This window comes from Capricornis sumatraensis, chromosome 14 (genome assembly GCF_032405125.1).
Source record: "Capricornis sumatraensis isolate serow.1 chromosome 14, serow.2, whole genome shotgun sequence".
In the NCBI taxonomy this organism is placed as follows: Eukaryota; Metazoa; Chordata; class Mammalia; order Artiodactyla; family Bovidae; genus Capricornis; species Capricornis sumatraensis.
The window spans coordinates 19,738,186-19,871,437 of NC_091082.1; the positions used below are offsets into that span (position 1 = coordinate 19,738,186).

At 38.2% G+C, this 133,252-nt stretch overlaps 2 protein-coding genes and 2 pseudogenes across 2 annotated transcripts; 3 read left to right on the forward strand and 1 right to left on the reverse strand.

Moving 5' to 3' along the window:
* Positions 1-28,412: 28,412 nt before the first annotated feature.
* Positions 28,413-116,193, reverse strand: CDC73 (cell division cycle 73). The gene is made up of 17 exons (XM_068985869.1): positions 116,063-116,193; positions 113,379-113,484; positions 109,721-109,790; positions 107,697-107,759; positions 107,565-107,617; positions 104,365-104,453; positions 100,427-100,643; positions 96,709-96,807; positions 94,790-94,868; positions 93,163-93,227; positions 54,207-54,264; positions 48,853-48,888; positions 48,470-48,557; positions 40,177-40,338; positions 37,564-37,664; positions 32,320-32,461; positions 28,413-31,428 (listed from the first exon to the last, which is right to left on the reverse strand). Exons 1-17 carry the CDS (start codon positions 116,191-116,193, stop codon positions 31,392-31,394), a joined length of 1,596 nt encoding a protein of 531 aa, XP_068841970.1. The 3' UTR covers positions 28,413-31,391.
* Positions 42,398-43,566, forward strand: LOC138090403 (calponin-2-like; annotated as a pseudogene).
* Positions 46,400-47,596, forward strand: LOC138090663 (nucleosome assembly protein 1-like 1; annotated as a pseudogene).
* On the forward strand, positions 70,626-71,894 carry B3GALT2 (beta-1,3-galactosyltransferase 2). Its single transcript, XM_068986577.1, has one exon. It carries the CDS (start codon positions 70,626-70,628, stop codon positions 71,892-71,894), a length of 1,269 nt encoding a protein of 422 aa, XP_068842678.1.
* Positions 116,194-133,252: the final 17,059 nt, after the last annotated feature.

A 133,252-nucleotide genomic window follows, 5' to 3' on the forward strand; every position in this document is an offset into this window, starting at 1 on the left:
TAATTTCAGATCATTTGGAGAGCTACTACAACCGACTGCTGGAGGTCTGTTTGCAGGGGGTGCAAGGGACTTTAGAGAGAAGGAGAAAAGGAGCAGAGTACAGCCCATTTGACCTCATAGCAATGTTGATTTCGTTTTTGCTTGCCAGGTTTTATATTTTACTCTTGAGAGGCTGAATATAGAACTGATGGCCTAAGCAAATATGACAATAGAACTCCGACCCACCTACAAGGCCTGGAGGCCAAACCCCAGTTTCTTTAGCAGTCAGGCCCAGAAGCCAAACCACAAACCATGCAACAAACAGCCTGGAACAGTGAGGACCTGTTCCTCCTTTGGCCCCAACTTTGACCTCAGAACCAACCAGAGAAAGTCAAATATACTCTTCACACCAATCATGAAGATGCCCCTTTTCTGGGTGATCCGCCTCCAGCTTTACCATGGCAACAGCCTCCAATCAGAGATAACTGATGCCTTCCCCTTTTCTGTGTGACAAAGATTTCCCACGTCTGTTCCTGTCTGCTTCTGAGTCTCTGCCAAACCCAAGTGATCAGTGCTGACTCCCTTGTTATACACAGCTCTGAATAGAAGGCCTCTGTTTCTATCTGGGATGTTTTTATTTTTTACTACCTTCTATAGCATATACATTTGTTTTCATGAAACAATCATGTTTCACATTAGTGTATTAAATTACCAGTGAATAAAATGAATGTTTCAGAGTGGTTCTGGGTTTAATCCTGTTCCCCTAGGTGTTCTCACACCCTGGATTGTAAGCACTGACTTCAGGATCACAGAATCCCTTTTTTAAAATCAACTTATTGAATGATAATTTACATACCATATAACTCACCCACTGGATGTATTCTCCTAGTTTTCTTCAGAAGTTTTATAGGTTTAGCTCTTACACTAAATTTTATGATCCATTTTGGATTGATATTCATGTGGGTGATGTGAGGTCAAGGTCTGCGTTTATTTATTTTTTTTTGCATGTGAGTATCCAGCTGTCACTGGAGAAGGCAATGGCACCCCACTCCAGTACTCTTGCCTGGAAAATCCCATGGATGGGAGAGCCTGGTAGGCTGCAGTCCATGGGGTCGCTAAGAGTCGGACACAACTGAGTGGCTTCACTTTCACTTTTCACTTTCATCCATTGGACAAGGACATGGCAACCCACTCCAGTGTTCTTGCCTGGAGAATCCCAGGGATGGGAGAGCCTGGTGGGCTGCTGTCTATGGGGTCGCACAGAGCTGGACACTACTGAGGCGACTTAGCAGCAGCATCCAGCTGTCACAACATAATTTGTTGAAAAGACTCTCTTCTCTTCCACTGAATGCCTTGATACCTCTGTCGGAAATCAATTGACCATCAACATGAGGGTTTATTTCTTTTCTACTCTGTTTCATTGATCTATATCACACTGTCTTGATGACTGTGGCTTTATAGTAAGTATTGAAATCAGGCAGTACAAGTCATCCAATATTCTTCTTTTTCGAAATGTTTTTACTATTGTAGGTCCTTTGACTTTTCACATGCGTTTTAGAGGCAGTTTGGCTGCTTTGTATTTGACCTCCATTCAACTGAGGCACTGAGATTACAGTCTGTGCTCAGTCGCTCAGTCGTGTCGGACTCTTTCCCGACCTCCTCGACTGTGGCCCACCAGGCTTCTCTGTCCATGGAATTCTCCAGGCAAAGGTACTGGAGTGGGTTCCCATTTCCTCCTCCAGGGGATCTTCCTGACCCAGGAATTGAACCTGTGTCCCCTGCATCTCCTGCGTTGGCAGGCGATTTCTTTACCACGGCACCACCTGGGAAACTCCAACTCACTTCAGCAGATACTATATTTAAGTGAAATATTTCTGCAATAAAATTCACCCACAGGATCTTGGAAAGCTATTTATTTTCTCTTCTTAATTCTACATTCTCTACTAGCAACTTTAACTTCTCCAGAGAATCATTTCTCTTCTTTCTCTGAAATGTTCTTTTCTGGTTTTGTCCTTTAAAGTAAAGTCTTTCTTCAAAGTCATATAAGCAGTCACATCTGTTACAGTGTATCTTCAAGTGCTTCACTGAGAGGAGCAGGAAAACACTACTACTATTCCCTTACCTAAGAAGGATTAATCATTTCTGTAATCTGAAAACTACTGTAAATGTTGAGTGCCATAATATACATATATTACTTTTGCAAAAGAAAGTGGTGGTAGAAATTCTCTTCTGTATAAGCATCGATGGTGTTCAGAGTAAAATGGTTCCTCTTATAAAGAAAAAGAAGTATATGCACAATACAATCAATTATGAATGGCAGGAGAAAAGTGATGCTATGGTTGGATAGCAATTCACTAGCCAGCTATTCTCTAAAGCAAGTGGGAAAATAATGCCTTTATGAGTTTTCTTATTAGAAGACTCAGTAATCTACAAGTGGCTAGCTTTCGTTTTTCGTATAGTGCTGGTATTTAAAAAAATCAACACGTTAACTTATTAGTATTTCGGTTTTCAACAAAGTTTAGAACTTTTAAAAATAGAAAAATTTAAGTCACATTTTAGCATTAGTAGAGCACCCGAAAAGTAGTAAGCATTCAGTTAACATTTACAGCTAATGATTAAGCATTTATCTTATTTGTTAAAATGTTACATTGTACATTACTGTTTATGTTATATTGTATTGATATACATTTTGTGCCAGAAAAAGTAAATGAAAAACATTCATACATTCTACCAGAATGCATCTATGAATTGATAGGAGGGCAAAAACATCAGGGTTAAAAAAAAATTCTGGGAATTTAAAAATAATTTCCTTTAGCAGAAATAAAACAACCTACTCTCCAGGAATACTGTGTTTTCCTTCTCAAAGAAGCAGATTCACAATATGTATAAACCAGCCCAGTTGAGTACAAAGTAGGCAGAGTCATTTTGTTGTTGTTAGTTGTTCAGTTGCTAAGTCATGTCCGACTCTGCAAGGCACCTCCGACTGCAGCCCACCAGGCTCCCCCGTCCCTGGGATTCTCCAGGCAAGAACACTGGAGTGGGTTGCCATTTCCTTCTCCAATGCATGAAATTGAGCAGTAAAAGTAAAGTCAATCAGTCGTTTCCAACTCTTAGCGACCCCATGGACTGCAGCCCACCAGGCTCCTCCATCCATGTGATTTTCCAGGCAAGAGTACTGGAGTGGGGTGCCATTGCCTTCTCTGGGTACACTTTATACTTAACTATAATGTTTTGGACACTTTTTTACTTATTGGGTCTCAGTGCTGATTGAAGAGGAATGACAGAAACTATAGGCTTTGAAAATGTTGAGTAATTTTCATCTAATTGCACTATAAATACATAAATAATGCTAATAGCCATGAAGTAATAGGGGTTTCCCGAGTACCTGTAGATATCTATACATCAGTTTATATGTAATACGCTTACTCGCTCAGTCATGGCCAGCTCTCTACAACATCGTGGACTATAGCCCACCAGGCTCCTCTGTCCATGGAATTTTCCGGGTAAGAATACTGAAGTGGGTTGCCATTTCCTTCTCCAGGGGATCTTCCCCACCCAGAGGTCGAACTCATGTCTCTTCCATTGGCATGCAGATTCTTTATCACTCTGCCACCTGGGAAGCCCAATATATATATTAAGTAGTTAAGTGATTCATAACACAGTTTGACTCATTGTAAGGACTCAATATTAGTTCATTATTATTATATGGACATATTGGTGTTTTATTTATATATTAATTGCATATACTTATCAAATAAGTAGAGAAATTCTAGCTCTGTTAGTTACACAGGGAAGTAGTTGGTTGTCAGTCTGAACTTTTAACTCTGTGACACTGCACATTTCAGCAGTGTGTGTGTGAATGACAACCATCCACCAAACATTGAAAAGTCACCCATTCTTTCAGCTCTGAATGCTAATTTTGACATTATCTTGCCAGGGAAAGGAAGAAATGTGACATAAATGATTGAGGTAAAACAATCAAAAAAAAAAAAAAGTTATGTGGCAGCCTGGATGGGAGCAGAGTTTGGGGAGAAATGCATACATGTATATGTATATCAGAGTCTCTGCTGTTCACCTCAAACTATCACAATATTGTTTGTTAATCAGCTATACTCCAGTGCAAAATGAAAAGCTTAAAAAAAAAAACTAAACTTCAATAAAACTTTTTAAAAGAAATTAACAAAAATCATACTGGAAAAAAAAAAGGACAATTCTATGAGAGTGGTATCTATTTCATGTTACCAGATGTTAACTTGTTCAGTGTTCAGTCGTATTCAACTCTTTGCAATCCCATGGACCGTAGCCAATGAGGCTCCTCCATCCATGGGATTTTACTGATAAGAATACTGGAGTGAGTTGCCATTTTATCCTCCAGGGGATTTTCCCGACCCAGGAGCGAATCTGCCTCTCCTGCATCTCCTGCGTTGCAGGCCGATTCTTCACTGCTCAGCCACCAGGGAAACCCAGCCGCTAACTTTCTCCTTTAACATGAGTTTGGACTGTTTGATGGTTACATCCGTTGGACTCACTACAAAACAAATCATTTTCCTTTTAAGTGGGACTGTCTAGCAGGGGCCATGATTTAATATGTGTTAATTACAGGGATAGAAAATATTAGCTGGCCTATTCATTTTTGTAACAAAGTTGTGGGTGAACGTGGTGGACAGCTTCTGAGGTGACCCCAGTGAGCCCTACCTCCCAGGAGTCACACACCTGTACAAGCCCCGCCCCTCGAGTCCAAGTCACTTCTGTTTATGTTGGAGCACTCCCTTCCTAGCACTCTCTCCTGCTGACTGCCGCGCAGTGAGATGTTCTGTGGAGAGGTCCTTGTGTCAAGGAACTGAGGCCCGGGTCCAGCAGCCTGCTGAGATCTGAGTCCTGCCAACAAACACAGAAGTGTAGCTGGAAGTGAATCCTCTCCAGGGGACCATGAGCTGACTGAAGCCTCGGAAGATGCTCAGAGCTAGGTACTCAGGTCAGCAGTGCCCGGGTTCCTGATTCAGAGAAACCGTGAGATAGTAAATGCTATAAATCAACATTTTGGAGTAATCTGTTACACAGAAATAGGTAATTAACACAATGGATAAGTTGAAGAGCCAAATATTTGCTTGATAAATTTGGGTTGAGGGACATACAATTTGTTTAATTTGACTCTAGTTATCTGAGATATTATGTAGGATGTCTCTGAATTGAAAAATTATACAATATTTTGAACAGACGCATCTTTTTTTCTATTAATAATAATTGTCCCTCCCCCAACCCCATGCCCAGCCTGAGCTTCAGGATCTACTTATTTTGCACACAGTGGTAGAACTATGATATTAGAATTTTTTATATTTTCATTTATTTATTTTATTTCTGTTTGTGCAGGGTCTTCGTGGTTGCGCACAGGCTTTCTCTAGTTGCAGAAAGCAAGGGCTACTCTCTATAGTTGCAGTACACTGGCTTCTCGCTGTGGCGGCTTCTCTTGTTTCAGAGCAAAGGCTCTAGGGCACATGGGCTCGGCAGTTGTGGTTTATGGACTCAGCTGCTCCATAGCATGCGGGATCTTCCAGGACCGTGTCCCCTGCATTGGCAGGCAGATTCCCATCCACTGAACCACCAGGGAAGTCCAGAATTTTTCTTTATATGTATTACTCACTAGCCAAAAGACAAAAAATTAAATAATATGACAAAAATGATTTGCATGTCACAGCTCTAGGCTACATCATGTCACGGAACATGAAGTTAGTATTTATTTATAATACTTTCATTACCCGTGGAAGAAAGGTACTTGCCATGGGGCGCTCTCCTTTGAGATGATTTGCCTGGATTACACCAGTCATAGTGCATCACATCACACAAGAGAATGCTGATTGCCACTGTCAAACGCAATGTGCCAGATGGAAACTGCCAAAGAAAATTGTCTTTGAGCTTGCATGATACGAATGTCTCACTGCTTCCCCTCGTTGTAAGTAATTTGTAATTCAAAACGCATATCATGGGCAGGTAGAATTCTGGAGAATGTGATTAAAAAGGTAGTGTTGGTTACACATGTGTGATTAAGATTTCGCCATATTTTCCTTCTACAACTTTGAGCTCGTGTAGCCAAGTGAGAAACTGTGTAAGGAAAGTAAGGCTGAAGTTTATTGAGTTAACTCACTTTGCCAGAGAAAGGAAATGAAATTTAGTGGGATTTCTGGCCTCACTTTATTCCAGGTCTAACAATGGTCTTGTGCAAGCTGGATGGTTCTGGTTTGAAGTTATCCTGTTAAAGTGCTGTGGTTTTCATCTTCTGATGAACATAGCAGATTCTAAATAATTTAGATGTTAGCGTAAGGGCAGATTTTGTATGGTACAGCCTCTCTTCTTCTGTTTCTGCATTTAGGGCACACTAATTAAGCATTTCAACCAGCTGTCGGAGGCAAGAGCAGGTTATTGGGTTTGGCTTATTGGCTGCTCTTTGTCAAAAGAGGGTGATCCATATTGGTTTGGGTCCTATTAATAAAGGAATCAAAAGGCAATTGGTTTTAAATTTCAGTTCCTGCTGGATCAATGCAATGGATCAAGATACAACAGTGAAAAGATACTAATTTATGAGGGCCAGAATTGGCCCTAATAATATCTGGTTTGTATTTCTATAGTTGAATGTTAACCTTATTGCTATGGACAATTAGATAAATACAGCCTACTAAACCACGAGTCAAATTTACTTACTTTCTGGTCTGTTTAGAGAAAAATTGATCATGATTATCTGTTTTTTGCTCAGATTCCTTATAATCAGTCAGGTGTAGCAAGTTTTTCTCCATCCAGACACATGTAATCCTGACAAAGTCTGCTTTCTTCACTAATGCTGCTCCTGGTTGTTGGTTTCAGATGTCTTCTAGAAATCATTCTTTCCCACATCACATAAAAGATGAAATGCATGTTCTAAGTAATTAACAGTGGTGGAAGAAAATGGTCAATTATTTTGTATTGTATTTAAATTAGACTTATTACTCTATTATAAAATAACCTAGATAAAAGCATTTATTTAAGAATAAAAAATACTAAACTCAAAATGGATTAAAGATCTAAACGTAAGACCAGAAACTATAAAACTCCTAGAGGAGAACATGGGCAAAACACTCTCCGACATAAATCACAGCGGAATCCTCTATGACCCACCTCCCAGAATATTGGAAATAAAAGCAAAAATAAACAAATGGGACCTAATTAAAATTAAAAGCTTCTGCACAACACAGGAAACTATAAGCAAGGTGAAAAGACAGCCTTCTGAATGGGAGAAAATAATAGCAAATGAAGCAACTGACGAACAACTAATCTCAAAAATATACAAGCAACTCCTGCAGCTCAATTCCAGAAAAATAAATGACCCAATCAAAAAATGGGCCAAAGAACTAAATACGCATTTCTCCAAAGAAGACATGCAGATGGCTAACAAACACATGAAAAGATGCTCAACATCACTCATTATCAGAGAAATGCAAATCAAAACCACAATGAGGTACCATTTCACACCAGTCAGAATGGCTGCGATCCAAAAGTCTGCAAGTAATAAATGCTGGAGAGGGTGTGGAGAAAAGGGAACCCTCTTACACTGTTGGTGGGAATGCAAACTAGTACAGCCACTATGGAGAACAGTGCGGAGATTTCTTAAAAAACTGGAAATAGAGCTGCCTTATGACCCAGCAATCCCACTGCTGGGCATACACACCAAGGAAACCAGAATTGAAAGAGACACATGTACCCCAATGTTCATCACAGCACTGTTTATATTAGCCAGGACATGGAAACAACCTAGATGTCCATCAGCAGATGAATGGATAAGAAAGCTGTGGTACATATACACAATGGAGTCTTACTCAGCCATTAAAAAGAATACATTTGAATCAGTTCTAATGAGGTGGATGAAACTGGAGCCTATTATACAGAGTGAAGTAAGCCAGAAAGAAAAACATCAATACAGTATACTGACACATATATACTGAATTTAGAAAGATGGTAGTGATAACCCTGTATGCAAGACAGCAAAAGAGACACAGATGTATAGAACAGTCTTTGGGACTCTGTGGGAGAGGGCGAGGGTGGGATGATTTGGGAGAATGGCATTGAAACATGTATAACATCATATAAGAAATGAATCGCCAGTCTAGGTTCGATGCAGGATACTGGATGCTTGGGGCTGGTGCACTGGGATGACCCAGAGGGATGGTATGGGGAGGGAGGTGGGAGAGGGGTTCAGGATGGGGAACACGTGTATACCCGTGGCAGATTCATGTTGATGTATGGCAAAACCAATACAATATTGTAAAGTAATTAGCCTCCAATTAAAATAAATAAATTTAAATTTAAAATATATAAATAAATAAATACTACAAATAAGGCAAAAATAAAAATAAAAAATACAACTCTAACATGCTTTCTTGTTTGGTAAATAAATGTGCACTTGAAAAATAAAACCCTACAAAAAAAGTGTGAACCAAATACTGCTTTGTCTTTCAATTTACCAAAGAGAAAGATAAAACATGTGAGTCAGAAAGACTTTCCTGAGATAACTGCATAGTCTGTTACAGATCGGCTTCCTCGGTGGCTCAATAGTAAAGAATCTGCCTTCCCTGCAGGAGACTCAGGTTTGATCCCTGGATCAGGAGATACCCTGGAGAAGGAAATGGCAACCCACTCCTGTAAACCCATAGACAGAGTCTGGTGGGCTACAGTCCATGGGGACACAAAAGAGTCAAACACAACTTATCAACTAAACAACAATGAACGTTAGAGATAAAACTGGTTGGATAAGGAAAAAAATGTTAATAACTTTCTGTGTGAAATTGGCTGTAATCTCATGGATCAATATCCCTTTATGTGACTTTGTAGAAAAATATATTCATTATTACAAAGCAAGGATTATTTATTCTAGAATAAAGTAGAAAATTAATTCATTTAAGAAATCTATAATTTCACCACCCAAAGCTTAATCTCTAATCCTTTGATTACTTATTATATACTTTCCACACAATTTTTTAGCCTGGATAGTATCAAAAGATATGCGATTTTACCCTGATTATAACTTGCTTTCTAATTCAACAGTATCAACAGTATTTTGCTCACACATTTCTTTTCAGTAATGCGGCATCAATATTATTCTTGATGGCTGCATTAGTATTTCACTCTATGGATATATCATCCTTTGTTTAAACATTAGGCATTGCTGGACATTATAATCTGTTGTTAAGCAGGCCTAAAATAAACTTTCCTATTCGTAACATTTTTTGAGTCCTTGTCAAATTCTTCGTTTAGGATACATTCCTAAAATTAAAATTTCAGGATTAATGGTATACATTTTAAGTGTTTGGATACACTCAATTTATCTTATCAAGTGAGAATGTCTTTCATTTCTTAAAGGATATTTTCAGGATCCTCCTTGTTGTTTGATCATTTTATACTTTGTAATATAAACAACTCAGTTTCTCATGCCAATGTGTGTCTTGGATGACCACTGGAGGTCATCTAGGAAATTAAATATCCCACCTGCGACTCAAATTTTTCAGTCAGAGGTTGACCTTTAGGTAAATCAAAGAGAAAAATCATCTTGAGTTAATGTTTGCTAACTCGAATAACATTAAATATTAAAGTCAAATCTCTTTCCTTCTGCCACATCACCACCTGCTTTTAAAAAATGACTTTGTGTTTGTGGAAGACTCAGCAGCATTGGATTGTGTTCTCTTTGTGGTTGAGAGGTAAGTTATGAGCTTATGCTGAGCACATGTTTCTCTTTCACAATATTTCCTGTTCCTTTCATGTATTTTGCTCTATTGTACTCATTTGAATCAGTTTATGTCAAATGGTGAATCTAAGAAATCTTGGAATCAAAATGCCTGGTGGAGGTTTGCTCCTGCTTTTTAATGGTGGCAGATATGTTTGCTACTGTATTCTTCCTACCCCTCTGCCACGACATAGATTATGTATGGATGTGCCAGGGTTTGGTTAGCACTAAATGTTTTGTTGATATACTTTCATCTTGATGGGTATATCATCATAATTTTCATTCTTGAAGGCTGTGGTAATTATACTTTTTAAACCATGTAATAATAAAATTTTAATTCATTCTAATAATCTTCTATGATTACTTCGAAGGTATACTAGAGATGAACAACTCCACTTAAATATATGTATTACATATAGAGGTATTAGTTTATATTCTGAACATTTAGGTAGGCACTTATGTATCAAGAAAGTTGTCACACTGATCAAGTGAACGCCTTAATTTTTCTTCTTTTTCAGACTTAACTTTTGATTTATTTATATAGTATCTATCTATCTCAGAGTATGTAACATATCCTGATATAATAGAAATTATATAAAGATTTCATTGTGGTGACATTTATATTATACACGTGCATTGTTTTTAAAGTTAGGGGCTGTCACAATTTGTGGTAAGCTAGGTGCTTCATCCTCTTTCGCTGTAGTCTGCTGAAGCTATTTTGACAATCTCTTACAATCTGGACTCATTAAAAGACATGCAATAAAATGTGATAAAAGCATTCAGCTTCTCACATTCTAATTCATACTTCACTCTATTCCAACACAACTAAAAAAAAAAAATCGTACCACATCACCTGACAATAATCCCTTGAAGTTCTTTTCTCACAGAAAAGTAGCCTCAGTGGGAATAGATACAGGGATGAAAATGACACTGAATTTCAGGGTACCCCAAACACTGCCAGGCTAAATATGTGCCCGTTGAAAACCACTTGCAGCAACGTGGATGGACCTGGTGATTATCATGCTGAGTGAAGTGGGTAAGACAGAGAAATAGATGTCATGTGATGTTGCTTACATGTGGAATCTTAAAATATATGGATGATCTTATTTGCAAAACAGAGGCAGCGGCAGGGAGGTAGAGAACAGACTTGCGGCTTCAGGGGATGGGGAGCAGAGGGATGGGTTGAGAGAACGGAACTGACATAGACACGCTACTGTATAAAATAGATAACCAATAAAGACCTACTGTGGGCTTCCTAGGTGGCGCTAGTGGTAAAGAACCCTCCTGACAATGGAGGAGACTTGGGTTCAATCCCTGGCTCAGGAAGATCCCCTGGAGAAGGGCATGGCAACCCACTCCAGTATTCTTAACCGGAAAATCCCATGGACAGAGAAGCCTGGTGGGCTACAGTCCAAGGGAAGCAAAGAGTCAGACACGACTGAAGAAACTTAGCGCACACTCCTGCAAGGACCTACAGCACAGGGCCCTCTACTTGATGCTCTGCCTATATGGGAAAGGACGCTTAAAGAAAGAGTGGATATGCGAGTGTTATAGCTGATTCATTTTGCTGTGCACTTGAGGCTAACACAGCATTGTAAATTAACTATATTCCCATAAAAATGAAAAACAAACACAAACACTGTTTATATGATCTTGTTTTCTCTCTATGCTCTGGTGCTGACAGTGGCATATTCTTCCGAGTTCTCAAAATTTTATTCTTAGGGTATCTCTAGACTCTTAAAAATTATTGTAAATGGAAGTGTAATTAATTTTTAGACATATTCTTGGACTACAAGAAAATTATTGAGGCTCTGAAAAAAGCTTTTCTCTATGACTATATATATCTAGAGATACTTAGTATATTCAAACTTAAAACTGAAAAAAAAATTTTTAATATATGGATGATTTGTTTAAAAATAGCAAACCCCATTACATGTTAACATAAATAATGTTTTAACAAAAAATAATCTTGGGAATTCCCTGGTGGTCCAGTGGTTAAGACTTGTGCTCTTGTTACTGAGGTCCTGCTTTCAGTTCCTGGTCAGCGAGCTAAAGCCAAACAAAAAAGTCTTAGTTTCTAAAACTTAAAAATTAACTTTAGCGAGAACAGTAGCATTGTTTTTATTTTTTTGCAAATGTCTTTAATGTCTGGCTTAATGGAAGACAGGCGTATTCTTATACCTGCTTCTGCGTTCAATCTGTTGTGACATCACAGGTCAGGCAGCCTCTGGTGAACATCACTGTGGGCTTAAAGCGGAGTGAGAGTAAGAAGACGAATAATGTTTTCTCATTATTATGAACATAGTTTTGATCTCATGGTCTCCCTGAAAAGGTCTTGAGCACCCCCAGGGGTTCCCAGACCACGCTCGTGAAACGCTGGGCTAGATTATAAAAATATGGATATCCACACGTGTAAGAATTAAAGATTTTAAAATTTAAAAAAAAAATGGATATCCTTATACGTACATCTTTCTTGAGGAAGAAGGGCATTTATGGGGACCGTTCCTGCATGGCAGTCCTGGGGAGTCCAGGCTAGGGCTTGAAAAGCTGCTCTACCATTCAGCGGCTTTTTTGCCTTGGAGAGTCAGACATCCCAATCTTAGTTCCCTCATGTGAAAAATGAACATAGCAATGTTTACTTCATGGGGTTGCTTTTAAGGATTGGCACTCTAAGTGACCTGTGATCTCTCTTGTGCTGTTCCTGAGAAACTGCTGGGCTCATTGATCAAGACCCGTTTCTGGTTCTGCAATGTGGAGAACTTGGCTCTGTATTGGGGTCCATAGAGAACAACTGAATCACTGGACGTGTGACCCTGGGGCACCTGTGTGCCGTCTCGGGGCCCACAGGAGGACACGCAGGTGTCATGAACCATGGACAGGGCCAGCGGCTGCACAGATGAGACGGGAATCGGAGCCCACCTCCAGAGTCTGCCTTCCTAGCCTGTTCCTACACAGCTTCTCTAGGTAGCATGTTGATGTGATACTTCACATCATGGAACTTGAACCTAGAGTTTGTTTCTTGTCATTTTCTGAACACATTTTACACTATGGAAAAGTTATTAAATTTCCATCAGTCCCACCTTTGTGTACTCATGGATACTGCTGTAAGAACTTTCACTATAATCGCTATTCTTTGCATCTGGTTTGATTTTGTCAGAATTTTATGTTTCTGATGGTGTAGCTGTCTTCTCCAGTTGTTCTTTCTATACAGTGTCTCAGCCTGATTGTGTAAGGGATAATTTTCAGCATGGTTATTATCCAACCAAGATGTGCTTTTCTAATTATTTAAAATATTTTATTTTTTCTTCCATTTTTATTAAGATATAATTGACATAGAGCACTGTATCAGTTTAAGATGCAAAGATTTAATGTGTATATATATATCAGGGAACGATGACCAGTTTTAAAATTTTTAAATAAAGAGAACTGTATGACTCTTACTTTAAAAAGAGAATTTTTTTCATGTTTGATTTAATTGAATTCTTTTATTTAAATGAATTTTTATCTGTACTGGACTACCCTATGGTATCAGTGACATTATTCTCCAAAGCAACTGAAATTAGGGTAATAGGTTTAATTTGGTTCCCTCCAACATATATTCGGTACAAAAATTGTAATTTTTACATATATGTAGCAGTTAGCAGCTACATCAGATCTCAGTGTTAAGAAAGGCTCAGATTAATCTTTTCTGAGAAGTTTTATTTTATCAAGGAAGACACTTCTGTGTAAATCTGAACTGCTAACAGTCATTGTTTTGCTTGGATAAACTACATGGCACCATTCAGGCGATAGGTTCAGTTCAGTTTAGTCACTGAGTCATGTCCGACTCTTTGTGATACCATGGACTGCAGCACGCCAGGCTTCCCTGTCCATCACCAACTCCCAGAACTTACTCAAATTCACGTCCATTGTGTTGGTGATGCCATCCAACCATCTCATCCTCTGTTGTTCCCTTCTCCTCCAGCCTTCAATCTTTCCCAGCATCAGGATCTCTTCCAATGAGTCAGGTGCTCAAAGTATTAGAGCTTCAGCTTCAGCATCAGTCCTTCCAATGAATATTCAGGACTGATCTCCTTCAGAATGGACTGGTTGGATCTCCTTGCAGTCCAAGGGACTCTCAAGAGTCTTCTCCAACACCACAGTTCAAAAGTATCAACTCTTCAGTGCTCAGCTTTCTTTATAGTCCAACTCTCACATCCATACATGACTAATAGAAAAACCATAGCTTTGACTAGACAGACCTTTGTGGGTAAAGTAACGTCTCTGCTTTTTATAATGATGTTTAGGTTGGTCATAGCTTTTCTTCCAAGGAGCAAGTGTCTTTTAACTTCATGGCTGCAATCACCATCTGCAGTGATTTTGGAGCCCCAAAAAATAAAGTCTGTCACTGTTTCCATTGTTTCCCCATCTATTTGCCTTGAAGTGATGGGACCAGATGCCATAATCTTAGATTTCTGAATGTTGTGCTTTAAGACAACTTTTTCTCTCTCTTCTTTCACTTTCATCAAGGGGCTCTTTAGTTCTTCTTCAGTTTCTGCCATAAGGGTGGTGTTATCTGAGTGAGATTATTGATATTTCTCCCAGTAATCTTGATTCCAGCTTGTGCTTCATCCAGTCTGACATTTCACATGATGTACTCTGCATATAAGTTAAATAAGCAGGGTGACAATATACAGCCTTGGCGTACTCCTTTCCCTATTTGGAATCAGTCTGTTGTTCCATGTCCGGTTCTAACTGTTGCTTCCTGACCTGCGTACAGATTTCTCAGGAGGCAGGTCAGGTGGTCTGGTATTCCCATCTCTTTCAGAATTTTCCACAGTTTGTTGTGATCCACACAAAGACTTTGGTGTAGTCAATAAAGCAAAAGTAAATGTTTTTCTGGAACTCTCTTGCTTTTTCGATGATCCAGCAGATGTTGGCAATTTGATATCTGGTTCCTCTGCCTTTTCTAAATCCATCTTGAATATCAGGAAGTTCACGGTTCATGTACTGTTGAAGCCTGGCTTGGAGAATTTTGAGCATTACTTTACCAGCATGTGAGATGAGTACAATGGTGCAGTAGTTTGAGCATTCTTTAGCATTGCCTTTGGGATTAGAATGAAAAGTGACCTTTTCCAGTCCTGTGGCCACTGCTGAGTTTTCCAGATTTGATGGCATATTGAGTGCAGCACTTTCACACCATCATCTTTTAGGATTTGAAATAGCTCAACTGGAATTCCATCACCTCCACTAGCTTTGTTCATAGTGATCCGTCCTAAGCCCTACTTGACTTCACTTTCCAGGATGTCTGGCTCTAGGTGAGTGATCACACCATCATGGTTATCTGGGTCATGAAGATCTTTTTTTGTATAGTTCCTCTGTGTATTCGTGCCACCTCTTCTTAATATCTTCTGCTTCTGTTAGGTCCATACCATTTCTGGCTTTTATTGTGACTATCTTTGCATGAAATGTTCCCTTGGTATCTCTAATTCTCTTGAAGTGATTTCTAGTCTTTCCCATTCTATTGTTTTCCTCTATTTCTTTGCATTCATGGCTGAGGAAGGCTTTCTTATCTCTCCTTGCTATTCTTTGGAACTCTGCATTCAAATGGGTATATCTTTCCTTTTCTCCTTTGCCTTTAGCTTCTCTTCTTTTCTCAGCTATTTGTAAGGCCTCATCAGACAACCATTTAGCCTTTCTTTTTCTTGGGGACAGTCTTGATCACTGCCTCCTGTACAATTTGTGTTAATAAGGATCAGCATTGCCATCTGGACCATAAAAGAAGGCCACCTCTCGAGGAAAGATGATCTCGTTTCTAAGCTTGTTATAAGAGCTTCCTTTAATTTAGAAAGATGGTAATGATAACCCTGTATGCGAGACAGCAAAAGAGACACAGATGTATAGAATGGACTTTTGGACTCTGAGGGAGAGGGAGAGGGTGGGATGATTTGAGAGAATAGCACTGAAACATGTATACTATCATGTAAGAAACGAATCACCAGTCTAGGTTCGATACAGGATACAGGATGCTTGGGGCTGGTGCACGGGGATGATCCAGAGAGATGATACGGGGTGGGAGGTGGGAGGGGGGTTCAGGATTGGGAACTCATGTACACCCGTGGCGGATTCATGTCAATGTATGGCAGAGCCAATATATTGTAAAGTAAAATAAAGTAAAATAAAAATTTAAAAAAAGCTTCCTTTTAACTACATTTATTTAATTATGATATTGAAGGGAAATTGCATCCTTTCAGGGACAGTTTTTAAAATATTTCATAGTTAAAGCTGGCACAGATGCTGTGAAATAATATGGTATCCGTGGTTTGGAGAAAGATCTGAACAAAGTGTGAGAAATTAGAGACTGATCGTGGTCCTGTGCTCGCCAGCTCCCCTTACGTAGAGAATTTCTGGCTCTCTCTGCCACCCATCTCCTCTAAGCATTTTGCTTTTAATCTCTTTTTAACCCTGAACTCTATGTCTCGCCTCTCCAGGGTTTCTCATTGATCAAAGGCATCAACATCTTTCTTGCTCTTCTACTAATTCTCTCTAAAACAGACAGACCCCTACCAGGCTGAGTCTGTAAGTTTTCCAGATCATTCTGTTGCACATTTTCATTTCTCAGGGCTGCACCATTTCCTTCTCTACTCCCAGTCCATCTCCATCTATATTTGCCATAAGGAAGCATCCTCTTTGTGTGTTAAAAATAAAACTCCACTTTATAATGTAGTTTTTTTCTTAAAAGAAATAGAGTTTGAAGCATTATTATTTGTTACTATAAATAGGAATCCTTCTGGTGGCCCCCCAATTAGGTGACATAAAATCTTATACATCAGCCTCTGTAACTTAGTAGAATAATATATCATTTATATACTTCTGGGGATTAATAAATCAAATGAGATTTTAAACAATTTCAAATATAAGTGATTTTTAATAAGGCAGATCTAAACATTTGGCTTAGAGAAACACTGAAAAATCTCCTTCTGGTTTGGTTTACATTATTGATGACTGATTTTCATTTTAATGGATTATTTCAACCCCAGACTAGACAATAAGGAAGAAAACACAGATTTTGGGAGACAGAAGACCGTGCAGATGAACAGTATTTTTGATGTCCTGAAAGGATTGCTCACTTTATATCTTGGAAAATTATTAAGGATTTTACAGATCTGTTTTCCCAGGAATAGCAACAAGAATTGCTCTTTAAAAAGCCATGATGAAGGCAAGGATTCTAAGATTTCTTCATTGAAATCCCATGGGGAAGAAAGGACTCTAAGCATATCTCCTAAAAAGTTTAATCCAGGTTCAAAAATCATGTCTTAGATTAACACAGTCTCCCATGTGTGGGAGTCAATGTCTTTTGTTGTTGCCCAAGTTGCAGCTGACTCTTTGTGACCCCATGGTCTACAGCACGCCAGGGTCCTCTGTCCTCCACTATCTCCCAGAGTTTGCTCAAACTCATGTCCATTGAATCAGTCATGCTATCTAACCATCTCATCCTCTGTCATTTTCTTCCCCTCCTGTCTTCCATCTTTCCCAGCACCAGGGTCTTTCCCAACAAGTCAGCTCTTCACATCAGATGGCCAAAGTATTAGAGCTTTAGCATCAGTTCTTCCAATGAATATTCAGGGTTAGCTTCCTTTAGGATTGACTGGTTTGATCTCCTTGCAGTCCAAGGGACTCTCAAGAATTCTCTCCAGCACCACAGTTCGAAAGCATCAGTTCTTTGGTGCTCAGTCTTCTTTATGGTCCAGCTCTCAAATTGGTATATGATTACTGGAGAAACCATAGCTTTAGCTTCAACTGTATGGACCTTTTGTCAGCAAAGTGATGGCTCTGCTTTTTAATATGCTGTTTGTCCATGTCTTTAGTGATTACAATTTGAAACAACTTTTTCTGTCAAATGAGTACATTTGCCAGGGTGAGGTGGTACACTGCATTTTTCTTTTGGGTGGCTCCTTAACTTGTCCCGATAGGGCTAAAGTAGGAAGCAAATGAGCACTGGCATGCACAGACTCAATAGTTAAGGAAGCAAATGTGATCAGTACATTTCTTCCTAAAATATTTTCAGATTCATAAACTCTTTTGAAGCACAAGACTCTTCATCTCCAATCCAGATTGGATTGAGAACATCCAAGAAGGAAATGTTGATTATTTTTCTGGGGCAAAAAAGACATCTGCTGTTGATTCATCAGTTAATCTGTTATTTCAGTTAACGGCTACATAGTGAATACTTACTATCGACTGTCTACGAGGAGTTCTTCTAGTGCTAGAAGGTATTGTAGTGAATAATAGACAATACTTCTGCCTACTTTGGGCTAGTTGAGATGAGTGGCTGCTTGAGGGGAGAAAGAAAATTGGGTTGTTGCCTGTGTCTGATTTATAAATTTTGTTGCTATAAATATTCTTGTATGTAGCTTTTGGTGAACATTATACATATACATCTCTTTGGGATTGTAATTAGGAGGAAATATTTAGGATTGTGGAGAAGGTATATATTTGGCTCCAGTCAAAGGTAAGATGTTCAGAAAGTTCCTCTTCAGTGATGGCACATTAGTAGCTTGAAATTGGCTCTCAGGGAAGCATTTACATCATAGGCAATATGAGAATCCACACCCCTTTTTCCCAGTCCTGTCCAGTGCTCTCCTGAGAGTCAGCTGTTCAACATTTACAGGCATTCCACTGGCTTTAGTAGTTATTTTCTTATAGTTTTCCAAATTTGTATTTGCCTGCTTACCAGTTTATACTCCTGTCAACAACATAAAAGAATTCATGTTGTTCTATATTCTCACCACCATTTATTATCTTGATTTTTAATTTTAGCCATCCTGGTGGGTATGTAATAGAATGCCACTTTGAGTTTAATGGCACTTGGGAAAGTTTTAGGTTATTTAAATTAGCCTGCAACATGGATTTGTGAACGTAGACAAGCATTGCACGAATAAAATTGCCTAAAATTCATGCTACAGGAGAAATGCTTTTCTTCTACAGAAGACTAGAAATGCCCCCTATGTTAGATAATTTTCATCCTTTTAGAGATTTGAAACTTCATTTTAAACTTTCTCACTACTTCTTTTAGGTAGAAATGTCTGGATTTTGAAATCAAATGAAATTTACCAATGCCCCTTAAAAAAAAAAAAAAGTGTGATGTCAATATAAAAGATGAATTTCCTCTTGACTCCTACCTGTGTGGTCCAGTGGGATGACAGATGGTCTGAACAACAATGAGGTATTGGCTCTAACACCACATCAACTTCCTCATGGGTGTTTTGGGGTTGGGGAGGGGTTGGCTTTCTGTTTCACAACTGCAAGCAGCCTTCTCACTGGTGATTTGTGGTGATTGCTCCAGCCTCTTTAGCTTTATCTAAGTTACATGTTCTTCCACACGAAGCGACTGACTGATGGTGGCAGAGTTTAAAATAACTCAGTGCTATTGGATTTGAAAAGTTAAAAACTCTTTTAAACTAAAGCAGCGTTTGCTACTATATTTGAAAATGATCTATCTATCCAGTTGGACAAGCACAGCATATGCTTTTTGGTACATTTATTATTTCTTTCTTAATTTGGTAATGGGAAGTAAATGAGGGGATATAGGAATATATAAATACACACATTTTCAAAGAAGGGACACATTCTACAAAGCACTGCAGATATTATATCTGAGGAAGAACTTGGATGCCATGCAGATATGAAAAGTGCAAGTGGCATGGATGGAAATGAGTCCCCAGATACTGGTGATATAAAAAAGATACTGAGGAAGAACATATGGAAAACTCTATATGGTGATTCTGGATCTTGCCACTTTGGGGGGCCACCTTTAATTTAGCCTTTGTCCTAAAATGTTTTGCTTATCACATTATGTTGTATAAATAAAACTGTAGGACAACTGTTAACAAAACAAACCACAAAATCCTGTATTGATTTGGCTGTGCCATCTTTGCAAACATTTGTGCATTTAGCAAAGTAAACAATTATTTACACAGAATTCTTAGGGATTTTAAAGCAGATGGGATATGTCGATGGTTTGAATCCAGAAAGAGATTTGAGAGTCAAAGTGTAAATGAGTGTGATGGTGTAGCTCAGAAATTCTGAGGTCAGGAGGAGGTGACGGTTACAGGGAACAGTGTTCTCCAAGCTTCTACCAGTAATTCCACACCTCAACTTGGGTCCAATTTTTTGCTATCTTTGTCTCTCTTCACAGTCTGTCTTTCACTTGTCTCTTGGGCCCCATTCTTGCTTCTCAACCATAACTCTCTCCCTGGACCATTCACAATCCTATCAGAACACAAAGATGCTCTGATGCTTCCTGTCTTTGGGACAGAAATCTCAAACCTTCTAAGTTTCCCCCACCAATATCCCCTTCTTAGCTGAATGTGAGAGAGACAGAGGTGTGTCTGTTTCCCTGTTGGCTTTCTCTCCTACTCATCCTGGCAGGAGTCTTGTGGCTGGCTCTTCCGTACTATTCCCTGAACGTAGCTACAGTGAGCAACACTGGTCACATCGAGGTTGCCAAGTCACCAGACATTTCCGCCCTGGTTTTCCTCTTCCCTAGTTCATCCTTCCTTCTCTCCTCTTTGTTTGCCAGGCTCCAGTCACAGCTGTCTTCTCTTGGATCTTTGAACAAGTCTAGCTCTCTTCCTCCTCAGAGTGTATGCACTACTTCCATCTTGGCAGGAGAGGGCTTCTCTCCACTCTCTGCATGATAATTTCTCACTATTAGGTCTGAGCTTTAATGTCATCTTCTCAGAGTAGCCTCCCCTAATAATTTTATTTAAACTCATCCCGTCAGTGCTTCTCTCTTAGCTACTTGTTTCTAGTTTGCATTTATAATATATTTTACATATTTGTGTATGTATGGTCAGGGGCTTGCTTCTCATTTTCTCCGTCTTCCTCAGAGTATAAACTCCATAAAGACAGTTTATATTCTAGGGACCAGGAACTTACCTAGAACTGTGCTAGGTATTATCTATGAATGAGTAAAAATGGAACCAGATTACAGTTCATATTATTACTATGTTTTCATTCTAAAAAGTGTTGTTTTGAATTCAAGCAACTAAGTGAAAGAGGAGAGTCTCAAGTATTTTGTGTGTATTTTCGGTCACTCAGTCCTGTCTGACTCTTTGCAACCCCATGAACTGTAGCGCGCCAGGTTTTCCTATTCTTCCCTATCTCCCAGAGTTTGCTCAAGTTCATGTCCATTGAGTCGGTGCGTTTTTTAAGAGTTTCATTTTTCATATATGTGATACTGCTATAAATAAACTAACTTTTCAAAGAATTTTCATCCAAAAAATTTAGGTAACATTTTAAAAGCTTTGGATTTCATCGTCTAACACCCCACTTAACCGAATCTGAGTGCATTCAATTTAAGTAACAGTGTGTGCCTTTGTGCACTGTGAAAGCTGCTAATGTTCCTCAAGTCCACTTCTCTCCACTGGGTGACTTCGAGTTCTGCCTTCCTTCCGAGCTCTAATGTCATATGATTTGGGTCATTCCCCTTAGTCTTGTTAGCTTTCACTTCCCAGTGTAATTGCAGCCAGAAGTGCAGGGTAGTTTGAATGCTTTTGACAGGAAGAGCTCTGGATAATCTTTTATTAATGTAATTAGCTTGGCTTAATTAAGGGTCAAACCTGAGGGGCTTCTCCAACCATTGCTATTCTATACCCTGCTTTAAATGCTTTTAGTCTTACCCAGGGAACTTCCATTCCACAACAGATAAATCCCAGCAGGACGTTCTGACCTGGTTCTGTCCCCAGAACACACAAACAGATAAATTCAACTTCAGCTCCACGGTCCTGGTGTTTTTGACTTGTTAATCTTTTCCAAGGCTGCATGGCAGAGACATGACTTCTGTCCTGTTTTTACTTTATTCTCTCTTAACTCTCAATTCTTTTTCAACACTAAAATCAAAGGATTATCTTCAAAAAGCTATTGATAACTACATATATGTCTGAGAAAAGCGGCAGACCCTGATAGCAACACAAGGGTTTTCCATTATTCCTTTTCTTCAGAAGACAAATTCTTACAAAATAGCTTTTTTTAAGGAAAAAAAAATAGGTATTATTGCTTCATACTGCTGTCAGTTTCTGCTGTACAGCAAAATGTATCATCCACACATATACATATATCCCTTTTTGGATTTGCTTTCCAATTAGATCACCACAGAGTTCCCTGAGATATACAGTAGGTCTTCATTAGTTATCTGTGTTAAACATAGTAGTGTATACATGTCAATCTCAACCTCCCAGTTCACCCCCCTTTCCCCCTTGGCATCCCTATGAATATTCTCCACATCTGTGTCTCCGTTTTGCAGATGGGCTCACCTGTACCATTTTTCCAGATTCCACATATACACATTATTTTTTTCTCTTTTGACTTCCCTCTGTATGAGAGTCTCTGGGTCATCCACATCTCTGCAAAGGACACAATTTGTTCTTTTTTATGGCCGAGTAGTAGCCCATCTTATCTACTCATGCTGGTGGACATATAGATTGCTTCCATGTCCTGGCTATTGCAAATAGTGCTGCAATGAACATTAGGGAGCACATATCTTTTAGAATTATAGTTTTCTCTGGGAGTGGGGTTCCTGGGTCATATGGTAACTCTGTTTACAATTTTTTTTAAGGAACACCCATACTGTTCTCCATAGTGGCTTTATCAATTTACATTCCTACCAACAGTGTAAAAGGGTTCTTTTCTCCACATCCTCTCCAGCATTTATTGTTTGTAGATTTTTTGATGATGGTCTTTTAACTGGTATGAGGTGATACCACACTGTAGTTTTGATTTGCATTTCTCAAATTACCAATGACATGTTTCACAGAATTAGAACAAAAAAATTTTAGTTAGTTATGAAAACACAAAACACCCCCCGCCAAGCAACTTTGAAAATGTTCTATTTCATTCTTTCACATGTAGCTGTCCAGTTTCCCCAGTACTACTTGTTGAAGAGTGTTTTCTCCATTGCAGTTTCTTCCCTTCATCATAGATTAATTGACCATAGGCATCTGGGTCTATTTATGGGTCTTCTATCCTATTCCATTGATCTATGTCTTTATTTTTGTGACAGTAGCATACTGTCTTAATTATGGTAGCCCTGTAGTATCGTCTGAAGTCAGGGAGCCCGATTCCTCCTGCTTTATTTTTCCTTCTCAAGATTGCTTTGGCTATTTGGAGTCTTTTGTGCTTCCATACACATTTTAACCTTTCTGTTCTGCTGCTGCTGCTAAGTTGCTTCAGTCGTTTCCGACTTTGTGCGACCCCATAGACAGCCGCCCATTAGGCTCCCCCCTCCCTGGGATTCTCCAGGCAAGAACACTGGAGTGGATTGCCATTTCCTTCTCCAATGCATGAAAGTGAAAAGTGAAAGGGAAGTTGCTCAGTCGTGTCTGACTCTTCCCGACCCCCTGGACTGCAGCCTACCAGACTCCTCTGTCCATGGGATTTTCCAGGCAAGAGTGCTGGAGTTGGGGTGCCATCGCCTTCTTTCTTGTTCTAGATTTTTTTTTTTTAATGCCATTGGTATTTTAATAGGGATTACATTGCATAATACATGCATATGAATAAAATACCCTAAAATTATATTTCAAGAATCTTGTCCTAATTTTTATTACTCCTGATTGCCTTTTCTCATAGGAAATTTTTTTTTTCCTTTTTCCATAGGAAATCAAATTCTATTTTGTTCTTTTAGTTGCTTTTAAAAAACTATCACCCTTTTTATCAAACACCCCTAAGTGCAACTTCAGAGCCTGAGCTTCCGTCATCTCTGCAGGAGCCAGCTCTGGGGCTCTAGGTCACTTCCCTGAGTCGTGTACAAACAGGCTCTCACATCCAGTCCACCTCCTACCTCCTAGGCCCCTTACCTCACATGAAGACTTCCCTATTGGCACTGAGGTATCAGCGGGCACACTTGGTGACGGTTTGCTTAATGTTAAGTGAACCTTTGTCCAGTGAGATATGGAAGCTGGTGATTGTCTTCTTCCCTGTTATTGTTTAGTTGCTAAATTGTATCTAATTCTTCTGCAGCTCCATCGACTGTAGCCCACCAGTCCTTCCTCTGTCCATGGGATTCTCCAGGCAAGAATATTGGAGTAGGTTGCCATTTCCTCCTCCAGAGGATCTCCCCGATCCAGGGATTGAACCCAAATCTCCTGCATTGGCAGGATTCTTTACCACTGAACCTCCAGGAAAATCTTTCCTGGATTCCCACCAGAATGGGCTGTCTCCACTCAAGGTCATTTATATGGGATTTCACTGGATGTTCTTGCGAGAGTGAACCAGTGGTTGTGCTTGATGAGAGGCTGACCTGCTTTACACCTTGGCAACCACCTTTCATTAGTGCCCTTATTTCCCCATTTATCCTCCTCTGTCCCCAATAAAAGAGCAGCTTGTCTGCCTTTGCCTCAGGGTCTGCATTCTGAGGAACCCAGGTCAAAACTCTGTATTTCTAAACAACTTGTTCAAAGTCATCTCTCTTGATTTTTCAATTTAAGACATTATCAATTGAATTTCTTCATGAAAGATAAGGACTTAGTGGTTTTACATTTTTATTCACCACCCAATACTTTTTTTCTCTCCCTATTCCCTCTACTCCTGGAGAACGAAATGGCAACCCACTCCAGTATTTGTGCCTGGGAAATCACATGGACAGAGCAGCCGGGCTACAGTCTGGGGCCACAGAGTTGTACACGACTGAGCAACTAAACCTATCCCCTCTATTGGCTTCCTCGGTGGCTCAGGGGTTAAAAAAAAAAAAAAAATGCCTGCTAATATAGCCAAACACTAAATCTATAAATATCCTGTTTACATACATAATTTTCATAACCACTTTATAATGTTGCTATTACCATCACCATGTAGCAAAAGATGTGTTGAGAGGTTGAGTGGCTTGGCAAAGGTTACACAGTTGGGTGATTTCTAATTGGTTGTCTTTCATATTCATTTGAGATTCTCTCACAGTGAATCCAGGGAAGTTTACATAATCTAAATATCCTTGGGTGAGAGCTGAAACACATTTATAATCACACTCTACCAAATGCCTAAGTCTTTTAGAAAAGTTGCTTTTGGCTGAATGGTGACGGGATCATAAACCTTACAGTCTTATGAAAGCACTCAGGGGCTACACATTTTTTAAAAATTTCATTTCTTGTGGAAAACAGAAAACGTTCTTAGTTGTATTCTGTTGCTGAATTTTAACCCGGGAGTAAGAGATGCCTTTCTCTGTGAAACAGAGCAGGACACTTTCATCTGTTTTCCCCCGAGGGGCTGGCTTTGGGGGCGAATTTTTGTGGTAAGCTGACTCAGGGTCAGGGAATGTCAGGAGTGCAAAAGCCAACAGAACCCTGGACAGGAAGAACAAAGGATGGGATCAGGTGAGGACCATAAGTAGAATACCTGTCCGGGAAGGGTCAGACGCTGGTGACGCGGAGTTAACCAATCAGTTAGAGCTAGATTCAGGTTCTATACACCACCAGGTTGGGTCTAAATCTGGTTAATGAAGCTGAAGTCCTAACTGGAGATAAAAAGTTTAAGCTGGGGAAGCTGCAAAAGTCACGTTTTATAAAAGTGAACACATGCTAGGATCCCCTGGTGGCTCGGTGGTAAATTACCCGCCTGCCAATGCAGAAGACATGGGAGATGCAGGTTCGATTCCTGCGTCAGGAAGATCCCCTGGAGAAGGAAATGGCTCTCCACTCCAGTATTCTTGCCTGGAGAATTCCATGGACAGAGGAGCCTGGGGGGCTACAGTCCATGGGGTTGCAGAGTCAGACACGAATGACTCACCACCACCACCTGCAGCTAAATGCTGGTGGAGCCGGGGGGGGGGGGGGGGGGGGGGAAAGTAGCACACCACAGTTCTGCCTAGTTACTGTATGACCAAAACCCCAAAAAGGATACACTGCTGCCCAAATCCTACTTTATTTCTCCATGGGGTGGAGTTCCCTTATAATTTTTCTCCTCAAATTCCTACATCAACTTGCTTTAAACTACATTAATGCTCCTCAATTTATTTCATCATCAGTAACTCTTTTATACTTCCTTTTTGTGCTCAGTGGTGCATTATGGAATAAAAATGCATAACTAAGAATGCCAACTCTTTAAAATCAAAACCACCATAAACATCAGTAATGCCCAGCTGGGCTCAAATAACTAATGAGCCACGAACAAGTTCCTCTGATCTCCCCCAACCATTACAAATACACTGACTTGATAAATCTTCACATGACTCCATTTTAAAGAGAAACATGTTCATGTTATTTAACAAGATTAAAAAAGAAAAAAATCAATGCTATCACCACACTTACATCTTTAACACTGTAAACTGCATGATGGCAGTTCTGTGAATATACATTACCATATTTTTTCACAGTGAATGTTGTATGACCCAAATGAACCTCCACTTGGATTTTTTTGGCAAATGAAGCCCAATGAAATATCCAAATGTGATAAATAGAATCTCTCAGATGTCTTGTTTCTTATGGTCTCAGCCCTATTCATATCAGTTTCATGATATAAATCAACATTCTCTAGATGAGGGTGAATTGTAAACTATAAATAATTCTATGCCAAAGGATCTACAAATAATTATGAGGCAGATTCAACAGCACAGCCTTCTCCAGGGCTAATTTTACTGTTTTTCTGTGGTTATTTAATAAAACTGACAGGGAAAGTCTTCTAACCAACCATAAACGTTGATCATTATACAATTAAATATAAAAGGAAAGTGTTTTAGAAAATGACAGGAAAAAACCTTATTTGGCAATGTGCTGTTACTTATATACTAGCACCTCTGAGCCCTAAAACAAATTCAACATTTATAACTCATGCTACATCTATTTTAGTTAGTGAAAGCTCACCCAAGAGCAGAGGTTTAAGGAACAGGAAGCAGAATAAAATATATATTTAGTGGGCACTTATGAATTGGATGGAAATTAAGTTTGAATATGGCCCATTAAACTCTTCATTAAAGACATTCTGCTGCAGAAGATTCACACATTATTACTGGCCCCACCGATATGATGCTGCTGCTAATGATTTGATTATGTGGGAGTAGAGTTTTTTTGAAACTTTAAAAGTTGGGATGCTCAAACTGTAAAGATAATGTAATTTATCAAGATACACTCTTAATTCTATTACAATAAGGATATAGGAAATGTGACCATAACCAAGCTGTTAAGTTCAGCCAGGCACATAGTTTATTATCTTTATGAAGAACTATGAGTCACTATATTGTTTAACTTATTAACAGAAAAGGTGACTATATACGTACTTAGTTTTCAAAGTGGAAACTTATATTGCATTTATTTTCCAAGCAGAGGAATACTATGCCTGAAAAAAAAATCTCATGAATCACTTATCATCTATATCCTACCCCACACTACAGTTTTTGTCTTCTTGATTGAATGTAATTTTTCTGTCTTCTTGTTTGGTGGGGGGAGAGAGAGAGAGAGAGAGAGAGAGAGAGACAGAGAGTGTGTGTGTGTGTGTGTGTGTGTGTGCATGCATGCATGCATATTGGGGTGGGGGGAGTAGTATTAAAGCACTACAAAACATTTTATTCACAATTAAACCTGAGACTTAAAATCCAGTGAAATTAAATTAGAACACTTTATCAGGTTTCGACTTAAACTCTATTCAAGAACCACTTTGAGAAATAAAAAAATTGATGGATAAACAATCACTTATACTGCCTATACCATGTACATCAACTGCATTACATATGAAGCACTAAAATCAAACATGGAGGTTAAATAGCTTTTGGTAAATTTGAAGTGGATAGAAATGGAATTCAGTGGCAATATTCTGAGAGGTAGGTCATTTACTAAAATTTGACATAGTATCACCCCACTTTTTGAACTTCGGCAATAAAGCTAGTTTTATTTAACTTTACTCACTTAAATGGCACACATTTGTAACTCCCAAGAAATTCTTATAAACACTACCTAAAATAATACATAAAAAAACAGACCAATAACCTGCAAGTGTTATCCATTTACTAAATGTAATTCTTTATACATCTATTATACATTTAAATTTCTTTTCTTACTTATTATTCCAACATGTTAATGTAGAAACCATGCTGGGGTCTCCAGTCGGCAATGAGCTGGCAATGTGGCAACGAGCTGGCCAGAACACGTAGCACGTGGCATTTCAAAATTTCTAATCCAATTCTTAAGTCAAATTCAGTCATTTCTCCCCTCTTTCATTTCTAAAGTTAATATGCCATAGCTAGAGTAGTCCATTCCACATCAAATCCAACTGAATAATAAAAGCTCAGTCATATAATATTAAAGTTAATGCCATTATTTTTCATGGTTCTTTTAATTTTGACCAGCTTTTGTAAAGAATGCATTTGGAATATTATAAAATATACCACTGGTCTTAAAAAACTTTATAAACTAATTTATAAACTAGTAAGACTCATGGAACCGTTATCTGGAAGAGTGGCAATTTATTCCTGGCCACATATGTATACCCTATCATCACAGCTTCTATTATTAATACCAATAAAATAGAATTGCTATGTAATAAGAAATATGGCAACTAAATACCCCCCTCCCCACCTTCCAAAAAAAAGAACAATGTCATCACTTTAATTTTATTAGGAGTCACAATATTTTTTATTTAGGAAAAATACTTCCTTCAATGTTCATTAGATAATGAATCTTATTTAAATGAATAATTTACTTTTACTTTTCTGTGTAAACCAATTAAAAAGTATGCCTCTTTCCCTTCATAAGCAAACTCTAATTCTGCATGGCAGATAAGAAATTAATACTTTATTTCCTTCTAACTTAAAAATTATGAAATTTTCCTCATTATGAATCAGTTATTTCTTTTGGACTGTTGTCATGCTGCTGTTGAAAGAAAAAGTTAGTAAAGGATGGATACATGGGAAACAAATCATAAAGTATAAGACTAGTTTATAAGGAAATATATTAAACATTATTTAAATATTAAACAAAATAATCCTACATTAAATAAATAAGACTTGAATTTGTCATCTGGAACCATAGGCCAATACCACCAATAATGGGGATGGTCTAGTGCAAAAGATGGCCACAAAAGAAAAAAACAAAAACAAAAAAAAGGAGGAGACGACACAATATTAAATTGTTTTCATATTTAACCAGTGATTTTCAATCCTTTTTCAACATAAAATTATCTGAAGGACTTTTAAAAAATACTGATGAACGGGTCTCATCCCAGACAAATAAAATCAGAAACAGGATTCAGGTAATGGAATTTTTAAAAGGGCCCCAAGTGATTCTAGTAAACAGTCAGAGTTGAGAGCTGCTGATGGAAACCCACAAGCTTCTGATTGTTGCCCGACTCAGAAAGGTATCCTATGAATGAAGAAAAGGAGCTTTATTTTACTGGTGGGACAAGACACGGGTGTCTCCAGTTACTTGTGGATAAATCAAGCTTACTAATGTGTATTTCATTTCCATCAAAATATGTGCATAGGACACTTCATTCACTGTAATTCTATATTTTCAAGCTCCAAGATCAAGTAGAGTCAACGCTTTGTAATAAACCAGTTATACTGAAACTCCATCACTCATTCATGCACAGAACATTTACTGAATGCCTACTATGTGCAAGGCACTGTGACAGGCACTGCTATAGGACCTGGAGTCATGAGAAAGGAAGAGTGATTGGCCAGAAGCTTGGTGGTTTTTTTTTTCCCTTAGAATTCACGGCTATAAAATGAATTCCATGGACCTAGATAAGGGAATGAATTTTTTAAAAAGGAAAAGAAATTAAGTATGTATTAAAGGTCTGATTTTAAGATACATGAAATAGCATATTTGTACTTTTCCTAATGATTTCCAGAGCCTTTGAATACACGTAAGGCAAATTCAAGATAGAAAACTAAACCCTATTGAAAGCAGATGTTCTGAGTTATAACCACACTCTGTAAAAGTAAATTTCATACAGAAGTATAAATACTAAAAATCTTTATAGAAAGGTAGTTCATGTCCACTTGTAGTAGTCTTAACAAGTAATCTTACATTAAAATATTACAGATTCTAGTCCTTGACTATTTCATCATGGAGAAAGTTCATACAATACATAATTTATTTTGAAAACAGACTTATATACTGAGAAATTCTAATGTGAACAAATTTGAGTTTTCTTTTCAAGAAGGAAGGACGCAGAGAAGGTAAGAAGGGGGGGCGGGGCACAATCTGTTCAAATCTTATACATATCCTAAAGCCTAATAATTTAAAATGCTGACTGCTTTTTTCCTGAAGAACCTAGTAAATTCCATATGAATAAATACTTTTCCTATTCATTACTGACATGGACTTTTGTGGTTACTTAAAAAATAAATAATAAGTGCTTCCCATTTTTATGACAGCATTAGATTTCAAAATGAGGCTAGGTAATGTCAGCTTAAGCCAGAAAGGAGCTAAATGTGGGGGGAGGGGAAGGATGGGAATGGCATAAGATGAATGATCAGCAACAATTCTAGTGGTAAAAACTCTTTAGGGGAGTAAAGGGTCCAAGTTGCTTTTTAAGGAATAAAGGATGGATCAAGACTCAAGAAAAATGTTCATTCATTGTACCTTGGAGGCAACACTCTGTCTAAAGTACAGAAGTAGTAAAATATTTTACTAAGTTAAAATATAGGTTTTATATTTTATATGATATTGAATACACACATAAAAATACCAGTGTTTTCATCTTGTTTCTGTTCAGACACTTAATTAAGCAAATATGTTCTTTGGTGTCTGGGAGAGTTATCAATATTAAAGATAATGGAAGATAAGAACATGCCTAGAAATAGAAGACTCAAAATCCTATACCATATAAAGGAAGAACTGAAGGTGGACTTATGAGAAAAGATAAAGTTACACTGCAGAAGGACTTATACATTTCTTTCCCCCGAATCATATTCTGGCTCCCAAAATAAAAAGTATTATAGCCTATTAGGTTTTTAATCTTGTGTTTTGAGATTTTTCAAGTGGAAAGATATCACAGATAGAAATATATCACTCTAACTTTTACAATTACCAAAGTCAGTGAGAAGAATGTACATTCATTCAATGTATTCATTATAAGTAAAGAAGTCTTGAAAAACTGAACAGTTCAACCAAAGCTGAAGAACTGTTCTTGATTTTTCATTATTCCTTTTTAAATAAAGAGAAAGTATAGTACACATACAGGCTGACATTTTGATTCATTCAAAATAGTCACATCCCTTTGCTTGGTTTTTGAAGTTTCAGAGACTAAAATTTAATACCATTCATAACATAGTATTTTCAATAAAAGGAATTAAAGAGCAATGAAAAATCAGAAGCAAGATGGCTTAGAGAGCCTTATAACCTCTACATATACACACATTTGTAACCTGTATTTATTTTCTAGAGAAACAAATTTTAAGTGATGCTAACGTAACCAATGGAGAAAAAACTTCTATCAAAATATACAATTTCCATTACAGACTAGAAGACTAATATTAAAAAAATAGTTGTAAGCCAAAAAGTTTGCTTATATGGATGATAGGCATCATCCCTTTGAAGCATAAATCATCAAATAAGGTTTTATAAAAGATCGATCCGTGACCTTCTTCATTTTTAAGTTCTTGATAAATTCATAAAGCTTCAGTCCCAGTCTTTAGAGCATGGTGTATCCACGGTGTTATCATCTTAACTCAGATTTCCAGAAAAGCAAGAAAACAAGTAACTCAGAATCTCAAGTGAGATTTGTGCTTTACCATGTACCTGAAAAATATTATAATAGGTCATAAGGATTATAGGAATTTTAGAATTTTTAAAATACTACATGTAAAAATAAGTATTGGTATTTTTAAAGCTTAAAATCAGCAGTGGAAAAGGATGTTTTGCTTTCTAAAAAGTAGATACTGTAACCCTTGGGAATATAAAGATTTCTGAAGTAAGCCAGAAAAACCATTCATCTTATTAATTTCTACAATGTAAGAGCTTCTGGCTAAGATAATTAATGATTCTCTTTAATATATTATCAATTACAACCACTGGGTAATCTCAATCATCTCTGTCTCTGAGGAAACACCCAAGAAAGTTACAGGCTTTAGAAAGTACCTCAAACGAGAACAGGTTCAGTGGTACTGTGATCATACGCTGTCCTTACTTTCCAATTATAAAACTGATATTATTGTAAAGGGCTTTAGAAAAAAACAATTTATACTAGTAATTAAGATAAATTCAAAAACCAAATTCCTTTCACGAGCTACCAGGTACCCATACCTCGAGTCAGAAACCTTTCGAAAGGTCCTGTCAAAAAATGACAGGACTGCTTAAAGCCAGTTCCTTGGATAGACAGAAAACAAGGTTCAGACAAGTCACAGGGCTCATTAGAGCCAAATTGCAAAACCAAGACCAAATCTGAGTCTTTGAACTCAGGTTTAGTGTTCTCCCTACTAAGCTTTAAGCCCTTTCCCCCTTTGTTTCCAAAGTCAATACAACAAAGATACTTTGCTAATTACCTATTTTAGATCAACATCAAATTAGGCAATGTTTCAAAGGGGAGCTGCGGGATATGGTTCACAACTTTAAGGAAACTAAAATACAACTGAGAGACAGGAAAACTACTGCAATAAAGCAGAAGTAAGTGCATTTTAGGATCATGATTACCTATCCAATGTTTCCCAGAATCGTAAGAAAACTGGTCTGTCCAGATGACGTTTGTGATAGCTGAGTTCTAATACTGTTACGTCCCATTTCTGAACGTTTGGGTCCAGACGAACTTCATCATATTTGAGATGGAAGGCTTTAACTAGAAGTAGGAGAAATAACGTTCTTTATTCAAACTGCAATCAACATTATAAAAATATTTTATTAAGGAATAAAAAACCAACCACAGACATTAACCGAAAAAACTTAAAAGAAAAAAAAGTTCAATCTTTCTTCTACCGAAAAAGCTTCATTACAACCTAAGTGATCTCTAAAATAGAGGCTAAGCACTGTAGTATCCCCCAAAACATTTAATTCAACAAAAATTTACTGAGGCTTATACACGCCAGCCACTGGGGACTGCAATGAAGAATGAAGTAAAATAAAATGCGTACGATCCAGTGAAGGATAAGAAGAAAATGCCTACTCACATACAGCATGATAAAGGTAGTAGAATATCACAGAAACACCAGAGAGTAGTTTACCCAGATTACGGGATTCAGAAAAGGCTTGGATAGTTAGGGTGGCATAAGAATTAGGCAAACATAGAACAAAAGTGACCCAGTTAACAAAAGAGCATGTTCAAAGAGAAACTAGTTTAGTTTAGAAACTAAAGAAATTTAACAAAGTTGCGTCATGGAAAGTAACACAGGAAATGGATGAAGGATAAGACCACAGAGGTTCAGAGCAATGTTGATCCTAAAGGCCACATTAAGGAGCTTGCATGGTTGCCTAAGAGATATAACGACCCACTCTGCAAAGTGTTTAGCAGAGACCAATGATACGGTATAAAACCTAGAGGAGAGACAGACAGATCTGCTCTACTGGGGAGAACATACACATATGACAGGAAAGATTCAAGAGGTAGTTAGTAAGTGGGACATGGTAAGAAATGATGGGACATGGTAAGAAATGATGAGAAAGGAAGAGGAACTGGAAGGTCTCTAGAGAAGTTGACCTGGACATAGATATTTACTTGATATAAAAAGAGTCTAGCAAAGATCCTGAGAAACAGGATTTCAGGCAGGAGCAAGCTCAGAATGCCCTACCCAAGAACAACTCTCTGTAGGCAATGTCCTACGTGTAGATCCTACTCAGCCATGATAAAAAAAAAAAAAAAAATCTGAATTTTACTTCAAATGTGATAATAAACCACTGGGTAGTTTGAAGCAAGAAGGTGAAATTATTTTCACTTTCAAACGCTATCTCTGGGGAGATTAGAGACTCTAGGACAAAACTTCCCAACAAATGTATGCTGCCAAGGTTGATAGGTTTTGACCACAGAACACTGACTCTGAATCTTCCTCCTTGATCATCTATCTGGTTGGATAGATAGCAGTTTATCCTCAGCAGTTTATCACTAGTGGTATTTGTAATCAGGTTATCATCAGTGGAGTGTTAGTTTTACTTGTGCACATGGAGGACATTTTGCTTTTCTTTCCTTTTTTTACTTTTTCTTCCAACATTCAAGATATAAACATTACTATAACCATTATGATCTAGTATTAGGAGTTTCTAAAGAGAAAATGATTGACTGTTAATTGTTTTTAATAGCTCTTTATAGACTGCTTGTTCCATATCATTTGCAGGCTTACTGGCTTTTGATGTTAATAATTAATCAAGGTCTAATTCTTGATTAAAATACAAAATAAACCATTTGTGACCCTCCAACAGCCCAAAAAACACATAAACATTATTGCTAAAGTATTTGCTTTTATACTCTCCTGAGTATATTATTTGCTAAAGTATTTGCTTTTATACTCTCCTCACTGAGTATATCATTTATTTTGAATTTAATTCAAATTAATCGATTTAAACCAGTTCATTAAAGGGGCTGTATGTTATGGATTCAGAAAAGCCATTTTCAAAATACTTATTATATATGGAGAAAATATTTGTTTCTTTAAATTTTTAAATCAAATGAAGTCACTATTCAGTACTCTCTACTCTGCTCATTACATGTTTCTGTTTTCTGATCTTCTCATTATTTGTTTCGAATCATTCTTAAAAATACATGAGTTATAATTTTTTAAATGACTTATTTAAAGTCACAAGGGCCAATAATCCCCTTTACTAATTTCAATAGATATAGTTTACATAGCATTTATTTTTCAACAGAATGCATAATTTTTAAATTAAAACTGAGTATCAGAGTTCAAAAAGTTTATGTTACAAAATGAGGAAACAATTTCTTTCATCACAGAAAGTATCTTATTAGCATGAAGCAATGGTGGCAAGCAAACTTAAACCAAGACATCACCATAAAATATCTTTCTTACTCAGAGAAAGACATAGTTTTTAGGCCTCACCAAAAATGGAAGAAATAAGACTCTTTTATAACTAGACAGTTATCTGGGAGTACTAAAGCAAAACTTTACAAAATGTGTTGTTCATTTTCTGCAAACTGCATGACTGTTGTCGATACATTTTTTGCAGAAACAAAGAAAAGAAACAGAAGAGGTGCTCTTATATAGCATTTTGGTAGATACATGATGGCATGGAAAATGACAAAGGTTGTCATTTACAAATCTTGGACTTGAAGCCTAAAACAGTATTTTTAAAATCAGTATCAAGCTCAAATTTCTCATAATTTTGAAGATTTTATTTGGCAAAATTTTATAGAGTTTAATAGTTAAGATCTTCTCTAAACCTCTCTATTTTATTATGCAGCACAAAGAAAATATATTTTTTTACCAAGTACCCTCAGTTTACCCCTATGCTATACAGATATTATCATTTTCCATGTAGATTGGGGGAAAGATGAGAAGCTACAACACTCAAGAGTTAATTTACAGCAAGGAGACCAGCTCCTCCGTCCGTGCGGTTTTCAAGGCATGAGTACTGGAGTGGGTTGCCACTTCCTTCTCCAGGGAATCTTCCCAACCCAGGGATCGAACCCAGGTCTCTCACATTGTAGACAGACTCTTTACTATCAGAGCCACCAGGGAAGTCCAGCTAAAAGCTAGGAGATGACATATTTCTAAATTTCTGGCTTATGCAAATTACTAAAAACACTGAGGAAAAGAACAGTCTGGGGAGGATGGAGAACATAAGACAACAGATTCCTCTCAGAAGAGGCAGAGCCCAATGCACCAATGGGACTTCACAGGGAGCCACCTGGTCACTGGTGAGACAGAGAGGCCCAGAACATCAGCCAGAGACATAACTTAGAACTAAGGACAGAGATGGTGACAGGAAGCCACCAGATCTCCTCGAGTGCGTGTCTATAATTAAAGCAGGAGAGAAGTGGGAACACAAAAATGTCACTGATGTCACTGAAAGCCAGAGGAAAAATAGCTAGAGTCTGAGTAAATGTAACAAGCCCTCAGAAAAGGACATTTTAAGAAGAGGAAATGGATCAAGAGTAATATGGTAAGGAGACCAAAAGTAGCCAATATCCGGATCCCTGTGGGAGCAGCTCAGTGGGTGAGCAGGTACCACCACAGCTGCCTGCGATCAAGCAGAAAGCAAGACAACTATTTTAAAGACTTGGCTGTGGAGGGAAAGGAGAGGAAGCTAGAAGAAAAGGTGAGGGAAGAGGAAAGGGTTTTTCTTCCATGTGTTTTAGATGGAAGGGCAAGAGTACTTTCATTTTAAATGCTGGTTAAGTAAAGAAGGAAGGTTTACGAGAAAGAATAATTCATGGAAGAAAATCATAATTGTTCATTAAAAAAAATCTCTAAGTCCTTATCTAAATTTCTGAAGACTAATGATCTGAACAAAACCCAATTAAAAGTTATGTTCTTAATGAAATTTGGAGAGTATTTTCATCTTCAAGACATTCTAACCATTGTTTATTACAGTACTAGTCAACAAGGCAAGCAAGTAGGTAAAACACAACAAAACTAGTGTTCAGTGACATTTTGCTTTCATTAAAATTCCCACGCTCTGTATCTTTGACTTCTATTTATCAAATCTGTGCATTACTCAGGTTTTAGAAATAACAAAAAAAACTATAGTCATATTAGCATTCATTTTAAAAACAGAATGAAGGTAGGAGAATAATGATTAAAAGCTTTCAAGCTTGGGCAGGTTTTGGCCTAAAAGAATGGTGGCACCACTGACAAAAACTAAACTGCTTTATTTAAAACAACAAACAGCTGGATTTCACAGTAGCACAATCTACATTGAAAATAACTAAAGTTGTTATTTCTAACAAACATATACTTGTTTATGAGGATGCGTTTTAAAACACGATTTTATTACTGATACTAACTTCACTGGGTACTCAAATTAAATAATAATTTGAATATCCGTACGTATAAAAGGGCTTCCCTGGTGGCTGAAATGGTAAAGAATCTGCCTATAATGCAGGAGACCCAGGTTCAGTCTCTGTGTCAGGAAGATCCCCTAGGTACTGGCAACCTACTCCAGTACCCTTGCCTGAAGAATTCCAAAGACAAGAGAAGCCTGGCAGGCTACAGTTCATGGAATTGGTATTCAGTCAGACTTCAATTCTTCTTCTTTTGGTGTATCAATAATGCCAAAATGTGACCAATGAAAGATATGATACATGAAATCTACACATTTAACAGGTGTCTACAAAATGGTTCCCAATGCCATGCTCCTTTCTGTGCTGATGACACGAGAGTCAATGAGTCAGACCACGCTGCTCACATCCTAGAAACGGCAATGACAGCCACGGAGGACTTACAATACAGATATAAAAATGAGGTCAGGTCAAGCAACGAACGTTACCATGAGATCACCAGGAGGAAGTAATGGCTACTTCCAGGATGGTCAGAGGAGGGAGCTCCCTAAAGGAGAGAGTAATTGGCTGAGACCTGAACAAACAGAAAAGGGCCAAGTCTGCTGCAACCATTTCAGACAGCAGGAACAGCAGCCAACAGTCAAGTGGCATTGTTAGTTCAGCAAAAGTCAGCCTATTTAAAGACTGGCGATCAATTCTACATGTATGTACATGCAACAAGATTAATGATTTCTAAGCAACCTACAAAGTAATTATTAATGTTGAAACACAGGCAATAATTCACTTTTGGATATAAATACACAGAAAATATTAATATTCCAAAAAAGGCTTTTAAAATATTTCACAGGTGTTTAAAAGTAAAAATATATGGTACTTAATAAGAATCCTTTGATATACACATCACATGTGCAGAGCCCTAGATGGCTCTTTCTCTTAAATAAGAGAGCAAAAACATTTCTACATTAGATAGGCAGTAAAAATAAAGAGAATCTTACTTTTAGCAAATATGTCAACTGGTGATCCATCAGGCAAAAGCCACGGCCAACCTTTGAACTGCCACGCAGGACCCTGCACAAAAACTGCTACAACCCGGTCCCTGTTAGTGGAGAAGAGGAAGGGGAGAGCGGAAACTGAGTGGCTCAGGCATTCTCAGTTACTACAACCCTTAGGGAAAGAGTCTCACCACCACTTCTGCGGTGGAGTCTCCTGTCCACACGTCTGTGAGGGGAAACACAGTGCTTTATGTTACAGCAATAGAGTGTGTTAACGACTGCTATACTCCCCATATATTGTTTTTAACACCTAAGTCATTTAAACATAATTACATGCACAGTCCTTACATGAGATCCTTTCAGCCTTTTATCTCTGCCCGATCTATTAATTAGTGGGCCTGTTTTTCTAATGTAATAGGGAACAATAGTGTATCTGTTAATTGAAAAAGTTAGTTTTAAAATCATTTACAATGCAAACACATCTTAAATGTTTAATTAAAAATATCATAAATTACAGTATTTCACTATTTTGAATTCACTACTCACTAAAGCTCCAACACCTTAGTTTGAGTTCTTCTGATTATCTGGAAAATAATCTGAGTATAGAAACCACCTAAACTTTTTCAATTGTTTTACAACTATTTCACTCACTCTGAATTCTCTACTTTGTGTGGTGTGTGCACGCGCCACTAAAGCAACTTGTTTTTCCCAGACATTTAACTTCCTTTTCCTAAAAAAGCACAAATCTCTTTCTGGGGCCTTACATTTCATTAGTTTACAAAATATTAACTAACTTGAGAAATTACAATAAAAACAACTACCATAAACAGTTTAAGCCTACAACTAAAGAAGTGGAAACAAAATCATAACATTAACAATAATAACCAACATTGTAAGATTTACTACAAGCATTCACTATGTGCCAGTGCTGGTCTACACAGCCTACTCATGTCTATACATTTAAACTTCAAAATAATCCTGTGAGGTAACCTATTACCCCTATTTTACAGAACAGCAGAGTATGTTGGAGACCAGGAGGCAGGAAGTGGGGAGGGAGCAAGAGCGTGGAGCAAAGGAGGGTGTGAACAGAGAGAGGGGAGAACCAATGACCGGTCATGCTACCGTCCTATATGGGGACTGATAAATCATGACAACAGCCAACTCACTGTTATACTGGAAAACAGTTTTGACCTCATGACTCCCTTAAAGGGCCCTGGGAATGCCCAGAGGACCACAGACCATACTGTGATAATCACTGCATTAGATGGAGACTTTACGCATCCAAGAGAATATTAAGCCAAGGTTACCTTCAAGTTAAAGACCTACAACAACATAGTTACTGTGAAAAGCCACAGCTTAAAATTCTTAACAGCTGAAAAGCTCTTATGGTTAAAATTAAATCTTAAATTAAAAATTTCATAGGATATATGCTCCACACTACCTAAACCATCTTTGGGAATGGAGCACACTATTAAATAGCCTCTCAATTTTATGATGAAACTTGCAGCACACACTAGTTGAAGGACAAAGGTGCCTGCCAAACAAAAGGGAATTTGTCAGACAGAGGTCACCCAGATCCTTCTGTGTCTCACAGGGTCAGCAGGGAAGCAGGATAATAAAAATACTACTCCCAGTGAATTCCCAAAAGGACAATTAACAGAGAAGAGAAGAAGAAAGGGAAGGAAAATACTTTCCCTAGGTTGACACTGATGGCCAGGGCCCAAGCTAATATACAAAAGCAGTACAATGCACAGTGACGGCACTTGCACACCCTGCATGACTGCTCCCTGCAAATCTGTGCAAACGTACAAATGACATACCTTTCTACTTATTACAAAGTTTAAACATACCTGAAATTCTCATCTTATACTTCATATGTAACTCATCTCTGTTAGGTACTAGGACAGAATTCTAATAGGACAGCCCTTGAGTCTTCACTAAAATCTTTAACATACTAGTATTCTCACTGGCTTGATTTTCTAATATCTGAAGACTAATGAGTACGTCAAAGGTAAATTTCGGGTAATGAGTCAATGTGTTACACTCTCTGTATCAGAGAAATGCACACTCGGACTATGTATTTTTATTCTGGCTTAGATTAATGAAACAATTTAAGGTAATTCATGTATCTGAATATATAGGCATTTTATATTATAAATAGCTCAATATTTTATTAAAGGATATTTTAATTCAATAAAAGAGCTGAATTGGGATGATGAGGTTATTATTTTCATTAAATTATCCCCTCACAATGAAAGTAACAATGCTTTCACTTACCATTTCTTTACCAAGGAAAATTAGAATTCCCCAAACCAAAAATCTAAAATATAGGCTCTCTAAAACATTAGTCTACTTGAAAGTTTTGTTCCAAAAGCTGATCCAGAATAAGTGGACAAGTGGAAAAACTTTTCACTGTTTTCCACAAGTTTATGCTTCTTGTTATAGACGTCCAAATTATATTTACTTAATACTAGAACGTTAATATTATTGAGGGCTAAATCAGATACTAACACAGGTTTCAAGGATAGAATTCAATATCTTGAATTCATGATAAAATTTGGTATTTGTTAATTACACAACAAATGGAGGACTATGTAAAAGCATCAATTAACTCACCAGTCCTGAGGCATGAGTTTAAGGGGTTGGTCGACTACTCTGTAAGGAACTGTGACACTAATGGCAGTGCCCCCCGGTTGCATCTGGTCTTTTCTTCTCTGAATTAGAGTTTCATTTTCTCGTTGGCAGCCTTGCTTCTTCTTTTCGTCTGATGGAACAAATCTTTTAAAAAACAGGAGACAAAATGATTCCACAACAATCTTAAATGAGAAAAGAAACTGTACTTTGAAATTACTTTTAAAATGATAGTTTTAAACCAAAAACATTATTTTAAAAATAAACTCAATCTGCATATACAGAATATGGGTCTTTCCTTTGCACGCCAAACAGAAGTCAAGCTCACTTACGTGAGAAGTCACTGTGTGCGAATCTCACATTCAGACGCAATTTGTGTGTGTTAGTGTGACACTTAGCATTCCCAATGGTTCCATACACAACCACACTAATCCTTGATTTCTCAAATGCTAAGAAAAGGGAAATTTTACTATAAATCAAAGATCACTTGAAATGGAGCTGATGCGGCTAGATATAGATAGGTGATTCAATCCATCAAGGAGTGTCACCAAATACCCCTTTCCACAAGGTAACCACCACACCCACCAAGATACAGAACACGTGCAACAGACCAGAGAAATTTCCTCCTGCACCCTTCAGTAATCTCTACACTTCTTCCCCAACAGGCAACCACACAACTCTGCTTTCCATCATCACAGGTGACTTCTAGGAATTCTATCTATGGAATCACACAAGAATGTACTCGTCCGTGCCTGGCTCCTTTCATTCAATCTAACGTTTCTGACATTCATCCATGCTGAGGGGCACACTGGCAGTTCATTCTGTTTTACTGTTGAGCAAAATTCTATTGTATGAATCTGACACAATCTGTTTATACATTCGACTATAAACACTGGTATAAGCCTTTTTACAGACATATGTTTTCACTTCATTCTCTTACATAAATACCTATGAGTGGAACTGTTGGATCGCAGGGTATGTTTAACTTTAAAAGAAATTGTCAGAAAGCTTTTCAATGTGGAATAAATTATAAAGAACATTCTAAAGGCATCTCTGAGCTAGCTAGCAAGAAGTAAAGAATCCTTGGGCCAGAGAACTGAGTAAAGAATGAAACTCAAAAAGGTCAGGATAACACTGCAGACTTCAACCCATGGAAGGCAGTGGCAAACTAATTAAACTTAAGTTTTGTCTCTTACTTTATTTCACTAGACTCTTGGAAGAGGAAACAAATCCCATATTCTGCTCAAGGTAGAGAATCTAACAGAAATTCCTTCTTTCATAAAGTTAGGACTCTGGGGTTCAATATAATGTAAACCAGAAATAAACCTACTGCTCACCCATTTTCCTAACCTCATCTCAGCCCTAACCAACACCCTGACAACTGAAAGAAAAATCAAATCTCAGAATTTAAATTGGACCTCATTTGGATTTAAAGCAAAAATTAACAACCCTTACCACAGTGGTTGGTTCAGAAATACACCTGTTACACTGTATAAGCCAGGTAAACAGGATTTAATCCCAGGATTTTTGCTGGAATTACTGGGAAATGAGCACTGTCTCTTTGTGGTGACTGGTAAATTGGAGTTTCTGATAAGTCATCTTTGCCCCTGAAGAAGGAGAACCTGCCTAAGAGATGGAGACACCAACTCCTGCTTATTTCATTTAGCACTGAATTCAACTGTGTCAGAAGCCAGGACTTTTCAGTTACGTTGAGCCAATTATTTTTACAATAAAGCTACTTTGAGTTGATTTTTAATACTTAACACAAAAAATTATCTAACAAAAAGAACCAGAACTCCACAATTGACTGGATGGATATCTGCAATCTGGAGAAATATTCTGACATCCACCGACTCTACCATTATTTATTTATTCCACTTAACATTCTATGACTATGAAGGAGTATGGGTAATATGATTAAAGTCACCACTGTTTAAACAAGTAACAAATCTCTAAAATAATTTCCTTAGTATAATATAAAATGCAAATGAGATATCATTATACAAATTCCAGATTTTAAGTCTATATATCATTTTGAAAAATGAACAATTTCATCAGTATTTTCCAGATTAAAAATACAGTTTTCCTTTCTTCTAAATAAAAGAAGTTGAAATTTGCAGGGGAAAAAAAATTAGCAATAATATCTGGTGTTAAAAAAAACCTCAAACTGAGAATTTAACGTGAAGCTATCAATGTTGGATTGGCTATGCCACCAGGTGCTTATCAAATGCAAAAGCAAATCTTGAACCCCATACACTCCAACAAGGGGCCCTCGCACAGGCTCTCGGCCACGGTCAAGAACCAGCTCCAGTCCAAAACTGACCCTGGAGGAGGTGGAGCTCCGAAGCCGGATTGAGGACTGACCGGCCTCTCCATCAACCTGGACTTCCAGAAGGGCTTGAAGGACGGGATCATCCTGTGCACACGCATGAATAAACTGCAGCTGGGATCAATCCCTAAGACCAACCGCTCCACACAGAAGTGGCACCAGCTAGAAAACCTCTCCAACTTTTTCAAGGCCACGGTCAGCTACGGCATGAACCCTGTCGACCTGTTTGAAGCTAACGACCTGTTTGAAAGCGGGAACTTGATGCAGGTGTAGGTGTCTCTTTCTTGCCCTGGCCAGGAAGGCCAAGACAAAGGGGATGCAGAGCAGCATGCACATTGGCATCAAATACTTGGGAGAACTAGGGGTGAGACTGATGATGCCACCATGAAGGTGGTCCAGTGCGTCATTGGGTTCCTGATGGGCACCAACAAATGTGCCAGTCAGTCGGGCATGACAGCTTCTGGCACCAGATTGCATCTGTATGACCCCCAAAACCATATCCTGCCCCCATGGACCACTTGACCATCAGCCTCCAGATGAGCACAAACAAGTGTGACAGCCAGGTGGGCCCAACGGCTCCAGGGACCCGGTGGCACATTTGCAACACAAAGCTGGGGACAGACAAATGTGACAATCCCTCCATGTCCCTGTAGATGGGCTACACATGGGGAGCCAAACAAAGTGGTCAGGTCTTTGGCCTGGGCCGGCAGATATATGACGCCAAGTACTGCCCTCAAGGCCCAGTGGCCAATGGGGCTCCAGCAACTGCCAGAGAGGGCCAGGCCCAGGGGAGCCCTCAGAGTGCCGCCTCTACTACAGGAAGAGGCAGGCTCCTGAGACACCCATGTGGGTTGTCTTCCCACATCATTGCCCTATATGGGTTTTCCTGTTTTTTTGTCTTGTTTTTCTACATGTCAGAGTGTTACCAGTTAAGAGTCTGGGGGAAAGGGGTAAAGGCCATAGCCAGATGCATGTGGGGTGGGGGTCCCTACCAGGGCAGCTCCAGGCATCAGGTTTCCCAGCAGACTTTGGGCCAAACTTGTTAGGTTAGGAGGGGAAAGAAACCAAGGCAGGGAGGGGAACTGGCCCTGAGTAGTTTCCGGTTACATCTACCCCACTTTTTCCTGCCAATCAGTCTGTGGTTTCTGTACCCACAGAAGTTTCAGGCAGTTTTAGTGAAATGAAAATACTTTGTTCAGGGGAGTGTGTGTGTTGGAGGGGGAAGCGGGGGGGGCGGGGTGGGGTTGGATGCTGAGAGAAGGTAAGGCCATAGTCCCAAAATATTTTATGTCTCATCGATTTCCCAAGGACCTTCAAACCACCAATCCTGGCCCCTCCCAGGGGCCTAGTGGGGACACTGAGGCCCAGGCAGGACAGTGGAGTTCTGAGTGCTTGAGACAAAACCAGCCCCCACTCCCCTCACTCCCCCACCAAGTACTGCACAGGGACCCCCACCCAGAGGCCCCCACAGGGATCAGCCCTGCCCAGGAGCCCTGGGACCAAGAAATAATGTAAAAATACCAACTGTGGACCAAAGGAAATTAAACCTCTTTTTTTTGGCGGGGGGGGGGGGGGGTGGGGGGGTGGTGGCGGAGCACAAATCTTCATTCTGGAACTCAAAGAATTTCTATAAGAAAAAATTCCAAGGAGCATGAACAGAAATTACAAAATGAAAACAAAGAAAACCACTAAATGAACAGTTAAGAGAAAAAAGAAAAACCCCTTAAAACACAAGGAAACAAGGTATCATGAATGAAACAACAGATAAAGCGATTAGTAACGACTTCCAATGATGCAGCTATCAAAGACCAAACTTGTGAAACAAGCCTACAAGTATGTAGAGGGAAAAAGAAATTATTGAAAAAAGGCAAGGGGGTGCGAAGGAGCACCAAAGATTTGAAAAAGAACTAAATAGAACCTCTAAAATAGAAACAATAAGACATCTGAATTTTAAAATGAAATGAATAGACAACATCACACTAGGAGATAGGCAAAGGAACAGGCAACTAGAAGTTAAAGTCTTCAAAAATGATTAGGAATGCAGGTGACAGAAAAACAAAAGGAAAGCAGAACTGTATAACAGACATAGATGATGAAATGAGAAAGTCTACAGTATGTCTCATTTAAGTTCCAGAAAGAAGAGAGAAGAAACGGAAGAAGGGAAAACAAACGGGTCATGTCTAAAGTGCTAAGAGCCAAGACTTTGTGAACTGATGAAAAACACAGATCCACAGATTCAATTCTGATGAATCCCAAGGAGGGATATGTAAGAAATCTACACCTAGGTATAGCAGATAAACAAATTTACAATGACCTTTAACAAGATAAAGCAGATATCCTTCCAAGTACTGATTATCACAGCTGACCTCTGATCATCAAAAAGTAAGCTATTATAAAGATGGTGCAATAACACCTTCAATGTAATAAATCAATTCCTATACAGTTTTCCAAAGTGATTGAAGCATTCTGCACTGCTGTGGCAGCTGGGTACATGGAGCATTCATGGTCCAGTGTGAGTTCAGGACTGCTCTCCTGCCTGCTCTTTCCCAGGCCTTAAGTAGTCCCCCATAAACATGTGCTGAACAGTGTTTGACTGATGCAAGGGGAACTCTCAGTCTATCTCTGGAGCACTCCCTCTGTGTAATCTTTCCCCGCTGGAACTCTGCCCTATGTGAGGACTGTCATAGCCAAAATCACAAGCACCATCCAACCAGTTTATTTTAAATAAGCTCATGGGCCCAGTGAAACTTCTCTCAAGATCATGTTTATAAATGTCAAAGCATTTCTTAATATTTCCATAATAGAACCTTGATTTTGTTACTTAGAATGTTAAAGGTGAGGGCAGGATTTATTTTGCCTCATTTCATTTACTTACTGAAGGGCTAGAAAACTGAAGAATCCTCAGTTTACATGAAACCAAACAGAATCTATGCCAACATGAGCTATGGGATACAGCCAGTACTATAATTGTGTGGAGGAGGTTTCAATTATGCATTAATTACATAGCAAAGCCTCAAGCTGACTCAAGCTGTAGGGGAGATGTCAGTTGCAATGAGGTGTTAAACAATGAAGGGAGTGTTTTAAACTCAGAAGAAAAATTAGGCATGATCTATCCAAAGAAGATAGTCTGTTAAAACTGTTTGCTTTCTTGGTAGGAAGGCTAACGAGAAAGATGTTAAAGTTTAGTTTGCGACTTCTATGTACTACTTACTACTTTTATTTTAATTATAATCAAATCTATTTCAAGAGGTGGCCAAAAACAATTATGTTTCATATATGCCCAGCTGTAGACTTAGCAGCAGCAGCAGATTACTTGAGGAACTGTACATTATTTAGTAAGACACAGTACTGTCTCAATATTAAACTCCATGAAAAAAAAAAAGCCTAACAAAATATGAGGAAATAAAACCTAAAAATTCCTTCTTTCCATATTGTTATTGGAAAAAAGGTCACTAAAAATTCCACTCATAAGTATTAAAGAAAAAATACCAGAGATACATTTGCATGTGCCAGTTACACAGGATTTTATATAGCTACTTAAGTCATCGGCACTTACAATTCAATTCTGCATCGATTAAAGCCTAGAGTCAGTAAGTATTACAACTTATTTTGCTACTCATTTTTAAGTTGTGAGTTATCTAGAAGCAGCATGATTTTCTTTTTGAAGGTTGTTTTTGTTTCTTTAAGAACTGTCATCTTTATTTTACTGCAAAAGTTAAGCATCTGGAAATTTTAACACAGGATATAGGTTTCCTCTTTGCTTCTTCAACCAACTTTTTTAACAAACTATGGTCCCCTTTCTAGCATCCTCATTGTCACCTCTTGCTCTTCCTGCCGCCCTGAGTCACTGCCTGCACAGCTTGGGCCACCTGGCTCCCCATGCTAGCCACTGATATTTGGCATTTGTACAACACAACAGACACTGACAACAAGGAACAGTCTGAACTTGATCAAGATTTGGATGATGTTGAAGAAGTAGAAGAAACTGGTGAAGAAACAAAAATCAAAGCATGTAAGCTGACTGTTCAGATGATGCAAAATCCTCAGATTCTTGCAGCCCTTCAAGAAAGACTTGATGGTCTGGTAGAAACACCAACAGGATACACTGAAAGCTTGCCTAGGGTAGTTAAAAGACGAGTGGATGCTCTCAAAAACCTTCAAGTTAAATGTGCACCGACAGAAGCCAAATTCTATGAGGAAGTTCATGATCTTGAGAGAACGTATGCTGTTCTTTATCAGCCTATGTTTGATAAGCAATTTGAGACCATTAATGACATTTATGAATATACAGAAGAAGAATGTGAATGGAAACCAGATGAGGAAGATGAAATTTCAGAGGAGCTAAAAAAAAAAGGCCAAGATTGAAGATGAGAAAAAGGATGAAGAAAAAGAAGATCCCAAGGGCATTCCTGAGTTTTGCTTGACCGTTTTTGAGAATGTTGACTTGCTCAGTGATATGGTTCAGGAACATGAAGAACCTATTCTGAAGCACCAGAAAGACATTAAAGTGAAGTTCTCAGATGCTGGTCAACCTATGAGTTTTGTCTTAGAATTTTACTTTCAACCCAATGAATATTTCACAAATGAAGTGTTGACAAAGACATATAGGATGAAGTCAGAACCAAATGATTCTGATCCCTTTTCTTTTGATGGACCAGAAATTATGGGTGGTATAGGGTACCAGATAGACTGGAAAAAAGGGAAGAATGTCACTTTGAAAATGATTAAAAGGAAGCAGAAACACAAGGGACATGGGACAGTTCGTAGTGACCGTAACAGTTTCTAATGACTCTTTCTCTTTTTGCCCCTCCTTAAGTTCCTGAGAGTGGAGATCTGGACCATGATTCTGAAACTATCCTCGCTGCAGACTTTGAAATTGGTCACTTTTTACGTGAGCATATAATCCCAAGATCAGTGTTATACTTTACTGGAGAAGCTATTGAAGATGATGACGATGATTATGATGAAGAAGGTGAAGAAGCGGATGAGGAAGGGGAAGAAGTAGGAGATGAGGAAAATGATCCAGACTATAACCCAAAGAAGGATCAAAATCCAGCAGAGAGCAAGCACCAGTGAAGCAGGATGTCTGTGGCCTTGAGGGTAACCTGCACTGATCTACCTTCTGCTTCCCTGGAAAGGATGAAATTTACATCATTTGACAAGCCTATTTCAAGTTTTTTGATGTTTATTTATCTGCTCATTTTTGGTTTTGCAGCCTAAAATAAAAATATCATACAATTAAAAAGAAAAACAAACACCAACTATGGTCCCTCCTCCTCCCTCTGCTGCTGCTGCTGCTGCTCAGTCGCTTCAGTCCTGTCCGACCCTGTGCGATCCCTTAGACGGCAGCCCACCAAGCTCCCCCGTCCCTCGCATTCTCCAGGGAAGAACACTGGAGTGGGTTGCCATTTCCTTCTCCAATGGATGAAAGTGAAAAGTCAAAGTGAAGTTGCTCAGTTGTGTCCAACTCTTAGCCACCCCATGGACTGCAGCCTACCAGGCTCCTCCGTCCATGGGATTTTCTAGGCAAGAGTACTGGGATGGGATGCCATTGCCTTCTCCCTCTAGGGTATATACATCTATTAATCTAAAGTACATTTTACTTTTCTGGTTCTTTACTGGAACTTGGAAATGGGGAGAAGACAACCTGAATTTGTTTTACAACCCCTTCAAGCTCTCTAGCCAAAGCAAAACAATTCATATTAAAAATTAAATGATAACCTTTTTCATTAAGACTTTTGTCAAGAGTTTCTATAGTTTTCCCTAAAGGATTCAGATATAAAAGAATATATTCTGTTTTTGAAAATTATATTTGAGACTATCTGCAAAGCCAATAGCACTGAAATCAAACGTTCGTTTTCTCAAAATAAGAAATACTGAATCAGTAACTAGTAATTCACAACAAAAGCTCTATGTCTTACAAAGAGGACAGTTTAGCAAATTACTTACTTCAGGTCCTGGAGAAGGTCCTTTGCATTAAGCATGGTTATTAAAGAGGTGGTAGCTGCAGGAATTATGATAATGGGTGTTCGAGATCCTATAAAGACAGAATTTTCAAGGTATCGAATAGGTTATTTAAAGGAATTATAGTTACTTTCCTAATTAAAAAGTAAAAGCCTGCAAATTTATATTTTTCACTCTTTTAGCTAAAAGATATTTTAAGCAGCAGTGATATTCAGACTAGTTAATGATCAGGACAGCTTGAGCACTAACCACTCAGAATGGACACCAAACACAAACATCTGCTACAACTGCATGAGAAGGCCATCAGCCCTAGTTGTGTAAGCAAGAGCTTACTTTTTAAAGCAAGTTTAGAGTCACACACACTTTACCTTTCTTCTGATTTGGGGGAGGTCTGGCTTGAGAAACTGTAAGAAAGGAAAAAAATCCAAATATTTGAGTGTTATAAAAATCACATTCTTATTTTCAAACTTAAAAGCAAATAAGGCCAAAAAATTTGTATTTACATGACTCATTAAATTTTTTTTTAATGTACTGTGAGTTTCTTAAATAACATGAAGCTATTTCTCTGCTTCAGAAAATCACTGTACTGCCTCAGCAGTTCAACAATCAGTAGTTATAAATAAAGTGGATATATAGCATTGCTAGGCACTGAGACAGAGAAGGCAATGGGACCCCACTCCAGTACCCTTGCCTGGAAAATCCTATGGATGGAGGAGCCTGGTAGGCTGCAGTCCATGGGGTCGCTAGAGTCGGACATGACTGAGTGACTTCACTTTGACTTTTCACTTTCATGCATTGGAGAAGGACATGGCAACCCACTCCAGTGTTGAACATGCAAAACTGAACATGCAAAGTGTTCTCATCTTTCTTTTTGCTGAGAAACAGATACTAAAACTTTCTTAAATTATTTTTAGAAACAGGACTCATGGATACATCAACATGTAGAGCAAGACATTATCATCTGCAATATAATACAATCTCAATAAACACGTGGAATTTGACAGAGGAATAAAGGAACGGTGGGATGGACAGACAGATATACAAACTGGAGACAGGAGTGGCTAGGAGAATGAATAAGGAGAACAAAGCAATCTTTGACTGAAATATCAGATATACTAAGGAAGCTCATAATGGACTCAGGAATGTAAGGAAAGATTCATTAAAATCAAGGCTGAGAAGACAGAGTTAGAAAAAGACGAAACACAGAAGCTCACATGTTAAAAATAAACTTTAGATGTTTAGTTAAAAAAAAAAAACAAACTACAATTAAGGACCAAGGCAGAGACACAATGATGAACATGCTAAGGATGAGCTTGATCTAATGGCAGGAGGAGGGAAGAGTGGAATAATGCTGAGTCCATGAGGAGCATGAAGGAAAGCAAGAGCCTGGAGTCGGAGCTTGATTCTGCCTCCATTCTGCCACCTTCCAGACAATGACCCCTCAAGCACACTGAGATCTATGCCGCTCAGCTTCAGCCGTCCTCAGCCATAAAACAGAGACAATAATTTCTACATCCTGATTCTGTTGTAAGACTCATAAGAACAACAAAGCAAGGTAAGTTCTTCTCCAGATCCTGGGCATATTTATATTTACTATTTACTGAACCTCATGGCCATGGCTGATGCTAAATGTACTGCAGCGGAACTGCCACAACCACTGCCTTCAGCAAACACCATAATTGACCACTGACAAGCTGAGAATAGGCAATTACTGTTGCTGTACTTGCTTCCAAATAGAATTATATTCTCTCCTTAAGTATTTATTCAGAGCCCATGTACAGGGGACTCTGCTAGGTTTTTATTTTTATAATGATAAATAAAACAAAAAAAATCCCTGCCCTCAAAGACCATTCAAGTAAAGGAGGGCAACCAGACCATAACAAAACAGGCAAATAAACACATAAAAACAAATTTGAATACACAATATTAAGGAACAAAATGAATGTACACTGATATTAAAGTGTCCTTTAGACAGAATGCTTAGAAAAAGCCTCTCAAAGGAAATGGCATTTCAGCTGAGATTTGAAGGATAAAAAGGAGCAAACTTGCAAAGAATAAGTGAAAGAACAGTCTAGATAAGAGGTAGGAATGTGGGCCAATGCCAAAGGCAGAAAGAAACTGTCGTGCTTATGGAACTGCAAATGTGCAGACAGGCAAAAGGAAGGGTGCAGGACAGGAGGTTAAAAATATATGTAGGAGCCAATTCATGAAGGGCTTTCTAGGTGATGTTAAGCTTATATTTAAATTCTGTTAGAAAATCCTGTAACTTTTTAGCCAGAAAGTGACATAATTTGATTTTCACATTACACTTTCTATAAGGGGAAAAATAGTAATTTTAGTTGAGAAGTCAAAGGCGGACAAGCAAAAAAAAAGGGGGGGGTGGAGGGGGACAACTGTGAAAGCAGCAAGCTCAGGATGATCACCAATATTCTACAGTGGTGCCACCCAAATTAAATGTGGTTAATTAAGGCAAGGGTTTTCAGTAAACTTTCCAAGGCCAACTGAATAACATGCAATAAAAATGAACAGCTAGAACCCTGGCCATACACCTGGATGCTGTTAACACTATTGTACTCCCAACTTCTATCTGTATCTTGTTAAGGACCAGAAAAAAACAGGTCAGGGACTAATACTTCTAGATGCACTGGTCTAGAGAAATGATGTTAACTTAGACTTGAGTTGTGGAAGTGGAGATAAAGAGAAAATAGATAAATACGGAATACAGAAAAGGTAAATTTGACAAAACTCACTGGCATATTAGATGAGAAGAATAAGCAAATATGAAGAATAAAGAATAACTCGATTTGGACTTAAGAAACAGAGTTGACAGTGGTGTTATTTACTTGTGAAGAAGCAGAAGAATGTGAAGATCTTGTGGGGAAAATATCAAAGAAAAAAGGCTTTAAGCCAGTTTTAAGATACCTATGGTACATCCAAATGTTAAACAGTTAATATAAGACACCAGAAGTAAGAAGAACTGGAGACACAAATTTGAAAACCTTCAGCACATTGATTTAAAACTATGGAATGAGGCAATCCACCTACATTCTGAAGTGGATGACTGAAGAGCATGAGAAATGTGTTTAAAATATACAAAGGCTTAATCCTCTCTCAATCTCATGTGCAGATCTTAAGAGAGCAGATAGACTAGAGCTACAGGGTTATGGATAGTCACCTCCCCACATCAGCCTATCTGTAAGACAGAAGTAATGACTAAAAGCCGGAGAAGTGACTTATGCATTGTGTACACATTGGAAAGAGCCAGCAAGAGCAGGGATGTGTGCAGGAGATTTAATCTGGCTAAAAAAGGAAATGACATTAAATTCCACTGTGGAGCTTATCAAACGCTTGTGCTTCTTAACTCACTGGAAAACATGTGTCTCTTGTTAGTTACATTCCCTAAATGAATGTTTAGAAATTAGGAATGATTGTAACACTTTAAAACACTACATTTACCCAGGGACTTGCCTGGTAAAACTAGTGCAAAATATTTGGTGAAAAATAAGAAGAAAGAAACAGTGAACAAAAATGGGACACCATCCCTGAGTCCCTTCACTGAAGGCAAAAAGGATAGATGGTTCAGTCCCTATTTCCTAATAATTCAAACTCTACCTAACAAACAACAGTATACAGATCTATGCTGTCTCATGTATGTTACACTACCAGAAATATTACGTTTTTTTTCTATTTTAAAAAGCTAATCCAGATGAGCCTACCCTATATTACAAAATGTCCCTTCAAAACTGGGTAGCACCCAAAAAGCAAATACATTTAACAATCTGCAAAACAAAAATACACAAATCAAGACAAAGATGACAAACTGCTAACACCCACTCAAGTCAGTCTTATTGACTAGTGAGTATTAAAACTTATAATCTCTGCTTCTGGGACTGTGGATCTATGGGGGTCAATTAGTGAGTGAAACGAGACCTCACATTGATGGGCATCAGAATATCTATTATATTATGAGATATTCTCGAAGATTTATTTCAGTCATTTTAATCACCAGTGCACCCTGGCAGAACTGAGAAAGAATGGCAGATTAGGAGGTGAAGGACCCACAGCTCCCTGCTTCACACGTGACCTTCTCCAAGACTACAAACTAGCTGGGAGGGCCCAGCCCCCTTCCCTGTCCCTCTTCCATGGCACATGCACACAAGCTGGTTTACGCAGGTGTTAGTGCCACCCCGATCCCTTTCCTTTGCTTGCCATGTGATTTTGAGCAAATGTGAAACAGAGACAATTATTCATACACAGCACAGAACAGAGCTAGAATCCTCAGGTGGTGACTTGTTCCTTTTTATACTATTTCTGAATTTCTCATGTGATCTTCCTTAGACTAACCATCCTTCCTGTCCAAGGGGAAAAAAAGAATTCTACATCAATCATCCCACCGCCTCTACAATATTCCAGGCTGCATTTCTGGGGTCCATGTCAGCCTGCCCGTTCCTATTTCCCTGACTTTTTCTTCCTTCCTGTAAGGAGCTCCTTTAGCTCCTTCTTGTTTCTGGCATTGAGCACATGGAAGGCATTCAAATAATGTTTAACTGGATTTAATTGTTCTTTCTTGTACTCGCATAACAGCTTTTGGCATGGTCTTGTCTCCTGAAAAACAGTCCCATAGTTCTGTCATCTGATATAAATTATATCCAGTGTGCTCCAAATTTAACAAAGATTTCAAACCAACCCAATGTCATTAAAAGGAAGAAAGAAAATACTGGTCATGTCAAGATCCAGGTGGATCCAAGACACAGTCAAAGAGCCTACAATACCATCCCAATATAACCTCTCTTACCATCATGCTTTTAATGTGCTTCCAAAAATCTGAACACTTATAATTACATCATTTTAGAATCAGCCTATGTGTGAACATACTATGAATAAAAAGATATCCAAATCTGCACTACTGACACTAACAAATTGAAAAGGAAGATCAACCAGTTAAATTCCTGACTGGGCCTTTTCAAGTCACACCATTTTCTTAACAGCCACTTTTACCAGCACTGATCCTAGACTAGGCGAAACACAAATAAAACAAACAAATGGACAGCAGATCAAGCCCAAACACTGAAAATGAACACAGTGTCTGCATCTACATGCATTTATAGAGGTCAATCTTTTTAGGTACCAGGAAAAGGAGAGAAAATATTTTTAAAATGACTTCAGGGAATTCTCTGGTGGTCCAGTGGTTAGGACTCTGTGCTCTTACTGCTGAGGGGCTGGGTTCAATCCCTGGTCAGGGAACTAACAAACATCCCACAGGCTGTGAAGTACAGCCAAAAACATATAAGGATTAAATTAAAAAAAATAATTTCAGTATTAGCCTTGTTTATTAATGTATATATTTTTAAAATTTTAGAACCTAATATGCTCAATGATACAGATATCTGAAATCCTAAACATCAAAGCTGCTAATCAATCTATTAAAATTATGGTTTTATGTTTCCACAGGAAAAGACAAAAATCACATCCACCATACTATCACAGAACTCAAACAAGAAACTGATGAGAGAATGGGTATGTAATAAAAAGCTTTTTAAAACATTTTCCTAAAATTAAAAATATTTTCTTAAAATTTTCTGTAACTCAACTATACCTATTTACTCAAGTAAATATTCTTATATACTAGTTTTAAGTAAAATTTAATTCCTTCAAAGCATTACATAGTATCAAAAATTTCAGTTGTGATAATAGAAAAAAACTAAAATTTTTCTATTTTTACCTGGCCTTGGTACAGGTTGTGCTGCAGGAGTCTGCGTCTTCCGGGCTGATGCACCTTCCTTTAAAATAGAAACTGATTTGTTAAAATTCCTTTGTACAATAAACACTTCTGTTTAATTACTGCAAAAAAAATTCATGTCTATCTCTCCCTCAGTCATGGAACATGCTATGAGTTAAAACAAACAAGCACCTTACCTTTTATGTTACTGGTTGTGAGATGGTTAAGAGAAATCTTTAGTTGAAAATATACTTAAATTGTTACTATTCATTAGTTATTGTAAGTATGTAAGATTTTTCAAATGTTCAATGATTTACTTAATTGCTGACAATTTTAATATTCTCAGAAATGTCATTACCAGTTTTAAAATCAAGTCAATCTTTTTCCCCTTAAGAATCTCAAAATGAGTAAGTGATACATAATCTCACATTAGAAAGATGTAAACAGTGTTACTTTGAGTGAATCTTTAAAAAACACAAATATTTCAAATTAAACATCTTTAAACTATTCAGGGAAAATAATCCATTTACAAACATGATATGTGTTACATTTAAGAGTGGTTGAAAATTTCTTAGAAGCTGAATAACAAATCTCAAGTAATTACAAAGCACGTAATATATATAAGGAAATATGCTAAGGATTGAAGTACATCAATTATATACTCAAGAACAGACACCTCTGAAGTGCTTAACAGACTTCAAAAGTTTTCTATCTTTACTGCAATAGTTTCAATCATATTCACACTAAATTTTCATTAAAATATTTTTCTTTATAGAAAGCTACAAATGTAAATTTCAAAACAGCTAGTAACTCATGAAGATTTTATTCTAGCTGTACTTAAGTGAAGAAAATTTGATAAGTATCAGGAAAATTACACAAATCCGTAATAAGAAAAATCACTACTACAACCACAGAAACATTTCTAAAGAAGTCCTGCTAAACAATGTTCACTTTCATCATATTACATTTTCTTCAGAATCTGATATTTTACTGTGGTAAAATGCACAGAGAATGCATTTCACTTGGAATACAATAGGATTCCTGGCATTCAGTTTAAAGGCTTTTTTAAAGAAAGGTTAAAAAAGAGGACTCCCCTGGCAGTCCTGTGGTTAAGACTCTGCTTCCAATGCAAGGCGCACAGGTTCCATCCCTGGGCGGGGAACTAAGATTCCAAACGCCTCATGCATACCTTCCCCCTCAAAAAAGCTAAAAAGCTAAATTAAAAAAAAAAAAGAAGCAGCAGCAGCAGAGGCAACTAGCAAAAACTCTTTGGGGGAAAAAGCACTTGAGGACAGCAGAACATCCTTTTCAGATATTTTCACTATTATGCATTTAGTTATATACACTGGTGTGGTTGAGACTCAGTCACTTTGGATGCTGGTTCCATGAATGTGTTAACTTTGTAAAAATCTGTCAAGCTTACTAATGATATGGTCATTATATTACAAGCAAATTATATTCAAGTAAAATTTTAAATGTAAAGAAAGTGAGTCACTATTAAGGTGGAGACCATTTTCAACATTTAACTTCATTTAATGCACTGCATTTTTCTCTAAGTTCATGTTAGGGGACACAACTGCTTTTACTCATCTTTGTAAATCTAGTACCTAGGACACAACAGATGCTCAACAAATGTTGGTCATACTGAACTCAATTCTAGACTTCTAAAAACCAGAAGCCAAAATAGAAATTAACCAAAGAGATTTTAGCTTTCTCTCCTATCTTCTTTTATAAGGAGAAAACAACTAGATATTATATAATAACAAGATTAAGTTTTAACCATATTCCTTTTGAATTCTTACATGTAAATACTGGGACTTCTCTGGTGCTCAAACGGTAAAGAATCTGCCTGCAGTGTGTGGGAGATATGGGTTCCATCCCTAGGTTGGGAAGATCCCCTGGAGGAGGGTATGACAACCCACTCTAGTATTCTTGCCTGGAGAACCCCCAGGAACAGAGGAGCCTGGCAGGCTACAGTCCATGGGGTCACAAAGAGTTTGGACACAACTGAGCGACAAAGCACAGCACATACATGTAAACTGGGTCAGTTTAAGTACACAGAGAAGGAAGAAAAATGAAGAAAAAGAGACAGGAAGAACAATGAGCACGCACATATGCAGACCTCCTTCTGTCTACATTTGACTAGAAGGCTGGCTAGTCCTGGGTTCAGTCTATAGAGAGTTCTCTGTGTTTTATAAATGGGAGTCAGCTCGGCATAAGCCTATAAGGAGTTAAGTCTAAAATTACAGATAATCGTGTCTCATGACTCATGGAGAAAAGCCATCTGCAGAACGATGTAAAGAAGTTACCAGCATGCAAGAAGAGACATGGAATACAATATCCCTCCATAACACCTATCTAGTTTTAGTGGCCTGTAAGACCTCTTCTCCTGCTAATCCGTGGAATCTTCTTGATTCCAAGAGACAGTAAAATCCCTCATCTCATTCTGTGCAACCCACACACTTTTTTGTCTTACTTACTAGAGCAGAATCTGTTAACTGCAACCAGGAGAGTTTTATCTAATTTTGTCTTCTCAAATTCACTGAAAATTTTGAGTTGTCAGTCACTATAGTACAACTTTGCTTAATTTTGGATAAGTAAACACAAATAAGTTCAAAGGCACACACATATATAGCCATGCCACTTCAATAGGCTGTGAGCTCCTTGAAATGAAAACAGCAAAGGCCTCTGCTAATCATATGGTTAATTCACAGCCATTTCTAGGACTCCCTAACCAATACAAGAGCAGCTAAAAGCTCATATTACTCTGATCTGCATTTTGTATAAGTCACTACATAAAGGACCTCAGAAACCATATAACCTAATTCCAGCACCCTTTAAAGATGAAGAAAGAGAGGTAAAATAGCTTTTCAAAGGCTACACAGAGGTCTATCTGGCATATGTTAAGAAACTGAAATAGAAGGAAAACAAAGAATAAAAGAAACAAAATGAAGAAATAATAATTGGCAGTAACAGGGAACAGACTGACAACTCTGTATTTTTAAAGATATTTGGACTGGGGGAAAAATGCTACTCAGCTGGGAGAAGAAAAGTATCAGCACAAAACAACTGAAAGAGCTGACGAGTTGTGCTAACTGGAGAGGAAAACCTGCTTTCTTTTAAAAAGTCAGAATCACTATGATTTCACCAAGACTTGAGGCATTCTGGAAAAGAAGTAACTGGCAAAAAGGGATGGGGGAAACAGTGACAGAATCGTTATCTGCAAAACAACACAATGAAACAAGGTAACTGTTTACAATCCCTCCTTGCTTTCTTTTAGCAAGTGAAGAGAATCTAGCATCTTCTGGTATTGGAAGAAAGAACACTGGTATCTGCCACTTAAACAAGTAGAAAATAACACAATATAAAATATTGTAAGAAAAATATCTGTAATAAGTTATCAGTATGAAAAATATACTATATTTAATTCTGGAAAATGCTGTTTATATAAAAATTAATGATACTAAAATTTCTTAAAGAAGAAAACATATGGACTATATATATATACACACACACACAGATTCTAGGAGTTGATAATCTACCTCTTTGACTACTGTATTTATGAGACAAAAAGTAACATTTTTTAAAAGTAAATCAATATTAATTGTACACTTGCATGTTTTGTCTTTTTAAAAAATAACTTATTCCCATGAAATCTGTATTTGATATTCAGAACTCACAAATATTAGGATTTTTTTTAAGCACCTGAATTTTTTAAGTTCCAGAATGAGTCTTTAAGAAAATCATTTTGGAAAAACTAGGCACAAAAAGGAAACTGCAACTCTGAGCAAATCACAAAGAGGCTGAAAAGCACTAAAGGTTTCAGGAGCAAGAAACCTGACACAAATTTTAAGTACAACTTATTTTTTGTTTTTTAGACTAGTCATAACCTGGAGTATACGTATACAATGTTTGCTAACACAGAAAACAGTTGACACATTTCTAAAACCGAGTACAGTGTGTCTCTACAGGCACACCTCAGAGATACTGCCGGTTTGGCTCCATACGACTGCAATAAAGCTAGTATCTCAATCAAGTGCGCCACACAAATTTTTTTTGGTTTCCCAGTGCATACAAACGTTACCTTCACACTATACTGTAGTCTACACAACTAATCAACTATCTCTGCAAAATTACAGGATACAAAATCAATACACAAACATCCACAGCATCTCTATACACTACCAATCAGTAATTTAAAAAAGAAATTAAGAAAACAATTCCATTTGGAATAGCATTTAAAAATCAAATACTCAAGAATTTAATCAAGAAGTTAAAAAAAAACTGTACACTGAAAACTTTAGATTGATGCTGAAAGAAATTAAAGCCATAAACAAATGGAAAGACATCTATGTTCATGGACTGCTAAGATTAATAGCATTAAGATTTCAAAATTACCCAATGCAATTTATAGATCCAATACAATCCCTTTCAAAATCCCAAAGGTGTTTTTGCAGAAAGAAAAACTTATCCTAGAACTGATGTGGAATTTCAAGCAGCCCCAAAGGGCCAAACTAATTCTGAAAAATGAACAAAGCTGGAGGACTAAAACTTCCAGATTTTAAAACTTGTAGATAATCAAAATACTGTAGCAGGGAACGAAGGCAGATCCATGGACCAACGGAATGAGATAGCCCAGAAATAAACTTTCACGTACATGGCAAACTGACTTTTGACACAGAAGCTAAGACCATGCAATGGGAAAGGATAGTTTTCAACAAACAGTGCTAGGAAAACTGGATATGCACCTGCAAAAGAATGAAGCTGGACCACTACCTTACATCATCTACAAAAATTATTAATAACTCAAAATGGATCAGAAACCTAAATTTAAGAGATAGAACTTTAAAAAAAATTTAAAAACCTACAGATAAAAAATCAAAGCGTAAAAGCTTCATGACATTAGATTTGACATCAGTTTCACGGATATGTGAAAGTAGTACTAAAAGGTACAGGAAAGCAAAAGAAAAGCAGATAAACTGGACTTGATCAAGATTAAAAGCTTTCATGCATCAAAGGACACTAACAACAGAGAAGTCAATCCAAAGAACAGGAGGAAAGATTTGATAAGGAACTAATATCCCTGGCATTTGGCTAAAACATTATCTGGACGTGTCTATGAGGATGCGTCTGGCTGAGACGAACTTCTGAATCTGTAGACTGAGTAAGGCAGATTGTCCTCCCACTGCAGACGGGCCTCGTCCAATCCACTGAAGAACTGAAGACAACACAGAGGCAGAACAGAGGAGAATTCCTCTCTGCCAGGCTGCGTCGAGGGGGCACACTGGTGTTCTCCTGCCTTGGATGCAGACTGGAGCGTTTACACCATTAGTCCTCCAGTTCTCAGTCATTTGGGCTCAGACAAGAGCTGCGCTAGCCCATCAGCTTCCCTGGGTCACCAGCCTGCCGACAGCAAATCCTGGAACTTTTCAGTCTTCCTAACCACATGTGCCAATTCCTCACAATCAATCTATCTACCCTATTGATTCTTTCTCTGGAGAACCCAGACAAATACAGCAATAAAAATTTTCAAAAGAGTGAGATATAACGTAAAACTCTTTAAAGAGGCATTCTATCATATTGGGAAAATGTCAGTTTTTTAAAAATTATTTATCTGGAGATTAAAAGAATCACGTCCACATGAATGTAGTTCCTTAATTTACAGATAAATAATTTAGATAAAATGCTAATTAGAGCAATTGCAACTGGAAACAAACCAAAGTGTGTGTACCGATCTCCTTTAACATCGAAGTCCATAATGAACAATTCTTTCTCACTGAGGTTTAACAAAAGCTTTATCTTTCTCACTTAAAAGTCAGTAGAATTGTTTTTATAGTGGAAGAGGGACACAGGTAATGTAGAAGGTCCACAGGATTATTTGTGAATCTCATGGGTCCATGGACTAAAAACAAATACACGTAACTAGAGACAGAGTAAATCAGTGCAAAAAAACACCTGACTTACATACAAGTCTTGAGCTCTAGGTTCTAGCTTAATGTGGCTTTGCTACATTAAGAGCAAACCTTTGAGAAAAATCTCAACCTCTCAGGTTCTTGGTTACCTTGCCTGTAAAATGAGGAAACTAGATTTTTAGATGACCTCAAAGGTCCAATTCTACTCTGAAATTCCATTATTCTAATGTAAGTAATACTTTTTCACTAGGAACAATCCCATTACAGTACAACCTGAAGGGTCCAATTAAATGATTACGTTTGAAGACAATTCAACATGGGTTTCTTCAAACCTATTATACAGCTTATAATTTTGCTCTATAGCTTGTAAATTGGCTCTTCTTTTGTTTCATGTGAATAAACAATACTCTGTTGCCCAGCTCTCTCTATCAAAGGTTACATGTTTGGAATTATATTAATTTGATTATTTTGGGAATCAAAGAATTACAGCTACTGGCCAGTAAGATTTAAAAACAATTTAAAGGTGCGGACCTAGTACGCTTCGCAACTCTATCAAACTTAACACATCCCCGTTAAGAATATTTTACACTGATCCCTCTAACCATTTTAAATGAAATGCATAGGTAACATAACTAACCTATAAATATAGGCAAAACTTTTAATGGAAACCAGTGTCCTAGCAATAGACTTTGTATTCCAATTATGTTTTAGGTTCGTTTAATAATAAAAATGGTAGAACACAGTGGCCCCAAGCTTTTGGCACCAGGGACTGGTTTCACGGAAGACAATTTTTCCATAGACCCAAGGAGGAGGGGTGTGAAGGATGATTCAAGCACATTACCTTTGTTGCGGACTTTCTGTTTGTTATTATTACGTCAGCTCCACCCCTGACCATCAAGCATTAGATCCCAGATACTGGGGACCCCTGGTCTCTCTCTCTCTCACACACACACACACACACACACACTAGGACATTCGGAAGTCCTGCAGAACACAGGACTAGTCTTTGTTGTTTTCAAAAACTGTCTCAACACTACATTCCCTGGCCACATTCACTAAATGCCCTTCATTTATTTTGTCAGCCCAGAACACCTTCCCTCGTAAACTTCTAGAACATGTCCTAGGAAAGCAGTATCAAGCTCAATACCACCCTCACTGATAACCCCAGCTATAACCTCTAAGATTATTCTGTGTGTGCCAAAAAAACAACTGAAAGATTCTGGTTGATTTATGCTGAAAAGAAAGAGCTGCGCTACTGAGAAACCAAAGCATATACAAGCAAAAAGGCATACTTTGTTTAATTGCACTGCATATACTGCACTTTTTTAACAGATTGAAGGTTTATGGCACCCCTACGTTGTCAAATCATGGTTAGCATTTTTTAATTAAAATATGTACATTGTTTTTTAGACACAATGCTATTATTGCACAAAATATACTAGGAACATAACTTTTCTATGCACTGGGAAAAAAAAATTCCTGTGACTCACTTACTACAGTAGCCTGAAACTGAACCCCAAATATCTCTGAGGTATGCCTTTATTATTACAGTACTTTCCAAATTACTGCTGATTTTAGATGCTTACTTTTTCTCTTAGGATCATTAATAGTTTGTGTGAATTAAAATGGACAAATGTCAAAGAGACATTTAAATTTAGTTCCACTTTCAAGTCAAAAGAAATTCTTAAACATTATAAGTAACTGCAGCATAAGCTTATGAAAACTGAAGGCAAAATAGTCAGGCAGGCAAACACTGACACTTGTGGTCATTCTGAGATTGCTAATTTGCAATGAGCTAATTTCTGCTCTGTGAGTTCAAAGAAAAGTAAAACTGGTTTGTAAAACATCAATAAAGGTCAAAGGAAAATACCAAATTCTTAATAAACATAACCACTTTTTTCCAAAAAGGAAAACTACTAATATTAAACAGTCAAAAATATGTCATCTGTCCAAATCTTTTTATGTAGTGAAAAAGATGTCATTTGATTTTAAGTCAAAGCAGTCTCTAAACTCCAAGTAAACACTGCCATGCAAAACTGCTGATTATCTCAATAAAACTGAAGGTGTTACCTAACTAATTGGTTCAAATGGAATTTTTCACTGTATTACATTGGAAATTACATCTGCTCCAAAACATTAAGATTCTTCTCCAGCAGTGGAAAAAGATAGCTAGTTTTTCAGGTGAAATAAATGGCTTGCATTCAGGGGCCTACTAGCCAGACTAAAGCATAAACAGCAATGGAGACCAATGAAGGGAAAATTGATTCATGTCTCCCAAGGCTGTTTGCTCATCACCCACCCAGGTTGAAGTGCTATCTCCCTATTCCTTTCTCCAGCATTCTTTTTACCAAAGATATTTAGTTGAATTTATATAGATACATAGTATAATTCCATGAAATCACTTACCGTTCCTATTACATACTGAACAAATCTATACCTGACTGATCATGTAATAATCACTCAAAAACTATTAACAACATGAATAAAAATATTATTATTTCTGTACCCACTTAAGACTTAAGAGTTAGGAGGCATAGCAAATTCTGTCTTTAAATTCTAGCTCCTTAAGGGATATTCTAGACATGCACGGGGAAACCCTAATAGGAACCTGGATAATTCTGGCCATGATGCATATAGTAATAGTCACCTATTTTCCCACCAGGGATGTGCTATAAAATTAAAAAGCAGACCTATGCAAGTAAAAATTACAAGACATTTATAACTATAAAACTTAACAAAATAGCTGCCAGTCTGCTGAGTCTGATAAAGAAATCTGTCACATTTAGTGAGAAAGTTTAACCGTAGAATTCAGATTTTAAAAGAAACTAGACTGAAGGAAGAGCTTCTACAAGCTTGCCTGTCATAAGATTTTTACAGCTTCTCTTGGCTGGAAACATGCAGGTTGCTAGAAAAAGTCATTGAAGGAACTTTTATCTCATGACTGCTGTTTTTCTGTAAAGTTCCTAGGCTAGCTTAACTTAAACATAAGAAACAGAATGCAGCTGTACCTGAAAGTTTAACGTAAATTCTGATTCGGCACACAGGTATCCTTTCATGAGCTTTCAGGAGTCTCCTTTGCCATATGAACACTTGCTCCTCTGCAAGCACAGTTGAGACAATAGTCTACTGGGAATTCAGGGGCTCCACCTAACACTGCAGGGACCACTAACCAGCAGCTTATCTACGGAGTTCTCTTAATAGTCAAGATCCATAAGAAATTCAGTGGGGCAATCAAAAAAACAGCCAAAAATAACTGCTTTATCCTTCCTGGAGGAAGGGCGAGGGATACATCTAAATCTTCTTTGTATCATTTATTAAGGTGTGTCGAATTACAAATGCTGGCACACAGTAGTTGATCAGATACCTATCTATTGATCAAGTAAATAAAACAAAAATACAAACATCCATTTAAAATCCTATGAATGATCTCTGGGTATGCTGTGCTGGTGTGCTCAGTCACGTCTGACTCCTTGAGACCCCATGGACTATAGTCCATCAGGCTCCTCTGTCCATGGGATTTCCCAGGCAAGAATACTGGAGTGAGTTGTCATTTCCTTCTCCAGGGGATCTTTCCAATCCAGAGATTGAACCCACATCTCCTGAATTAGTAGGCAGATTATTTACCACTGAGCCACCAGGGAAGCCCCATGCTGTACTAGTAACAGCAAAAAAAATTCCCACAGTTCTCCAGCAGGGCCATGCAGCATAAGGTTGAGAACAACTTACTTTTGCTTTAATTCCCAGCTGGACTCTTTCTTATCATTAATCATCCGATATTTGGGATAATTGTTGTATAACTCTAAACACTGGTTCTTCATCTTTAAAATGGGTATTACAATAATAAAACTTCATCAGAAAAAGAGTCATTTATATAACAGCTCAAGCAGGCTTGGCACGCAACATGAATTCAGTCACTGCTGCTACTAGCACAGTCAAATCCTACGTCAGGAATTACTGATAAATAGTGACCTAGTAAGATCTACTTATACTTTTATAAAATAAGTCATTTTAAGCAGGCACTTAACCATCGCTCTGCCACTTAAGTTTAATAAAAACAGAGTAGTGAACATGTAATATGTGTGGACTTAGGGACTAAATGTCAAGAAACCTGGATTTTAGTTCTATCCTTCACACTTTACCAGGAAAAGCCAAAGCTCCAGGCCTTAGGTTTCCCATCTATAAAACTCTTAATGTTCCGACTAACATTTCCAGGAAAATCACATACATCCCTTAAAAAAAAAGTCTTAGGATTCCTAAAACTACAAAAAACAATTTGTCATTTATACTAAAAAATATAACAAAAACAAAAAATAAAAATATTAGAGGAAATATAAATCTATATTTGAAACAACATATATTAGTAAGAAAATAGGTGGGACCAAAAATATATGACCACAAATATATAGCTTAAGTTTCAAAATGGTAAATTTCTATGAGTTAATGTCCCTAAAATCTGAGGAAAAACTGATAACTCAAGTTATTTTAATAAAGGACAATGCCCCAGTACTTGTAGAAAAAAAGCAGCAAGGTGCCCAACAGACTAATCATACAAAGAAATATTTCAGAGTGAGTATCTAGTGTTTATGGAAAACTTTGCTTGATGGCAAGTTACTAAACCATTCTGAAATATTAGGACAAATAAATAAGATTACTATGATCTCACTATCCACCAAGAAGATCCTGTGCAACTATGCTTTATCTATTACATTATTTTGTTGAATTCCACCATACAAGTAATTTTAAATAAAAAGAAAAATAAAAAATAAATGACATTAAAAAATGATTAAAAATACAGTTTTGCTGCCTTCAAGAAAGAAACTGCACATTAAAAAAAGAAGTGGCTGTATCAAACCATGTGTCAGTACAACAATTCATGGCAGCTGATTTATAAAAACTCCAGAAAATAATGGGGAGATGTCTAAGTTACTCATTAAAAATGGTCTGTGGGTTGTAACTAGATATTAGTAAAACTAAAGTTAGAACAATTTGAGGGAAAAAAAAAATTCAAGGGAAGGAGTGCGATGAAAGGGTTAAATTACACCAAGTCACATACTAACGTTATATGGCTTATACACGGTAAAATCATGCAGATAACATGAAAACCAACATCTAACACTGAAAACATTTAAAAAATCTGTGCTTGAACGTAAAGCTAAAAAAAAGGGGGGGGGTTAAGCTGAAAAAAATAAAATAACCATTCACTTCATAATCCTTCCATTGTTGTATGTTCACTTATCACTACACTTACATTGACTACATATAATTTAACACAAAGAAGCAAAATCTCTAAGCTTCTCCCTACCTTGGGTTTTTAATCAAAATGAATGCAAACTATCACGTGGGATTCAGCCAAGCAGTGACGTTAAATTCTGCTCTGTCAGAGAGAGCATCTGTCAAGCCCACATTTAAACTGCTGTCTGCCTGTGCAGCAGCTGAGGAACCGTGGATTTCATATTACAGACTAAAACCCCAGTGAAACTGCTCAAAATCCTTCCCACAGCTGCCAGGCAACGACGAGAGAGTTAAATCCTGCTCTTTTCCAATACAATCGAAGCACTCCATTCTAGCTCTGGCTGCTTTACGTTGCAGCTCAGGGTTCTTACTAGAAATATGGATACTGAGAAGAGAATAGAGCACTGCATTGTCCGGCCAGGAAGACAGCAGATGTAAAAAGCTTCAATGCATCAACTGTGGGGAAGAGTCGACAGTGCTCCAAACAGAAAGAACCACCACAGCTCTTTTGTTTAAAGAAAGAGAAAATGAAAGAAAGCAAAAACCTCAGAAGATTAGCACCCATATGAACAAGGAAGGGAACTCGAAGACAAGCAGACAGATGGACACTTTGGACACTGTGAAAAGCAATCGCAGGAGGCAGACTGTTGGGGGAGGTGTGCGTATTCGACAGCATCTTTTTGCTGGAGCGATGGCGTGCCAAAAGTATCTTCAGTGGGCATAATCCTCGCCACATAAATGGCCTGACCAAGGAAGGTATGTCGATATCTTGTGTGTGATACTCATTTAAATGTCTGTTACCTTTTTATAACCCAGGAGGCACTAATCTCTAATAAACAAGTTCATACATTTCACTGTCCTTGAAACTATGAGACGGTTTCTAAATATATGATTTTAAAATTTGTCACTGTTTAGAAGACAAGCTGTCACTGCTTTATTCAAGTAAATATGTAGCTCGCAGTAATTATGGATTACAGAAAAGGCAAAGAGTAACAAGCTGTGCTTAAAGGCTTCTCTGAAAATTGAAACTTAAAAAAAAAATCTGAAACCCGCTAAAGAAAACACAGCAATCCTCTATCAAATTAGGTCAAGCTGAATCCTTATCCAGTAAATTAAAGGGCTCTCCTTAAAATGGCTATCAAAGGAGTCAATGCAGTAAAATTACACTAAATGGTATAAAAAAAAAAGATCCTGATATTAAGAGCTTTTTCAGTCCTTTTAAAGCAAAATCTTAATATAGAGCAGGTTTTAGTAACAAAATCTTCCCTATGTCCATCTCCCTAAATAAAAGTAAGGAACACAACCTCTGAAGACTATCAACAAATTTTAAGTACCACTGAACTGTAAGATACTAAAAGGAAAGCATTTGTACAGGATCACAGAAAGCAGTGTGTGTTTATGTACAGCACACTACCACAGGAGATTTACATGTCCACGAATACAACTTCAAACAAAGAAATATAAATATTTGCTACTATTACCCCTATTGCTAAAAGCAAGACTTTACTTTAGGCAACAGACTGATTCTAAATGATCAAAATATAAGATTGGTTTTGGTGATCATTTTTAAAGTGAAACTCAAAAACATAATATGAAAATACTCTGAATAAAAATATCCATGTAACAGCAATACAAGGTCAAAAAATTCAACTTAAATGTAGCCACTGTGCCAGGCTATAGAAATATGTAACAGTGAACTACTGGCACAGTATGTGTGTGCAGGGCAAAAATGAATCTACTATTTTAGTAACAATCCCAGAATAGCAGCTCATGGCTCAGGAACTCATGTATTTCTAAAAATTTTTACAGGTCCTCAAAGATTCTGATTTTTGCTCAACTTCATAGCACAACTCATTACTTAATAATCACAAAAGGCAAACATTTTAAAGATATATGCAAGCATTCTATTCTAAAATTAAGATTAAACAAGTCTATCAGGCCTATTATTACAGTTCAACATCAATTCTCACAGCATTTAGTCCATTAAAGAATGAAATCAGACAGCATTAAACAAACAAAAAAACCTCAAGTCTCTTTTAGAGCCTTTATCTCTCAATGTTAAAGTCACCCATTAAACATTTTTATTAGCTAGCTATCTCAAAATAGGAGTGCAGAGTTTTTTATTCAAGCACCCCTAAACTCTAGAACTGTTCCAACAGACTAAAAACATCAACACTTTTAAAAGCCAGATAATAAAAACAGTGCATGAGTGTGTGTGAGAGAGAAAGGGAACAACATTTTACAGTAACATCCTCTCCATGAGCGTCAACCCATAAGATGTAAGTACACATGAATAACTTAACAATATTATCATAAAAAGCCATAAAATATAAATCCAAGCTACTGCTACTGCGAAAATGTAAAAGTGCAAAGACTATTTAGAATATCAAAATATTTGAACTTTCTAGTTTTATTACCACTTAAGAATTGATGTATGACAGGCAGTAACTGGAAAAGAATTTTATCATTTAATAGGAGGAGGAATCGTTACTTTAATTGTACTTTCTTTTTAACAAAACAACTATGATAAATACCTGAAAAACCTTTAATAAAGAATTTTTAAAGGCTACACATATGCACTACATTTACCAACAGGAGAGTTGTCAAACGGGTATATATAGATTTCAAGTTTGAGCAGCTTAATATTTACAAACATACAAATATCATGAATTTAAATTAAGATGCATCTCCATCACATATTGCTACAAAATCACACAGGACCATAAAGTATGGGCACTATGCCAGATTACAATATACAATAACTGGCTCTTTTCTGTAACACTGAAATACTTTAGAAACATCACTTCAAGCATATTTTCATAAAAATACAGTTTACTAATATATTTACCTGCATTCATTTTCCAGTCCTTTATTCATTCAAATATCTGACCTTCTATTTATTGCTTCTTAAACCATCTAATTTACACTCTTGAAAGATCTAAATGATTAGACTTCAACCAGATTTCAAGCATTCTCTATCAACAGAAAGCTGATACATTTAATTTAGTTTTGGAATGTTTAAAATAGAATATCAAATAAACATTAAAAGCAAGTTTTGTTTCTTTTAAATTTACACACATAACCCTCGTAGCTATTGACCTCTTTACGGGGTGGAGGAAGAATTATTATTATTTATCTATTATTTCATTTGAAAATAAAAGCTTAGTTTTCTCATCTCAGCAGAATGGCCAACTATAAGAAAAAAAAAGTGAGTTTCTAAACTAGAACACTCAGCTCTATTATTTTCAGCTGAATTAACAACAGAACTGTTTTACTGGTACAGTGAAGTCTTGGTCTTCATCAAAATAATGTGAAATTAAACTTTAAGTGAATAAATTCTAATAAATAAATAAATAGATTCTATGTTTTTAAAACCTGAAAAGTTAAAAAAAACACTGCTCCTATCTCACAAGATGATTAAATAATTTCTTATTTCTGAAAAAAAAACAGTAACTTCTAAAAGTACATTTCATATACTAGAAATTATCAAAAGCTGGTGCCTGTACTATTATACTTTAGAAGTCCATTCAAATTCCCACCTACTTGCTCCTCCTAGTGGCTGTTACTAGAATAGTAGTACCTTCATTCATACATGTGTCTAATACTTTCAACCAATATTTTCTAAATACTTCGTATTATATAAGTGAATGTTATTCTAGTTATTCAATTTTATGAGGACTTCCATGTAAATGCCATTATTTCCCCCAAATAATTAAATTTCATATCGAAGTTAGGTATATTTGGTATTAACCATAAACTTCTCAGTATCACAAGCTAAATACATGCACACACACACACACATATATATACATAATTTCTAATACACAAATGCTTTTAAACAATAAATTTTTAATTGACAAGTTTTCTTTTCCTTAAATAATTTTCACAAAAGTTGAAAAAGTTAAAATTAAACATTAGTCCCCATTTCAAAAAGTTTTCATTCTCTTTTAATAGAATTCAAGCTATAGCTCCTCACCTATTGTCTACCCCAACACCTTGGTCCAGAAAAACTAAGAATTGAAAAAACAGGAACAAATTTGTGCTATGCACTGAAAAACTTCTTCGAAGATCAGTTCTTAATACGTGGCATCATGCATCTCCCATACTGACAGCTCATAATTCTTTTCTTCTAAATGTAGGGCTCTAAGTGTCATTCAAGTCCTACAAATGTAATAAATTCTCCACATGCAAATTCAGAACACAGCATAACTCAAAAATCTTTTAAAATGCATTCTGTGAAATTTAAAATTTTCAACAACTGAGGATATAACAGTACCTAATGTCTGTATTTTGAAAAACTTGGAAGACTGTTCAAAGCAGTTGTTTGCTAATTCTAATACGGAGATTCAAATGAAGTACACGATAGTACTCTGTGAAGGCCACAGATAATTAGTTGCTATATTTTAAAAATCAATCTAAAGTCTAAGTAAAGACAATGATCTGAATGCCTCACATTTGAAGTGGAAGGTTAAAATGAGAAAAGGGTATTTGCAAATGTTCATCATTTATTACTGTCTTAAGATCTTGCACTGAAGTTACTGAACCCTGAAAATTAATTTTGACAGGTGCATCTTCTCATTGACTTTCTCCACACAGTAGGGGCCAATGGAAACATGCCAGGCAGTGTACTGTGACTAACAGAACTCTGCCATAATCAACCTTGCACCGTCTGTCCCACAACCGATACATGACCATTTTACAAAAAAGGCCGCTGACTGTGCACCATACCACCAATGGTATGTCAAATCAATTTTAATTAATGCCAATACATTTTCCATCTGCTCTCAGGACTTTTTACATGGCCTCTCCCAGGAATCCAGCAGCGTTTCTCTCTCCTCCATGCACACAACTTTCAGTCTTTAACTTTAGTCAAAAGAACAAATGATCAGAGCTACTGAGATGATGAAATAAGTGGAAGAAAAATCCATCACCTCTCTTAAAAGTGCTCACTGCGCTCCAAAGGTATATTTTTAAAGAAATTAATCCTGTTCTCAGGACATTAGGTTGCCAAGGGAAGACAAGTTATAAACTTTGTTCCTGGGTGATCATATTTTCACAGCTTAAAAATTCCCATCTGCCCTAATTTTATTAGTCTCTTTAAAGCAGTTCTGTGGTATTTAGCATTTTGTAAACTTTAATGATTCATCTTTATAGAATGACTGCGAGGGAGACGACGTGACCGAATTAGAAAATGACTACCAAAGAACAGTATTGATTCAGGAGAAGGACACGTTCCCCAGCCACCAGTATCTCTCATCCATTACTGGATATTTACAACATGCTTCAGTGGAGGAGGAGACACTGCTGCTTTGCAAAGATGAGCTGGAATGCCAAGAGGTCTCTGTTTCGGACCCATCTTATTGGTGTACTTTCTCTTGTGTTTCTTTTTGCTATGTTTTTGTTTTTCAATCATCATGACTGGCTGCCGGGCAGAGCTGGATTCAAAGAAAACCCTGTGACATACACTTTCCGTGGATTTCGTTCTACAAAAAGTGAGACGAACCACAGCTCTCTTCGGAACATTTGGAAAGAAACTGTCCCTCAGACCCTGAGGCCTCAAACAGCAACTGACCCCAACAACACGGATCTGTCACTGCAAGGAGTCACAGGGCTGGAGAACACGCTCGGTGCCAACGGAAGCATTTACAATGAGAAAGGTACTGGACATCCAAATGCTTACCATTTCAAATACATTATCAATGAACCTGAAAAGTGCCAGGAGAAAAGCCCCTTTTTAATACTACTAATCGCTGCGGAACCTGGACAAATAGAAGCTAGACGAGCTATTCGGCAAACTTGGGGCAATGAGAGTCTAGCACCTGGTATTCAAATCACACGGATTTTTCTTTTAGGCGTAAGTATTAAGTCAAGTGGCTACCTTCAACGTGCAATACTGGAAGAAAGCAGACAGTACCATGATATTATCCAACAGGAATACTTAGATACATACTATAATCTGACCATTAAAACACTCATGGGCATGAACTGGGTTGCAACATACTGTCCGCATATTCCTTATGTAATGAAAACTGACAGTGACATGTTTGTCAATACTGAGTATTTAATACATAAGTTATTGAAGCCAGACCTGCCTCCTAGACATAACTATTTTACTGGTTACCTAATGAGGGGATATGCACCCAATCGAAACAAAGACAGCAAGTGGTACATGCCACCAGACCTCTACCCTAGTGAACGCTACCCTGTCTTCTGCTCCGGGACTGGTTATGTTTTTTCTGGAGACCTGGCAGAAAAGATATTTAAAGTTTCTTTAAGTATCCGTCGTTTGCACTTGGAAGATGTATATGTGGGGATCTGTCTTGCCAAGTTGAGAATTGATCCTGTGCCCCCTCCCAATGAGTTTGTGTTCAATCACTGGCGAGTTTCTTATTCAAGCTGTAAATACAGCCACCTAATTACCTCTCATCAGTTCCAGCCTAGTGAACTGATAAAATACTGGAACCATTTACAACAAAATAAGCACAATGCTTGTGCCAATGCAGCAAAAGAAAAGGCAGGCAGGTATCGCCACCGTAAACTACATTAGAAAAGACAACTTTTTTTCTTCCCCCAAAACATGCAACCTGTAAAATATTGCTAAAAGCATGTGTAGTTAAATGATTATGATTACATGCATAGGAACAAGTTTTAGTTAAAACTCATCACATAAAGGAATCCAAAAATATATTTTTTAATTTCTGAAGAAGGTAATTCTTAAAAATACATTATATAACAAAAAAGTATCCCAAAACAACCTATTAAAAAATCTACTTAAAAAATCCACATGGGGGATTCTGTGTATTAACACGCAATAACAGGCATGCATACATCAATGGTTCGAATCTTATGTTAGGGGCCAAGAGGATGTATCTGCATGTTTTCCAAGTAAATTTTAATTTAAGAAATGGAGATGGTCAAAAGACTCTTCATTTTAGATTTAGTTTTCCATTTCAATATATGTAAATAAAACATTACTGTCAATTTTAAGGAAACTTTATAATTGTGCAAAGGACAAATTTTCTGACCTATTCTAGGGTTCTAAAAACCATATTCCATGCAATAAGATTTAATTGAGGTACTCCATAAACATAAAGTTCAGAGGTTTTAGCAATGAAGTTCTCATCTAAGTATTTACTTTCTAAAAACAACTGAGATGTTCATTTTCTTTTATCAGTACTCACATTTATTGGGGGAAATTATTTTGACATGATGTGATAAAATGTGAAAAATCAATGTGTCTCAGGCTCTAGTTTTTATAAAAAGAAAAAAAAAAATTAAATGTTCAAAACAGAAAGTTTGTTTTCTCGTTGGTGTTCAGGGCCAAGCTAGTACTTCACTGATTTCCTCAATCAGCCAGTTATTGCACTCTCAAGGAGCATCACCACTTAACTTCAAGCATATCTGAAAAAATCATTCTCCTCTAACTGAAGCAATCGCTGGTTACTTACAGGCACAAACAGGATGCACGGTTGAAAACAGATAAAGGATAAAGAGTGCTGCAGCAGTTTCATTTAATACATTTTAAGATGCATGACTGCCAAACCACAACATATGGGAAGTTTATTTCCGGACATCAAGTGTACACATGCCGATACTTCATCATTTTATGGCACCTACTTTGTTCTCTGAGTGCCAAGTTTACAAACTGCCTGCAGTTTTTAATTTGGTGGGTGACAAATATCCTGTTCCACCGATTAAAAACTTTTGGGGAGGGATGGGGGAAAAACTACAAATGTTTGATGAAACACTTGACTCTAGGATGAACAATGTATACAATGCACTTTTACCAAGTTTTTAATAAAAAGGGTAAACTAAAAACCTTCACTGAGTGTTATGGTCCAAATATTTCAGAAATTTTGTTGGTTCCATTACAAATTTTAAAATCAAGAAACACTAAGCCATCAATTTTAAAACAGTGCTTTTATTTCATACCAGTATATAAATCTATCAATCTTGATTTAGTAAGGATGTTATTTATGCTAATTCTAACATCAATCATTTTTATCCTTGATTCTATTCTGAAGTTATCCACTGAAACATCTATTAAAGTTCAGAATCACAGAGAATGTTTCAGTACTTAAAATTTAATGTGTTGAATTCTACTGATACTCAGCTTATCTCCCATTTTTAATTCAGTCATCTAAATGTTCTGTTCTACACAGAATAATTCTGAATGCTGAGCTATATTACCCCACCTCTTGGTAAGGTCTGTTTTTCACTTACTTTATTCTGTATGGTCATAAAAAGACTAAAATTACTAAGTACCAAAATTACTAGACAAAGGTCACACACAGGAGGATTAATACCAAATTAGTGTGATGAAAAGTAAAAGGAACCCTTCCCTCAGTATAGAGAATTCTATTAATTCTTTTTTAAAAGTGTACGTGCACATGTGTGCACGCACAGGTATACACACTCAGAAACAGAATCCAAACACTATTCGTTCAAATTCAGTGCATAGTATTTTCCTGCCAGAAAAATTCAAGTTTAAAAAGATAACTAATGAAAAACAGAATTCTTAACAGACAATAAATTCCTATCTCAGGTGTCAACTTAAAATCATTTCTATATCCCTAATAACACCATCTTGAAAACTTATGGGAATCTGATGACACTCCAAGTTCTCAAAGAGCACTGAATCCAATAATAAAGTACCTTAGTAATGCTGAAAATCTTTATTTTAAAATAAATATTCTATCATTAATTTATTTTTGACCTTCCATTCTGAATATGCAAGCTGATTTCTTCAGCAAGATTTTCATGTTTATGATTTTAAAAATACAATACTTATTCAAACATCTCACCAAATATTAATTATGCCAAGTACCATGTAACTTTTATTATACACGAAAATATAATTTTAATGACTGCACTTACGTCTGGTCAAAGAAAAAATTATAGGAACAACTATGTAATCTTTATGCTCAAAGTGTCTTGAGATATTATGTAAGATAAAAATACCAAAAGTTTCACTATTCACACTAGTGTATTTTGATTAAAATTATAGGTGGTGAAATTTTAATTCAAGTAAATAATTTAAAGTTCTCACCTCGGAATATACAGTATAATCACATAAAATCACTGGGAATCTTATTACAGTCTATTCCTGAACCCCTATAAACAGGGCCAGCAGAGCAGCAGGAACTGTCTACACTGTGCGCCTGGCAGTGTGTTAAAGGACTGTGCACACACGGTCCCATATAATTCTTCAAAGTAACAGCAAAGGACAGGAAAGACTGCAAAAGGTTACATATCTGAGACCACACACACAGTGAAGCAGCAGGGCTCCAGCTCAGATTCTTCACCATTATGCTCTTCTGCTACACTCTGCATGTATGATTCCTGCTAGAGTCTAAGAGCTAAGCAAAACGGCCTGTCCTCTTTCCTAGTCTGCACTCCTCCGTCACCTTCTGTGAGGCTCTCAGGCTGCACAACCATTTTCCCACACTGGCGAGAGACCTGATGTCAAGTAAAGCGCAAATAGAGAGGGGAGTAAAGCGCAAATTCAGAGACGGGGAAGGAGAGGAAAGCTGGTCCCTCAGTCATTTCTTCTTCTTTTCAGTTTTGATGTCTGGGGGTCAGAAACTTAGAAAAGCTACAAATTACTGCTTATCTCTTATTCTTTTGGGCACTGAGAGCCATCTGTAAACAAACAGGCAGGTGGCACTGAGAAATTATACAAAAGGTGCTTCTTTTCAAGTATAATTTGATTACTGTTAGTAGACAAAAGCAGCACCATATTTTCTCACTCTACTGGTTAGTCACCCACTGTTTTGTCATGAGGTGGTTAACACTCATTTTATCCAGCTGATTCAGGTTAGTTTCAGTTTTTAGTGGTTTGACAACATTTGACTATTAACACAGATTTAAGGAGCCAAAAAAAAGTCTCTACCTTACACACACCCTAACATACCTCACAAAGTATCAGTGTATCACTTAACATGACTCTCAGAAGACGGATAATGTATTAATACACCAAATATTAACAAGGGACGTGACGAGTTTTGGCAAGAAACCTGTTGCTGCCCACTTCATCAGCACACACACACACACACCCTCCCCCAAGTGCAAGGTAACTATAAGCCTTATTACTTTCAAGATGTGATTTACCACAGAAGGAAGAAAACCATTTCTGTATTTGCAGGAAGTGTTTCTCCTCCCTCTACTAGCAAATATCCAAACTGAAGGATGACCAGAGAGAAAGCAACTGCCTCCATCTGGTCACTAACCTAATTTAATTCAAATTCCAACTGAACCCTCCACACTCTCAACCTGAATTTCACCTGAGATGGTGTCCTGAACACTGAAAAAGGAAAACAAACCAGTTCAGTTCAATTTGGTCGCTCAGTCATGTCCGCCTCTTTGCAACCCCATGGATCGCAGCACACCAAGCCTCCGTGTCCATCACCAACTCCCGGAGTCCACCCAAACCCATGTCCACTGTGTCAGTGATGCCATCAGCCATCTCATCCTCTGTCGTCCCCTTCTCCTCCTGCCCCCAATCCCTCCCAGCATCAGGGTCTTTTCAAATGAGTCAGCTCTTCGCATCAGGTGGCAAAGTACTGGAGTCTCAGATTTAGCATCAGTCCTTCCAATGAACACCCAGGACTGATCTCCTTTAGGATGGACTGGTTAGATCTCCTTGCAGTCCAAGGGACTCTCAAGAGTCTTCTCCAACACCATAGTTCAAAGACATCAATTCCTCAGCACTCAGCTTTCTTTACAGTCCAACTCTCACATCCATACATGACCACTGGAAAAACCAACGCCTTGACTAGACAGACCTTTGTTGGCAAAGTAATGTCTCTGCTTTTGAATATGCTATCTAGGTTGGTCATAACTTTCCTTCCAAGGAGTAAGCGGCTTTTAATTTCCTGGCTGCAATCACCATCTGCAGTGATTTGGGAGCCCCAAAAAATAAAGGCTGACACTGTTTCCACTGTTTCCCCATCTATCTCCCACGAAGTGATGGGACCGGATGCCATGATCTTCGTTTTCTGAACGTTGAGCTTTAAGCCAACTTTTTCACTCTCCTCTTTCACTTTCATCAAGAGGCTCTTTAATTCTTTACCACTTTCTGCCATAAGGGTGGTGTCATCTGCATATCTGAGGTTATTGATATTTCTCCAGGCAACCTTGATTCCAGCTTGTGCTTCTTCCAGCCCTGCGTTTCTCATGATGCACTCTGCATATAAGTAAAATAAGCAGAGTGACAATATACAGTCTTGGCGTACTCTTTTTCCTATTTGAAACCAGTCTGTTGTCCCATGTCCAGTTCTGACTGTTGCTTCCTGACCTGCATACAGCTTCCTCAAGAGGCAGGTCAGGTAGTCTGGTATTCCCATCTCTTTCAGAATTTTCCACAATTTATTGTGATCCACAAAGCCAAAGGCTTTGGCATAGTCAATAAAGCAGAAATAGATGTTTTTCTGGAACTCTCTTGCCTTCTCAATGATCCAGCAGATGTTGGTAATTTGATCTCTGGTTCCTCTGCCTTTTCTAAAACCAGCTTGAACATCTGCAAGTTCACAGTTCACATACTGCTGAAGCCTGGCTTGGAGAATTTTGAGCATTACTTTGCTAGCATGTGAGATGAGTGCAATTGTGAGGTAGTATGAGCGTTATTTGGCGTTGCCTTTCTTTGGGATTGGAATGAAAAGTGACCTTTTCCAGTCCTGTGGCCACTGCTGAGTTTTCCAGATTTGCTGCCATATTGAGTGCAGCACTTTCACAGCATCATCTTTTAGGATTTGAAACAGCTCCACTGGATTCCATCATCTCCACTAGCTTTGTTCATAGTGATGCTTCCTAAGGCCCACGTGACTTCACATTCCAGGATGTCCAGCTCTAGGTGGTGTAAGTGATTACACCTTCATGATTATCTGGGTCGTGAAGATCTTTTTTTTTATAGTTCTGTGTATTCTTGCCACCTCTTCTTAATATCTTCTATTAGGTCCATACCATTTCCGTCCTTTATTGAGCCCATCTTTGTATGAAATGTTCCCTTGGTATCTCTAATTTTCTTGAAGAGATCTCTAGTCTTTCCCATTCTATTGTTTTCCTCTATTTCTTTGCAATGATCACTGAGGAAGGCTTTCTTATCTCTCCTTGCTATTCTTTGAACTCTCCATTCAAATGGGTATATCTTTCCTTTTCTCCTTTGTTTTTCACAGACAACTAGCCAATTTGATCACATGGACCATAGCCTTGTCTAACTCAATGAAACTAAGCCATGCCGTGTGGGGCCACCGAAGACTAACGGGTCATGGTGGAGAGGTCTGACAGAATGTGGTCCACTGGAGAAGGGAATACCAAACCACTTCAGTATTCTTGCCTTGAGAACCCCATGAACAGTATGAAAAGGCAGAAGGATAGGATACTGAAAGAGGAACTCCCCAGGTCAGTAGGTGCCCAATATGCTACTGGAGACCAGTGGAGAAGTAACTCCAGAAAGAATGAAGGGATGGACCCAAAGCAAAAACAACACCCAGTTGTGGATGGGACTGGTAATAGAAGCAATATTGCTGTGAAGAGCAATATTGCATAGGAACCTGGAATGTTAGGTCCATGAATCAAGGCAAATTGGAAGTGGTCAAACAGGAGATGGCAAGAGTGAACATCAACATTCTAGGAATCAGTGAACTAAGATGGACTGGAATGGGAGAATTTAAGTCAGATGACTATTATATCTACTACTGTGGGCAGCAATCCCTTAGAAGAAATGGAGTAGCCATCACGGTCAACAAGAGTCCAAAATGCAGTACTTGAATGCAATCTCAAAAACGACAGAATGATCTCTGTTCATTTCCAAGGAAAACCATTCAATATCACAGTAATCCAAGTCTATGCCCCCACCAGTAACACTGAAGAAGCTGAACAGTTCTTTGAAGATCTACAAGATCTTCTAGAACTAACACCCAAAAAAGATGTCCTTTTCATTAAAGGGGATCGGAATGCAAAAGTAGGAAGTCAAGAAACACCTGGAGTAACAGGCAAATTTGGCCTTGGAGGACAGAAGGAAGCAGGGCAAAGGCTAATAAGAGTTTCTCCAAGAGAATGCACTGGTCATAGCAAAGACCCACTTCCAACAACACAAGAGAAGACTCTACACATGGACATCACCAGATGGCCAACACCGAAATCAGACTGATTATATCCTTTGCAGCCAAAGATGGAGAAGCTCTATACAATCAGCAAAAACAAGACCAGGTGCTGACTGTGGCTCAGATCATGATCTCCTTATTGCCAAATTCAGACTTAAATTGAAGAAAGTGGGGAAAATCACTAGACCATTCAGGTATGACCTACCAAATCCCTTATGACTATACAGTGGAAGTGAGAAACAGATTTAAGGGACTAGATCTGATAGAGTGCCTGATGAACGATGGACAGAGGTTCATGACATTGTATAGGAAACAGGGAGCAAGACCACCTCCAAGAAAAAGAAATGCAAAAAAGCAAAATGGCTGTCTGAGGAGGCCTTACAAATAGCTGAGAAAAGAAGAGAGGTGAAAAACAAACAAACAAAAAAAAAACAAAGGAGAAAACAAACCAGCAGCATCCCAAAAAATAAATGTTAAACAACAGAAAGCTATAACATTATATGCCAAATCTTAAATTCATATCTGTGTAAGTCTTAATTAAATGTTTAAAATACACTAATTTACACAATGTAATAAAATTAATAAGGGTTGTCTGCATCACTGTCATACCTAAAAGACTACTAAAAACATGTATTTGAATATAACAAGAACCAGAATCAGTGTTCGTCTCTACCGGCAATGAGAACTTCTCTAACATACCTGCAGATGTCCTTTGGGAAGCTACACCATCCTCCAACGAGAAAGTTCCAGGAAACTTTCAATTGAGACACCCTGCCTGGCACTGTGCCTGTGTGGCACAACCAGAGAACCTCTCTCACAGCAATGTGAATTCTGAAGGAAATACACACATACACGCATACTGAGGTGCAGCCACATATACAAAACGGCTGGGGCTGATTCATTTGGGCTCAGTACCTGCAGAGATTACCCACCAATTCTTGCTCTCTACATCCCCAGAGCTGCTATGGTTCCTGTCCCTTCTACCACTTGGTTCTCTCATTTTATGAACTCACTCATAGTATCCTGATACTTTTTGTTTTTCTGGCTTCAGTTAGCCAAAGTCGATTTTTTCTCATCACCAAAGAATCCTATGTGAGAGAAAACCCACGGCCAGCAAATGCTGCAGTAATCAAGTTGTTCCTCGGTCCTGTGATGACCCCAGAATACTCCATAAGACCATACCCTCTGTGCGCTTCACCATGTGAACAAGTCAGGAGCGTAAAGGGGTCCAAGAACAACTTCTCTGTTAAAGAAAACAGGCTGAAAATTGTAGAGTTCTTCACAGTCCACATTCATGGCCAAGCCTCACAAGAACAACAAAGTAGCTTTTCTGCATATGACACAATACTCCCAAGAGCAGGGTGCTGTTGATATCTTATTACTGAAGAGTAAGGAGGGAAACACGCTTGGGAGCTGTGTTTCTAGTCATACCAGTGTGGGGGAGAGCCCACTGTCTCCCACATAACCACCAGCAGGGAAGTCACCACCAGCATGGCTGCCTGAGCCCCAGCACTGTAAAATGCTGTGAGCTTAGAAATGAATGCAGGGAGAAGCCTGCAATGCACGTTCACAGTTACTGTTTAAAACTATTCCTTTATCAGAGATCTTCTCATCTCCTTGAACGTGAACGTGAACGTTAAGTCGCTCAGTCATGTCTGACTCTTTGCAACCCCATGGACTGTAGCCTACCAGGCTCCTCTGTCCATGGGATTTTCCAGGCAATAGTACTGGAGTGGATTGTCATTTCCTTCCCCCAAGGAATCTTCCCAACCCAGGGATCGAACCCGAGTCTCCCACATCGTAGACAGACGCTTTACCGTCTGCAGTCTCAGCCTAAGGTTTCAAAGAAATAAGTTACAATGTTCTTCCTGGCAGATTTAGACAAGAAAAAGCTAATAACTGAGCAAAAGACAACAAAAGTTAATTCTTACAAAAATAAAATGAAATTTCTTAACCAAAGTTCACAAGTATAACTCCAAATTAAAGTAGTTGTATGTTTTGAGCATCTCTAAGTACAAACATTTAACAGGATATTTAAACCCAGTTATCGTCTCTCATCTCCAAATTTAAGAACTTTTAAAATAAAAGATCCTATCATCCAGTCAGTGGCCACATAAAAATATCAAGAGTCATCCTCACCTCCAGAGTCATCCTTGCCACTGCCTCCTCTTATTATCACCCATATCAATCTATCCCCAAGACCTGGATTCCTGGTGAAATCCACCCACTTCTCCTCACCTCACACCTCCAGTAGTTCAAGTGAGCAATACCTTAACAACTGGTTTCTTCACAGTCACCCAAACTGTTTCTCATACAGCAGTCAAAACAATACTTTAAAAACCACAAAGCTATTCAAATCATCTCACTGCTTTCATGGGGATGCTGTTTATTGCCACAGTGAAAAAGTGAAAGTGAAAGTCACTCAGTCGTGTCTGACTCTTTCCGAGCCCATGGACTACACAGTCCATGGAATTCTCTAGGCCAGAATACTGGAGCGGGTAGCTGTTCTCTTCTCCACGGGATCTTCCCAACCCAGGGATCGAACCCAGGGTTCCTGCATTGCAGGCAGATTCTTTACCAACTGAGCCACCAGGGAAGCCCACTGCTGTAATAAACAAACCAAAAAATCCTAGATTATAAACACTGAACTGCAACCTGACTCCATAAAACATTCTCACCTTTTTGGTTTGCAGCATTCTCATCTTACTTGAAAGGAAACATTTTTAAGATGTCAAAATCAATTTCTGTCTACAGTGATGAGTCAACCACTGGTTTGGATACGGGCTCATCCACATTGCAAGTAAAGCAACATAAAGGTAAATACATGTTGACAAAAAGAAAGCACAAGTATTCTAAAAATAATTACTATAATCAGTTCTACAAATGTGAAGGTCCCCCATATCACAGTGCATTTCTAAGCAGCGACCATGACGCTGAAGAAGATCAAGAAGTGTTAACTTTCCTCAACAGAAACTCAATGCCGATCAAACATCATTTCCCAAACAGACCAGTTCACCATGCTAAATTCCAGAGCTCTAACACTAGCTCAATAGAAATTTCTTGAGTCAAGCCCTCCTTAGTGTTGAAGAAACTTCCAAAAGTCCACTTGATAAATATTTACTGAGAGCCTGGGCATTAATACATGAGCTGTAGATACAATGATAAACAAAAACAATCATTAAGTTGTTGCAGTAATACTCCTTTGATAGAGAAAGTCATGAATCAGATCTTCATAGCAACAAATGGAAAAGACAACTATCTTATCTATCACAAAGGACAGAAACACAGTGCTCTGCAAGCATAACAGGAGAAGGACCCAATCTGTGCTGCCTATAGAGTCAGAACAGCCTTCTCTGAGGAAATGTTTATGTTAACATCTAAGCAATAACTAATCAGGCAAAGGGGGAACAATTCCAATAAGAGGAATCCGCAGGTACAGTGGCCCTCAGGTTGGAGTAAACCAAGGCACAAAAATAAAAAGGAAGATTGGTATGAACTGTTGACAAAAAGGTAAAAACAGGTAAAATCACATGAAGACTTGCAGCACAGAGTAAGGATTACCTATGGCTTTTATCCCTAAGAGAAGTGGAAAGCCACTGGAGATATAGCAGTATTTGGGAAACAGAAAACACTGAGGCGAGCACATGCCTAACAGCTCCTCTCTCGGTGTGAGGCATCCTGAAGAGATAACTGAGTGACACGGGAAGACCAATTCAGAGACCACCGCACAATCCAGGGAAGAAACAAAAATAGCTGGACCAGGAAGGATGGTGGTGGTGTGGAAATAAGAACTGCAGAGATGTTAGCAAGCAAAGTCCAGAGGCCTTCAAGACAGGCGGCTATTGGAGGTGAGGGAAAGGGAATGAGTGGCAAGGCCTAAGATGCTGACCAGGGCACTGAGGGGGTAAGGAGGGAAGATGCCGTGTGACAACCTGATTCATCGAGGATAACATAGTGAAAAGCCACTGGAAACTGTACAGAGGACCGTCAAGTGGCCTGACCGCCTATACACCACAAAGTACCGACAATAATGATAATAAATTTTAACTACTAGTCCACACGCATATGAAAGGATGTAAAGTAACTAGAAATATATGGATAATAAGAGCTTAAGATTCATTCATCCAATAAATACTTTTCAAGCAACACCCATGTAACCACTACTCTGTCCTCAGCACTGGGGATGTGGTGGAGGGCAAGAAAGATGTGTTTCCTAACTTCAGACCCTCATTGGCAAAGAAACCATCCATGTATACAAATACGTAAAATTACTTGCAGAAAAAAACTGGGAAGGTTTCCTGGTAAAGTGACCATTAAACTGAGATCTGAATTCTGAGGAGGCAGTCTTATGAAGAGCAACAGGAAAAATGAGCCAGGCAAACAGAACTAAAAAGACAAAGGCCAGGAAGGTTGAGGTAAGTCTGTAGAAAAACCAGAAATGAGCCAGTGAGGCAGACCCACAGCCAGGCTTTCTTAATATGCTTACTCTAGAGTAGGGCGTTGTGGATACAATTCAGAGTTCCCAATTTGGATGGGAAAAAAATCCACAATTTAATTTTCACCAATATCTAACAGAAATTGACACAGCCTTCTCTCATGAATGAAGGCAATAAACCACAGTACTATTAACAATGGTTGTGGCTTTGTCACCAACAGAATTGAATATTTTCATATCACAACTGTTACAGATATATTCAGTGTACATAGTACTACTTTAAAATTCTGGCATTTATTAGTTTTGTCCCTATATCTTGTTATATAATGCATTAGTAAAAGCAGCACAAAGTACCATTATCATAAATTTGTATTTTTTTAATTTTGATAATACAATTGGCTTTCTGTGTTATCTTTTGTATTTCATGCATTAAAAACATGATAGAGAGAGGACTCAAAGGATTCATTAGTCTACTCAATGGGTCCATGGCACCCCCCCAAAAAAAAATCATGAATTTCTAACCCAAAATAAAAGAAATGTAAGATTCCTATCAACTAAATGCAACTACTGTTAACTACTAGTGGTTCTTTGGATCCTACTTCCAATAAACAAACTACAAAAAGATTTTTCAGAAAAATCAAATAAGCTGGAAAATGAACTGGACATTAGATGATACCAACCATTACTATTTGTTTTGTTATATGTATAATGCGAGGTTAAAAAAGACCATTTTTCTTTCTAAGAAGTGCAAAGTACATAGGAACAAAATGTCAGTGTCTGGGTTTTGCATCACAATAGTCCAGGAGAAGGGGGAGAGGTGAACAATTGAAGTAAAAGTGATTAAAAAATAATCCTAGAATCTGTGTGATGGACAGATTAAAAAAATCATATACTACTTTCTCTAACTATATTTATATCTGAAATTTTTCATAATTAAGAAATAAGGAGGGGGGGTGTCAGTGGGGAGGGATTCAGTCACTACTAAAGGTCTCCTGGCCTTTGCACTTGGTCTGACTTTACTGAAGAAACACAAATACTATCTCTGATTTCCGAGAAGTTTCTGAGGGAGAGAGGAACTGAGTGCCTGCTGTCCTTGGCAATTACCTTCCTCACTGGAAACTGATAAATCAGCATTAGCATTTGAAATGTTACTGTTTCACAAGCTTGACAATGAAACACCAATATTACCCAGTTTCTCAGCCTTGCTCTGGGCCAGGCAAACTGCTAAAGAAAGGCCACCTTATAAGGCAACCTGGGATCCACACGACTGATCTCTGCCAGGGTGAATAATCTTCTGCACTGCTGCTCATCCCCAGCAGTTATTTATGCTTTGATCTGTTACTACAAAGACAGTGGTGAAAATTCTTCAGGTACTCACAACCAGATTGTATGACCAGGGACTGGTCTTCAGTAATCTACAAACAGGGTTCCAATGTAAATTGTAAGTGTAACACTACCATGTGTTACATGGGGAAGTTACATGGGGAAGCAAGTTTTTGTAAAATCTACTATCCTATGACCTTTGTGCTGATGATGAGTGCTTCTAAAAAAAATTATTGAACTTTTCAAAACTACTCAGGACTCAGGAAGTTTATAAATAAGTCAAGTATGTGTCATAAAGTTGCTCAATCGTGTCCAACTATTTGCAACCCTATGGAATGTGGCCCATCAGGCTACACTGTACGTGGAATTCTCTAGGCAAGAATACTGGAGTGGGTAGCCAGCCATTCCCTTCTCCAAAGGATCTTCCCAACCCAGGGATTGAAGCCGGGTCTCCCACACTGCAGGCAGACTCTTTTACCATCTGAGCCACCGTGAAAGCCTCCAAATGCATGTCATAGATCTCCCCCAAACTGGAATCAATTTATTACAAGGTATTAAATCGATTATATCTATTACATTTAATCCAGATAAAGAAAAACTGTTCCCTAAATCAACGTATTTAAATAGTTAAGCTTTTAACATTTACTTTCCCTGTTAAAGTTACTTGGGGAGGGGGGCGGATGTGATAACATACACTAAAGTTATTGATGAATTATAATGTATCCACAAATTTACCATCAGAATGACTGGTTATTAAAATGTAGCTCTCTATGTTAAAAGCCAACAATTCCTAAGGATATAACGAAGCATTCTGTATTGCCTTTTAGGATTAATTATAATAGTCTAATCATATCAGAAGCTGAATTTGGTGCTGTGGGGATTTATAAAGAAAACTAAAATCTTTTGGCATAATTGAAGTTAAAATTCTTCTGAAAAGTCAAAGAGCTGCATAATTTAAATTCTCAAGCTTGGTATATTAAATACAGAATTGAATTATAGGATATTAATGGCAACACACATAAAAGAGAGAAATGGCAGACAGACACTGAAAGAAGACCAAACCATCTAAAATATCAAAATTAGGGGAGGTAAATGATTAGTGTGATAGTGTCCAGAATTCACTGTTGATAAATGATGATAATACACTGAAATCAACTCTTTTCTGGCTTAACTAGTAATCTGTAAAAAATGTTACACTGACTTGATTTCAAAATAATTTTGTGTTTGGTCTTATACACTTCTGCACAAACCTAAATGTTAAGGAACAAATGCTTTTTCAATGACAACATAAAATATGACTTCAACAGCAAGACAACTACTTGAGTTCTACAGTTTGTCTCCAACTAAAACAAAACTAAAAAAAGTTAGAATATTTAATTCCTTAGCATTTCATATGTGTATGTCTTCAACTTATTCACAGTAAAGCACCATTCTTAAATTTCAACTAAAAACCTTAGTTTTAAACAGTAAGATTTGTCCAGACTAAGTTTTTTAAAAACAGGTATTTAAAATAAACATGGGAACAGTCACTCACAGAGGAACATGAGAAGCAGGAAAGACAAGAAGAACAACACTAAAAGAAACATCCATCAAGAAAATGACCTGGAAAAGAAACCAAAACTTAGAATTAAAGACCAAATGAGGCTGTCAGAGTGTAGGACAGAGGGGATAGTGAGGGATGAATTAACAATCCAATGAGTTTTAAGAGAAAAATATTAAGACACTAGGAAAATAAAACTTGAATGTAGGATTTATATAAAAGATTGGAAATTCACTGAAGATTTTAATCAATTTATGAAGACCTAGAAATTGATACAGCAAACAAAAACTCAGCCAACAATAGCCTAACAGAAAAGTACCCATCAAGAGAATATCTAAATGCCCAATTACTAGTTGTTAGTGAAAGTGAAGTTGCTCACAGGTTAAAGCATCTGCCTCCAATACAGGAGACTTGGGTTCGATCCCTGGGTCAGGAAGATCCCTTGGAGAAGGAAATGGTAACCCACTCCAGTATTCTTGCCTAGAGAATCCCATGGACGGAGAAGCCTGGTAGGCTACAGTCCATGGGGTCGCAAAGAGTCGGACACGACTGAGTGACTTCACTAGTTATTAGTAATTACTAGTTATCAATATACCATGTGTTTTTCATATGAATGAACTGATTCAAATCATGTCATGAAATTATATATTGAATATAATCTTTTCCCCTCAAATTAATGAAGAAAAATATATAAAATAAAATCATGTCTGAGTTAAAGAACAGTAACAGTCAGTCTAAAACTACACTCAGAAGTTAGAATTTAAAAGCGGTGAAATACGTTCAATATTGATAGTAATTCTGTTAAAACTGAATATATTAAAGTTGCTGTGATGAAGGTAAATAGAAATTGGAATAAAAGACTATACTGTAGTATGTTCACATTGTAGACAGACGCTTTACCATCTGAGCCACCAGGTAGAAGAATATAGACAAAGTTATTCTTGACATATGTGCTAGAATTAATTTAGATAATTGTTGTATAATTTTTAATAATAGTGTTAAGATCGCTCTGTTTCAGGGTGTTTTAATAATGTTTATTGTGAGAACAGAAGAAAACAGAACCAGTTTGGAAATATGTCATTTTGTTAGTAGAAATGCCACAGCTACTTATGACTCATATATGCACAAAAGAAAAAACTCTGTCTATGCTTCTTTCAAAATAGGTCTCAGAAGCTGTGTGACCATACTGTTAACTACATGGTCATTGGTAGGATAAATTTAAAAGGTATGTTACAGACAATGTTAAAATTTTAAGATACTGTGGATAAACTGATAACTACTCTTCAATGAAATGAAAAGCTACATTAATGGCATTTAACCATCTAGGCTTACACTGAAAGTACTATCCACTGTGTAATGGATTTTCAATAATCTTAACAAGATACATAAACTGAAGGCAACAGTATAAAAGAGCAATATATTTTACTTTATAAGCATTAAAATTCCCTGACACTTATTGACATGATCTGTACTATTATTTGTTTTTTCTGAGTATATCAGCATCAAAATGCCAATTCTGTTAACAAACTATTAAGGTAAAATGAGATTTTAATACCTTTAAGAAGATATCAGTGTTAGGAGATGAATACCCACCCAAAGAAGTGTTCACTCTACATACCGCCCAACTATTTTAAAAAAGAGAGTTGGGGGCACTGCATTATTCAGTGTAGAAAGTTTATAAAATACCTATAATATAAATATTCCTGCAATAACTACAATTAATTCAGTGCTACCAACAGCACTGAAAGAAGAATGCTAAACTAGGTACATCTGTGCACATTTAAAACCCTGAAGACCTCAAAGGAGGTTACCATAATCCCATTTTTCAGATGAAAAAATCAATACCTAATCTGTTGCAACAGAGAGGCAAAGAAATCAAAATAGGTGCTCTCCTCAGTCTCCCTCATATCAAGAGTATGCCCCAAATCTACAATAAGCACATTATAAAAGAATTTTTAAAAACCAGTATGGAAAAATCACTTGGGGAGAACTACTGTAAGAGGGATCCAAGTGAAGCTAAGAGTACAAAGAAAACATTCAATTTAATGGTGAAATCTTAGAAAAGTCTATGAAAATGCAGATATAATAAAAAATAAACTATGCACAAAATATTAATATGTTAAAAGTTAAGTATTTACTTCATGTAACAGGTAAAGATATACAATTGACTTCCAAAAGCTTAAGACATATAATGAGTGACTGACAGAAAACATACAATGCTCTGTTTTGTTCAGGGGTACACCTTTATGTTGCTCAGGCTGACAAAGGACAGAGTGCCCCTCCCATTCCCCAAAACATCAAGAGAGTCAGCAAGTTCTGAAAATTATTTCAAGTGTAATGTTCTCAAGCAAAAACATGCCAATCTAAATATAGAATGCAGAAAATTATGAAAGTAATATTCTTACTTACAATTATGTGACCATACATTAAAATCTCAACACTTTACATACTTTTTGGATCAAAATAAATAGTTTAAGTAATTAAGCCTCTTTATATATATGAGCCCTAGCAGGTAAACTTGGAAAAGCCTAACTAGCTAAGCTGTCACACCCTCAATATGATAACATCTTTGTAGTGATTTTATCTCAAAGAATAAAGAGCTTATAAAAACACAAGGCTACAGTAAAACACATTCTAGTTACTGGAGAAGAGAAGGGTTCTCATAATATTTAAATAAACCAGTCTTCATAGCTTTGAATGAAAATTGTATCATTAGTCATGTAATATTAAGTTCATCACTGGAAGTAGAGTTGCCTACATTTACACATACAACAAACTGAGATTATACATAAAATTATAAACTCATAATAAAAGTAGCCATCATTTATCTACTGAGTCCTTTCTGTGCTAGGCACTTTACTCACTCAATAATACTATGAAGTAAATTCTATCCTTATTATAGAAAAAAACCTCTGGCAAAAAGGTTACATAACCATCTCAACTTAATTAGTCGCAGAATGAATGGAAGAGCTGAGATTCAAAGCCAGGACTGACTTCAAAGCTTTAAATTTCTGTTTCCAACTGACTGACTTCTTTTTAGCAAGCCAGCACTGCCTTTATTTAGAGCAGGGATTTCAAACTCAAAGGCCAATAGAATCTAAGTGGTGTACAGAAGTCAAGAAGGTGACATAAAAGACCAGAGTAGTGAGGCTTGGAGCAACCCGGAGAACTCGTAGCAGGTAGAGAAAGTAAACTGCTCAGGTGGACATGGGGCTGTCATGCTGGACTGTGGGCCCAGAGGCTTCTCAAGGGGCTGGAAATGCAAACTGTTTATGTCACAGACTCCGATCTTTAAAGTGTTGGTGAATAAAATAAAATTCATGTGGGGCCACAGTGAAGGACCCCAGAAATGCATCAAGAGGCCCAGGCAAGCACAGACAGGCAAGCTGCACCTAGCTCTGGAAAGTTCCTTTCCCAGAGGCACCCTTGAAACACACAGAGTAACCCATCTCCTTTCCAATCTTTCAAAGTGACACATCCTTCCCCCCGGGCATTGCTCCTTCCTGCCTTCTGATCCCTCGCTGTAAAAATGTGCTCTTCTGCAATATTTATGTCAGCTCCTACTCAAACTCTGGACCTTACTTCAAGAGCTACCCCCTCAGTGAAGTGTTCTGACTCCCATAGAATACCAATTTTAGATTTTATGGCACAATGGGTTTGCACACACCTGGCACAGTCATAATTGCACGAGAGCCATGTGCCTCTCCAACAGTCCATTTAAAAAGAGTCCACGTGCATGTCTGGTTGTGCACACCAGTGCTGTGAGCCTAGCCTAGCACACATCTCCAACAGTCCATTTAAAAAGAGTCCACGTGCTTGTCTGGTTGTGCACACCAGTGCTTTGAGCCTAGCCTAGCACACAACAAGCACCCAGCAAACATCTGCTGAAGGGAAAGTAGAGGGAGGCGAGTCTCACGTAAGAAGTCTTGATCAGCTATCCCCATCTCCCACCGGCCTGGGCTCCGGACCCACCTCCACAGTAGCCCCGGTACTATTTGGTACAATTCGAGCCCAGATGAGCAAATGTAACTGACAATGTAACTTTGTGAAAATTGAGATTCTGGATCCTTCTGAAAAGTGAAAACTGATGGTGCTATTATTAGACCTCTCACACAGATATGGGAAACCCACCCCAGTTTACGATCAGGAAAATGGTTTCCCAAAAAAAGAGATCATAAGAACTATGATGAGTGTTGGAGTGGCTTCAAATAACAACCTGAAATGAAAGCTTTTCATTTGTATGATTTCAGAGTGCAAAAGGTTTCCTCAAAAATAAAAACAGCAAAAGGAGTCAATGATATTCAGTAAGAACAGGAGCTAGAATATGTGGCCCTTTCACATAAACAAGCTAGACTGGGAGGTTAAAATAAAGCGGTTCGTGATGAAGGATTGCCACATCTTCTCATTCCCTCTCCAATGGAACCATAGGTTTGCTACCACCCAACAAAAAAAGGTTCATCACTAGCTCTTATTTACTATACAATGAAAAGCATTTTCTAGTGGCATGTTTTTAGTCTAAAAAGGCCCCTTTCATTAGAGAAATTCATGAAAATATACTCTGAAGTCCTCCATAGCGAACAGTTCCTACTCCCAAACCATGACTCCTAAGATCACGTCAATTAAACTGATTCCATGCAACTCTGGTTCTCTGCAATGTTCTCAACAGGAGGGAGAAAGGGACCAACCTGGGGGGTAAACAAGCCCGGGAAAGAGTCCACACTCTTTCAGTTAAGATATTTAGAATTTTAAAATGACGACATTCCTGTACCACAAAATATGTTTAATCCAGTATTTCTTGAACATTAGAGAACCCAAGTGACACATGTGGAGGGAAGTCTGTCAACCAGGAAAGCCCCCAGCTATTCTTCAACATAACGGTCCTGTGCCCCTGCATTTCTTGGCACGATTCAAAAGCTAACCAGAGGCCCAACTACACAAACTTGTGACTTTAAAGATGCCTGGGCTTCTGTTTCTATAATAAACTTAAACAAATCATCATCTTCATGAAACGTTACAAAATACACTGCCTGGACCTTTACTTCTATAGATTTCAATTATGATTCTTAACGAAGTATTATCAAAACACATATCCTTGGAAATTCCCCAGTGGTCCAGTGATTAGGGCTCCATGCTTCTACTTCTGGCGGCATGAGTTCAATCCCTAGTCAGGGAATTAAGATCCTTCAAGCATCACAGGGCATCCAAAAAAGATGCAGGAAAAAAAAAAAAAAAAACCCACATATTCCTTCTGTATAATACATGTAAAGAACTCATTTGTACAAAAATTTTCTAGTCTGCATAAGTCAACTTACTAGTTTAGTCTAAAATCGAAGAGAACTCTAGTGTCTTGAACTTAAAAGATATGTAGATCAATCCTAATGAAGACTGAAACTAACCTTAATAACTATGTATATCAACGAGGCATTTCAAAACCCTGAAGAACAAGGGTAGCAAAAATAAGCTGCACATAAATCAGTAAAGAAGTCATATCTGTACAACAAAGCCTTTAACATACTCTTAATAGCTTTGTACATTTGCGTGGATCTCACAGGAGAAACTTTCTTAATTGGAGAATAAGGTAGAAAGCTGGTGACATTCACAAGCTCACAAACAGGTAATAATTAAAAAAAAAAGGGGGGGGGGAATTACACTGAACGGATGAGTTAGAAGTTCAACTAAAATTTCAAAGCTTTTAGATTCAAAGTTCTCAGTGTATTATTCTCTAACAATGCTAAAATGAATCAGGTCATAAGCAGGACAGAGATTCAAACCAGGCATTAAAACATTAAAAGTACTAGCAATTTAACCATGTTTAGTCTTTCTGCTGCATTCCTACACAATGTGTTTCTGTGATTAGTCCTGTAAAATCATACACCATAGAACTGTTTAAATTTGTCTCTTACAAGTATATTTAGGAACAAAGACTCTGATAAGGAAGTACAGCCTCATCATTCTCACCCTGTTTAATTAAGAAGCTGTCTTGGATTTTAGAAAAACGGTTCTGTAAAGAGCGTCTATTAAAAACTATCACAGATTTTATTACTTGCATAGAAGTTCAATTATGAAATCTATTTCACAGCATTTCAGATGAGACAAAAGTAAAACCAACAGTGACAAAAATAACCACAAAAACCTTACTTTGATGGCTACGTAACAGCATCAGTTCTATAGTTCACTTGGAGAATGGCCAATAGGCAAGTTCTGCCCCCAAATAAATGTCAATAAATAAATCTCTAAGAATTTAAGTTAAATCTTACAGCTGTGAGTTACCTTTTGAAGTCAGGAAGAACCAAGCAGATCTCATAAAACGGTTTACCTAGTCTTTTATCATGTTCCCCTCACCCACTCCACTCCGGTGACCTGGCCCGCACTCTGCAGCGTATGGGGCCTCAGTCCTGACCCCCGCACGTCTTTCACACAATGCTCTTCACCAATTCTCTCCTCAGCTGTCACCTTCTCAGAGAGGCTTCTCTGACTCCTCTGTCTAAAGAGTCCTATCGGTTTATTCACAGCAACAACCCTAGCAACCAGAACAATGTCTGACACCAGTGCTCAATAAGCACTTGTTGAATGAATAAGGAATCCTCATACAGTTTTAATAATATAAAATCAAATCTGATGACAGTTTAAAAATAAGTGTATTAGCAAAACAGAGATAAAGACAAATACCATGTGATTTCATTCATACGCAGAAACCAAAAAAAAACACAACAAAACAAATGGAAACACTCAAGAAAAACTCACTGATACAAAGATGACTGCATTAACCATAAGTGGTTACCAGAAATACAGGTAGTTGGGAGGTGAGAGACATGGGTGAGGGGATCAGCTGCATGATAATTAGACTTGTGGTGATCGCTCAGTAGCGTTCACAGATGTTAAATTACAACGCTGTACAACTGAAACTTATTTTTTCTAAAAAAAAAAAATAGGGCTTGGTCAGATCATCTAGAAATAATAATCTTTAGGAGGTTAAAAAATAAAAAAGACAAGTTTGCTAAAACTGAGCCCAAGGCTTACAATCGCAGACATTAAGTATTCGGATGTGTCAAGTATGCAATCTGTAGCATGACATGAACTACTACAGTCTGTCTTTTCAGGACATGAGATATTACGGCAAAGAACTCTCCCAAATGGAACCTCGTATCTCATCACTAACTTTAAAATCTCCAACCAGGCAGCATCCAATCTACTTGCAAGTTAATCAAAACAACTTTCATTTAAACATACTCAGCTTAAAAAATAAAAAAGACACCCATGAATCAAATAATACCCCTCAGCTCTGTCAGCACAACTGGTCATTAAAGATAAATGTCTGAAATAGAAACTACTAGAGAACACAGATTTCCTTCAACATCTGCTACTCACATAAAATGACTGGAACAAAAGAACCTCTGCAGTCAGAGTGACTTACCGTCACAGACTTGAGAGTCATCCCATGGTAGGTGCCCATAGTGTCAATTTTGAAACCTTCCGTTTCTATAAAGAAAGTGAGATTACCATTAGATTTTATATATTTTATGATAAATAGCAAATCTAAAGTAATAATCTACATTATATCTGATAGCTCAACAGAATAACAAAGCCTTGAATCTACTAGACAAACAGTTAAATTACATACTTGTGAAGATGGAAACTTTCAAAGGAATACCAGCTCAAAGATGCAAACAATACACACCAATGGGCCCAAAGTACAGAAGCTGGTTAGGATTGTCTCTACAACTGTGTTCAAGTCATACAGCTGGTTGGAAATACAAAAAGCTAAACTGAATAAAATATTTTATAATCCCCAAGTTATTTAGTCCTAATATGAACTCTTTACCATAAAGATCTGTGTTCCAAAGTAACAATCACCAGTACACGTTTTGTAATTCGTAGAAAAGCAACACTAAATATTGACAGGCACTCCAGGACAGAGTCTCAGTATACCTTTCTGTAACAGGTCAGAGAGGTAAATACTTTACACACTGCAAACCATACAGTCTGTCACAACTCCTGAATTCTGCAGTTGGAGCGCAAAGGCAGGATGAACAACGTAAGTAATCAAATAAGTACAGCCTGATTCTACCCCAGGAGATTCAGATTTGGTCTATGGGCTGTAACCTGCCAACCCCTACTTGACAAAAGTCATTCCAAGAGAAAAATTGGATAAAAGGATGAACTACCATCTTTCTACACCATATGTTCAGTACATACCTTTATCCAGCCAATGAAACAAGCACACAAAATTCACTGCATCAAGGCAACAAACTCTTTAATAAACTTACGGGGATTTCAGATTATGCAGGAAAGAAATCATAAATGCTACCCTTTTACAGTTGCTTCTCTCTCATTTTTTCATGAATGAGATAAATGAAGAGCCCAAGAAAAGTTACACTGACATTAGTCCCACCCTCACTAAGCACCTTGCTGATATGGCAACGGCTCATTGCTGAATGAGCCATGGAGCCATCACAAAGCCAGTCCTCAAGTGGTTACTCCAGTCTATGCACCCAAGTCCTCAATGCACACCTTTATAACTGGGGAAATATGATTTGATATGTAGAGTTTCTACCCTAAAGTAAACTTCTGAGAAATAGAATTAAGGCTAACAATAGCAATTATTTATAGGTAGCTTATTATATACACCAGTCACTATTCTGGGGACTTTATTAACTAGTTTAATCCCCACAATAACCCAAAGAGATAGGGACTACTACTAAATACTATTGGTATTGTAATGACACACAGAAGGAAACCGAGACAGACTACTGTTAAAGTAATATCAAAACTTTTCTGTAAAATGCCAGACAGTATTTTTAGGCTTTGCGGGCCACATGATCTCTGTCACAATTCAACACTGCTGTCACAGTGCTAGAGACACGGGTAAAATAAAAATGAATGAGTGTGGCTGTTTTCCAACAAACGTAATTCAGAAAAACATGTAGTGGCAAAGACTTGGCCTGCAGACGTTTGCCAACTCCTGCTCCCACATGAGGTCGCGCTGCCTCTCGGGTTCAGCACAACCACAGGAAGGGGAAGAGAAAGATCAAGTAACTCGCCTTCTTTTCCTTTGAATCTTTCCTGGTCATATCTGTTGTAAGCAGCCGGGATAGGCTGTTTGGTACGCAATGTGGGATCCTGCAGAAAAACATCGTTAAGTTATATGTCAATATTGTCTAAACTGTTACTTAATAGTTATAATAAAAATCACAATAAAGCTATTGTTTTCTAAGCTTTCCTCTTAATATTTTGGCCAATAAGACCAAAACAAGGAGTAGACAAATCTGGGGAATCATCTGAAGCTGATTTTCAAGATACTGTTTACTGCTAGAACACCAACCCAACTAGGCAGGAGGTAAAGAACACCAAGTAAATGTGCACCAAGGCAAAAAACAGGATTCTCAGAAACTGCAGAAATAACATGGGTGCACTTAATAATCTCATTATGGTTAAATTTCTTTAAAAATAAACTCACTTCACTCATGAATTATTTTTCTTTAACACAAAAAACAAACTTTTAATTCAAACCGTATTCAACTGGCATGTTGGAGTCTTTTAACTGAATTATTCCCCAGATTATTAATCCTTATATTAAATAAATAAAATAATGACAATAAACCCATTTATCAAAGTACAGTGCAAAGCTGAAGTTAACAAAGCTGTTTTCTTAAAACACTCAGAAAAACTTGCCAATCTAACATATAATTAATTCACAAATACTTTCTATAAAAGTCTATGATAAACTAAAAAAGTATATTTAAAGAATATTCCCAAAATTGCTTGGGAAATTCATGTTATTTGTAAAGACTGAAATATTCTTCATTTTGTTACAATAGGATGCTACCGCAATTATTACTCCAAATCAAACATATTCATTCAAGAGTGTCACTAGGTATATACTTCCACAGTCAAATGCCAAACATTAAAATTTTCAAGTAGTTTAAACTACTTGATTATGAGAATACAGAGAATATTCAATCACAAAGGTAACAGTTGAACTGTTTTAGGAGTTGATGTTTAAGTTTCCTACCAATTGCTATTCAACAAGTCCACCAATTCATAATTATAAACAGTTTTGCATAACAGCACTTATCACTGCCTTTTTTATTTATCTGTATGTCCCACTAGACTCTAAGTGCAAAGGAAGCTTTTCACTCTTACACATCTTGTATCTGTCGGCACACTGCCTGACAATAAGAGGCACTTAAAAATGTGCACCTCTGGTTGACTCATGCCGACATATGGCAAAAACCACAATACTGTAAAGCAATTATCCTCCAATTTAAAAAAAAATACCTGGCCAGCAAGTCACCTGACCTGTTTATCTAAATACTAGCAAAAATTCACTACCTCGAAAAGGTTAAACACCAAGAATTTCATGAACAAATAAACCTACTTACTCTTGCAAAGACTGTATTAGTACTCTACCAAATTTTGACATACTTTTAGAAATTATAAAATGAAAAAGGTTTTATTTGCATGTTATTTTTCCTTTGCTGAATCTTATGAAACTGGCTTCATAGATTTCATTTATATGTGGAATCTAAAAAAAGAAAACAAATCAACAAACCAAACAAAACAGAAACACACTCACAGAAAGATGTAGAACAAATGTGCGGTCATTACAAGGGTTGGGAGGAGTTGGAACAAAACAAATAAAAGGGATTAGGAGGTACAAACTTCCAATTATAAAATAATTAAGTCACAAGGATGCAATATACAGCATGGGGAATACAGTCAATAAATAATATTGCAATAACTCTGTATGGTAACAGATGGTTACTAGACTTCTGGTTCTGATCAATTTGCAATATATATAAATGTCAAATCACTGTGCTGTATACCTGAAAAAATATAATTTTGTATGTCTCAATTCTAAAATAAATAAGTAGATAAATACTTAAAGATGTTTTCAATATTATAACACCGAATAATCACTTTTAATAAAACTACTATAGAAGCAACAAAATGTTCTTACAACAGGTGCTGCATTTGGGGCCGGTCGCTGTTCGGGTGCACGCCCTTCTTCTCTGGCCTTTACTGACTGAAGAATTGCAAAAATATTCTTGGAAAAATTCTGAAACAGAAATGGATTTCAATTATTGAGTCCACTTAAAATTAAATACTCAATAAACAATTTCAGATTCAGTTTTCTCTATTAATTCTTCCCTTACTACATCATAATGAGGCATGATTACTATACACGAAAGTAAAAATCTACTACTACTAGGAAATTCATCCAAAGACCAGTTATTATAAACCCAATGTTATTCACTTATTTTCATTTTACCTAAAGTACACAGCTGGCTATAATTTCACTGATATTCTCCATTTATTCAAAAAATGTAAGCAGCAAACAAGGTTAACATTTAAAAACAAAAGTATAGCAGATTTGTTGTCAAGGGGGCTTCTTAGTTGTAGAAGAAATGAAATATTCTGAAAGAAATCAACTATTAAAGTTTCTTCTTGATGAACTCCAGTGCTAATTTCAGACTGCTACACTTCATAGGTTGAAAGTTCGAGATACTGTTAGGAGTCAACAGGCACTTTTCAAAGCTGTGTGAGTTGGAAAGATTTTTAAAAACATAACAACTTTTACATGAACAACCTTAGCAACATTGAACAAAGCTGACAAATCTGACCACTCCTTCATGAAATATTCTTTCACCTGAGACTATCCCCCTCAGTTCGCTTGGGGCTCTAACTCTGCCTGTTAATCACTTATCATTTTAAGCAACATTCTGTCTCCTGTTGAAGAATATAACCTTTGTGAAAACCAGGACCAAGGCACCCAGTCAGTGCCCCCATGTGCCTGCTGGACGATGTCACATAAACGTTACACAAATAAACATGGATAGGAGAGGAGAGACAGCCTGAAACATAATGTTAACCACTGCCACAGGAACAGTACTTACTAGTTCCTATAATTCTTTAGGACAACAAACATACATCTCACAACCACTTACTCTTAAAAATTATGGCACACCCCAAAGAGACTTTGTTTATATAGGTTATAATATTTATCAAATTAGAGATCTGAACTATTTTTAAAATAGTAATTCCTTCAAAAATGAGGGGGAAAGGTATTCTAAGTAAAAATAACTTGTTTTCATGAAAAACTATTTTCCAAAATGTACAAAATGTTAATGACAAGCAAGTGTGACACTATGTTAAATTTAGGAAACTGCTATGGCCTCAGTAGCAAAAAGGAACCTCCCAAATTCTAACTTTCTTTTAACTGACAAAAAAATACTGCCAATTTCATTTCTTGAACCAACAGCCTTTCCTCCCTCATTTTCCAAAAAATGCCAAATGCACATGTGCTTTTCATGGAGACAATCATCATATTTTGGTATGCAGAAGTGCTTTGCATGTTCTGATTTCATCACAGAAAATACTGGTAAGAATATACCTAAAGGTTAAGATTTAATAAAACTAGTGAATTTTTGAATTTCATCAAGGACATCATTAGCAGTGAAGAACAAAATGGCCACTAGCAAAGACTGGTGCCAATGCTTTAATTCACATCAAGATACCAGCAGTTAACCAACCACTGCTTTTGCACCAGAAATGCAAAGGTCAACACAGTGACAAATGCAAATAAAGTCTTAATCTTATTAAGAAAACAGCTGAAAACATGAAAAGCAAATTTCACTATTTTAAAACTCTAGAAAAAAATTAAAATGTTACTAATTTTATGTGGTAGAATTACAAGTGAGTATTATACCCTCCTTTTAGTGATTTCTTTTATCAATTTTTCAACAATGACTATTTATTAGTGTGTATAAATTTAAAAGTATATCTTAAACAGTATCATAAAATTAGACTGCTTTTTTGAGACGTGCTTGCAATGGAATTTTGAAAAAATAACTTTTGCTCAAGAAACTCAGCTAATAAGAAAACCCTGATAGGTGGTAATAATGAAGATCTGTTTAAAATCATAGGGCCATTCAGGGCAATAAGCACCTAAAAGTTTTTTGTTTTTTTTTTTTAAGAGTTTGTCAGATGAAAACAGTATACAGAGGGACTACCTACCAGTCAAAATCATCATTTTGATTTTTTAAAATGTTAATACTCACAGAAGCAAACCTAGCTACAAAACAGTTCTTCTAATACTAACTTATTTTTAAATTACACATTGGTGCCAACAATGCTAAACTCTACTACAACACTTAGTTTTGAAATAGTGGTACAATCCTGCCACCTAGAGCTCAAAAAAGTTATTCATTTCAAATATTACAATGAACACTGGTAGAATATAAGTAATAATACTTAACTATTAGCCACCCTAGGCATTAAAAATGAGTATCAACAGATCTATCTATGATGGCTCCCTCATAGCTCAGGTGGTAAAGAATCCGCCTGCAGTGCAGGAGACCCTGGGTTTGATTCCTGGGTTGGGAAGATCTGCTGGAGAAGGGAAAGGCTACCCACTCCAGTATTCTGGCCTGGAGAATTCCATGGACTATACAGTCCATGGGGTCGCAAAGAGTTGGACATGACTGAGTGACTTTCACTTTCTTTCATCAACAGATCACTTAAATACAAACTTAAGATTTACTCGTGTTTTCAGATTTCTTCATAATTCTAAGCTCTGGAGAATGATTCTTAATCTTGACACCAACTGCTCTACAAAACAAGTCAAAGTACAAGAGAAAAAAATTATTCGCTTCATATATTCCTTCTACTAGCTATTCTACTAAAATGGCACAGTGAACTTAGGGCCAGAATCCAAAAAATGTGCAAACAAAATGAGTCTGCCTGGACCAATGAAGAAGTTCACTTTCATCAATAATCTCACAATTTCTAAAAAATCTTCTCACCAAATCATCACTGTGAACTGTGTCTCAGTGAAGAATTAACATTTAAGAGAAAATTCAGATGTGTGGGAGAAAAAGAGAGGTAAAAATAGGTAAGTGAAACAGAATTGATTCAACCTTTTTGGAGATCTATTAAGACACTGAATATCCAGTATCTTTCAACTTATCTTTCAAAATTTAAAGTGCATTCTCCTTTAACCAGCAACTGGCTTCTAGGCATTAATGCCTCTGCTATGTAGTCATAAACGCATGAAGGTGTATGTAAAAGGATGTTTTTAAATGCAGTTATTTATAATCATGAATAGGAAACGAGAGAAGACGACAGGAGAGAGAAGGAGGCAGGAAAAAGGGGAAAGGAAATGAAGAAAACCCACCATCCTGCAGCCAAAAACAAAACAACTCCATTAATGAGGAACCAGCAAACAGTGCCACAACCACCCAACAGAAGAGAATGTATCAAATACACAAACAAATTAATGTTTGTTGGGCCATTCTCATTAAGTTCTCTACTTTGTGAGGAAAAAAAATCAATATTGGTGTTAATGACCAGCGAGCTTACCATCAAGATTCCCTGTTCATTGGGTTTAAGCAAAAAATCTCACCAATAAGAAAACTGTAAATCTCTGGATTTACAAACAAAGCGCAAAGAAAGGGACTCGCACTTTGACTCAGATTTTTTTCATCAGCTTCTCTGGTGACCAACCACCAATCATGCACTAGCATGGAATGGTAAACAGATCAGTTAGAAAGCTAAATGATTACTGCTCTCTTAGATACAAAAAACTTCCTCCTCACAGGAAATTTTAACCAACTTTAAAATCAGCCGTAGTTGAAACACACACAGACACTAACAAACAAGAAGTGGAATATAATTACCTTTCCTGTGCTCTGTAAAATAGTTGTTCGCGTCCGCCACACCCTTTCTCTGCTGACAATATCTCGGGTCACATCTACTTCAGCATCCACAAAACTCCTCTGTTTTAAGGCAGTTATATCATCATCTAAGTCAGTCTTAATGGTAGATCTTTTCTTAGCCATAATTTTGGCTTTGATTGCGGCAATTTTTTCCACTGACATAGCTTCAGACAAAGACCTGAAAGCAAAGTCTTTTTTAATATTCACAGCAAGGATCTCTTGAGCACACTATAAAATATTTTGCTACATTTATAACTTCCTGGTAATAATACTTTAAGTGGCAATAATTAAGATTTCCTCCATATATACATAAAACTGACACACTTGATAACTTACAACCATGTAAGGGTCCACATAAAAACACTATAAGCAAATTAGTAATTTTTAGGAGGAACGATGCACAATATTTTTCACATTTTTAAAAATCTCTTCCCCTACCCAAATAATTAATTAATACAGACTTTTAGATTGATCACCATCAACCAATCAGAGAATTCTGCACAAGCCGATCACATATCCTGGGACACCGCTCCCTCCGTCTTTAAAAATACTTTGCTGAAACCCATCAGAGTTTGGGTTTTCTGAGCACAAGGCACCTGTCCTTCTTGTGTGGCCCTGTAATAAACCTTTCTCTGCTCTCCCTCCACAAAAAAGCCTTTTATATGAGACTTTTATTTGCTAACCCTCCCCATCCTGCATACAAATTACACACACACACACACACACACACACCCATAAGCATGTGCACACAACACATTGAAAGGCAGGGGGGAAAATTTCATTCTGTAAAGAATCCAAAGTTTAGGTTTTCCTTGAAATTTATTTCAAGGTTTCAATCTATGTTATAATATACAACATATCAATTTTACTGCTGACAGAGACATTTATGTGCCACATAAACATATACCCCTTTTAAAGTCTGGAAGATAAAACAATACTTTGAAGGTCTCATTTTCTTTCTTTTACTTCATTTTCAAAAAGCACTGAAATAGCAAACAGAAGCTATGCTTTCAGAAGTAATGAAAAAAAACAGACAACAATTAAAGTATAGATTTCATTAAAATCATATGCTTAGTGTTATTTCTCACAACGTAAAAACAAGAAAGAGTTTGGATACCTTAACTGCAGTTGATAAAATTATTACTCTAATCACAAGATGACAATCTTGAAATACGTTTAAACAACATGTGGGGAAAAGACAGGAATTCCTGCAGGTGTAAACATGGTAGTATTATGCAGTATGCTATTTTATTTCCATCAGGTATGGAAGTACTTTACAGCAGATGCTCAATATGTATCAGCATTTGACTTATTTTATATAATACTATGCAACTTTCTCTTAAAATCAAAAGCATACCAGCGCACCTTGAGCCAAATTCAAACACTTTTCTAAATTATAATCAAAACGTGCACTGGACAAGCTCTGGAGTTTTACTTCCAGCCAAGATGAAGTAACAGAGACTGGTTAATCCTCCTACCTTGAAACAATCAGTCAAAATATATGAAACAATAGTTTACTCACTATCTTCTATCAAGTAATGAAAGATAGTGATCTCTCACACATGAAAACTAAGTAAGCAAGCCCTATGGAGGTTGCAATTTACAGCCTTCAAAGTTCCCAACACAGCACAGGGAGGAGAACTCAGGCAAAACTTACCATATATCCTGATTTGGGGAAACAGAGCTGGGATTCCAGTAAGATCAAAGGGTACACCAACTCACAGGCCAGAGTGCCTGAGAAGAGAGAGCTGCACAGGACCCCTCGAGTACTCTGGCAGATTACTGATTAGCCCATAAGTAGTTGGAAACTAAAGTGAGGAACAGAACCACCTAGAGGGAACGGAGTCCAGCACCCACACAGGAGGAAGAGCAAAACCTAGTCCCATCAGCCAGACTGAAAACCTCATATTTATGGGGCGTTAGATGGAGTTAACGGTCAAAATGGTTCTGTCTCAACAGTGGGCAGTAACTACCCTAACTCCACACTGTTCAAACAACAATTCTTAAATCCTAACTAAACACTGTTCAAACAACAATTCTTAATAAATTAAAAAATCAAGACTCAAAAGGAACGAACTGTTTCAAAGGATTAACTATGTCCCAAAACCAAAGAAAATTTAGAAAAACACAAAAACATCCAGCACTCAAAAACGTAAGATGCACAACGTCTGGTATCCAAACAGTACAAGGCATATAAAGGAGCAGGAAAATGTGAGCCAGAATGAGGAGAAATCTAAAGTGAAAAACACTGCAGGGCTGACAAAGGCACCAAAATAATACAACTATTCCACACACGCAACAAAGAGAGACACGGACTGTATATTTAACTTGTAAAGGTAAAAAATACGATGCTCGAGACTACCAATATAATAAGAATATAATTACATTAAGAAAAAATGAGAGAACTACATACAGAACTATAGAAACTATCCAAAATGAACAGAAAAAAGAACCAATCCAAAAAAAGAAAAGAACATAAGTGAGCTGTTGAATAATTACGAGTACGAGTAATTAGGTCAGAAAGACGGGAGAAAAGGAAAAAAAAAATTTGAGGAAGCAGCATAAAAGCTTTTCTAAATTCACTGAAAATTATGAACCCAAAAATCCCCTCAAAAACTCAAGCACGAGAAACATGAAGAACACTCTCCCAAGTTATGTGATTAATTCAATAGTTCCAAACCTACAATACAGAAAACTTTTTAAGAAGTCAAAGGAAAAAAGCCACATTTAAAGATACAGAAGAGAATTCCCTGGTGGTTCAGTGGTCAGGACTCCATGCTTTCACTACCAAAGAGCTCAGGTTCAATCTCTGATCAGGGAACAAAGATCCCACAAGCCACAAGGTGCAACCAAAAAAAGAAAAAGGGGTAACAGCAGATTTTTAACCAAAAACAACACAATCAAGGAGAGAGTGGTATATCACACTTTAAAAAGAGGTAGTCTAGAATTCCATATCCAGTGAAAATTTTTTAAAAGGGGGGGAGGTGATTTTTCTGAAATAAAAAAGTTGAAAGAAACACCAGCAGTCCTAAACAGAAATAAATGTTAAAAGAAGAACATTAAATTAAAAAAACAAAAACAGTTAAGTCAGTCAGGCCAAAGAGGAAAAAAATGGGTACACAAGTCTACAACAGGGAAGAAGAGGCATGCAGATAGTACACAGCATTTTCCCTAGATGTTTAAACAAGAGTAAGAACAATGCACTGTGGTGTTTGGAACGCGTGTATGAGCAAAACGTATGACAACAGCAGCACAAATGCCGAGAGAACAGGAAGCCCCTGGTGCTGAGGTTCCTGCACTGCACACGAGGTGGCAGACCCTGCAGGCAGACCGTGACCCCACACACCACACGCAACGAACCCCAGCAACCACTCGAAGAGAACAGCAGCACACACTACTCAGCCAACGAAAGGGTAGAACAGAATCACAGCAAACATTCATTTAATCCAAAATCAAGTTAATTTCCATTTTAGGGAACAAAATTTTGAAAAGAACAGAGAGACAAAGAGAAAACAGCAGCAAATTATTGACCTAGAATTAAGCATGTTAATAATCACATTAAATGTAAATATTTAACGTATGGTACTTTACAGGGAAAGTCTGCTAATCACTGCTATAAACCAATAAGAGATTTCATGACAAATGAGTGGCTTGGATTATGGAATAATTTTTAAAAAGATCAATATCGTAACAGAATCAACAAACTTTCAGAAAGCATAAGCACAATGGCTTCCAATCCTCCATCATAAAAAATACTCGAGCATCTTCTTTCAAACTGAGAGCAGGGAAACACACACTGAAGAATGCAATACATGTAGACAGCATGTTAATACCCCTATTTCCACATACACTTATATATATTGCCTAAATTGCCTATTTTCTATCAAAGAAATTCTTACCTGATTTGTTCAGTCTGTACAATCCCTTCTTTGTGACCCTCCAAACGAGCAGCCAATCTCTCTTTATCAAGGCGTACACACTCTTCATCCTGAAAATAATCAGTCAGTAAATATTTTAAAATTTCACTTAACTTTTAGTACAACAAAAAAAAACAAACCCTGCAAGTAACTTTTGCCAAAGTTCCCACCTACAAAGTCCCAGGCATCACTGGCCTTGGGTCAATTTTATAATACTTTTAGTTACATACAGAACTGACTCATTGGAAAAGACCCTAATATGCGGAAAGATTGAAGGCAGGAGGAGAAGGGGACGACAGAGGATGAGATGGTTGGATGGCATCACTGACTCGATGGACATAAGTTTGATTAAAGTCCGGGAGTTGGTGATGGACAGGGAGGCTTGGTGTGCTGCAATCCAGGGGGTCGCAGTCAGACACGACTTAAGCAACTGAACTGAACTGAACATAAAAACAGTAACAAATGTATGCTGGAGCACCTAAGATTAGAACTGAAAGCTTACAAACAAACTTTAGTAAGTTTTTCCTATGATTAAGGCTTCTTTTATGATATATCATAGCTACTCTTATTCGGAAAGACAATATACAACAAAAAATTCCTTCCCCTCAGAAAAGTAACTAAATTTTATTAGTCCTAAATGTTCATTGGAAGGACTGATGCTGAAGCTGAAACCCCAATACTTTGGCCACCTGATGCGAAGAACTGACTCATTGGAAAAGACCCTGATGCTGGGAAAGACTGAAGGTGGGAGAAGAAGGGGATGATAGTGGATGAGATGGTTGGATGGCATCACCGACTCAATGGACACGAGTTTGAGCAAGCTCTGCGAGATGGTGAAGGACAGGGAGGCCTGGCGTGCTGCAGTCCATGGGGTCGCCAAGAGTCAGACACAACTGAGCGACTGAACTGAACTGATGAGGAGCCTTCACCACAGTTAAAACTTTCATCTTGGATGGAGATGGTTTTCATATGTTGCCCCAGGTCTTGAATCTTTAAGCATAGAACACCAGAAGTGAAAGCTGAATGTTTTTCAAAGGATCTTCTTCAGAACACCAGGTGCTTCCTACAAAGTGCCCATGAGCCATTTCATACCTGACTTCAACCTTTGCAACTCAGCTTCTACCTTATTTAGATATTAGAATCTCAGGTAAAAGTTAAGTCTGAAAAGTGTTTGGTTACTTAAAAAACAAAACTTAATAACTCTGATCTAGTTCAATGCCTACATTCAACAAAAGAGAAAACTGAGAACCAGAGTCAGTGTCTATGGCTAACGAATACGAAATTGTATAAAATCCATTGGTAGATTCTACAGACCCAGAAAAACGTCATGCTCTGTGTTCTAACCATGTTAAACTTAAAACAGCCATCTTGCCGGGGTGAATGAAAAAATTAATATCTCAACAAATGTGTTAAATTACATCTAAAATAAAAGTTTAACACATATTACTCAAGTTCCTTAAGAGACTGATTTTAAAGACAACTGCAGCCTAGGTTTCAACCAGATCCCAAGGTTTCTCTCTGCTGGCATAGTGCCTAGCAGGCCCTCAACAGATATTTGCTGAACTGAAAACTCTCAGTGTGTAATATGGCTACTCATGTAATTCATTTTAACTCTATAAATACTCTGGAAATAATTTCATTATGCTATTTCTTGTTGATTTTTAAAGTTATCAGAATTCTAGCAAAGCTGCAATTCTGAGATATTCAACTCTTTCAAATAATTAAACCATGAATTTCAGTTTTTCCCCAATAAATCATGTCTTTAAATTCACTTATTTTGTACACAATGTGTTACAACCTCCTTTCACACAGAAAGAGTTGTGGAAAATTTCAGTTTTGCTGTTACAAAATCTGTACCCAGCAGAGAGGAGCAGCCAGGAGCCAGACTGCCTGGGCTCTAATCCTGGTTATGTGCTCCCCAGCAAGTCACTGCTCTCTGAGCCTGTGAGCTCACAGATGACATGTGTGGCTGCCAATTTCAGGAGGTGATGGTGAGGATTACAGCAATTAATCATGTACATAAAGTACATAGAGTATCACCTAGCGCAAAATAACAACAATGAGCTAATTATCTCTATCATTATCTGAAAAAAACAAGTCTCAGAGTACACTGAAGCAAAATCACATAATCTTGGGATCAAATTTTGTCAGTGATTCTACTGTATGTATTTACCAACCAACTTTGCCCCTAAGAGTTACTTTCCTTATCTTTCTCTAACTGTGGATGCTTTGCTGTTCATGAAGCAGGCAAAAGGTACAACTATTTGATTGTTACACAAGTGTCAAATGAAAAGATTTAGAGTTTCTAGTAATGTTAACCCTACCAGTGATTACAAGTGTTATTCCTATACTGGTCATTTATTTATAGCCAATTTAGTCATTTCTCAGATTTTAAGTAAGCCTCTAATGCATTATCTTCCATTTTCAGAGTGTTTATATGTAAGTGATCTGAGGCTTGTTAAAAACTTACACAGTACTGTAATTATACAATTTAAATTCCTAACATTTTAAAACTTTGTAAAGTTTTAAGACAACCGGGCTAGTTAATAAATTATCTTTTCAACATTAACTGCATTTCTTACAGGGTTCTATTCAACATGAACTGTCCTGTTTACCAACAGTAATATTCCACTTGCTGGCTATAAAATACTACCAAATCATCTAACCTGGTAAGTCAACACTGGAAAAAGTAACTGTTCACAGCTCTTCAGAGGGGAGCAAACTCCAACACCACCTTATTCTAAGGGAAAGTGAACCACAACACAAAGGCCAAATCTGGCCCATCACCTGTTTTATGAAGTTTTTCTGGAGTACAGCCTCGCCTTGTCATTCATGCACTTCTCTGCCTACAGTGCAGAGGGGAGGAGCTGGATTAAGACAAGGCCCCAAAAGCCTGAAGGAGGCCCTCTCTGGCCCTTTATAGAAAAGGCTCTGACTATTCATCTAGTCCAACACTTCCATCAACAAGGATATAAAGGCAAAGAAAACAATTTGTCCATCATGCAGCCTGTATTATAGAATGTAAGAGCTTAAGCTAATTATTAATCAACTGCAAATATAACCACTTTTCAAGAAAAAAAGCTCTTAGGACTATGATGAGCAAAGAATCCTTACTATACACAATTTCAATCTCCATTAAAAAAAAAAAAAAAAGAATCACTTTAAAAATAAAGTTCCATTACCTCAATTCGTGGTTTTTTTGCTTCTGCCAAAACTTCATCTGCAGCTCGTTTGACTGTAAGAAAAGAAGAAATAAATGTACAGTTTGGGGACAGGTGTTTAAAAGTTCAGTATAAACATGAAACAGGACATACCTTGAGTAGATCTCTGCAGACCTATTTCTAGAGGGGCACTTCTGTCTATACTGGCCGATGTTGCTGAAGATTTAAAAAGATATGCGAAAAGATGAATATTTGAATATGTAAGATCAGAAATTTATGCAAGGGAAATACTCAAGATCTGTTACATTTCTTACTTAATATAGGATTATGTCTCTTAAAAAACTAAGTTTTAAAGCAAGTTTGTAAAAGTATTTTATTATAAAAGATTGATCTGTAATAAAAAGTTATGTAAGAGGACAAACTATTTTTGACCATTTAACTTACAATCTGACCAAAATCAACTACAAAGAACATTTCCCACATATTACAATATAGGTATGCAGAAGTGTATGAAAACATAAGTAAAAATATAGATGTACATATTAATTCACGAGGGATCAACATTAGCGCATAGCTCTGAATCAGGCGGCGAGTAGTGAGCCATGTGACAATGTAAAACAAAATGTAACACAGAGTTCGGAATAGCAAGTGCATAGGATCTAAAGACAAAAAAGCTACAAGGGCCAGGAAGACTGAGAGCTGATGAGGTCACAGAGATGAGCAGAAGCATGACTGTGCAGGTCAGGGAAGGAGGATGAGCTGTATTCCAAGTGTGATGGGAAGGCACAGGATGGCCTCGAGCAGGTGAGTGACACAATCAAGTTCAGATGCTCTTCAAAAACAGGTCCCTCTAAGTGGTGAGCAGAGACTACATGGTAGGAAACGAACAGCAAGGACCTTCAAGAGGGCTGTGCAATGGTCTAAGGAAGAAGGTGGATCAGGGTGGTTATACGATGCTAAGAACCTGTCATACTTTCAAAGATAAAGAAAGGACTTGCTGGTGGAAAGGATGTGAGCTGTGAGAGACTAGGAATCAAAGATTTCTCCAGGGTTTGTGCCTAAGCCACTACATGAATGGGGGACCATTTGCTGAGATGGAAACACTGGGAGACCACACCTGCTCTTTCATTGTCTGTGGCAAGAAGGGAAAGAGGGAGTCAGCACTCTATTTAGGATATGTTACATTTCAGACACCTGTTCAATACCCGAGAGAAGATGCTGACAGTGAATTTATAAATGTGAAGCTCAGTAAAACGTCAATGTTGGAGATAAGGAATCAAGAAAAAAAAGTGAAGTGAACAATGAGTAAAAAGAGAACCTCAAGAGTCTGTTGCCCCAAATGCCAAGTCAAGAAAAGCTTTCCAAAGGGAAGTAAGCAGTCAACAGTATCAAATGCTACTGAGGTCAGGTTAGCTGTGAAAAGCAGAGACCAAAGGATCTGCCAATCATGCGTCAGCACTGACCTTGTAAGAGTGATGTGAGTGAGACAGTGAGGAAGAGTAGACTCAAGAGAGAATCAGAGGTAAAGAGGAAGCAGTGATACCACGCAACTCCTGCAAAGAATTCTGTAATAAAAAGGAGAAGAAAAATGGAGCAGTAGAGAATAGGAAGCGTGTGTGTGCTAAGTCTGCTCAGTTGTGTCCCACTTTTTGCGACCCCATGGACTGTATCGCCAGGCTCCTCTGTCCATGGGATTCTCCAGGCAAGAATACTGGAGTGGGTTTCCATTTCCTCCTCAGGGGATCTTTCCTACCCAGAGGTAGAACCTGCATCTTATGTCTCCTGAATTGGCAGGCAGGTTCTTTAGCACTAGCACCACCTGGGAAGCCCAGCGAATAGGAAGGAGGGAGTTTAAAGTTTTTAATGAGACATTACCGTGTACATCCTAAAGGGAATGATTCAGAAGAGAACTGATGATGCAAGAAAGAAGCAACAATATAAAGGAAAAGTCTCTGAGAGCGCAAAAGGCAATGGACTCCACATGCAGGGAAGGGCTAGCTGGTCCTAGGAGTAAAATGCATACACAGTAATAGGAAAGAGAAAGCAGCACGTGGACAGAGCTGCAGGTAGGGGAAGTTTATAATGAGAATTCACAATATCTCCCCACTGATTCTTATTTCACAGGGAGTGGAAACCAACTCCTGTTTAAAAGTGAGAGCAACTTAAAAATTACTCACATGCTTCACCATTGAGATATCCAAGTAGATCTTTTCGGTCAGGTCTTCTAACCACTGGAATATTTTCGGTCTAAAGCCAAAATTTTAAAATAGATATCAAATCGATAACAATTATAAGAAACTTTAGTAAAGTTAAACACTTTTAACATCTGAATTTTATTCCAACTTATCTTGGCAACATATATTAGAATCATATTTCTAGAAAATAACCAGGCTGAACAAATCTAATAAAATCTTGAAAATTTTTAGGCATATTAATTTTTGGTAACTTTATTCTCAGTTCCAGTAACATATTCAAAATTCCAGTAACATATACAAAAGATAACCATTAGAAATAAAACAATAATCCTAACCCTCTTCAAAATACCAATTATATTCTTATTTTTCCTTTGGATAAGTATTTATTAATTCTACTCATGATGTTTTGGATTTAGACCCATAGACTGCTCATTTTATTTAAGGTTTCCAAAGTGCTTTTGTTTCTCACACCCTAACCACACCTCCTCAAAATATGGTACTTGAACTCTTTCAAATAAACTAAATTAGCCACTAAAACTAAATTTTCATAATTAACAATAAGTACATGTCCCAAGAATATACACTGGGGAAAAGACAGGCTTTTCAATAAATGGTGCTTGGAAAACTGGACTATTACAGGAATAAGAATCAAACTGGGCCACTTTCTTATAACATATACAAAAATAAACTCAAAATGGATTAAATACAACAATGAAATTCCGGGAGAAAACACAGGCAGTGTGTTTTTTGACACGAATCTTAGCAGTATTTTTCTGGATCTGCCTCCTCAGGCAAGGGCAACAAAATAAAAAAAGAAACAAATGGACTACATCAAACTAAAAAGCTTTTGCACCATGAAGGAAACCATCAACAAAATGAAAAGGCAACCTACTGAATGGGAGAAGACATTTGCAAACAATATATTCAATAAGGGATTAGCCTCCAAAATAGAGTAACTCACACAACTCAATATCAAAAAACTATCAATCCAATTATGAAGTCAGTCATGGGAATGTAATGTATAGCATGAGGAATATAGTCAATAATACTGTTAAGATGTTGTATGATGACAGACGGTTACTAGTTAGACTTACTGTGGTGATCAAGTCACAATGTATGTAACTGTAGAGTCACTATGTTGTACACCTGAAACTACTATTAATGCTGACTATACTTCAATAAAGAAAAAAAGAAAATGACTAAAGAACATTTATGTGTGGTTTAGGCATGGGAAAAAATTTAGGAGACTATACAGTAAAATGTTAATGACATCTGTTTACTTTCTACATTACATATCTCTTTTCTTACCATTGAGTGTGTATAAATTTTGTAAGCAGGAGAAAGAGTAAAAAATTAAATCTGGAAAATGTGTCTACTGTGCTAAGTGAGTAGTTTTCCTTTATTCTCTTATATTAGCAATTTGTAAAGAGGTGAGCAAAACAAATAAAACGGTATACTTTAGGCACCAAGTCATCCTTGGACAATAAAATCAATGAATTGTGTTATTACCACAGTTTTCCCCACAGTTTTCATAATGTAAGCAAACAATAGCAGAGTACAGAGAAAAGCTGGTTACAGGATTATACAGTTATAAACTCTCTGTTACTTTATATGAGAAACAACAAATAAGCACCCTTAATATTTTGGCTAATTACCTTATACTGAATACTGACCATATTTAACTGCACCAAATATTCTGCACATACACCTTGATGACACGAGATAAACAATATTTAATCACTTGAAATTAATTTATCTTTTAAAAGTTAGGTTAAATTTTAATTTCTGCTTAGGAGTATGAACAAGTAAGAGCACCCAGGTTTTTGGGGGCTTGTTTTTAAAAACTAGTCTACATGGACTACCACTAACAGTTAAAAGATTTGAATTAATTTTCTTTAAATTACTGTATCTAAGTTTGATAATATACTTGATCATTTAGTCTCTAATGAATTATGTATTACGTTATCACCAACAGAAAACAGGAGCTATGAGTCAGAAAAAGTTGTTTCAGAAGGTCTGCTCAAAAGAGCAACAAAGGAGTTAAAAATTTTGTAGAACCCTAGACTTTCCAAATTCTACCCTTTCAATCTAGCAAATATTCAAGAGAAATGATAGTTAAACCTTATGTGACCAAAGGTCCTAAGGACCACAGTAACAATTATGGCATCAGTTACCTGCTATAGTCATTCCCCAGAGACATACTGTAAACCTAAACAAAGAGTGTGGACTATCTTTATTACCTCAAAATGAATGGACCTATTCAACAAAACATTCTAATCAGTGCCTGATTTCATTTTTAAAGATCTGAGTTAACAGAGCTTTATAGAGCTGCTGCTCTTTATAGATGCTGCTATTTTATACCACAATTTTCCAAGTCACAAATAGTTTCACCCCACATATTGCATTTTTCAATACACACTTGACACTAAATATATATTTCTTGTTCAGAGAAGCAGTGTTCAAGCACTCTAAGGCAGAAAGCAGGCACCTTTCAAGCATCTGAAAACAAATAAATTTATCAATAATGAAGAAAGTTTGTTGATTAAAAATTCATTTTAAAAAGATGTCTACTGGGACTTCCCAGCAGTCCAGTGGAAAGGACTCTACACTTCCACTACAAGGGGGGTATGGGTCTAATCCCTGGTCAGGAAACTAGAATCCCTGAAAAAAGGGAAAAAAAAAAGGGGGGGAAGGGAAAAAAGCTGTCTACTAAATCTGACTCTTTTTGATGCCAAAAAATCTTTTTTTCTTTGAGATTAAACTAGAGCTCCAAAATCACTGCAGATGGTGACTGCAACCATGAAATAAAAAGATGCTTGCTTCTTGGAAGAAAAGCTATGACCAACCTAGACAGCATATTAAAAAGCAGAGACATTACTCTGCCAACAAAGGTCTGTCTAGTCAAAGCTATGGTTTTTCTCCAGTAGTCATGTATGGATGTGAGAGTTGGACTATAAAGAAAGCTGAGTGCCAAAGAATTGATGCTTTTGCACTGTAGTGCTGGAGAAGACTCTTGAGAGTCCCTCGGACTACAAGGAAATCCAACCAGTCCATCCTAAAGGAGTTCAGTCCTGAATATTCATTGGAAGGACTGATGCTGAAGCTCCAATACTTTGGCCACCTGATGTGAAGACCTGACTCATTGGAAAAGACCCTGATGCTGGGCAAAACAGAAGGTAGGAGGAGAAGGGGATGACAGAGGATGAGATGGTTGGATGGCATCAACAATCAGATGGACATGAGTTTGAGTAGGCTCCAGGAGTTGGTGATGGACAGGGAAGCCTGACGTGCTGCAGTCCACAGGATCGCAAAGAGTTGGACATGACTGAGCAACTGAACTGAACTGAAACTAGAGTTCTGAATATCAAGGTCTTCCCACAGGCTTACACAATTTTTAAAACATCCCTAAAAAACAGCTCTGAAACTCCTACTACTATAAACATTACCCACAACTCACAAGTTACAAAAAAAAAAACACAAATTTTTAAAAATCCACATAAATTGATCTAACTTTGACCCTTCAGGAGACTTTCTTACAGATAAACCTTTCATTCTTTTGATCTGAAACTCATGAGGGAAGTTATCACCAAATAGGATCAACTATCAAATTCAAACAAGTCTCTAAATGAATTCTACTTACAGCTGCACGTCGGACATAGACAGGATGAGATAGGTGCACATTATTAAGTAGAAATAAGATCGAATCCAATGTGTAGTACTCTCTAGGTTGGCCTTCCTTCCCAGTCCTGAAATGATTAAGACAAGATTTTTACTCACAATTCTAATACAACTCCTTGAGCTTAATCATATAGCATTATCTACACACACGGTGCTATCCAAAGAAAAATATTCTTAAGAGTATGAAATCTAATAGGTGAAAATGTCATTTGGGCAAAAGGAACACAAATGCAAACAATGACAAAAAGCAAGAGGTAAGGAAAGTACTATTCAAACTTTATTACTACAGACTTCTTAGAATTTGGTCCAAATTAGCTTCTGGGCTTTGTTAATAGAGAAACCTAATCAGTTAGGAAGGATCCATAAAAGAAACAAACTGATTAAAAGAAGCATACTAGTCACTTAGGCTAAACTTACAAGAAACTTATCATGTCTTCTAAGTAAGATTCTGCTGAGAAAACACCCTTACCAACATTCTTTAACACTACAATTAACTTCAGAGATATGATTCTTATGACTTCTCTCAAATTAAACTAGTCATGTAAAACCAAAACTAATTCTACCTGTGATAAAACAGTCATCCAGGAGTGCAAGCCCTTTCATGCAAATACATACTACTACTTGCTCAACAAATGTTAGTGTCCAATCCCACTGTCCTATTACATTCTCCCCAATCTAGAAATATCAACATATTGTTTAAATTCATCTGAATATGGCCCAATATAATCAGTCCCAAACTTATTTTTCTAGGCTGTATTTCCACTTTTTCTCTAAATCAATATACTTCAAACCACATATCACTTATCAATCACTGTACTATGAAGTAGATAATACATGAGTAACAAGTTGTATCTCTTCGTGATATCGTGATATAGTAAAAAAAAAAAAAAACAATGCACTGCATTCAGTAAGGGTAAATATTAATGTCATGCATATGTGTGCATTTCCCTAAACACAGAGAATAGCACTCAATGAAAATACATGTATTGGTGTGATTCACTGCTGCAAAAGTTTGAAATCTACTGTTGTAAGCACTCTTTTCGTACTACTGGCTTCACTCAGCTATCAAAACATTTCCTTTCCAGCTCTCAGGTCTTTAAGCATGCCGTTCCCTCAGCTGGAAAGACCTGGCCCACTACTTCGGCCTCAGAATTCCTATCCATTCCTTAACATTTGCTCATTCATTTATTCAAGAAAAACCTAGCATGTCCACAGGCCAAACACACTTCTATGAAAACTTTCCAAGTTAGAAGTGATTGCTCTCTTTAGGAACTGGAATTCGATTCTTATCAAGTTATGTGTCATCTCTTCCACTCTGACTTGAGATAACCTCCTTTGAGGCACCGACCTAGGTTTTCAAAATATTTTCCAGTTCTCGGACTGAACAGCCTTACACTGTGAATACTCAACCATTTTTTAAAGAAAAACCAATCAGTTAAAAATCCAATCAGCGCTGAGCTCCTACACAATGTGTGGGGCAGAGGACTCCTAACCTCTTCCAGCTTGTTACTCCCCAAATCAAATAGACTTTTCGTCACATAAGCTGTTAATTTGTTTTTAAAATGTAAATCTGCCTGTGCAAGTTCCTTTTGAAAGGAAAAAAAAAACCACAGAAAACTCAGAATGATTTTACCCATCTGCACAAAGCTAATTAAACCATAAGCAGCCCAAGATGCCAAAAAAATTAAATAAATAAAACCCAAGGAACTAAACTTCCCCTAGCTTTTCATCAACTCTTCCTAAAGCCCACTGCTCCCATTCAATCAAGCAAAATAAGTATGGAAGTTTTCGTCTAGGGCTCTAGCTATCCAAATGAAACGCCACTGAGAGAGGAAGGGTTTACTCAAAAAGCCCCTCATGATGATCAGACCTATTTTTCTTTTGAAATACACATGCATATATCTATTCTTTTTCAGATACTTTTCCCATGTAGGTTACAGACCTCCCTTCGGGTGTCTTCCTTAAGGACTTAAACTCGGGCAACCCTCACTGGGATCAACATTCCCAGGCACACACTCTTCACACACATTTCCCACACAATCGCACACTCTATTCGTTCCCCACTTAGAATAGCAAAGTTGACTTCATTTCAGCAGGAACTTTCTCCCTGAGGGAGACTCCTGCCTTCACCTCCAACAGATTCCGACGACTTGTCCCAGGTCGCCGAAATCTTTCCCGTCCTAACCTGACGGAGTGGGTTCCCTTCTCTCTCTGCTTGAGGGAATCGCGAAAGGAGACGGAACCGACCAGGAGCTGCAAAGGGCCAGCAGAGACCATCGCAGAAGAGCCTCCGAGAGAGATTTAAAAAACAACAACAACAACTAAAGGACAAAAAGAGCCGCCCGAGGACCCGGCGGGGCGCTCCTTTATATGCACCTATGCACCCGGCCGGCTCTCCACACACAGAGGCAGAGACCTCCACACGGAGGCAGAAACCTCCACACGGAGCCGCGGAGGAGGGACCCCTCCGAACGCCGCTCCTCCCGCGCCCTCCTCACAGACGAGCTGCAACTTCTGCTCCCGGGAAAACTTTTCCCCGGAGCACCCCTTTTCCTCCACCCGCAAGGGGAGCGGGGGGCAGGGGTTCGGGGAGAGAGAGGGGGACCCGGGGGCGCCCAGCCCTGCCCCCCGCCGCAACAGACTCACCCCCAAACCACATAGTTGGTCTTCACGTTCTTGGGCCAGGAGAACTCGCCGAAGATCACTTCGTCCCCTTTCACCACAATCTCCTTCTTCTGGATGTTGTACTGTCGCAGGACGCTGAGCACGTCCGCCATCTTCGCCCCCCTCGCCGCCGCCGGCCCCGGGCCCCGCCGCCGCCGCCGCGCCCGCCGCCCCTTTCGCCTGTCGCCTCAGCCCCCCCACCCCCCGCCCCTCTGCCTCGGCCGCCGCCGCCGCCGCCGCCGCCGCCGCCGCCGCGAGCCAACTGCAGTCGCACTGGCAGCCGTCCGCGCCTACGACAGCAGCGGGGGAAGGAGCCACCCAGGCCGCCGAGGACCCCGCGCTAGGAGGCAAGGCCCCGCCGCGGGCTGCCCGCGGAGAACGCCTGACCGCGCGCGCCGCCGCCGCCGCCGCCCGCCGCCAGGGGGCGCCGCGCCCGCCCGGGAAACGCCCCGCCCAGACTCCCACTTGGCGCGCGGGGCCGACTCCCGGCCCGCAACTCATAGGGCGCGGGGACGCAGCGCCCACGTACGGCGCACGTACGGGGGAGCCTTGCCCGGCGCACGCGCGGGAGCACGGACCTCATCCTTCTTTCCCCCGCCCCCGACTCGCCCCACCACGCGCAGCGCGCACGCGGCAGGCGACAGGTGCGCGCGCACCTGCGCGGGGAATCTGGGACGTCAGTTCCCAGAGCGCGCAATGGGTGCTCCTCGACGGGCCCGCAGTGTTGGCCGCTGGCCAGTGCAGTGTGGTCTCTCCTTTAACCAGGCTGCAGCCTGGTGAGAGGTTTGCAGAGCCAAGGTTGCCGTCCCGACGAGGTTGGACCCACGTAACAAATGGCCTCTTGATAAACCCCTGTAGAAGGGAAAGGTGTTTGGGGAAAGGTGTTGCTTTGGGGGTTATTTTTTATTTTGTGTTTTTAGTGGACTCGCCTAGTGAAAAAGGCCAAAGATCAATGCCGGGGTGCTGGTGTTTGTTAGCTGCCTTTTTGACCTCAGTCAAGTTACACACCTTCTCACAGAATCAATTGGTTAATGGAGAACATGGAAGCTAAAAGCATCACGCAAATCAAAAAATCATAAATATTGGATCTTCCCCTTCTCAGTTCCTTAGATGGTGGCTTTTTCCATCTTGTCCCCTTCTCCGGCCAGCCTCAAGGGGCTACAGTTTAATAGCTGTCTTCCGAGATGCTAATAGGAGAGTTAGAGAACACAAGCTCAGTTTATTGATATAAATTCAGTTTACTGTGGCATGTCTACCTTAAACATATCCCATGGGCCATTTTTTTTTAATGTCTTACTATAGCAGAAAAGGAAAAAAGTCAACTTTGTGATTGACATAACCAAATTCTTTTACCCGATTTGAAAGAAAGCAATTTTCGTTATGTGCACTGCAGAGAGATCTGTAGAATGTGGTTCACTTTTCTGTATTCACTCTTCAGCCATTTTGCAGCTGAATTTGAAAAATTTTGGCTATTCTGTAAATTTTCCTGTTACAATAGTATTTTCCTAAACTTCACCCCAAACACGTTAAAAATAACCTTTTTATTTATCCCCAGTACTATCTACTCTATTTATACTTGTATCAGAGCATCCAGTACTACTTGACTATCTCACCGCAGAGGAATTCAAGGAAGTCAGGGTTTTATGATACATTAGGAGAGTCAATTAGAGTCTCCTCAGAAGATACTGAACTTTGTTTCCCACACAAACGATGACTTGGTCCATTAAGACTGCTACAAGAGAATGACGTATACTAGGTGTCCTATAGACAGATTTATTCCTGATAGTTCTGAAGGCTAGGAAGTCCAAAATGAAGGCACCGGTAGACTGTGTTTGGTGAGAGCCTGCTTGCTGCTTCAAACACCTGAGTCTTCATATTGCATCCTCATCTGGTGGGAAGAGTGGTTGGTCTCTGAGGTCTTTTTTGAGTAAGGTCCTAGTCACCCCCACAAAGGGCTCACTCTTAGTACTGTCACTCTGGAATTAGAATTTCAACTTATGAATTTGAGGAGAACACGAACATTCAGTTTTATAGCAATAACCAAAGCCGGTTTCTCTTTTGGGGTAAATTATGTGGGTTTTTTTGAAGGGTAGCTATTCTTTTTTTCTATTCCATTAAAGTTTATTACAAGATATTGAATGTAGTTTCCTAGGCTATACAGTAAGTCCTTGTTGTTTATCTGTTTCGTATATAGTAGTTTGTATCTGCTGATCCTAAACTCTTAATTTACCCCTCCCTCTTTCCCCCTTGATAACCATGTTTGTTCTCTATGTCTGTAAGCCTGTTTCTGTTTTGTAAATAAGTCCATTTGTATAATATTTTAGATTCCACACGTAAGTGATGTCATACTATTTTTCTTTGACTTCACTTAGTGTGATCATGTCTAGTTCCATCCATATTGCTGCAAATGACATTATTTCATTATTTCTTTGGCTGAGCAGTATTCCATTGCATGCTATGTCTTCTTTATCCATTCATTCAGGTTGCTTCCATGTCTTTACTATTGTAAATAGTGCCGCTATGAATATTGAGGTGCATGTATCTTTGCAAATTGGAGTTTTCTCCATATATTTGTCCAGGGGTAGGATTGCTGTGGTGGTTCTAGTTTTACCTTTTTAAGGAACCTCCAAACTGCTCTCCATACTGGCTGCACCAATTTATATTACCACCAACAGTGTAGGAGGGGGTACCATTTCTCCACATCTTGAGCGTAATGATACTTAATGTAGTGAGATGTAGCATTAATAATCTATTGCTTGTAACAGTCAAAGGGCTGAAAATTGTAGATGAGTTAGTTTTTAAATCCCTTAAAACTGCCTCACTAATGTTGGTTCAGTAATGTTGCTGTCAAAATACAATAAAAGGCAAGGTCAGTTGTAGAGCTGAAAAATTAGAAAATTTTCCTGTAGTCATGTACGGATGTGACAGTTGGGCCATAAAGAAGGCTAAGCACCAAAGAACTAATGCTTTCAAATTGTGCTGGAGAAGCCTTTTTTGAGAGTCCTTTTGGACTGCAAGGAGATCAAAGAAGTCAATCCTAAAGGAAATCAACTCTGAATATTTGTTGGAAGGACTGATGTTGAACTGAAACTCCAATACTTTGGCCACCTGATGCGAAGAGCTGACACATCAGAAAAGATCCTGATGCTGGGAAAGATTGAAGGCAAAGGGAGAAAGGAATCGCAGAGGATGAGTTGGTTAGATAGCATCACTGACTCAATAGACATGAATTTGAGCAAACTCCGGGAGATAGTAAAGGATGGGGAAGCATGACATGCTGCAGTCCATGGGGTCACAAAGAGTCAGACATGAGTTAGCAACTGAACAACAACAAACAGAAAAATATTGAGAAATTAGCCTTGATTGTTGGTCTTAGAATGAAAGCTGCTCATTTTCTCCAGTCATTATCATCTTCTAAAGAATTCCTAACAATTCTCAGTTTGAAGTCTACTAGTAGAATACAGCCCAGTGGGATTTCCCCGGTGGCCCAGTGGTTAAGAATCTGCCTTGCAATGCAGAGGACCTGGGTTTGATCCCTGGTGGGAGAACTAAGATCTGACATGCCATGGGACAACTAATCCCATGCACAGCAACTAAAGAAGTCCCTGCAAGCTACAACTAGAGAAATAAGCCCATGCACCACAACACTGAGCACAGCCAAAATTTAAACAATAATTTTAAAAAAGAGTATATTGGGGGACAGGAAACCAGTAATTATCTCGCTAATTTTTTTCCTCCATGAATGTACATTTTTATATCATTTTAATAATTTGGAGGTAGTAAAAATAAGCATACATACCACCCAGAGACATTTGTTAATCCATTGCTTTTCCTAAAAATAGGAGTAAACAAAATTATGTTTAGTAACCAGTGGTTTTTCATTCTGCTTTTTAGTTAGAAATTGTCTGGGCATCAAAAGATTAGTTATTAATTAATTTAATTCTGTGTCTCATGTCTTAAAGTTAGTTAAGGATCTGGAATTTAGGATTTTTAGCTAACACATTAATTCCTCATTACTTGTAGCATTCTAAGAATTTATTGAAAAAGATATCTGTTATTATCATTTCATTTAGTTAAATACAATTACATATATTTTATTTTTATATATGTATTTATATATGCACACATGTATGAATATGATTTTAACCATGGTGTAGAAACAATGATAATTCATTTAACTCATAAAACCAACTTTGCAAATTTAAGAAATTTAAATTAAGAGAAGTTTAACCCTAGTCCTGTATAAAACAAAATATTGTGTTGACATTATTTTTATATAGTAAAATAAAATGTAAAATACATACTATAATGTCTTCTTTTCTTTTGGAATTAAGTTAAGCTTTGTATTCTTATAAGCATATAACTAGGGCTATTCAGTATAAACACTTCTCAGGGTTCACAAAATAAACGCTAAGACTTTGACGACTTTTTAAAAAATATTTTAACTGTTTATCTGGACTAGATATTCCTAACTATGCCAGTTAGAAAGCTAAGCACACAAGTTAATATTGTGGTGTGAAACATGAAGGAAGAAGGTTTGGGACATGGAAGTGGCAGTTTTCGATTGCAAGGAACCCATGAGAACTGCAGTGTTCCCCAAAGATGTGCTTGTGCAACGCTGCATCTCTGGAAGTTGGCCAAAGGCTCAGCATCACCAAACACAAGTTGGACAAATCTCTTGCTTTGAAGCAGGTGGAATTATAATTTTAAAACAGAGACTTGAGGCAAAGTTGGTTCAGAGACACTGGTCCGAAGAGACTATGCTCATCAGCCCAGGACCAGCTCAAGCAAAGACTTATGAGGTCTCTGCCTGTCCTCTTCCCATAGACTTTCCCTCTAATAGACAACAAAAGAAGCAGACAGGCCTCAGGGAAAAAAATGTTAGAAAGCTAGAAAACAGTTTTACTAAGGAGCAGTTCAGATAACAGATATCGGATAACAGATACTCTTCTGATCAGATAACAGAAGGATCCCCTGACGCTTTATTCCGAAGAAAAGAAAGTAAAACCCAACACGAAGGCCCTCAACAAAATACTAGAGCTCAATTAAACATCAGTTTACCTCCCCATTCCAGGAATGAGGGCTTTAATCAGGAGACTATGGAAGAGATTTCAGCTGTCCAACCTAGAAAGTTGTGGGTCCTGTTTGTAGCCATGAAGATCTGAACTTAATCTTGGTGGAAATTTCACTTCTGTCAGTGACCTTCAAAGAGTGACCACCAGGAGCCCACTGTAGGGGAGAGGCAGTCCACCAAGGGCCCTGGGTGCCCCTGTGTGTTCTTTCTGAGGGTGCCAGACTGCAAGGCTCACCCATCTTCTGATTCTAAATAGTTTCTGTGTAAAGTAATAGAGGCAACTAAATGTCAAGGTTACTGCAACCTCACTTCTGTTCAGCCGGCAGGCAAAAGAGACTGGTTTAATGGCATCTTGTTATAACCTTTGCTATTGCTCGAAAAGTGCTGGATGCTTAGCCCTGGGTTCTTTTTCTGTAAAGCAACACCCTGAATATCCTGGTGTCATCTGGCCCTCCACATCTCCCTGTTAGAACTGAGGCTCAGGAAACCAGTGTAAACATGCTGACAGTCTAGCCACTGCTTCCAAAAATAAAGTCCTTCTCTGATCCAGGAATCTTGTGTCTTTTATCATCATCTATGAAACTGATGCAAATTAGCTTGGCAGCTTGTAAGTACAATAAAATCTCAGACCCTTCACAGTTCTTGACCAGGAGTTGGCAAATTTTCCTTGAAGGGTCGAATAAGAGATATTTTAGCATTTGTGAGACATATATAGTCTCTGTTACATATTCTTCCTCATTTGTTTGTTTAATTTGAAACAATCCTTTGATTTACAAAAAATCACTCATAGCTTTCAAGTCACAGGAAAACAGCCCGCAGAGAGGATTTGGCTTGAGTTTGCTGGCTGTTGTTCTTGATACATTTATTAGTCAAAGGAAGTTGGGCATATTGACTGTTTGCTCTAAGAAAGACTACGCATTATGTGTATCTGTACAGTATCTCCATAACAGGATGTTAGGATTACTGTAGGCTTTGGGGCCTGACTAAGGTAATTTGGGGAAGTATTTATGGATGTGGAGCTTTTCTCAGCTATGACTGGATTTCTTAATTTTCTCCAACACAAGTGTTGATAAACTTTTTCTGTAAATGGCCAGATGGAAAAAACATTTTAGGCTTTGCAGGTTACCTATGGTCTTTTTCACATATTATTCTCTGTTTTGGGGGGGGGGGGGTTACCTTTAAAAAATGTTAAAAACCATTCTTCACTCAAAGGCTATATGGAAACAGTCAAGGTCCAGATCTGGTCTTATCTTGAAGGCGAGAGGAATGAAGTGAGACCTAAGCTGTAACTGGCAAAGGAGCCCCGATAGTGCTCATGTTTTGATGTGTGCTCAGATCTGATTCCTGAGTGATCTTGTTTTGTCTTGGTCCACCGTGGTCACAGAGTGATCTCATTTGAAGTTAGTTCTCTGTAAAATTCTCTGTATTTAGCAGGAGAGCATCATGGCCTCACTGTTGGTGTGGACCCAGACCCTAGATGGCAAGGACAACTTTTCTCTTTGTAAATGGACAGAGGGCCAGACTGACTTCTCTCACTGTTGGCCTAGCTGGGCCCACCTCAAGTGCCCACTAAGATTTACACTTTACAGCAAACAGTTTAATGGGCCTTTTTTTCCTGTGCTTGATCCTCATAGCATACTGGAATGTTGGTGAGATTTGAATTAGAGAAACCTGAGATCAAATTTCAATTCTGTCAGCAGTAAGTATAGCCTTGGTCCTGTTACTTGCCCTTCCTGTTTTCATTACTGGTTAGAGATAGAAATATTTCATCATGGGGTTTGGTTTCAGACTACTTGGATTAAAAACCCAATCTACCAGCTGTATAACTCTAGACAAGTTACTTAACCTCGTGGTGCTTTGGGTTCTTTATATGTAAAATGGAGGTAAGAACAAACCTGTTCATAGAGTGGCTAACAATAGTCAATGAAAGAACATGTCAAGTACACTGGATCCTTGAACAACAGATTCGGAATTAATGTGTCCACTCATACATGGATTTTTTTTCAACAGTAGATACTACAGTCCTGCACAATCTGAGGTAGGTTGGACTCCTAGATGCAGAACCTTAAATATAAAGAAATCGAGGATACAGAAGACCAACTAGGAATTACACGTGGGGATTTCTGACTGTGCAGTGCCCTTAACCCCAGCATTGTTCCAGGGTCAACTGGATTTTCCAAGTAAGCTGTTGTTTGCCATGTGAGTTTCTATACTGGAATCACTCAAATGCAGCATCTGACATATCATTAAGTGGGAGTTATTTTCCCCTCTTCATGGTGCTGATAACCTCCTTTTCACCTGAGCGGGGGTCTGGCATTTCGATCTTTGTTACCTAGTAGGGGGATGGAGTGAAGACACCAGTGGTCTTCTACAGGCCCCAGGTCCCTTCCTTCCGGCTCAGACCTGGAGCATTGCTGAGGGGTTCTCTGTGTGCCTTGGGCCTGCCCCTTTACCTTTTTTTTCTCCTTCCTTCACTTCAGCTGTCCAGACCGCCTGGGCCTGCTTCAGCCACAGCTTCACAATCAATCCCTTCGTCAGTCACCTCTAATCTGACTTCTGCTACCACCATGACTATTCATGAGAATTTGGTCCCTTGAAAGATAACAATATCTTTCCTCTTACAAATCTAAGAATCTGTGTAAGTTCTCACTCCCTCACTCTCATCAATGTCCTTTTTTTTTTTTTGCTACTAAAGACTCGCCTCTCTTCGGAAAATTTTGTCCCTTCATAATTCTGCCTACATTGTCTTGTATGGATTTCCAGAAAGGATAAAAGATAAAATTCAAGGAAAAATAAATGGGTTACTAAAGTCCCTCTATGTCCCTTGCCACTTTTTTTTTTATTATTACTATCGTTTTAATATTTCCTTGGCCGTGCCATCCAGCATATGGGATCTTAGTTCTCCAACCAGAGACAGATCTCACACCCCCTTGCAGTGGAAGTGGAGTCTTAACCAGTGGATCACCAGGAAATTCCTCTCTGCACCTCCCCCACCCAGAACTGTGCCATCTCTTGTTTGTAGAAAAGCTGAAGTCTCCCAGGCTTCCCAAAGTCACAGAGTAGCATTCTCGAGCAGTTGATGATTAGGACAACAGAGTCAGAGACTCAGTGTTTGATGCACATTGCTGAATTGTTTTACAGATACTGTAACTGCCACCAGAGGACATGACAGAGCGATTCCAACCTGAGCAGTACTGAACCTATGGCTGATGTGATTCTAAGAACTGGCCTCGAGACCATGGGATTAACATGATTGCTCATAGTAATCTATATCTTTGTGGGCATCAAAATAATTGTAACCTGCTCTGCCCATATACGTAAGGGGGCAAATAAAATTGTCACAAAGAGATGCTACAGGCCCGTGTTGACATCTTCCCCTCGGAGGAGATGGCGCCCTATGTCAGCATGAGAAAATTACAGAAGATAAACCTTGGCCCCCAGCCTCACAGAAATGAAATGATGTCTGACAATGGGGCATTGAAAGCAGCTCTTCTGACCAACCTAGACAGCATATTGAAAAGCAGAGACATTACTTTGTCCGCAAAGGTCTGTCTAGTCAAGGCTATGGTTTTTCCAATGGTCATGCATGGATGTGAGAGTTGGACTATAAAGAAAGCTGAGCACCGAAGAATTGATGCTTTTGAACTGTGGTGTTGGAGAAGACTCTTGAGAGTCCCTTGGACTGCAAGGAGATCCAACCAGTCCATTCTAAAGGAGATTAGTCCTGGGTGTTCATTGGTAGGACTGATGTTGAAGCTGAAACTCCAATACATTAGCCACTTGATGCAAAGAGCTGACTCATTTGAAAAGACTCTAATTCTGGGAAAGATTGAGGGCAGAAGGAGAAGGGGATGACAGAGGATGAGATGGTTAAATGGCATCACCGAGTTAATGGACATGGGTTTGGCTGGACTCTGGGAGTTGGTGATGGACAGGGAGGCCTGGCGTACTGTGGTTCATGGGGTCGCAAAGAGTCGGACACAACTGAGCGACTGAACTGAACTGAACTTCTGCCCCTTTCCTGTTTACCCATTTCTGTCCCCTCTGACCTTCAAAGAACCTAAGAATGAGATCACTAGGCAATATAACCTAACTCCAGACTTATGCTCTCCTGAATGCACACCATGCCTTGTCTAATCTGTCAGTTCTTTTCCTAGATAAAAAGAAGTAAGAATTAAGAATTAAATAATTGAAGAATGATTAACTCTTTCTCCCCAAAGACCTCCTAAGGACCTGCAGGCGGATCCTGCAGGTAAGATAACATCTGAAGAAAGAATCAGCCAGTCTGCTGTCTGCTCATAAGGGACACTGATGCAGAACCCAACCACCTGCCTCCATGGTTCACTGAGATTCTTCCCTTCACCCTACTTTTCCCTTTAAAAATCATCGTGGTTGAGCAGGATCTTGGGGGTTGGTCTCTGGATATGAGTCCAGATTGTCAACTTTTCTGGTTAAATCACCTTTCTTTTCTACTGGCACTTGCCCTCAGATTATTGGCTTTTGAGCAGCAAACAGGTGAACCTGAGTTCTGTAACAAGTCCAGCCTCCTCTTAAGAAAACAGATAGGACAGCACAAAGCAATATTGACCTCCATGGAGACAGAGAGAAGAGATAAACCTTTGGAATGCAAAGGTTGCTGCTGCTGCTGCTTCTGCTGTGCTGCTGCTGCTGCTGCTAAGTCGCTTCAGTCGTGTCTGACTCAGTGCGACCCCATTGACGGCAGCCCTTCAGGCTCCTCTGTCCACAGGATTCTCTAGGAAAGAATACTGGAGTGGGTTTACATTTCCTTGTCCAATGCAAAGGTTAGGAAACATTTATCACAGATGCTGTTTGTTCAACACCAGATGGCACTCTGGTTATTAATTTGTCTAGTGCAAAGCTTAAAGACTACCCAAGATCTTTTTTTAATGTGAGATATGGCTGATTTATAATATTATAGAAGTTGCAGGTATGCAATTTAGTGATTCACAACTTTTAAAGGTTGTACTCCATGCATGGTTATTATAAAATATTGGTTCTATTCTCTGTACTGTGCAACATACCCTTAAAGTGAAAGTGAAGTCGCTTAGTCATGTCTGACTCTGCAACCCCATGGACTGTAGCCTACCAGGGTCCTCTGTCCATGAAAATTTCCAGGCAAGAATGTTGGAGTGGGTTGCCATTTCCTTCTGTCTGTAGCTTATCTATTTATGCATAGTAGTTTGTACCTCTTAATCCCTAACACCTATCTTGCTCCTCCTCTCTTCCCTCTCCCCACTGGTAAGCACTAGTTTGTTCTCTGTATCTGTATGTTCACCCAAGATTTAAAAAAACAATTTGCTCACATTTCAAAACATAATATTTTCTGGTCTTGTCAGTGTATTGACCAAAGACTTAAGGACACGCATATTAGGAATGTAGAAATGACACAGAAGTTAAGAAGTTCTTGATAAAAAATAAAAGCTAAATAAATATTTTCATTAGAGCATGTGTGTGTGTGTGTGTGTGTGTGTGTGTGTATTGCTCAGTTGTGTCCAACTCTTTATGACCTCATGGACTGTAGCCTGCCAGGCTCCTTTGTCGATGGAATTCTCCAGGCAAGAATCCTGGAACGGGTTGCCATGGCCTCCTCCAGGGGATCTTCCTGAACCAGGAATCAAACCTGTATCTCATGTCTCCTACACTGGTAGGTGGGTTCTTTACCACTAGCACCACCTAGGAAACTCTTCATTAGAGCCTACTGGATGCCAAATCTTCAGTGAATTAAAGTAGTAGAGCTACTTTTTTAAAAGTTCCCCTAATTCACGATTTATCTTTCATTTCCTTCTTAAGTATGTCCAGGGCATACTTGTTTGGGGAATTCCAAGTCTTCCATATAGGTATAAAATACTCCTTATCTGTTTTTCTGTCCCCTGTTCTCCAGGCTCAGAGCATTTAAATATCTCTCAGTTTGACACTTAAAGATTCTGAGTAACTTTTGACATAATCCTTTCCCTTCTTGCTATGCTGGCTGATATTCTAATCTACTTATTAAAGATATTTTCTTATTCATTTCATTCTTGAATTAGGAACCTTAGCTATATGCCTTCTGAGTATAAGAACTTAAATAATGTTTGACATGCCCATTCATTATGGCTTACCCTGGGTTTCTACAAAAAGATCAGATAGGTCCTTGTGGTGTAATAAAAATATATATATTTGAGTTTTGCTTCTGGTTTGGTTCCCAGCACAGAGCTCCTAAAACTCTTGCAATTTCCTGAGTGATTGAAGTGTCTTGTTATCCATATCGAGTCTCTTTCTCTCATAACTGAGTTTATGTTAATGAAGTTATTATTATTTTTTTATTATTCATTTATTTTTGGCCATGCTAGGTCTTCATTGCTACTCGAGCTTTCTCTAGTTGCAGTAAGCAGAGGCTACTCTTCATCGCGATGCGCAGGCCGTGGCTTTTCCTGTTGCCGAGCACGGCCTCCAAGACACATGGGCTTCAGTAGTTGCAGCTCACGGGCTCAGTAGTTGTGGCACACGGACTTAGTTGCCTTGCGGCAAGTGGGATCTTCCCAGACCGAAGATCTTCCCAGATCAAACCCGTGTCCCTTGCAGTGATAGGAGAATTCTTAAACCCTGAACCACCAGGGAAGTCCCTGTGAAATTATTCTTGATGGCCCCATATTTAGTTTCAAGGGAAGTGCTGCTGCTGCTGCTGCTAAGTCGCTTCAGTCATGTCCAACTCTGTGCGACCCCATAGACAGCAGCCCACCAGGCTCCCCCATCCCTGGGATTCTCCAGGCAAGAACACTGGAGTGGGTTGCCATCTCCTTCTCCAATGTATGAAAGTGAAAAGTGAAAATGAAGTCGCTCAGTTGTGTCTGACTCTTAGCGGCCCCATGGACTGCAGCCTACCAGGCTCCTCCATTCATGGGATTTTCCAGGCAAGAGTACTGAAGTGGGGTTCCATTGCCTTCTCTGAAGGGAAGCACTAACTCTGCTTATAAGATGGACTTTTGATGTCTCTTGCCCCTTCCCCAAACACACATCTCAAAGGAAGGGACTATTTCAAGTACCACCAAGTCAGTGATCCAATCTGTGTCACCCACCCAATGGGACTTTAATACAACTCTGGAGTAACAAGGTTTCAGGGGGCTTCCAGGTTGGTGAACAAGGTGATTTGCTGGGAGGGTGCTGCTCCTGGAGAGGGTGCTGGACTTTGGAACCCAACCTCCTCCCAGCTGCATCCCAAGCATTCCTTCCATTTGCCTGTTCTTGGATTGTATCCTACATAATAAAACTGTAACTGCAAATACAGTTTTGTTTGTTTTGTCAATTATTGAACCTGAGGTGAGGTCATAGTAACTTGTAAGTTTACTGGCTAGGCAGAAGTGTGGGCAGCCTGGACACCCCATTAGTGGCTCGTGTTTGAAGTGGAGACAGTGTTGTAGGACTGAGCCCTTGATCTTTGGGGTCTGTGTCAATTCCGGGTAGTTAGTGTCAGAATTAAATAGAATTGCAGAACACCGAGTTGATGTCAGAGCATTGGAAAATGATGCTGTTTGAAAAACCAGAGTCCTTATCAAGCTTTCCTATGAAATAATGTGTTGTAATTTTTGTACTTGTTGAATGAGAAAAACTCTGTAATGCCAAAAAGCTTGTAATGAATTTCAGGCATAGTTTTAAACTGCTGTTGCTGCTGCTAAGTCGCTTCAGTTGTATCCGACTCTGTGCGACCCCATAAATGGCAGCCCACCAGGCTCCCGCGTCCCTGGGATTCTCCAGGCAAGAATACTGGAGTGGGTTGCCATTTCCTTTTCCATTGCATGAAAGTGGAAAGTGAAGTCACACAGATGTGTCCAACTCTTTGCGACCCCATGGACTGCAGCCTACCAGGCTCCTCCGCCCATGGGATTTTCCAGGCAAGAGTACTGGAGTAGGGTGCCATTGCCTTCTCCAAGTTTTAAACTAATGTGCTTTTAATTTAGAGTTGGAGTCTATTTGGGAGGAAAACACAAGGGGGAGACATTGTACAGAATAAGACAGTGCATGGGTACACATAAGTTTGTTTTTACCTTTTCAGATGGGGGTGTTTTTAACAGCGATGTCAAAGTAAAAATATGACACTTCTTTGTAAACAATGAAGTTTACACTGAACTTTTTATTGAATGAAAATAAAAACAACAAAAAACAAATGGGAACTAATTAAACTTAAAAGTTTTCGTACAGCAAAGGAAAAGAAACCATGAATAAAACAAGCAGTCAACCCTCAGAATGGGAGGAAATACTTGCAAATGAAGCAACCAACAAGGCATTAATTTCCAAAGTATACAAGTAGCTCATGCAGCTCAATATAAAAAAAGAAACAGACAACCCATCAAAACTAGGCAGAAGATCTAAATAGACATTACTCCAAAGAAGATGTACAAGTGGCCAAAAAGTACATGAAAACATCAACAGCACTAATTATTGGAGAAATGCTAATCAAAACTACAATGAGGTATTGTCTCACACTGGTCAGTACAACCACCATCAAAAACCTACAAACAATAAATGCTGGAGAGAGCATGAAGAAAAGGGAATGATCCTACACTATTAGCGAGAATTTAAATTGGCACAACCACTATGGAAAACAGTATGCTGGTTCTATAAAAAACTGAAAATAGAGCTACTATATGACTTAGCAACCCCACTCCTGGGCATATACATGGAGAAAACCAGAATTCAAAAAGATACATGCACCCCAGTGTTCTCTGCAGCACTTTACAATAGCCAGGACATGGAACCAACCTAAATGTCCATCGTGGAGGAATGGATGAAGAAGATATAGTACATGTATACAATGGAATGTTACTCAACCGTAAAAAAGAACAAAATAATGCCATTCACAGCAACATCGATAAACATAGAGATTGTCACATTGAGTGAAGTAAGTCAGATACAGAAAGACAAATATCATATCAATTATATGTGGAATCTAAAAATAAAAGGTACAGATGAGCTTATTTACCAACAGAAGTAGAGTTACAGATGTAGAAAACAAAATTATGGTTACCAGGGGATAAAGGAGGAGAGGGATAAACGGGGAGATTGGGATTGACATGTACACACTACTATACATAAAATATAATAGTGTATATATGTCAATTCCCTGGTGGCTCAGATAGTGAAGAATCAGCCTGCAATGCAGGGGACCTGGGTTCGGTCCCTGGGTTGGGAAGATGCCCTGGAGAAGGGCATGGCAACCCACTCCAGTTTACTTGCCTGGACAATCCTATGGACAGACGAGCCTGGCGGGCTACACTCCATGGGGTGGCAAAGAGTAGTCGGACATGACTGAGCGGCTAACACTTTTCACAGTACTCTGTAATGACCTATATCAGAAAAGAATCTTAAAAAAAAAGAATATATATATGTGTGTGTGTGTGTGTGTGTGTGTGTGTGTACTTAATTGCTCAGTTATGTGCAACTCTTTGCAATCCTTTGAACTGTAGCCTTTCCTCTGTCCATGGAATTTTTTGGCTAAGAATACTGAAATGGGTTGTCATTTCCTCTTCCATGGGATCTTCTAAGCCCAGGGATTGAACCCTGTGTCTCCTGCATTGCTAGCAGATTCTTTACCTGCTGAGTCATAGGGAAGCCCATATATATAAATACACACACACATACATACTATATACATACTAAAAGTGATTCACTTTGCTACACACCTGAAACTAACACAACATTGTAAATCAACCATACTCTAATAAAAATTAAATAAAAATTGTTGAAAAGATAGAGTGTTATTTCTTATTAGTTTCTCATTATGAGGGATACCTTTTTGTACCCTATGTCTAGAACAGAGGCTGACATAATAAAAGATGAAGTAATACAGTAAAACAAACCTAGAAAATGAATATAATGTGAAATCCGCAGGATTTTAACAAAACACACAGGACTTCAACGAAATATCAGGATTTCTCTAGGCTGTGTTATGTATGGTAGATTGCAAAATGGTCCTTCACTCACCATGTGGAGGTCAAACCCCTGAAACCTGGGAATGCTACCTTATGTAGAAAACTGAGTCTGCAGAGGTAATTTAGTGAAGGGCCTAGAGATGAAACCATCCAGGATTATCCTGCTGGGCCCTCAGTCTATTCACAGTGTCCTTGTAAGAGACTAACAGATGAAAAGGGGATATGAAGACAGAGGCAGAGATTGAAGGGATGTGGCTACAAGTCAAGGAACATTTGGAGCCACCAGAGGTGGAAAAGGAAGGAAATGAATTCTCCTCTATAGTTGCCTCTAGAAGGAACACAGCCCTGCCATAATCTGGACTTTTGGCTTCCAGAACTGTGAAAGAATAGATTTCTGTTCTTTTAAGTTTGTGGTAGTTTCTTTTTACAACAGCCCTAAGGAAACAACAGCAATACAATAGCTGATCCTTGAGGACTCATGATCACATTCTATTTAAAGGAAGAGTTTTGGAGGAAGAATTTTCAAAGGTTCCTAGATGGCTAAGGTCCACAGGTTGGCTCTAGAGAAACTCCCTTAAGGTTCTTTCAAGGAGATCTCATTTACTGATCTTAGTGACTTTCAATGCTGGGAAGGGGAAAACACTGCTTTCAATGTAAACACAATTTGTGAGCTTTAATTGAAAATTAAAATATAAAAAACAAATTTGAAAAAACATTGAAAGATATGTTAATTCTTTTAATGAATAACACATTGAATCATGAAAAAAAAATTATAGAATGCCTAAAACTGTGTTTGGAGCTTCCCAGTTGGCTCAAGTGGTAAAGACCCCACCTGCCAATGCAGGAGACGTATGAGATGTGGGCTCAACCCCTTGGTCGGGAAGATCCTCTGAAGGAGGGCATGGCAACTCACTCGAGTATTCTTGCCTAGAGAATCTCATGGGCAGAGGAATCTGACAGATCTATGATCCACATGGCTGCAAAGAGTCGGACACAACTGAAGCTACTTAGCAGGCATACTCACAGGTTGTAATTAACAATGTATCCTTGATCTACCAATACTGGCCATCCTGTCTTATAGCCACAGCTTTCACGTAGATAAACAGCTGGCATATTTCTTCTTATGTCATTGTAGACATCACAATTTTGCCTCCAAAACACCACTTCTGTAGCTACTCAGAGTTCAACACAGTTTAGTCACTCAGTCGTGTCCAACTCTTGTGACACCTGGGACTAGAGCACGACAAGCCTCCCTGTCCATCACCAAATCCCGGAGCTTACTCAAACTCATGTCCATTGCATCACTGATGCCATCTAACCATCTTATCCTCTGTCATCCCCGTCTCCTGCCGTCAGTCTTTCCCAGCTTCAAGGTCTTTTCAAATGAGTCATCTCTTCGAATCAGGTGGCCAACGTAATCGAGCTTCACCTTCAGCATCAGTCCTTCCAATGAATATTCAGGACTGATTTCCTTCAGGATGAACTGGTTTTATCTCCTTGAAGTCCAAGGGACTCTCAAGAGTCTTCTCCAACTCCACAGTTCAAAAGCATCAATTCTTTGGCACTCAGCTTGCTTTATAGTCCAACTCTCACATCCATACACGACTACTGGTAAAACCATAGCTTTGAGTAGATGCACCTTTGTTGGCAAAGTAATGTCTCTGCTTTTTAATATGACATCTAGGTTGGTAATAGCTTTTCTTCCAAGGAGCAAGCATCTTTTAATTTTATGGCTGCACTCACCATCTGCTGTGATTTTGGAACCCCCCAAATAAGGTCTCACATTGTTTCCGTTGTTTCCCCATCTATTTGCCATGAAATGATGGGACTGGATGCCATGATCTTAGTTTTCTGAATGTTGAGTTTTAAGCCAACTTTTTCACTCTCCTCTTTACTTTCATTAAGAAGCTCTTTGGTTCTTCTTCACTTTCTGCCATAACTGTGGTGTCATCTGCATATCTGAGGTTATTGATATTTCTCTGGGCAATCTTGATTCCAGCTTATGCTTCATCCAGCCCAGCATTTCTAATGATGTACTCTGCATATAAGTTAAATAAGCAGGGTGACAATATATAGCCTTGATGTACTTCTTTCCATGTTCAGTCCTAATTGTTGCTTCTTGACCTGCATACAGATTTGGCAGGAAGCAGGTCAGGTGGTCTTTCAGAATTT

What these genes read in the sequence shown, in the direction of transcription:
- CDC73 (XM_068985869.1), bottom strand. Translation starts at nt 116,193, where the DNA reads ATGGCGGACGTGCTCAGCGTCCTGCGACAGTACAACATCCAGAAGAAG. An exon ending in TCTGCAGAGATCTACTCAAG is followed by an intron (nt 107,618 to 107,696) that starts GTATGTCCTGTT and finishes CTTTTCTTACAG; the next exon opens with TCAAACGAGCTGCAGATGAA. An exon ending in TTCTGGGAAACATTGGATAG is followed by an intron (nt 31,429 to 32,319) that starts GTAATCATGATC and finishes AATATTTTTCAG; the next exon opens with GTACATGGTAAAGCACAAAT.
- B3GALT2 (XM_068986577.1), top strand. Translation starts at nt 70,626, where the DNA reads ATGCTTCAGTGGAGGAGGAGACACTGCTGCTTTGCAAAGATGAGCTGG.